Raw genomic sequence first — 129,561 nt, forward strand, 5'->3', positions numbered from 1 at the left:
AACTCTAAAAAATGAAATAAAAAATGATCCCGAGAGTTCAAAGGTTTAACATAGCAAATGTTGTGCATCCAACATGGGCTGACGGAAGGCTCTGCTTCATTCAGAGACTCGGGCAGAGGGAGATGTCCTGAGACTGGGTAATTTACAATGAAAAGAGGTTTAATTGGCTCATGGTTCCACAGGATATACAGGAAGCATGACAGCTTCTGGAGAGGCCTCAGGAAACTTTCAATCATGGCGGAAAGTGAAGGGAAAACAGGCATGCCATTTTTTTCTTTTTCTTTTTTTTATTTTGAGACAGAGTCTCACTTTGTTCCAGGCTGGAGTGCAATGGCGCGATCTCGGCTCACCGTAACTGCTGCCTCCTGAGTTCAAGCTATTCTCTCACCTCAGCCTCCTGAGCAACTGGAATTACACATGCATGCCACCATGCCTGGCTAATTTTTGTATTTTTTTAGTAGAGACGGGGTTTCACCATGTTGGCCAGGCTGGTCTTGAACTCCTGACATCAAGTGATCCACCCTCCTCAGCCTCCCAAAGTGCTGGGATTACAGGCATGAGCCACCACACCTGGCCTGGAAACAAGCAGGTCTTATGTAGCCAGAGCAGGAGGAAGAGGCAGGGGGAGGTGCTATACCCTTTAAACAACCAGATCTCGTGAGAACTCTATCACGAGAACAGTAGAGAAGGGGGATATCCGCCCCCATGAGCCAATCATCTTCCACCAGGCCTCACTTCCAGCATTGGGGATTACAACTTGACATGAGATTTGGGCGGGGACACAGACACACGCCATCAAGAGGCAATGCCCTCTCGGAACGCCTGGCCTCCTTGGTCACTGAACAGGAGATGACAGAGCTGGAGGGCCACTCGCTGACATTTAAATCTTCCACCCAGAGTCCATGGGCCAAGAATAGTCGTCATGTGGCCTTGCCTAACTCAGGCGACTGGGAGATGTGGGGGTGCACATGCATTCTGGGAAGTGGCAAATGTCTCTGCTGCAGAGCGTAACTGCAAAAACACATAAAGCCATATGATTAAATTCCACCTAGGATGCTGTACTGTAAGACTGCTCTGAGCCAGAACATTAAAAAAGAAATTAGCAAGAGTTATAAACATGGTAAAGACATTTGTAGCACCAAGCTGAGACCTTCTCCTTGACTCCAGCAAAGGGATTAGGAGAGAATTGAAAAGGAAATTACTTTCACAATATGACTCAATGTTATTTAATGTATGTCCCTGTATCAACTAAAATTACCTGCAGGAAAAACTAAACCATGGAAAGAAAGTCTCTAAGGCAAAACAGAAACCAGACAGGGAGGAAAGATGTGTTACGTAAAGTAAGAATTCTTGGGTGGACAACATCAGTGGTGTGACAGATGGTATTATCCAAAGATGACAACACCAATCTATCCCATCTCACAAGCTCTTACAATGTGACAATGACAGGCTTCCTTCAAAAGGGAAGGAGCAGTCTGCATCCTCTCCCCTTGATTCTGAGTGGGCCTGAGATTATGGCAGAAGAGAACCCCATGACTTTCAAGGCAATGTTTTAAAAGGTCATATACCCCAAGAGTATACCCCAAGAGTAATGAACACACCTAACACCTAGATCTTGATTTCTGATACCATTCTCCAATAAAAAAAAAAAAAAAAAAAAACAGCCTTCTTGAAAAAAATGGCTGATTCCAGGACTGGGGCAGGAAATATACGTGATGAGCCTGGAGCATATTGTAGCATCAAAAACTAAGGAAGTACACACATACGTGCACACACACACCACAGGTGCCAATGTGAAGAAGCTTCCAATGGCCAAAGCTAGAACAATTCAAACAACAAAATTATAAGTCTTGGCTGGCCGTGGTGGCTCATGCCTGTAATCCCAGCACTTTGGAAGGCCAAGGCAGGCAGATCACTTGAGGTCAGAAGTTCAAGACCAGCCTGGCCAACAAGGTGAAACCCCATCTCTACCAAAAATATAAAAATTAGCCAGGCATTATGGTGTATGCCTGTAATCCCAGCTACTAGGGAGGCTGAGGCACAAGAATCACTTGAACCCGGGAGGCAGAAGTTGCAGTGAGCTGAGATCACACCACTGCACACCAGCCTGGGCAACAGAGCAAGACACGGTCTCAAAAAAAAAAAAAAAAAAGGTAGTCTTGGATTATAACCCAGAGTGCAAAATAAACAACCATGAGTCAATACAGGCATTAATAAATGATTACATAAATAAATAAATGGGAAAAAGAATGGAGAAATCTTCCATGCTGTATAATTCCAAATAATTTTTTAGATACCCCACCCTCCACCCCTGAGGAGACTGAAAATAACATCACTCAGGTGCAGCGGCTCACACCTGTAACCTCAGCGCTTTGGGAGGCTGAGGCAGGAGGAACGCTTGAGCCAAGGAGCTGGGAGACCAGCCTGGGCAACACAGTAAGACCCTGTCTCTACTAAAAAAAAAAGTTTATGGCAGCTAAATAATGAGAACACATGGATACATAGAGGGAAACAACACACACTGGAGCCTATTGGAGGGAGGAAAGGGGGAAGAGGGAGAAGATCGGAGAAAATAACTAGTGAGTACTAAGCTTAATACCTGGGTGATGAAATAATCTGTACAACAAATCCCCATCACACATGTTTACCTATATAACAAACCTGCATATGCTGTACATGTACCCCTAAACTTAAAAGTTAAGAAGAATTTAATTAAAAATAAAATAATTTTAAAAAGACTAACATCAACAGTGGTAAGTCATGTTGATAGTATGTACCCTTTTTTTTTTTTTTTTTTTGAGACGGAGTCTCGCTCTGTTGGAGTGCAGGCTGGAGTGCAGTGGTATGATCTTGGCTCACTGCAACCTCTGCCTCCTGGCTTCGAGTGATTCTCCTGCCTCAGCCTCCTGAGTAGCTGGGATTATAGGTGTGCATCTGGCTAATTTTTGTATTTTTAGTAGAGGTGGGGTTTCACCATGTTGGCCAGGCAAGTCTTGAACTCCTGGCCTCAAGTGATCTGCCCGCCTCGGCCTCCCAAAGTGCTGGGATTACAGGCGTGAGCCACTGCACCCAGCCAGATAGTATGTACCCTTGATATGATGTGATGAGAAGGGTACTTCACCCCAAAATGAATAACCCCAGCCTAACCATTAGAACATCAGAAAAACCCAGCCAAGGGACAGACTACAAAATACCTGCCTAGTACTCAAGACCATCAAAGTCATGAAAACCAAGGAAAGTCTGAGAAACTCTCCCTACCAAGAGAAGTCTAAGGAGACATGGCCACCAAGGTAATGTGGTGTTCTGGATGGGATCCCAGAAGACAGAAAGGACGTGAGATAACAACTCAGGAAATCTGAATGAAGTATGAGCTTTAGTTATTTAAAAAAAGTATCAATATTGGTTCATTAATGGTGGGAGATGCACTATACCATGTAAGATAGTAATCACAGGGAAAACTGCATGCAGGATATATGGGAAATTTCTGTACTAGCTTTCTGATTTTTCTGTCAATCTAAATTTATTCTGAAATTAATTTTTTAATTTAAAAAAGTCATACAGTCTGAAGCCATCCTGTTGAACAGACCATGCAGAGAGAACACAGTGGAAACAGAGATGCCCCACTGGGTGTGATGGCTCACACCTGTAATCCCAACACTTTGGGAGGCTGGGGTGGGAGGATCGCCTGAGCCAAGGAGTTCGAGACCAGTCTGGGCAACACAGCAAGACCTTGTCTTTACAAAAAAAAAAAAAAAAATTAATTAGCTGGGTATGGTGGCTCATGCCTGTAATCCCAGCTACTTGGGAGACTGAGGCAGGAGGATTGCTTGAGCCCAGGAGTTTGAGACCAGCCTGGGCAACATGGAGAGACACCGTTTCTACAAAATAGAAAAAAAAAATTAGCTGGGTGTGGTGGCGTGGCCCCGTGGTCCCAGTTACTCAGGAGGCTAAGGTGAGAGGATCGCTTGAGCCCAGGAGTTCAAGGCTGCAGTGAGCCTTGTTCACACCACTGCACTCCAGCCTGGGGAACAGAGTGAGACCCTGTTTCAAAAAGAAAGCAAAGTAAAGTAAAGGCAAAGCAAGGCAAGGCAAGGCAAGGCAGGGCAAGGCAGGGCAAGGCAGGGCAAGGCAGGGCAAGGCAGGGCAAGGCAAGGCAGGGCAAGGCAGGGCAAGGCAGGGCAAGGCAAGGCAAGGCAAGGCAAGGCAAGGCACAAGGACCCCCAGCTGTTCCAGCTCCCAGATATTTGAGTCTTCCCAGCCCAGGTGCCAGACATGCATGTGATGGGGGCCTTTCAGATAACTTCAGTCCCTGGGCTTCTAGCTCCCCAGTTGACACCAAGTGGAACACAGACAAGCTGTCTCCACCAATCCCTGTTCATATTATAGATTATTGCTCAAAATAAATGTTGTTTTAAGCCACCAAATTTTGTGGTTGTTACTCAGCATTAGATACATGGGACAACTGGTCTGCAAACCGACTTCAGTGGTTGATGTGTCTTCTGTACTGACTTCTGCTACATGCTGGGCACTGGTGACACAAGATTCATAGGATATGGTCCCTGCCCTTGAAGAACTCACATTCAAGTAGAAGAAATCAAGTGCCATGAGAGTGACGGCAAACAATGACAATACTGGATTACAGGGATCAATACAGCACTTCAGAGATGGAGAAATGAGTGGATGGCTCTAGGGGATCCTGGGGATACTGATGCCAGTGGCGCCCTGTTTGGAGCAGCCGCTGTGAAGACGCTGGCTGCAGTGGGGGAGAGGCAGCCAGGGCTGTGCACTCCGCGGAGCTGGTGGGAGCCAGGAACAGGCAGGGCTCCTGCCTGCCCTGTTGTGAGTTGGTGGAGTGGGAGCCCCGTGCTCTTCTGGCACAGCTGCAGCCTCCCAGCCATGGCTCCAGACCAGTGCATCCCTAAGCTTTCAGGAGCCAGGGAAGCTCCCACCACAACAAGCTCAGAAGTTCCTGCTCCAACTGTCTGGCCTCTCCCTACTCCCAGCGCTCACTTCGATTTCAGAGCAAAGCTGTGGCCAAGCCTGGGGACTGTCACAACCCGGCCAGGTGTTGCACACCCGGGGCAGTGCTGACATACCAGCCTCCTGCCACCTCGTTCCCCTCCAGACTTTGGTCACTGACAAACATGGTAGGGAGGCCAAGGGGGAGCTGAGGGCAGCTTGGCACGGGCCTGCAGGAGCCCCTTTGCATAAACAGCCTGGGCACCGTGGATGACATGTATTAAAACAGATGGCAGCAGGAGGCAGACAGGCTCCCGGGCAGAAAGGGGTGGGTCTCCAGTGAAGCCCCACCTTCAAGCCAGGGACAGGCCGGCCTGAAACCTGGGGACTGGGCTGTCAGTTCCAGGTGGAGTCTGCAGCCCAGAGTGAGAACGGTGCTTTTTCTGGGCCCATCCATGGGCGGAACACACTTCCTCCCTTCTGAAGCCCGTTAAAAACCCCAGACTCTGCCAGACTCGCAGAGATGTCAGGACAACCTGCCTGAGGATAGGTGCTACCCACTTCGGGTCTCCTGAGAGCTGTACTGTTGCTCAATAAAGCACCTCTTCACCTTGCTCACCCTCCAGTTGTCCTCGTACCTCATTCTTCCTGGACGCAGGACAAGAACTCAGTACCCAGCAAATGGCAGGACTGAAAGAGCTGTAACACAAACAGGGTTGAAACATGCCCCCGTGCTTGCCAAATTGCGGGAGACGAGAAGGAGAGAAGAGCTGCAGCCCTTCGGGGAGCCCAGACCTAGGGGCTCCCTGAGCCAGAGCTGTGACACCCTCTTTGGGGCTCTACGGCATCTCCAATCTCCCGGGCACCACTACGTTCCCCTTGTCTAGATGCGGGTGCCCACAGTGGAAGCCACTTGCAGTGCATCAGACACAGCTGTAGGCTTGCACAGAGTCAGCACCTGTGCCAGCGCCTGGAGCTGCCCACCCTACCACAGCAGCCGGTGTGCCTAGCTGTGCACAGTGGCCGGACCCCATGCTCGCTCACTCACACACCCCTGGCTGCTCCATGCCTGGCTCACCTTTGGCCGGTGTGGGATCTGGTCCAGTAGCATAAGCCAAGTGCAGCCTGCCAGGCTGAGTCAGCAGAACAAGCCCACCCAGCAGACCCGAGCAAAACTCGGGCAAAGGTGCTACCAGCCACAGAGGCTTCTGGCTACAAATCTTACAACAATATGAGGAGAGAGGAGAGAGAATAAGCACTTATTGAGCACCTCCTATATTACACTGTTCTTTTTTTTTTTCCAGACAGGATATCACTTTGTCACCCAAGCTGGAGTGCGGTGGCACCATCATAGCTCAATGCAGTCTCACGCTCCTGGGCTCAAGTGATCACTCCCACCTCAGCCTCCTGAGTGGCTGGAACTACAGGTGCAAACCACTGTGCCTGGCCAATTTTTAAAATTTTTGTAGAGATGTTGTCCAGGCTGGTCTCAAATTCCTGAGCTCAGGCGATCCTCCTGCCTTGGCCTCCCAAAGTGCTGGAGCTATAGGCACAACCCACTATGCCTGGCCTACCCTGTTCTAAATATGTTACTACATTTATGTGAATTAATCCTTCCAATTAACCCTATGATGTCATTATTATAAATATTTCAGAGATGAGGAAACTGAGGCACAGAGAAGTAAAGAGATTGCTCAGGGCCTCCCAAGTGGCAGAGATGGGATTTGAAAGGTGTGCTCTAAACAGAACACATCTTTCCCATCTATAAAATGAGTGTATCAGACAAGATGAACTCCATGGCCCTTCCTGCCATCAAGGCTGGTGTTCGGGACATGTGTGGGTTTTGCCTGACTCACATCTGTTCTCTCCTGCTCCTAGTAACACCACCTCAATTTTGGTGAGTGGTACTGCTCAACTTCCACTCTCAGTTAAGGATGGACACGTACTTGGCCTTGGCCAGTCACAGCATCACAACCATCATGCACAGTGATTGGCTCAGGCATCTGCATGTGACATGCCAAGCATTGGCAGTCTTCTCAGGGACTTTTGCTAGAACTCTCGGGAAAGAGGCACTCTGTTTCCTCTGGGGTTGCTAAGCAAACATGGGGCTGTCAGGGGCCACCATAAGAAAAGAGTCTACCTGGGAATAAGGTCGGCTCAGAAGAAAGGAGAGGCCAGGAGATGACGCAAGAGTGGCGAAGATGTGACAACATCCTCAGCACCTAGATTCTGCCGTGCTTGAAGCCAGACCAGTCCTAAGATTTTCTGTCATATGAGCCAATAAATGTCTGCTTTCTTGCTTAGAATAACTTGAGTTGGATTTCTGTAATTTAAAACCCAATGACGTCTAACACAATTCAGTGATGATGACATGCACTAGGGTTTATGTTTTTGTATGTATTTTCCCTAGTAATGGTAATCTCCCAGAAGGCCTAAAGAGTACATTTTAATCTTTGTAGCTTCACTCCACCCCTAGCAGTGTCTAACAGTGCCTAGCACATAGGAGGGCTTGCGAAAATATTTGTGGAATTGCACAGATAGGCATCATTGATCACTTTAACCCCAGCTTCTCTGGTTCCATCGCTAGATATAAGTCCTCTGAAGACCTGAGGGCACTTAGCATTGACCTGATTCCTACAGAACATGAGGCTGTAAGTAATCAACAGTCTAAGAACTCTATAGTTTTTTCAACCAGCCACATCTAGTCATAGGGAATGGACATGACATGATGGCAATGCAATGGTTCTTAAGAGCACAGGCTTTTTTGTTTTGTTTTGTTTTGTTTTGTTTTTTGTTTTGTTTTTGAGACAGAGTCTCACTCTGTCACCCAGGCTGGAGTGCAGTGGCACAATCTTGGCTCACTGCAACCTCCATCGCCCGGGCTCAAGTGATTCTCGTGCCTCAGCCTCCTGAGTAGCTGGGATTGCAGGTACGTGCCACCACGCCCAGCTAATTTTTGTATTTTTAGTACAGAGTTTCTCCGTGTTTGCCAGGCTGGTCTCGAACTCCTGACCTCAGGTGATCCACCCACCTTGGTCGCCCAAAGTGTGAGCACAGGCTTTTAAATCAGACATATTGGCCGGATGTGATGGCTCACACCTGTAATCCCAATAGTTCAGGAGGCCAAGGCAGGAGGATCACTTGAGCCCAGGAATTCAAGACAAGTCTGGGCAATATAGTGAGACCCCAATCTCTACTAACGATAAAAAATTAGCCAGGCATGGTGGTATGTGCATGTGGTCCCAGCTACTCTGGAGGCTATGGCAGGAGGATTACTTGAGCCCGGGAGTTCAAGGCTGCAATGAGCCTTGATCGTGCCACTGCACTCCAGCCCCAAGTGAAAAAGTGAGACCCTGTCTCAAAAAAAACAAAAAAACAAAAACACAAAAAAAAAGAGAAAGAAAGAAAGAAAAGGGAGGGGGCCGGGCGGCGCAGTGGTTCACGTCTGTAATTCCAGCACTCTGGGAGGCCAAGGTGGGTGGATTACTTGAGGCCAGGAGTTCAAGACCAGCCTGGCCAACATGGTGAAACCCCATCTCTACTAAAAATACAAAAATTAGCAGGGCGTGGTGGTGGGCACCTGTAATCCTAGCTACTCGGGAGGCTGAGGCAGGAGAATTGCTTGAACCCACTAGGCGGAGGCTGAAGTGAGCCAAGACGATGCCACTGCACTTCAGCCTGGGTGACAGCGTAAGACTCTGTCTCAAAAAAAAAAGAGAGAGAAGAAAAGAAATCTGACATATCTGCGGCCATATCTTTTCCCATGTCTTATCAGCTGCGTGACCTTGGGCAGGTTACTTACTGCCTGGGCTTCAGTGTCCTCCTCTTTAAAATGGAGCTGTTACTGCCAGTGTCTCCTGTACCCTGCAGAGATAAAACGAGACATTGTATTAATACATAGAGCACCTAAATCATGGTAAACTTCAAGAAATGGTGACTCTTTCTAGTGTTAAAAACAATCAGAGTCAATATCAAGGTCCCTTCAGTCCCCGTGGAAAACCAGCCAAGCTGTTTGTCTCTATGCACCCCTCCCACTATGAAGGCCTCTCCTGGTGGACGCAGGATAGGACAGGACATATGCTCCACCCTTACTTCTGCAGCCTCCACAGGATGAACACACCAGGTTGGATGCAGCTCCCAGAAACCTCCTGCAGTGGGGTCAGCAGGACAAAGAGGCAGCTGGGTAGCGCCCAATGTCTTTCCAATAGTGTCCAACGTGGAGGGGACTAGAGTGTTCTAGAATGCTAAGGACCAGGCACGGTGGCTCATACCTTTAATAATCCCAGCACTTTGGGAGGCTGAGGTGGGAGGATCACTTGAACCCAGGAGTTGGAGGCTGCAGTGAGCTATGATTGCGCCACTGCACTCCAGCCTGGGTGACAGAGCAAGATCTTATCTCTAAAATAAATAAATAAATACAATATTGAGGAGCAGAGGCCAGGTTGTTCCCTCTTGCTTTATGTTGCTATAAAAGAATACTAAACAACTCCATCTTGGATGCTAATCTGCCTTGTTGACTTCTGATTAATTCCAGTTCCAGGAAGGTCTCTAAGATTTCCAGTTTATCTGTTGTTCCTCGTGTAAGAACAGATACTTACTGTAAATCCTGCCCTTGGGTCATACAACCTTGATGTTAATCATACTTCAGTTTTCCTGCACATCCCTTCCGAACCACACCTCCCCTACGGTAATAAGCCCTGGGTCTAGGGGGTAACTGTGTGGGGATCCACCATCTTGACCCACTGCTGCCCAAGATACAGACATGGCTTCTGTTTGTAACTCCCTATTAAATGTTCCTTTCTAAGAAACTGGATTTGTCAGCCTCTTTCTTTGGCCTCTCAGCTTCCTCAGACTTTGGGGTAGGTTTGCATAAACCTGTCTACCATGAACACTAGGTAATTTATAAGGAAAAGAGGTTTCATTAGCTCATGGTCCTGCAGGCTGAGAAGTTCAAGGGCATGACCCTGGATTCTGGTGGGGGCTTTCAGTCTTCATCAAAACACAGAGGAGAAGGCCAAAGGGGAAGGAGATACATGGGAAGGGGGAAAACATGAAGGGTATCTTGGCTTTGAAACAACCCACTCTTGCGAGAACTAATCCATTCCCAAGAGAACTAATCCAGTCTTGCCAGAGCAAAAACTCACTACCATGAGAACAGTGCCAAGCCATTCATGAGGGATCCACCCCCATAACCCAAACACCTCTCGCTAGGCCCCCTCCCAACACGGCCACACTGGGCATCAAATTTCAACATGAGCTCTGGGAACAAACCATATCCAAACCACAGCACCCCTCAAGACAGCCCAGAGCTTTAAGCTTCCTCCCTGTATTTGTCTGTTCTCATGCTGCTAATAAAAATATACCTGAGACTCAGTAATTTATAAAAGAAAGAGGTTTAATTGTCTCACAGTTCCACACGGCTGAGGAGGCCTCACAATCATGGTGGAGGGCAAATGAGGAGCAAAGGCACATCTTACATGGCAGCAGGCAAAAGAGCTTGTGCAGGGGAACTCCCATTTATAAAACCATCAGATCTCATGAGACTTATTCACTACCATGAGAACAGTACGGAGTAAACCACTGCCGTGATTCCGTTATCTCCCCCTGACCCCATCCTTGACATGTGGGAATTATTACAATTCAAGATGAGATTTGGTGGCAAAGACCCAGCCAAACCATATCACTCCCCTAACCTCACCCTGCCCTGCTCCAGTCCTGTCCAGGTTTTCAAAAGAATCCTGGTGAGCATTGGAGATACAAAAAGCACTGGGACAGGCCTGGAGGCTGCCAGACCTGAATCTGGTGCTTGCTGCCTATGGGGCAGTTTGCAGGGGTGTCGAGCAAGACTATCTGCATCCAGCCATCTCCCTGGCTTCCTGCCATGTGCCCACTCCCAAGCCATCTTCCCCTTTGCAATACTTGCCACATTCTGCCAGCCCCTAATATTATTTACTACTCCTCCTTATCTATTCTCAGGGGCATTTTTTTTCACATTTTAACATATGAAATTGGAATGCACCTTGCAAACAATGATGTCATGTCATCACTATAGACTAGGTGGCCATTGTAACATAGTTGTCATTGCCTGAACATGTGCAAACTTGGTTGAAATTCCTCACGGAATGACTGGACAACAGCAATCCACCAACACCTCCTTGGCATGGAAGAAAATGCTTCCCAGTCACCCTTTGTACCACCAGCAGGAGCATCCAGACTTTGGGGAATTTTGCTCTAAATCACTGCCACAGTCTCTCCTGCCTCCACCCCAGCAGACCAGCTGTTTTTTCTTCCTGGAAAAATCTCCCCTCCGTGGCGAGGTATCTGAATTACCCCCTTTCCAGTTATTTGTTGTGGTGCTGTCTTAAAACTTAGCAGGATACAATAACCATTAAACCATGCTTGCAGACTCTAAGGGTTGGGAAATGGCACAGAGGAGACAGCTTGTCTCTGCTCTATGATGTCTAGGGCTCAGCTGGGAAGAGGCATATGGCTTGGGGCTAGAACCTTCCAAAGGTTCATTCATGCAAGTGCCCAGCTCCTGGGCTGGGAAGACTCCTTACGAGGGAGTGCCAGGCTCCTGAGTGCTCCAGCAAACGAACAGAAGCTGCACCGCTGTCTATGACCCAGCCTCAGAATACCCACAGCCTCTGCCATACCCTACTCAAGCCTGCCACTCAAAGGGAGGAGCATCAAAGCATTTGCAATCATTTTTTAAAACTGCCACACCCTTCTTTACCTTTGATCTGAACCTGTGACATGTGCCTGTGGTTCTCCACATGTCACCTAACATGACACACTCCTCACAGTTATTGCTATTTATTATTTCTTTTTTTAGAGTCAGGGTCTTGCTCTGTTGCCCTGGCTGGAGTGCAGTGGCATGATCATAGCCCACTGCTCACTGCAGCCTCCCTTGAAGTTCAGGGCTCAAGCAATCCTCCTACCTCAGCCACTCGAGTAGCTAGAACTACAGGCATGTGCCACCACTTCCAGCTAATTTTTTTTTTTTTTTTTAGACAGAGTTTCGCTCTTGTTGCCCAGGCTGAAGTGCAATGGCGCCATCTCTGCTCACTGCAAACTCTGCCTCCTGAGTTCAGCAATTCTCTTGCCTCAGTCTCCCGAGTAGCTGGGATTACAGGCATACGCCATCACGCCTGGCTAATTTTGTATTTTTAGTAGACACGGGGTTTCTCCATGTTGGTCAGGCTGGTCTCGAACTCCCAGCCTCAGGTTATCTGCCTGCCTCGGCTTCGCAAAGTGCTGAGATTACAGGTGTGAGCCACTGTGCCTGGCCGAATTTTTGTTAGAGACAGGGTTTCATCATGTTGGCCAGGCTGGTCTCAAACTCCTGACCTGAAGTGATCCACCTGCCTCGGCCTCCCAAAGTGCTGGGATTACAGGCATGTGCTATCATGTCTGGCCTTTTTAAATTTTTTTGTAGAGATAGGGTCTTGCTATGTTGCCCAGGCTGTTCTCGAAATCCCGGCCTCAAGCAGTCCTCCTACTTCGGCCTCCCACAGTGATGAAATAACAGGTGTGAGATGCTGCGCCCAGTGTATTTATTAATATTACATTTTTAATTGTCTAGGACTGTGAGTTCCTAAAATCTAACTCAGATCATGTCACTCTTCTGTTCAAAACTCTCCAAGGGCTTCCCATTTCACCCATAACAAAAGCCTAAGTCCTAACGACATCCAGTAAAGCCCTACAAGAGTTGCCCCCAAGTTATCTCTCTGACGTCATCAGCTTCTACTCCCCAACTTTTGCTCCCCACCACCAACCATGATGACCTCTGTGCTCCTTCTTTAGATGCCCAGCACACCTGCTGTTCCCTGTGCCTGGAACTGTCTTCCCACACATGGCCCCATATGACTTACTCTCACCTCCTTCAGGTTGCAGCTCAGGTGTCACCTTATCAGAGAGGGTCTGAGCACTCCATGCAAACCAGTAGCCCTCACCACACACACATACAGCCCCAATGTCCCCCTTCCCCTGCTTGAGTCATAATATATATAACAATGCATATAATTTTCTAATTTCCTGTTTCCCACCACGAGAACATGGGCAGGGATTTGTGTGTTTGTCCACTGCAAAAATCACACCAAAACTTGACATCATCCTTCACCCATATCCAAGCCTTCTGACATGTGACTTAAAGCCTCTCCCATCAAGTAATAGATTCTCTGTCAGCTGCCATGACTTATTCCTGTAATCCCAGTACTTTGGGAGACTGAGGCAGGGGGAACACTTGAAGCCAGGAGTTTGAGACCAGCCTGGGTAACATAGTGAGACCCCTGCCCTTGACTTCTATAAAAAAATTAAAATTAAAAACTGGCCAGGCTGGCAGGGTGCGGTGGCTCATGCTTGTAAACCCAGCACTTTGGGAGGCCGAGGTGGGCAAATCATGAGGTCAGGAGTTTGAGACCAGCCTGGCCAACACAGTGAAATCCCGTCTCTACTAAAAATACAAAAATTAGCTGGGCGTGGTGGTGTGCACCTGTAATCCCAGCTACTCGGGAGGCTGAGGCAGGAGAACCGCTTGAACAGGTTCTCAGGTACTGCTTCCGGATATTTCAATTCAGTCGTTCTAGAGTTAGGTCCAGCTACCAGCCAGCAGGCTGGCCAGGGTTTTGCATTTTCACTGGCTTTCCAGAAAATTCAGAGGGAGATGGCACCCACATTTTTGGAAATGTGGAGGTTGCACAGGAGCCAAGATTGTGCCACTGCACTCCAGCCTAGACGAAAGAGCTAGACTCTATTTCAAAAAAAAAAAAAAACTAGCCAGGCATGGTGGCGTACATCTGTAGTCTCCGCTACTCAGAAGACTGGGCTGGGAGGATCACTTGAGCCCAGGAGGTTGAGGCTGCAGTGAGCTATGATCACACCACTGTACTCCAGCCTGGGCAACAGAGTGAGACCCTGACTCTAAAAAAAGAAAAGAAAAAAGATAGTGGATTCTCATTCCTTAACTTTGGAATCTGACTAGTTTTGTGACTTTGGCCAATAGAATGCTACTGGATTTAGCCCACTGAAGTGCTTTGTGCCATTTATGGGTTCAGAGGCTTACAGTTCCTGGTCCCCCTCTTGGAAGCCACTGTCATGTGTACAAGCCCAGGCCAGCCTGCTGGCTGGTAGCTGACTACTAGTCTAGTGGTCTCATTGCCCTAGCCAACAACTAGCTGATGCCAGACAGTGGAATGAGGCCACCCTCACATGAGCAGGCCCCACCAAGATCAACAAAGCCTGACCCAGATGAGTAAACTTCCCAGCCGATCCGTAGACTTTTGTTTTACACAGTTGAGTTTTGGAATGGTTTGCTACATAGCATTATTTCTGGTAACAGACAACTGATACAAGCACTTAGCCCAATGCCTGGCATGAAATAGATACTCAATAAATATTTACAGAACAAATAATTCAATAAATGAGAAAAAGAAAAATATGCACCTTATGGGGTCTTTTTTTTTTTTTTTTTTTTTTTTTTGAGACAGGGTCTCACTCTTGCCCAGGCTGGAGTGCAGTGGTGTGATCATGGCTTACTGTGGCTGCAACCTCCAAGGCTCAGGCCTCCTAAGTAGCTGGGACTACAGACGTGCACTGCCACGCCTGGCTACTTTCTGTGATTTTTAGTAGAGACAAGGTCTTGCTATGTTGCTCAGGCTGGTCTAGAACTCCTGAGCTCAAGTGATCCTCCGCCTCAGCCCCCCAAAATGCTGGGATTACAGGCATGAGACACCACTCTCAGCATCTTATTTGTCACTTAATAAATGACCAAGCACATCAAGCACCAAGCTTGACAAATATTTGTTGAATTAGTGAGTTGAGAGGCACTTTGGAGGCAGGTGTGGGCAAGCAAGATCTTTTGTCTTTTAAGGGCTTAAAAGAATGTCTCCTGGGGTGTGCTGGGGGAAGGTAGTAGTTTTGTAGTGTTTAGTCTATAAGGAAGCTAATGCTTGAGCCTGTCTTGACCAGGAGCTTTGGGCTGGCTGTGGCCTGGATTGTGGCTGTGGCTCCACGTGAGGACACAGGGAAGTACTGATGGAAAAGGGTCTTACAACGGCAGCCAGAGGACCCAGCCCCAGCCATGAAGCTCTGGGCCTGACCTTTAAGTCAGCTTTATGCAGTTTCCAGAACCCTATTCCACCCTTAGCTCCACTTCTCCAGGCATCGGCTACATTTCCAAAAATGTGGGTGCCATCTCCCTCTATGTTTTCTGGAAAGCCAGTGAAAATGCAAAACCCTGGCCAGGCTGCTGGTTAGTAGCTGGACCTGACTCCAGAACCACTGAATCGAAATATCCAGAAGCAGTACCCAAGAACCTGTATTTTAAGAATTTCCACACTGCCCACAGGGGTCCTTGGACACAGAACCGGAAGGGCAACCTGTGCCATTACCAGCAGGTGAGTGGAGGGTTGGAATAAATAGATTCTGGGACAGAGGGAAGAACAGAGAGTGTAGCTTGAGACATTTAACTGCCTTATCTAACCATCACTGCCTCCTGGGGAGGTCGGTTATCATACTGTGAAAGGAAAATAAATCTCAGGATCCCAAAATCGCTAAGCCAAAGGGAAAAGTCAAGCTGGGAACGGCTTAGGGCAAACCTGCCTGCTATTCTATTCCTAAAGAAGATGGCTAGTCAGATAAAAAAGCCACATACCTCCTCACAATTTGTCCACTCGGGATTTTCTTATGGACTCAGGACAGACAGAACTCACAGTCATCCCTCTGTTCACTGAGATAAATGCATATCTGACGGATTCCTTTGAAAAGGCTAATCAGAAACTCCAAAGAATGCAACAATTTGTCACTTATCCACCTATGACCTGGAAGCCCCTTCCCTGCTTCGAGTTGTCCTGCCTTTCCAGTCCAAACCAATGTACATCTCACACATGTTGATTGATGTTTCATGTCTCTCTAGAATGGATAAAATTAAGCTGTGCCCCAACCACCTTGGGCACATGTCATCAGGACCTCCTGAGGCTGTGTCATAGGCCCGTCCTTAACTTTGGCAAAATAAACTTCCGAAATTGACTGAGACCTGTCTCAGATATTTAGGGTTCACAATAGCTATTTCATGGAGATGATATAGAAGTTAAGAAGAAATCACTTAGGCAGATAGCCTTTTACCCTTTTAAAAGGCTTTTCTTTTTAATGAAAAGCAGCCCCAAATCATTTTCTAACAAAGAGCAGCCTGTAAAGTTGAGCTGCAGATATAGACAAGCAAGCTGGGAGCTCGCATGGGTGAATGAGGGCAGGAACTAACAACTAGACATTTTCAAGATGGTAGCTCCATCTTCCCTTCTCTGCCAGCCAGGTGTACTGTAAGGAGCAGACAAGATGGCGCTGATCAACTGGAAAGCCCATTTGCATAACAAGATTAGGGTGAGGTGACTAGCCTTCTGCACGCACTATGTAAACGTCACACCTGATCTAACCAATCTAGGAGCCCCATGTAAATCAGACACCACCTCCTCAAACTGGACTATAAAATTTGTGCATTTGCTGCCAACCAGTCTTTTCCATTCAGACACCCCTTCCTCGATAGAGAGAGCTGTTTCTCTTTCTCTCCCCTTCTACCTATTAAACCTCCGCTCCTAACCTCCTCATGTGTGTCCATGTCCTAAATTTTCCTGGCTGCAACAATGAACCCCAGAGTATATATCCCAGACAACATAGCCACTTCAGAGGTGGACTCTGAGGCTCAGACAGAAAGTATCCTGGTCTGCCTGACTTTATGTTGGGGGCTTTTTGCTTGTACCCCAGGGGAATCCACTCAGCAAAACACCTGGTATTTTGTTCTCAGTCTTTACGAAAGGTCATTTTAGGCTTACTAGCTCCCTGCTGAAGGTCACATGCTGAAATGAAATTGAAAGCACAGAATAACTAAGTGAGGAGGCCCTCCACCTGGAAAATCCAGGTGGCATCAGTGGAAGAGCCAAGACGTGGGAGGTTTTCATGTCTATTTTTAAGCAATTGAAGTAAATTAAATGTCTCTTTCATGGCCAAGCTAAATGTTGTTTGCAAGTTTGGAGCTTTGTTTGCATGTATATATTTTAAATAAATTTGATAATTAAGTCACGAGTGTTCCCAGCACACTTGGATATATTTAAATTAAGGCTTCTGATCAAATGGAGAAAAATCACAAATATGGGCCTAAATGATGCCTTTTTCTGTTCAGTGCCTTTTGCAGCATTCACATGGGTCTGTCAGCTTAATGGCCAATTCTAAGGCTGCTGGGAATGACAGGAGGCGGGGGGACTGGCAAAGAGACTACAGGAAGTGAAACCCTGTGGTGAAAAATTGTGGTTCTTTTAAGAAAACATTTCATCTGCGCCTGTAATTCATTTCAACAAGTCAGTTTTGAAAACACAAGCTGGTAAAAAGGGTGTTTGTCTCTGCCTAACTGGCAGCACTCCATACCCACCATTAACAGCCAGTTCCTGAACATTGTGGCTTCTGGAATCAGGGGGTCCCAGGTCGAATCTCCTTTGGCCCTTGCTGTGGTGCCTGTCTTGGCAAGTTGGAGATTCTAGTGCCTGCCCTACTGCAGTCTCTGTAGAGTAACTGCCCATCCACTGTCAAAACAAATTCAGATCTAGTAAAGAGTGGCTTTTCCCACCCCTATGTCCTGAATGGTATTGCCTAGGTTTTCTTCTACAGCTTTTATGGTTTTAGGTCTTACGTTTAAGTCTTTAATCCATCTTGAATTAATTTTTGTATAAGGTGTAAGAAAGAAATCCAGTTTCAGCTTTCTGCATATGGCTAGCTGGTTTTCGCAGCACCATTTATTAAATAGGGAATCCTTTCCCCATTGCTTGTTTTTGTCAGGTTTGTCAAAGATCAGATAGTTGTAGATGTGTGGTGCAATTTCTGAGGCCTCTGTTCTGTTCCGTTGGTCTATATATCTGTTTTGGTACCAGTACCATGCTGTTTTGGTTACTGTAGCCTTATAGTATAGTTTGAAGTCAGGTAGCATGATGCCTCCAGCTTTGTTCTTTTTGCTTAGGATTGTCTTGGCTATGCAGGCTCTTTTTTGGTTCCATATGAAGTTTAAAGTAGTTTTTTCCAATTCTGTGAAGAAAGTCAGTGGTAGCTTGATGGGGATAGCATTGAATCTATAAATTACTTTGGGCAGTATGGCCATTTTCATGATATTGATTCTTCCTATTCATGAGCCTGGAATGTTCTTCCATTTGTTTGTGTCCTCTTTTATTTCCTTGAGCAGTGGTTTGTAGTTCTCCTTGAAGAGGTCCTTCACATCCCTTTTAAGTCGGATTCCTAGGTATTTTATTGAATGGGAGCTCACTCATGATTTGGCTCTCTGTCTGTTATTGGTGTATAGGAATGCTTGTGATTTTTGTACATTCTACTATAAAGACACATGCACACGTATGTTTTTTGCAACACTGTTCACAATAGCAAAGTCTTGGAACCAACCCAAATGCCCATCAATGATAGACTGGATAAAGAAAATGTGGCACATATGCACCATGGAATACTATGCAGCCATAAAAAAGGATGAGTTCATGTCCTTTGCAAGGACATGGATGAAACTGGAAACCATCATTCTCAGCAAAGTAATACAAGAAGAGAAAACCAAACACCGCATGTCCTCACTCATAAATGAGAGTTGAACAATGAGGACACATAGACACAGGGAGGGGAACATCACACACCAGGGCCTGTCAGCGGGTAGGGGGCTGGGGGAGGGATAGCATTAGGAGAAATACCTAATGTAAATGACAAGTTGATGGGTGTAGCAAACCAACATGGCACATGTATACCTATGTAACAAACCTGCACGTTGTGCACATGTAACCCAAAACTTAAAGTATAATTAAAAAAAAAGAAAAAAGAAAAATCCTATTTGAAGGAAACAAACAAACAAACAAAAAAAAAGAAGAGTGGCTTTATTTGAAAGGATTATTGCAAGGGGCAGGAGGGACTATTATTTTTCTTTTTTTTTTTGAGACGGAGTCTTGCTCTGTTGCCTAGGCTGGAGAGCAGTGGCATGATCTCGGCTCACTGCAAGCTCCGCCTCCTGGGTTCATGCCATTCTCCTGCCTCAGCCTCCCCAGTAGCTGGGACTACAGGCGCCCGCGACCACACCCAGCTAATTTTTTGTATTTTTAGTAGAGACGGGGTTTCACCGTGTTAGCCAGGATGGTCTCAATCTCCTGACCTCGTGATCCACCCGCCTCAGCCTCCCAAAGTACTGGGATTACAGGCGTGAGCCACTGCGCCCAGCCAGGAGGGACTATTGTAACAGGGGAAGGGAGACTATTGCAAAAGAGAGTACGCTGTGGCCACTCGGGTTAGGACAAAAAGAGCTTTTCTTTTATAGGAAGAAGAAAACAAGGCTAGAAAGAACCTGGAAGTGGGGTGAAAGGGTGACATGAAGGGTTAGTAGATCAGAGAATATATCAACCTGAGGCCAGCCTATTCTGAGGAGGGGCTGTCTGCTGGCTCAGGCCCAGGATGAGCCAAAGTTCAGGGGCCTGGAGGAAGGAAAGAATCTTAACCAAAGTGGTTGACAAGTGTTTTATAAGGATTGATTAGTGGGACAAACAGTTCAGGTAATCACTTATAAGACAATGAATGAGAATTGGAGGGTCTGTGTCTTGTTTACCTGCTCTGACAGGTAAACAACGGGGATGGTGTCCTGGAGTCTTATCTAAGTTCTCTTGGGGGGTGGGGGGCGATTCTTTGCAGTAAACTTTTTTCCACAACACAAAAGGGTGAGAGCAATTCCTTTTATCTTTACTTTTTCCCAGGGACACAAGACTCAGGGAAAATTCAACATTGTCACTACTCAAGGGTGGTTACCTAGTGTAGCACATAACCATGAGGATTCTAAACCTGTGGCTGCTGAGTTCAAACACCAGCATCTCAGTGAGCCTGGTGGGTTAGGAGATCTTTCTGTGCTTTACTTGCTCCCTCCCTGATATGGTTTGTCTGTGTCCCCACCCAAATCTCATCTTGAATTGTAGCTCCCATAATTCCCACATGTTGTGGAAGGGCCCAGTGGGAGATAACTGAATGATAGGGGAGGTTCCCGCCATACTGTTCTCCTGGTAGTGAATAAGACTCATGAGATCTGATGGTTTTATAAGTGGTTTCCCTTTTCACTTGGTTGTCATTCTCTCGTCTTCCACCATGTAAAACGTGCCTTTCACCTTCCACCATGATTTTGAGGCCTCCCCAGCCATGTGGAACTGTGAATCCATTAAACCTTTTTGTTTGTAAATTGCCCAGTCTCAGGTATGTCTTTATCAGCAGCATGAAAGCGGACTAACATACTCCCTAAAATGGGGATGATCATGATCATTACAATAGCTACGATCTTCATATTTTTAAAGTATTTTAGCACAGTACCTAGAATCCACTAATCTATGAACTGATCTTGAGCAAGCCTGTTTCCTACTCAGACCCCAAGCTCAGTATGAACATAACTTTCCATGCCTCTGTGCAATGCTGCAAAAGGCCTGCATACTTGGAGTCCACAGGAGAGTGTGCTCAAAACACAAAAGTCCCAGTGACCCCGCACCACTCAGCATCAAAGCAAAGGTGGCAGGAGTGTGTCCCCTGGCCACTTGCCTTCTCACTTGAACAGACTGTGGATGCAGCACTTGCTCGTGGGTAATTGTGGATCTGACTTTCCAAAAGTACAAGTATGTGGCCACTTTAATCACTGAGCCTCAGTTTCGCTCTCTGTAAGATAGAACTAATAATCCTAGCTGCAGGGATTAAATGGTGGATGCAAACAGCCTTGTACGAAGTTGTTATCTGTGCAGAGGAAAAAGCGGGTGTCACTAGCGTGGAAGGACCCAGAGGATACAGCCAAGCCTTTCTGTCTTCTCCATCCCCTGGCCTTTTAAACGGAAGTGGGGCGGGGCCACGGCATCGATCACTCGGCGCTCCTCCAGGCACTGCGTCGTGATCAGACGAGCGGTGAACGATCGATACTCCTATGCTAGCCTCTGACTCCTCAGGGGAGACAGCAGAGTGGTCGGACGAAACGCAACGAGTCGTCTCCAGCCCAAAGGCGACTCCACACCATCCCAGCTGAAGACAGGTTAGTCTGAGCAACTCGAGAGCGGAGTCAGCTCCATTTCCTCAAAAGTGGAGAGGCCGGGTTCAGAGGCATAAACCGCGCAGGCGTCATGTGAAGCAGCCAAGCGCGGCCTCGCTCGTGCGCCTTGGAAAGCCCCGAGGCTGGCTCGAATCGGCGCATGCGCTGTGAGAATGCAATTTAGCTCATCGCCGGCTTGTCCTGCCGGAGGGTAGAGGGAAAGGCTCCGCGCGTGCGTAGTGCTCGTCTTATGGCAGTGGTTTTGCGCATGCGTGAGGGCAGTCCCTTACTGCAGGCTGCTGTGCGCTTTAGCGGTTCTTGGCGTCGCTTTGGTGTAGCGTTAGTGCTCCTGTGCGGGTTTTATACTCTGCTGTGTGTGTGTCCGCTGCTTTTGGGCAACCGTCCGCTGCTTTTGGGCAACCAGCCGCTGCCCCTGGGCCGCAGGGCCGGCTGGAAACGATTCCGCCGTCAGGTCCCAAATATGAGCCGCAAGAAATGCAGCCCCGGGGAAGGCGCTGAGGAGGGAAGGGGGTCTGAGGCCTCGGGGCTCAAGGCCAGTGCGGGTTACGGGGGACCCTCTGGGGCCTGCGTGTGTGGCTTCCCTAAGGAAAGGTGCTTGTAGCTCGGTAAGACTTAACGATGGGCATCGGTGCGTTTGCCAGCAACGGTAAGAATCGCCGTGCTCAGGAGGACTCGGGAGCAAGCCCGGGGTCAGGAGGTGCGCAGGCGTTGGGGCCACACGGACGACCCAAACACAAGACTGTGTGTCCCTTAGAGAGCCAGAGGGATCCTTGTGCCATGAATTAAAGCTTTCTGGAAAATGTTCCAAACTTCTCTGGGAAGTTTTACGAAGCTTTTTTTTTTGCACAAGTTTTGTGGAATACTGCCATAACATTGAAGAGATTAGAGAACTGGACTCCCTGTTCTTAGAAAGCCAGCTGTAGGCTGATCTGTCCTGGAAGCCCCCTTTGGGAGGCTTTCTCATGACCAGCATGGTGCTCGCAGAGTGCCCACCCTGAGACCCTCTGCAAATCACAGCGAGGCTCTCGGAGAGGCCATTTCACCCAACCACCTTAAAGAATACTCAGGGAGGTGCTTTAGAGGAGTTGATGTTTAAAAATAATGTAAGGCTGGGCGCAGTGGCTCACGCCTGTAATCCCAGCCCTTTGGGAGGCCGAGACAGGCCGATCACTTCAGGTCAGGAGTTCACAAGACCAGCCTGGCCAACATGGCGCGACCCCGTCTCCACTAAAAAAAAATTAGCTGAGTGTGGTGGTGCACACCTGTAATCCCAGCTGCTTGGGCGGCTGAGGCAGGAGAATTGCTTGAACCTGGGAAGTGGAGGTTGCAGTGAGCCAAGATTGGGCCAGTGCACTCCAGCCTGGGTGACAGAACGAGACTCCGTCTCAAAAACAATAATAAAAATAATTTGAGAGAATCCTAGGATGACAAGGCAGTGGCTTCCAAGAGGGATATATCCCATAACCTACCAGGAACCTACTTTGCCAGTTTGCATAGTGAATTCTGCCTGGATGGTGAATTTATAAAGTCCAGGCCTGAGTCTATTCCGGCTGTTTTAAACAGGTTATACTTGGCTCCTTTTTGCTTAGTACGACCAACAAGAAGCCTTTTATAAGATTCATTTTAGTCTTATTTATAAATCCAGGAGAAAAACCACTCAGAGGTTAGCACATAACAACCTATATTCTGACCTTCTGTGCAAGATCATTTCATACACCAGCAGACAAGACTTTATGTAAGGAGCATTTAGGGGCTGAATCAAGTCCACTCAAAAGCTGTTTTATGCAACCCACACTTGATCTCCCCCTGAAAGCTGTTCCAGGTTATGAGGCCAGTTCACAAAGCCCCGACATAAGCCCACTCAAGCTGTTTCTATACCTGACCGCCCCCCTCCCCACAAAAATAAATTAATAAAGCCTTCTCTGGGCTGGGCGTGACAGCTCACGCCTGTAATCCGAGCACTTTGGGAAGCTGAGCAGATCACCTGAGCTCAGGAGTTCAAAACCAGCCTGGGCAACAGGGTGAAACCCCGTCTCTACTAAAAATAGAAAAACTAGCCGGGCACAGTGACGGGCACCTGTAATCCCAGCTACTCAGGAGGCAGAGGCAGGAGAATTGCTTGAACTTGGGAGGCAGAGGTTGCAGTGAGCCAGGATCGCACCATTGCACTCCAGGCTGAGTGACAGAGCAAGACTCTGTCTCAAAAAATAAAAATAAAAAAAACTTCTGTGATCAACAAGAGGTCTTTGAAGGCCAATACCTGTTGAGCTTTGGGAGACTGACTTGTAAAGTGAACATACGAGGCCACTCAGGCTTTTTCATTTGGCCCACATTTGGGTTATGGTAGGTGTCAGTTTGCCTGGAATAACACCAGTTTTTTACTGATGCAGACATAAATATTAATAGCATCTTGGTTTGGATGACCCACCTATACCTGGCCACTAGAAGGCTATCTGTACAACTCCCAATAAACCCTCTTATGTGCATCTCTTGAAAGCCAGTCTGTGGCACCACTCAAAGACTGCTTCACACATCTTTTTTCTTCTTGCAGGGAACTGGCAAGTCACACATCTTATTCTTGACTCCCTCCTTTGGAAGCCTGTTTGTTTAATGTAAGCCTTTTGTGTGCGTGTGCTTTTTTTTTTTTCGGGAGGGACAGAGTCTTGCTCTGTCACCCAGGCTGGAGTGCGGTGGCTAGATCTCAGCTCACCCCAACCTCTGCCTCCCGGGTTCAAGCAATTCTCCTACCTCAGCCTCCCGAGTAGCTGGGATTACAGGCGTGGACCACCACGCTGGCTAATTTTTGTATTTTTAGTAGAGATGGGTTTTCACCATGTTGGCCAGGCTGGTCTCGAGCTCCTGACCTCAGGTGATCCACCCTCCTCAGCCTCCCAAAGTGCTAGGATGACAGGCGTGAGCAACTGCACGTGGCCTTAATATAAGACTTTATAAAACAGCAATTCAGTGAGGGGTTCTGGGAAGCCAACCAATAAAGCCAGGCCATAAGGCTACTCTGCCTAGTCCTTTCCTCTAGAAAACCGCTTGATACAACAAGAAGCCTTTTTATCAGACCAGTATGTGGGAAATGCCGGAAGGCTGATGAGCCTGGACCTGAGGCCATTCAGAAAGGCAGTGACCTGTAGCTCGCACCTGACCTTCCCAGGAGGGCCATCTCAAGTGGTTGGTGGTGTAAAGGCTGCTTCTCACAGCCCATGAGGCCAGCGACCCTGGAAGATTATTTCATACAGCCAACAAGACAGTGTTTCCCCAGCCAGACCAAGACTCCTTCTGTAAGGCCATTTTGCATGGCTAACAGGAGCCAATGTGAGGCTTCTCTCAGGGGGGTAGATGGACACAACAAACAACACTTTCCTGGCACAATGAAGGAACCACAGATCGATTTGTAAAACTAAGACAAAATCTGACTTCACCTGGTCCTTAGACAAGCCCCCATCTATAGGAAGGCCAGTTTTTAAAACAAGTTATAAGGGCCGGGCGTGGTGGCTCACACCTGTAATCCCGGCACTTTAGGAGGCTGAGGTGGGTGGATCACTTGTGGTCAGGAGTTGGAGACCAGCCTGGCCAACATGGCGAAACTCCGTCTCTACTAAAAATACAAAAATTAGTCGGGCGTGATGGCACGCGTGCCTGTGGTCCCAGCTACTCAGAGGCTGAGGCAGGAGAATTGCTTGAACCTGGGAGGCGGAGATTGCAGTGAGCCGAGATCGCGTCACTGCACTCCAGACTGGGTGACAGAGCAAGACTCCATCTCACAAAACCGCTTTGGAAGACTGTTTCCTATACCAGGATGTGGCTGTTTGATATGGCAACTACATAAAAGGCCAAATCATGAGAGGTTTGGGGAAGCCTACGCAACAAGGCAGAACACTGATGCGGCCAGAATGCCGCTTCACCATGCTGCCAACATAAGGCCTTGTAGGAGGCTATAGTTTTATTTTATTTTTTGAAACAGGGTCTTATTCTGTCACCCAGATGGGAGTGCAGAGGCACAAACACGGTTCACTTGCAGCCTTAAACTCCTGAGCTCAAGCAATGTTCCTGCTTCAGCCCCCGGAGTAGCTGAGGCTACAGGCGTGTGCCACCACGGCCAGCTAACTAATTTTTTAATTTTTTTTAGAGACAGGGTCTTTACATGTTGCCCAGGCTGGTCTCGAATTCTTGGGCTCAAGCAGTCCTCCTGTTTCAGACTCCCAAGTAGCTGGGATTATAGGTGCCCTGCTGGGGGATAGTGTATAATAATCTTGAGGCCTTTGGGGAGGCCATTTCAAGTGGCTTATACAGAGGCAATCTGAAATGCCATTTTGAAAACACACAGCCATCCTGAAGCCTCTGTCTCTGGAAAACCATCATATATTGTCAACATAAGTATCTCTGAAGGCCTTTTGATAAGGCTGTTCATTGAAGAACTCTGCATTAAAGAATAATCATAAGGCTATTTCATGTGGCCAAGGGCAGATAGTTTTGTACAGCCAACTCACACTATTAGGAGGCCATCTTTCCCAGAAGGCTGTGTCCATTGGCCTTCAATATGAGGTCTCTAAGGCCAATTTGCAAAGTAGCAGATAGGCTGCCTATGAAGACCAAATGTGAGGCCACCCTGGGAGGCCAGGTGACAAAGCAGCACACGGGGCCACTGGGGGAACCTGGCTACAAAGCCGCACACCTGAGGCCACCTTGAGAAGTTGGCTTGGTAAGGCTGATAGGCGCCCTGTGAGGGGCCATTTTATAAGGTCACCCTGAAACACCAATTTACAAAGCCTATAATCTGCATTGCAGGGAACAGGTTTATAGCCCATTTGAAACCCTCTGGGAGGCTGTTTTCTAAGGCCATCAAGAGACAGGTTTACAAAGCTGGTACGTAGAGCCCCAGTGGAAGCCATTTTTATAGTAAGGCAATAAATGGTCTCCTGGGAGGCCTTTCCACTGGCCTTTATGAGAAGCCAGGATATGAGGCCCCTGAGGTCTTTTGGATGCTCAAGATGAGACTTCTCCATGTTGCTATATAAGATTCATGTAAGCCACACAGGGGATGAGCCAGGAGGCTACCCAGGGAGGCCAGGGATGGGCCCATGTGGTGTCTTGTGCTGGCCTAATGGATAAGTCCATGCTGGAAATTGGACTGTGAAACACTCCAAGAAGGCTGTGAATGAGGCCAACACAAGCCTTCTAGGAGGCTAGAGGTAGAACCCACCCTGGCAGGCTGGGGCTCTCTGAGTCCTACCATACCCTGAGCTTGCTAGAAAGAATGTTCATTGTGAACCAAGGACGGAAATGATCTCATTGTGAGCTCAGCCCTGTGGATACAAAGTCCAAAGAGCTCACCCTTGAAGGCAATGAGTGTTCTGGGCAGACACTGCCACTTACTGTGTAGTTTGGGACAAATTGCTTAACCTCAAAATCTCAGTTTATTCATCTGTAAAACTCCCATCATAGGATTGCAGGGGACGTGTTAATCTGTGTCAAGCATGCAGCATTGACATGGCACACAGGAGAGGGTGCTGAGATCGGCTGGAATTTAAGCCCCGCTTCTGCACAAATGATTGACCGTAGGCCTCAGGGCAAGTCACTTCATTTTTGTTTTTTTTTTTTAATTTGAGACAGGATCTTGCTCTGTCACCCAGGCTGGTGGCATGATCTCGGCTTACTGCAACCTTTGCCCCCAGGCTTAAGTGATCCCACCACCTTTAGTCTCCCGAGTAGCTGGGACCACAGGCATGTACCGCCATGCCCAACTAATTTTTGTATTTTTTGTAGAGATGGGGTCTTGCCATGTTGGCCAGGCTGGTTTTGAATTCCTGAGCTCAAGCAATCCAATTGCCTCGGCCTCCCAAAGTGCTGGGATTACAGGCGTGAGCCACCATGCCGGCCTCCTCGAATACTTTTCAAAGTCTGGCACTCCTGAGTGACTGCCATGAGGCAGACTCTGCTTTTAGGTTCTGCGGAAACGTAGGGGAGAGCTACGTTCTTGCCCTGGTGGAGCTGGCAGTGCAGTGTTGGATAGACACATGTAAGCAGGTGTTTTCATACATCCTGACAAGTACTGTAAGAGAAGCTCAAGGGCTGCAGGAACACAGAACACTGTTGGAGAGTCTTGGCAGGCCTCACATAGGGATATTTAAGATGGGCCTTAAAGATTGGATAGGAGTTGGCCAGGCAGCGGAGGGGTATGGGAGGCACTGCAGATGAGGACAGTACACGTTCCTTTTTGAACAGACATTTATCCAGTGCTTGCTAAGTACCAGGTGTTGCAACAGACCCTGAAGATACAGCGGTGACCCCAGACAGATGAGGGCCCTGCCCTCCAGAGCTTCTGCCCAACAGAGAAGACCGCTGTTGAATAATCCTCGCAGAAGAGATGCAGGAAGCTGCGGGAATGCACAGGGGATCAGGTCTGTCCTGGTGTCTAACTTGTTTCTCTCCACCTCCCCAGGCACGGGACTGAACCAGCTGGTGGTGGCCCGATGGCTGGAGACACCCACTGCCCCGCAGAGCCCCTGGCCAGAGAAGGCACTCTATGGGAGGCCCTCAGGGCACTCCTGCCGCACAGTAAAGAAGACCTGAAGTTGGACCTCGGGGAGAAAGTGGAGAGGAGCATGGTGACGTTGTTGCAGCGAGCCACTGAGCTCTTCTACGAGGGCAGGAGGGACGAGTGTCTGCAGACCAGCGAGGTGATCCTGGACTACTCCTGGGAGAAGCTCAACACGGGCATGTGGCAGGACGTAGCCAAAGACTGGCGCCGGGTCTACGCCATCGGCTGCCTCCTGAAAGCCCTGTGTCTGTGCCAGGCACCTGAGGATGCCAACACTGTGGCCGCAGCCCTGCGGGTCTGTGACATGGGCCTGCTGATGGGGGCAGCCATCCTGGGGGACATCCTCCTTAAAGTCGCTGCCATCCTCCAGACACACCTCCCTGGAAAGAGGCCTGCCCATGGCTCCATCCCGGAGCAACCCTGCACAAAGGTATGTGGGGGAGATTGTCCCCAAGCACACTAGCCATCCAGCAACCCTGTTGTTCTAGAAATTCCGAGTCATCTCTCCCCTGGGGTGAGGCCTCGTGGCCTGCAACCCCTCTGGTGGAAAACAGCATCGCCATTGATTTTGGATTTCTGTTTGTTTTTGGAAGCAGGCTCCCGTTCTGTCACCCAGGCTGTAGTGCGGTAGTGCGATCTCGGCCCCTTTCAGCCTCCACTTCCTGGACTCAAGCAATCCTTCTGCCTCAGCCTCCTTAGTAGCTGGAATTATGGGTGTATGGCACCACACCCAGCTAATTTTTTTAGTTTCTTATTTATTTTTTTCTTTTTGTAGAAATAGGGTCTCATGTTTCTCAGGCTAATCTGGAACTCCTGGCCTAAAGCAGTCCTCCTGTCGTGGCCTCCCGAAGCACTGAGATTACAGGTGTGAGCCACCGTGCTCAGCCCCCATTGATTTTGGAAATGGAACAGCCCCATTCATTTTCTCTTTTTTTTTTTTTTTTTTTTGCAAAGGCAGTGCCCTTTCAGCAGAGAGGCAGCAGAGAAACTTCGTGGTTCCTGAGGGAAACAGCTTAAAGCGATTGTGTGGGTGAGAGCTGCAGCCAGCAGCAGCCCGTTTCTTTCAGCTTCTTGATGGGCTTGCTGAAGTCTCACCCAGGCGAGGCGATACCTCCGGCTGCTCCTGTCTCTCTGCTGCTGGGTTTGGATGCGATACTACAACTAGCTGATGTCTGTTTTGGGATCAATCTCTCCCACCCCTTGGGTCTATGTGCCTGTTCCAAAGAGCACCCCCAGGAACAGAGCATGGTTTACTCTGAAGGCTTCAGGTCCTGGTGCTGACACACAGGCCTCACTTACAACACACCCAAGCGAGTCACTTAACCTCCTTTGAGCCTCGGTTTCCTTGTCTGTAGAGTGGCAGAGTACTGACCCACAGAAAGAAATAACTAAGACTGTACTAGACACTCGGTAGTGGAATTATGGGATGTTTCTGACATTTTTCTAAATGCTTTGCTATGTTTTCCGAATTTCCTACAATGCATATTATTACTATTATTATTATTATTTTTTTTTTTTTTTTTTTTTTTTGAGACAGAGTCTCACTCTGTCACCCCGGCTGGAGTGCAGTGGCGCAATCTCAGCTCCCTGCAACCTCTGCCTCCCAGGTTCAAACAATTCTCCTGCCTCAATCTCCCAAGTAGCTGGGATTATAGGCGCCCACCACCATGCCCAGCAATTTTTGTATTTTTAATAGAGACAGGGTTTCACCATGTTGGCCAGGCTTGTCTGGACCTCAGGTGATCCACCCACCTCAGCCTCCTAAGTGCTGGGATTACAGGTGTGAGCCACAAATTATTTTTATATAAGAAAAATGCAAGTGATTGACACTAAACACACATGCATGTAACCAAAATAAAAGAACATCAAATAAAGGAAGAAGAAAAATTTTCAACAAATATGTCAGACAATGAATATCTCTATTACGTAAGGAATGGTACAAATCAATAGGGAAAAAATCTTGAGCCCCAGGAGGTAGAAGTCCAGGAACCTGAACAGACTGTTCACAAGAAGGAAATAGATCTGTTAAACAAATGTGCAGGAGAATGTTCAGCCTCACCTCTGATTAAAAAAATAAAAGAGAGAGATGCAAATAGCAAAACAGCATGTCATCTTTGGCTATTAAGTTAGCAAACAAGGCTTCATATGATACCCAGTGTTGCCAAGGGCACCATGTGGCCAAGGCATGGTGTGTGGGTTGCTTTTTTGTTTCATTTTTTTTACAGACAGGGTCTTGCCCAGTCACCCACGCTGGAGTGCAGTGGCACAATCATAACTCTCTGCAGGCGGTGCGTGGTGGATCACGCCTGTAATCCCAGCACTTTGGGAGGCCAAGGCCGGCAGATCACCTGCGGTCAGGAGTTCGAGACCAGCCTGGCCAACATGGTGAAACCTCATCTCTACTAAAAATACAAAAATTTGCCGGGCGTCCTGGCACACGCCTGTAATCCCAGCTACTCTGGAGGCTGAGGCAGGAGAATTGCTTGATCCTGAGGTGGAGGTTGTAGTGAGCCGAGATCATGCCACTGCACTCCAGCCTGGGCAACAGAGTGAGACTCGGTCTCAAAAAATAAATAAATAACAAAAAAATAAAAATAAAACATAGCTCACTGCAGCCTCGACCTCCTAGGCTTAGGTGATTTCTCCCACCTCAGCTTCCCGAGTGGCTGGGACTACAGGCATGTACCATCACGCCGAGCTTTTTAAATTTTTTCTAGAGGCAGAGGTTTCTCTATGTTGCCCAGGCTTGTTTCAAACTCCTGGGCTCAAGCAGTCCTTCCACCTCGGTCTCCCAAAGTGCTGGGATTACAGGTATGAGCCACTGTGGCTGGCCATTTCCCAGCAGGTTCACACCTGTGGACACTGAGGCGCTCAAGCAGCAAGTAACTTACTCAGGTCACCCAGTTGGGAGATGGTTAAGTAAATGATGGTGCAGCCACTCCTAAGAAACTGCAAGGACCGGGTGGCCACCTGGAAACTGCTTTTGATAAATGATTGGAGGGGAGAGGCAGGGCTGCTGCTTCATCGTTGCTGTTACTCCCAGCGGGTCAGAGATATTTTGCGTGTGTGTGTGTGTGTGTGTGTGTGTGTGTGTGTGTGTGTGTTTCTGTAAGATGGGAAAAGAATATGTAGGAATGAGAAGACCTTAAGATGGTGAAGTTGGAGATAGTAAGTTTTCCTTTATTGCAGAATGTCTGTGAAAGCAGTTTATAATGAAACAAACATTTTTAATGAAATGGTTAAGAAAAAAACCACCTTGATCTCATGAGGAGCAAATAGTAATAGTACCAGTAATAATAACAAACGTTGTCTATTGTTGTTACTGTACTCTTGACAGCTAAGCTCTCCTACCCCTGACACAGGTTCCTGGTAGAATATCTCCACTGTCAACTTCCTGAGGTGGTTGCTATTTTGTTCTGTTTTGATTTTAAACAGAAAGCAAGGGCGGACCATGGTTTGATTCCAGATGTGAAGTTAGAAACAACAGTCCCCCGGCTGCACCGTCCGTCCCTCCAGCATTTCAGGGAGCAGTTTTTGGTTCCAGGGAGGCCCGTGATCCTGAAAGGCGTGGCTGACCACTGGCCGTGCATGCAGAAGTGGAGGTGGGTGGTCACCGAGGGAGGTGAGGTCCCTTTTCCCATTTTAGCGTTCCCCAGGGCTCCCTGAATTCCTCCCGACCATCCGCAGGGAAATGCAGCCTTGCAGATGCTTCACTAGCAGCCCTTGACTGATTGCCAAGGGGTTAAAAAAGAGTGAAAAGTAAGGTGCTCTGAATTTATGCCGCAGGTTATGGGATTCTTACCTTCTACCTTGCTCTCCCTAAGCGGTTTTTTAATGAGTCCCTAAGTGGCAGTCCTAGGATGTGTCTGTTATGCAATTTTGCAGGATCCTAGCAATTTCAGACCATCTCAGGGGCCCTGAGGCTAAGCGCAGAAATAACCCAAGAGACAGCCCCTCTCTCTCTGAGGGAGTCTGTGGTCTCCTTGTGTTTGTTTCTAGTCCTTTCTCCGAATCATGATGGGGAGATCAGATCAGCAGCTGGAGCGTGGCTGTCATGCCGCAGCTCTGCATGAGTTTGGAAATAAGGAGGCATCTCTCCAGGAAGGTAGATGGAGTCAGCCTGTTTTGTGGTTTAGCGGAGGGAAGGGTACCCGCTGAGACATGTGGAGGAATTCTCATTGCAGGAGCTCTCCTCACAGCAAGGCTTCATTAAGCATTTTACTACACACCTGGCACTAGGACAGGTGTTATCACCACCCCCATTCTGTAAATGGGGATCAAGGACTCAGGTTCAGTAACCTGCGGCAGATCCCCTGGCCTGTAACTGATGAGGCCTGGAATCAGTCCCAGGCTAGATGGCAGAGTCCAGGAGACTGCCACCTGCCGCACTGCCCACTGTTTGTTCAAAGGTTTCTCAGCTTAGGGACAAAATGAGCCAAGAAAGAAGTGAGGAGGCCGTTGGCAAGCAGGGAACTAGAGCAGCCCAGCCAACCAGACTGGCCGGCCCAATCTGCAAAGCTGCACAGCACTGTGTATGAGCCACACAGCCTTGAACAGGGAGCCCCGCCTCTCCATGCCAGTTTCCTCATCAGTGAAGCTGGGGATGACAGTCCTTGTCTCTGCACATGAGGTTTTCCGAGGATGAAAGGGGACCACATGCAAAGCACACTTAGTACTATGCCCAACAGATATTAGCAGTGACGATGCCAATGTGTGTCTTTCTGCTAGTTTGGAGTATATCCAAGAGATCGCTGGCTGCCGAACTGTCCCAGTGGAAGTTGGTTCAAGGTACACAGATGAGGAATGGTCCCAGACACTCATGACGGTCAACGAGTTCATCAGCAAATACATCGTGAATGAGGTACATCACGGGGACTGCTTTCCCCTAATACTTGCAAAGGAGAGAGCATAGTACATTTAGGCAAATAACCCTCCATGTGTTGTAATGGGAGGTTTTGGAGGAGCCAGTCTGTAAGTCTGTGGTCGGAGGGATGACCACAGCGAGGAAGGCAGGCTGCTCGGCCAGCAGACATGAGGGATTCATGTCAGGTCCTTTTTAATGGGCAGGGGAGTATAATTCAGTGGGTTTTTAGCCTATTGCAAAAGTTGGACAGCTAAGTCAAGAGTATGTGTATTTAAAATTTTAATAGCAGCCAGGCGTGGTGGCTCACACCTGTAATCCCAGCACTTTGGGAGGCTGAGGCAGGCGGATCACTTGAGCCCAGGAGTTCAAGACCAGCCTAGGAAACATAGTGAAACCCTGTCTCTATAAAAAACATAAAAATTATCTGGGTGTAGTGGTGTGTGCCTGTAATCCCAGCTACTCAAGAGGCTGAGGTGGGGCAAATTGCTTGAGCCCAGGAGGCAGAGGTTGCAGTGAGCCAAGATCAGGCCACTGCATTCCAGCTTGGACAATAGAACCAGGCCCTGTCAAAATTAGGACAGGACAGGACAGGATGGGACAATTTATTTTTCCCAAAAGTTCAATCACTTATACTTTCACCAGTAATTAACACAAGGGTCCGTTTTCTTACATCTTTGTCTGCACTGTTTGTTGCCATTTTATGAAAGTGTTTGCCAATCAGATGGATGAGATCAGTGCTTTAGAAACTGGGTACCCCAGTGCTGGAGAGGTTCTTTGAAGCTGCCCTAGGGCCTCTAAGGGTTGGAGAGGACCACTCAGGATGGAGTGGAAGGGTGGTGGGGGCTGGGGCTGGGGCCAGCTGGATAGCAGCAGCAGGAGGGCATCTGTCACGACTAACTGGGCTTTCTGTGTCGCCTCTGGTTTTCCCTGGTGGATTAGCCAAGGGACGTCGGGTACCTTGCTCAGCACCAGCTCTTTGACCAGGTAAGTCTGAGGCCACGCTCCTCTGTCCCTCACCGTCTCACCTTCCCCTCTCCTCCCGTCCTGGGCTCAGTGCGGCTGGAGGAGTGGGCATGAGTAGGAGGGAGGCAGCAGGGTAGGCTGGGAAGTCGACAGGACGTGGGTGACGAGGAGCCATTTTCCTAAAGTGACAGGAAACACTGGGGGGGTCGCCAGTGCCCCGAGGATTGCAGGGGCCGCTGTTCAGAGATGAAGGGAGCAGCTGTCGGAGCGGGTGGCTGGCTGGGCAGTTGCTGTGGTGCAAGGAGAGGTGATGCTGGCAGGTGGAGCAGTTCAAAACAGGTGTGAACCACCGAGCCCTGGACGTGGGTGGATGTGTGGGGGAGGGAGGGAAGATGGGGGAAGATGCCCAGATTCAGGACCCCAAAACACTAAACAGATGGAGCTGGGGCGCCTAGGAGGGACCTGACTGGTGTGGTGTCTGCCAGGAGTGCCCAGGGAGGCAGCACTTGGCAGGATTCAAGGATAGAGCCAGGTGTGTGCCCTGAACGTGGAAGACTTGAGTCAGTCGGGGTCAGGGCTACAGCCATGGGTGGGCTGGGGCCACACCTCTGTAGCCTTTGCAGTGGGGCCCTGGGATACTGCTTAGCTGCTGTATCTACTGCTGAAGCCAGGACTGCCTCTCTGTCTCGATGGGGAACCCAGGGCCAGTAGGGGCTGTGCCAGGAGCCTTCATGCCAACATTAAAGGAGGCCGACGGTGTCTCTTCCCCAGGCCTCCCTATTAGGACTTGTGCATCCTGCGTCCTGTCCATGTCACTTGCTAAGTGAAGGAAAGGGGGATTCTAATTGATCAGGTCCCTACTGTGTGATCCCGAGACCCACCTTTCCCCTGACCCTGGTGATCCCGGGGGCATGGCCTCAGTGTGGGCTGGGGACCCTGGAAGCCATGGTTAACCTTGGCTCCCTATCCTGGAGCAGCTGTTTCATACTTTGTAGAACAGGAGGAGGTATATTTAGGAGTAGAAGGCCAAGTTCACAGTGACTTTCAAGATGAGCCAGGACTTGAAAGACATTTCGGGTAATGGAGGGCCGCCTGGGTGTTTACCTTGGGTCCCAGAGCTGAGTGTCCGCCATGCTGTGGAGAGGACCCTGGAGAAGTCCCAGCAGCCCACACCCAGGTGTTATCATGCCGTGTGGCAAGGACAGTGTTATCATGCCGTGTGGCAAGGACAGGTAGAGAAGGAATCTTCTCTACCTACAGGACGCTCAGGGACTCCTACCAAATTCTTGTCCCAGAACCTCTTATTGACTTTTCTCCCAGGGACCCCATGTTCTAGAAGATTTTGGCCATCAGTTTAAGCCTGCCTCAATTATCAGTCACATCTCGGGAACACTGATTCCCTTCGGGTCTTTGCATCCTTGGCCAGTGAGTCTGATGACATGATCTGGTCAGCCAATCACCTTTCAGAAATCCTGATGATGTCATCAGGGACCAATCATAGTTTCTGCTCAGATTCCACAGGGCCAGTTCTGGTCAAAAGCAGCAGTGTCGGGTATTACCTTTGGGAGGAACCCCCCACAGCCCTGGGAGGGACCTCAGCTTGTGAACTTGTACTTCAGTCCTAATCAGCAGGCGCGGCTGCATTTCTGCACAGCTGATTTGAGACAGGTTCTTAAAGGTCTGAATAGCAGTGTCCGGGACCAAGCTCCCTGTGGGGAGAACATTCCAGCTTTTCCTGGTACACACTGGTTTCTGAGCCAGCAGCCTGAAGTTAACGTCACTGCTCCCGAAGGAATGGTAGTGTCTCCCTGCAGGTGCCTTCAGGCTGGGGAGCAGTGACTCTAAAAAGACCTGCGTCCCTCTGGCAACCTTGTTTTCATGCCTCTGAAGTTTGAAAAATGCCACCGGGTCCAACCAGGGTCCTGTGAAGAACCCTGGGGTTCTTGGTGGCCTGGGGGGTGTGGGCTGGTGGCCTGCTCTGGTGGGTTCAACCCCGGAGGTAACTGAGGTGCCTGCTAAGGGTCTGGATAGGAAGTGGACTTAGAGTGAGTGTGTTTTCACTCTGAGACCCTGGCTTTGTCTAAAGGAGGCCAGGGCCGTGTGCAGTGGCTCACACCTGTAGTCCCAACACTTCGGGAGGCCAAGCAGGACCAGCCTGGACAACATAGCAAGACCCCATCTCTACAAAAATAAAATTAGCCAGGCATGGTGGCATGCTCCTGTGGTCCCAGAAACTCAGGAGGCTGAGGCAGGAGGATCGCTTAGACCCTGCAGGTTGAGGCTACAGTGAGCCGTGATGGCACCACTGCACTCCGGACTGGGTGACAGAACAAGACTGTCTTTGAAAAAAAAAAATTACAATAAATAAATAAAGGAGGCCAGGCCACCGCAGCCCTGCCCCACCGTGAACATCCAAGATCGCCTGATGTGTGGCATATAACTCTGTCGGAGGCCATGGGGAGCTGCCCCACCCTTACTGCATCATATAAAGCTCAGAGCACAGACCCAGGCCCACACCTGCCGTTCTTGTCAGGCAGTTTCTCTTCTCTGCCCAGCCTGTTTCTGCCAGGTATGGCAACAAATCCTCTGTGCCTACCCTGGCTTTTAAAACTAGGACAGCGAGGGCCGGGTGCAGTGGCTCACGCCTGTAATCCCAGTACTTTGGGAGGCCGAGGCGGGTGGATCAATTAAGTCCAGGAGTTTGAGAGCAGCCTATGCAACATAGCGAAACCCTGTCTCTACAAAAATTAAAATTAAAAAAAATTAGCCGGGTGTGGTGCATGCTTGTAGTCCCAGCTACTAGGGAGGCTGAGGTGGGAGGATCACTTGAGCCCAGGAGGCAGAGGCTGCAGTGAGCTGAGATCACGCCACCGCACTGCAGCCTGAGAAACAGAGCCAGACCCTGTCTCAAACACACACACACATAATGGATATAGGTATGTGTTTCTGACTCTTCGTTGGCCTCCGGGTTGTGGTGTCCCCGGCCAGATCCCCACCTCTCGTGTCTGCTCTGCCACCCACAGATCCCGGAGCTGAAGCAGGACATCAGCATCCCCGACTACTGCAGCCTGGGCGATGGGGAGGAGGAGGAGATCACCATCAATGCCTGGTTTGGTCCCCAGGGAACCGTCTCCCCACTACATCAGGATCCCCAGCAAAACTTCCTAGTCCAGGTTGGAGCTGCAGCTGGAATAGTGGCCTCCTATCTCCTCCTGGCCCGGACACCTGGCCGGCCACATTCTCTGCCTTTAAACACCGGGCTCTTAAAAAGAAACAAGCACTGAAGGGGATGAGGACAAAAATATAAAACAAACTCACAAACGGCCCCAGGCCCGGGAAGGCCTCTGCAGTCGGCGCTTCCAGAAGCGGCTCCTCCTGCATGTGCTCCTCCCAAGATCCCTCACAGGGGAGCCCTCGGGAGAGGGAGCGAGTGCTGGTGTGGGTGCCTGCCACCCATCTGATCCAGACCAGCTTCCAAATAGGAGGCGGCAGGTTGGGGTGGAGTTTTCTCAATCACTGGGAGGTTTTTTCCTGAGACCCAGGCAGAGGAGCAGATGGGTTTGCTGCAAGGGGAGGCACCTGTCTACTGCTGTAAGACCACCTTGGTTTTCGCAGGCAAAGAGGTTTAATAAAGGAGAATATTCTCCTACCCCAGCAGACCAGTCCAGAGAGGCGGCCCAGGAGTGGGCTAAGAGCTGGCTTCGGGAGCCAGCCTGCCTGGTGCGGACAGCAGCCCTGCCACACCTCAGCTGTGTGAGCTTGGGCAGCTCATTTAATCTCTCTGTGCCTCAGTTTCCTCACCTGCAAAATGAGAGTGAAGATAAACCACCTCAGAGAGGATTAAACCAATTAACACATATAAAGCACTTAAGCAGTGCCTGGCACAGACAAGCGCCTAATAATTGTGGGCTCCAAAAATGAAGTTATATTTCAAAATGTATTTGGAAGAAAAACATACCTTAGGCCAAGTTTGGTGGTTCACACCTATAATCCCAGCACTTTGGGAGGCCGAGTCAGGAGGATCACTTGAGGCCAGGAGTTCAAGACCAGCCTGGGTAACATAGTGAAACCCAATCTCTACCAAAAATAAAAATACAAAAATCAGCTGGGTGTGGTGGGGCACACCTGTAGTCCCAACTGCTGGGGAGGCTGGGGCAGGAGGATCTCTGGAGGCCAGGAGGTTGAGACTGCAGTGAGCCTTGATCGCACCACTGCACTCCAGCCTGGATGACCGATTGAGACCCTGTCTCTAAAAAAATAGAAAAGCATACACGTGGAACTGTAAGCATGTGTGTGGTGGGGAAGGGCAGGCTGGGCCCAGGGAGCAGCATGTGGAAGGGCACAGAGGCCAGAGTGGGCTTGGGGCAGCAGCGGAGCAAGGCCACCAGCTGACTGTCAGGGTCTCTCTTCCCAGGTGATGGGGAGGAAGTACATCCGGCTGTATTCCCCGCAGGAGTCAGGGGCTCTGTACCCTCATGACACGCACCTTCTCCATAACACGAGCCAGGTGGGCACTGGGGATCTGGGGTGACATTGCAGGTTCTCCCCACTGCCCCTGGAGATGATGACGTCCCTTGCTTTCTTCAGGTTGACGTGGAGAATCCCGACCTGGAGAAGTTCCCCAAGTTTGCCAAGGCCCCATTCCTGTCCTGCATCCTGTCTCCTGGAGAGATCCTGTTCATCCCGGTGAAATACTGGCATTACGTGCGGGCTCTGGATTTGAGCTTCTCGGTCAGCTTCTGGTGGTCGTAGCCAGGATAGGAGCTGAAAGGGCCTGACATGCAGACAGCATTCATCTGTTCACTAATTTCCTGGGTCCTGGAATCTATAGAGACAAGCAGGACTGAACCTGTGTCCTGAAGAGCCTTCACTGCCCAGTGGCAGCCCTGGGGGGCTGAGCTCCAGCACTGGACAGGCACAGAGCGGGGGCTGCTCAGGAAGGAGCATACTCCAGGCCAGGGGTGCATGGCAGAGGAAGGTGGGGAGAACCCAGAAGGACATTGCAGGCAGACAGCCTGCATGGGGACTCTGGCATCAGAAAGCCTAATGTTTTTGGGAAACGGGTGGGTCACACGGGCAGGGGTGAAACGTGGGCTCTGAGGTTGGCTACTTGATTCAAACCCGGCCGCACTGCGTACCTGCTATGTGACTTGGCCAGGATCCCTCACTTTGATGTGCCCATATGGAAAAGAGGGCAAGGCCAGTCCTCACTGCCGAGGGCCAAGAAGGCGGTGCTGAGCCCCTGCTACTGCATGAACCTTAGCCGCTGTCACTGATCCCAATTACTCTGATCCTTTTGCCCTTCCTTCCCATAACGGCCTGCTGGATGCTACAGCCTGAATACTGGAGAGAGCTGGGTATTGCCCAGGTCACAGGAGAGAGTCTGTAGAGACCTGCACAGGAGCCCCGACCCCTGCTGAGCAGCGGGAGCTTTCTGTCATCCCCATGGCTCAAGGATAACCTACCTGCCTGCAGAGAAGTGCGAAGGTCTTGCTGGATGACTCTTCACCCTCACTCACTCAGGAGCAGGCTCCCAAGTGAAGAAACCACCGAACCATCACCAGCTCCTAGAAGCCTCCCTCCCACCACCTTCTAGTCACCATCCCCCAGAAGTAATGACTCTCAAACCTGGGGGATTTGAGGCCAGGGGGAGAGCCAGGCTCTATGCTTTCTGTAATTGTGTTGTTTGTGTGCACGCAGGTTTGTTTTATGTTTTGGCCATTAAGATTTTCCCCAGCCCGCTGTTTTTTGTTTTTTAAACTAAATAGAGATGGGATCTTGCTATGTTGCCCAGGCTGGTCTTGAACTTCTGGGCTTAAGCGATCCTCCCACCTTGGCCTCCCAAAGTGCTGGGGTTACAGGTGTGAGCCACAAGCCAGCCTTGGCTTCTTTCTTCCCCCGTCTAAGATAGGCCTGGGGAAAAGAGCCCTGAGGGTTGAGCTGCCATCCTGCCAGCATCCTGCCACTGGCTCAGCTGCTTGTCTTTTAGCCAAAAATCAAGCAGCCCCAGGAAGGATTCTGGTTGGCCAGGGGGTAGCTACCCTGGGGTAACTAGAAGGGGGATGGGAAGGTGGCCATGGGCAGCTGAACTCCAGCTCCTGATGCCCTCTACCTAGGCCAAGGAATTTGACTTTATCATGTAGGTCCTGGGGTTCTCAGCCTTTGAGCAGACACCAGCAGAATCTGCATTCTCGAAAGCTGGCTGTTGGCAGGGAGAGGCCGTGATACTTACTCATCCTGGGAGTGGGCTGCCGAGGGGCCATGGGCGTGCTGGGGAGTGGCAAACACAAGAGCTATCTGGAAGCTGAGTCCACTTGGCTCTGTGGGCAGCTGTTTGCAAGGACATTGTTTATTCCCTGCCATGGTTAATAGTGAATTACTTAATCTTTCACAGGAAGAATTTACACCAGATGTCAACACCCCTGAAAGTAGCAAGGCATAAAACAGGGACGCCCTTATGACTAGGTTCACCATTAGTGAGGAGGTGTGACGGCCCGGCCACAGTGGGCTGTGACTCGGCCCGCCTGTGTAACTCACACCCCTTCCCCAGCTGAAGGACAGGCAGACTGTGGCCCCAGCTCCCAGTACCTAGCCACTCCAGCTGGCAGGCCCCACGGCCCATCTGTAGTATAGCATGACAGAAAGCTGGGCACGGGAGGCCACGTTCATTAATGTGTGGTATCCTGGCCAGGCTTCAAGCAAATGTCCCTTGTCAGATGAGGAATGGGAAAAGGGGAGATGTCCTGCCCTGTGGGTGAGGACACGCAGCATCTGGAACTCCTCATGAGGGTTTTGAGTGAGTGCTAGTGTGTGTGGTGGGACGTTCATGTCGGTGTCATCATGCAGGGGTTGGAGGCAACAGAGACGAGCAGCAGGAGGGCTGGTGTCCCCAGTGGCCAAGTGCCCAGAGGCTTCCTGAGTCCCCGGCCAGGACTGACTCGAGCTCAAAGAATGAACAACCAGAACCAAGGGACAACTGGGACAGTCCGGAGCTGCCCCGGCCCCTCCTGCAGGCAGTATTTGCTGGTTGGCTTTTTGCTTTCTGGCGTCCATCTTCCCGTCTTCCAGAACGGCACGCTGACTGCATTCTGGAGAATGACCTCTGCCCCAGGGATGTGGTCCTGGAAGGTCTGTACGTCAGCTCCTCCCTGGACCGGCATCTTGAGGGCGTGTTGGGAGGAATTCAGACAGGCTGGAGCCAACCCCGTGTGGCAGCAGCGCCGGCAGTGACAGAATTGTCTTGACATCCACGACCCTTATTCCAAGGTCTGCCATTCTAGACTGGTCCTGCCTTCCTGTCATTTCTGCAAGCCACCTCATACGTTTCCAAAAAACCCCTCTTTAGGTGAGGCCGGCCAGGGCTGGCACTGGCTGAATGCACTGGGCTTACCAATGGGCCTGTCTCTGCCCACTGATGAAGGGCTAAGCTGGGTCCCCGGCTGCCTCCCTGATGGGAAGGTGGGCTTGAGGGCTGAGGAGCCCAGACCTGGTTCTGGGAGGGTGAGCCTCCCACCAGGGGTCATTGGTTCACTGAGCCTTGGATGCGTGCTCCACCCTGGGTTTATGGAGGTGAACAAAGTGGGGTGGTCCTGCCTGCAGCGGGGGAGGCCAGCCACCAATTCAGTGTCCAAGTTCACTCCCTGCTGCCCCTGAGGCTATTGAGGATGCAATTGCACCTTCGATTTGCTTAGGGAAAGGCCCCTGCTCCCTCAGCCACGTGGCCTGAGAGGGACGGCCCCACCCCTCTCTCCGAGGTGGGTCTGATTTTCCAATGCCAGCTGGATAATCCCATCCCCACCTCACAGGTGTCCATGTGGGAGCTGTGGGCCATGAGGATGCTTGCAAGGGTGTGGGAGCCCTCTTCCTCCTGATCCCGGGCATGATGCGTGAGGCCCAGAGGCATGGCAGCTATTTTGCTACCATGAAGAAAGCAGCTGGATTTCTAGGAAACCACCTCGTAGGCCCCAAGCATGCATGCAGCCAGCCCAGTGAAAGCACAGTAGACACAGAAATATGGCTGTCTGGTGACCTTGCTGGAGTCTCTGCACGAGGCATCTCCTCAAGACCCCTGTGGCCAAGTCCTTCCTTGTTTCAGCCAGTCTGAGTTGGCTTTTCTGTCATGACTGAAGCATCCTGACTGATGCTGGGGTTCAAGAGAGGGATGAAGATGGGGACTTAACAAGTGTGAGGATGGAGGAAGTGCAGGGAGCGAGGGGCTGACCAGTGCCAAAGGGTGAGCGGGTACTAGCCAGGAAACAAAGCCGGACACCAGAGGGGAGGGCGCACAGGCCCAGGGCGCTCTGTGTAGAGGCTCCGGAGCTGACGAAGGAAGCGCTGCACCCTGAGCAGTGGGTGGGGGGAGGCGGTGGCAGACGAGCAGGGGCCTCACCAGGGGGCATCCAGGGGTCTTCTGTAGGGAGCACAGAGCAGGGTGTGGGCCGGGCTAGAGGGCTATTGGCAGCTGGGCTGGACAGGATCTGGTGACAGTGGATGCAGGAGGGTCAGGGAGAGGAAGCACTGAGGCTGACTCCTGGTCCCGGCTGGGGCAGCTGGATGGCAGGGCTGCCGGGCACCCACAGGGAGCAGAGGGTCCAGGGAGGGAGAGCACACGTCCCGCCCAAAGGCCCAGCCTCAGCCCATTCAGGCCAGGGGAGAGTTCAGACTAGGGAGCTGGGGAGGCCAAGGCTCACACATCCAGGTTCGGGCCAGCCCAGTCCTGCTGGGACAGCTGGCCACAGCTGGGACTGGAGGCAAGGCTGCCCTGGGCAAGGACAGTGAGCTGTCCTGAGCCGTTGCTGGGGCCTCTTGCTGGCTTCACCTGCTGGAGCCCAAACCCAGGGGGTCTGAGTGACGACCGAACTCCAGGAAAGGCAAGGCCACGACACGGAGCCTCACACACAGGCTTGACAGGGGCTGCAGCAACTTCCCAGAACGGTTTATTCCAAAGCTGTGGACAGTGGACATTAAGACGAAAGAGGTGACTCGCGTGGAACCTGAAACACGGACGCCTCTCTTCCAAGAAAGGCTGTGGCAATCAGGCCACTCAAGGCAGCCAGCCCCTCAGCAGGGCACGATGGCTAATGCTGCCTGGACCGCAGGGACTTTTTGTTCGATTTCGAGACACCAGACTCCCTCTCCTTCTCAGGGTCAAAGACTTCTGTAGACAGAAAAGGCAGGAAAGACACAGTGAATGGAGGGGCTGGCGGCACAGGGGCACCAGCTCGAGCCAGCAGCTACGTCTCCTGTGCCAAGGACTGTCCTAGGTCTACAGCATCCTTCACTGCTAACCCTCCCCAGCCCGTGAGGAAGACAGAGTTAGCCCTAGTTCAGAAAGGAACAAACTGAGGGAGCTGTGGGCATGGCTTTCATGTCCCCCTCCTGAGAGGGCTGCCAGAGAGAGAGCCTTGTCTAGACGAAATGCTCATACGCGTTGGAATTTCTGCTGGGCTCTAGAAAGTCCTCTGGAACGGTGCACGTAGCTCAGCCTCTACTTCCTGCAGTGGCTTCTTCTAGGATTCAAGCTGCTAACACGGACCCCCACACACCCTGGAGCCCTTCAGGGCCCTGTCTCCAAGGGCTTCCCTGGTGCCAGGCCCTGCGTCCTGCTGGCCCAGCCCCTCCCACGAGAACCTCAGGGCCTACGCACTTGGGATCTCATGGGGCCAGTAGTCGTTGCAGTGGGGGCAGCGCGGTTCAGCATTCGACTGGAAGTACTTGGCCACGCAGGGTAAATGCATCCTGATCCCACAGGTTTCGCAGCTTTGACCCTGAAACAGGAAAGGCCAATGATGGTGGAGCTGGTGCACACCTCCGTGTTCTGCACACGTCCGTGTTCTGCAAACCTCCGGGGAAGCCACAAGGAAAATGGGCAGCAGGTGGCATCGTGTTATCTTCTGGGCCCCAGATTAATACTGAAAATAATCCCAAACGCTTTAGTGCAGTGGAGTCTTTTGTTTGCTTGCTTGTTTGTTGCAGTGGGTTTTACTAAACAATTCTGAACACATGAACGCAGTGACAGAAGCCGAGGGCTCCCAAACTCCCGCACTCAGATCCTGCAGGTGGTGTGTGGACAGCCACAGCTTTTCAGAAGCTTATTTGCTAATGTGGATCAAAAGCTTTCAAAAAATAAAAGTGCACTCTGTCCCAGAAACTCCGCCCAAGGAAATAATCACCAGGTGCCCAAGGATACAGGTGTACGAGGCCCATAAGAGCAATTGCAATTACAAACAGCTACAGCTGCAAAACGATAGAAACTGAAAGACACATCAATGTCCACGCTGGTTCAGCGGTTGCAAAGCCCTGCAAACCGGCGTTAAGACCACTCCAGAAAGCAGCAATCGACAAGAGACACTCACTACAAAACTGCCAAGATAATGCAGGTTGCACAGAACACTCAGCCTTCCTGAGAAAAATAAAGTAAGCGAGGGCCCTTGGACCCCAACAGCAGAACCAGGGAGGAGGGAGGCAGTGCGTCCCTGCGGGGCACAGTGGGGAGGTGTCCTGACACGTCCTGGGAGATGGCCTCTGCCAGCTCTTGTGGGAGGACGCGCCAGCAGTGCGGGAGGGCTGGGCCCAGAGCCAGGATTCCGGGAAGTACCTGTACAGAGCCCCGGGAGCCAAGGGCCCAGTGATGAGCTCCTGTGCCCTGCCCCGCGGGTACCTGGATGAGGAGGCTGTGACAGATATTGCAGATCTTCACTGCATCGGGGTACGTCTCCCGGATGTATTGCTCCATCTCCAGGATGGCCCGGCCGTGCAGGGTGAACTCCCCTTCCTTCTGCAGGGACACACAGGAGGTGGCCACCCTCAGCCAGGCCCTCTCCCCATTCACCACCTCTCTTCCCTCTGTGATCCCACAGCCCAGTGCTCAGGAAGACCCAAGGGTCTAGGCAGCTTTTCATCAATCCCAGCCAACGGGCATCAGCCACGTCCCCCTGGCAGAGCCTCAGCAAGGGAAACTGAGGCAAAGACCCACGACATGGAGGCGTGGCTCCCCGACACCCGCCTTTTCTCAGCATCTGCTGTGTCTTCAGACGTGACTGCTCTGTCTGCACAGCAGCCTCAAGGGAGGCAGTCACAGCCCTCCTGCAGATGAGGACGCTGAGGCCCACAAGGGGGTCAGTCTCCCCAGGGCGCAAACCCAAGCACCCACTGCTGCCATCCGCCACCCATCCCACTCCCAAAAAGCAGCATCCCTGGTGCCTCCCAGCACTTCTGCCTCCAACTGCAGTAGGGACCCTCAGAGATCACTTCCGGCCACATCACTTTACAGATGGAGCTGGAAGGAGTCCGGAGAGGGCAGACAGGCCCCATCACACTGTGGGCAGTGGAGCCTCCTATGGAAGCCAGGCCTCCTGGTTCCCACGCCAGGGTGCAGTCCACCCGTCATGCATCCTGAAAACCCTGGGAGAGCCCGGAAGCACATGAACAATGCAACTCCCCAGGCCGACCCTACTGCCAGGTCACAGGAGAAAGGCAGCACTGAGGGAGACCCAAGGCAGGCAAATGACACGGGACCCAGGACACGGACTCATGCAGGCTGATTCCAGTTTCTCCACAGTCAGCTCATGCATCGGATATGAACCACACCAAGAGATGACGTCACTGATGCCTGCGAGTCACCTGAGTGCTCAACTGCCTTTTCTGTTATTTTCTAATTTTTAGAAGCAAGAGCTGTCACTCCCATTTTTTTTTTTTTTTTTTTTTTTGAGACAGAGTTTTGCTCTTGTTGCCCAGGGTGGAATGCAATGGCATGATCTTGGCTCAATGCAACTTCCGCATCCCGGGTTCAAGCAATTCTCCTGCCTCAGCCTCCTGAGTAGCTGGGCTTACAGGTGTGAGCCACCACACCTGGCTAATTTTGTATTTTTAGTAGAGACGGGGTTTCGCCATGTTAGCCAGGCTGGTCTTGAACTCCCGACCTCAGGTGATCCACCCACCTCGGCCTTCCAAAGTGCTGGGATTGCAGGCATGAGCCACTGCACCCAGCCCACTCCCGTTTCTGACAGGTAGAACCCCCAACCCATTCCCACCTTCACCCCCACAGTGCAGTGTGGAGGGGGTGTGCTTGTGTAATCTGGGCTCGCAATGCGTTCACTCTGGAACACCAGTAGAGGGGCTGGGTGAGCACAGGAAGGAAGGCAGGGCAGAAGCGTGGGGTTGGGGCATGGACAGCCGCTGCGGGAGCAGTGGAGGGAGGCCGGGGCACCAGGCGCTTGTGCCCTGCACCGTGGCTGTTGCTGGTGCACAGGGGCTTTGTGTCATCCAAGTGCTGTGGACAATGGGAGCATGTGACCAGCCCCAAGGCTGTCCTCGGTCCTCGGTCCTATGGCTGTTACCTTCCCCCAAAGTTCCCAAATCCATCACGGCACCCCACCTCCCTGGCCACCGCCCCTCTTCCAGCCTCCCCTCCAGATCCATCACGGCACCCCACATCCCCAGCCACCACCCATTTCCTCCCTCCTCCAGATCCATCATGGCACCCCACCTCTCCAGCCCCCACCCTCTTCCACCCTCCCCTCCAGATCCATCATGGCACCCCACACCCCCAACCACTGCCCTCTTCCGCCCTCCCCTCCAGATCCATCGTGGCACCCCACCTCCCTGGCCACCGCCCTCTTCCACCCTCCTCCAGATCCGTCATGGCACCCCACCTCTCCAGCCCCCACCCTCTTCCACCCTCCCCTCCAGATCCATCATGGCACCCCACATCCCCGACTACGCCCTCTTCCACCCTCCCCTACAGATCCATCATGGCAACCCACCTCCCCGGCCTCCACCCTCTTCCACCCTCCCCTGCTCCTGCTGCTCTCTGAGCCCACTCTCCTCCAGCAACGCTCTCGCTACAAAACAAGCCTGGCCCTATCACTCCCACCTCACCCCCACCCCAGGGCTTCCCACCACCCTTAGGTCCAAGAGCCAAGCCCCTAATGCGCGTATCTCCCGGGCTGCCCTCGTCTGCTCGCCTCAGCAATCTTTGTGCTCAGATCGCCCTGGCCGTAGCTTCTTGAGTGCACCTGCTGGCCACAGGGCCACTGCCGGGCTGATGATCCTCCCACCCCAGGCTCCAGGCAACTCCCACACAGCCTTCAGCTCAAGTGTCACTTCCTCAGCAGCTGAGGGCCGGTTCCTCTGGGACAGCTGTCATATAGCCATGTTTCCTTTCCATCTGTACCAGGACTACAGTGAGATGACCGTCTCACTGATCCCGGGCTCCCCCTCCAGACCATGGCCCCATGGGAGCGGCCACCAGCTCTGGTTGTGCTCACTCCTGTGGCCACAGCACCTGCTATGGGGCCCAGCACTTGGCAGGCCCGTGATAAACACCCACGGGAAGATGAAGTAGACCTTGCACTGATCCCAAAGGAATGCCTGACACTGAGCAAGTTCAAACTCAGACTGAGGCAGGAGCTCCATTTATTTTTTACATATTTATTTGAGACAGAGTTTCATTCTTGTTGCCCAGGCTAGATCATGCAATGGCACGATCTCAGCTCACTGCAACCTCCGCCTCCAGGGTTCAAGCGATTCTTCTGCCTCAGCCTCCCGAGTAGCTGGGATTACAGGTGCCCGCCACCACACCCAGCTAACTTTTTTATATTTTTAGTAGAGACAGGGTTTCACCATGTCGGCCAGCCTGGTCTCAAACTCCTGACTTCAAGTGATCTACCTGCCTTGGCCTCCCAAAGTGCTGGAATTACAGGTTTGAGCCACTGCACCCAGCCAAGCTGCATTTACCGAACACCTGCTATGCGCCTGAGACTGCACCCAAGGCTCACCATTCGTGACCCACTCAGTCCTCTGCGGGCCCATCAGGGGAGGGGCAGGAGGGGTGCCTTAGCCCTCAAAGATGACGACAGCCCAGGTGATCTCCCAGGCGCCTCGCCACAACACTCGGAAGTCAGGACCTCGTGTAGGGAGCAGTCCTGGGGTGTATGGAGGCACGCCCATCAGCAGACGCCCAGCTCCCATGAGCCGCGCTTGCTCTCAGGCCTCCCCGCTGACCCCAACCACCTACCACCCCTGGGCCTTCTCCTGGACCGGCAGCTGCCTCAGCACCTCCATGCTGGGCCAGTCTCGCACAGGACTGGCTGTCCAGGAGTGACGTGTCCTTGGGGTGGTATGACCACCTGGAAGGGCCTTGTCAGTGGGCCCCTGGCTATTTCTGTGGGAAACCCTGTGTCTGAGAGGCCAAGGATCAGACACTGCCATGTGGTCTCTCTGATCGAGGTGCTACCCTAGGAAGACCTGTCCTGGGTAAGTGAGCACCCGCCCCGGTTCTCAGCGGTTCCTCCAGAGTGCCGCAGACCTCAGGGCAACCCTTACCAGGCCATGTAGGTCAGAGAGCACTGGACCCTCACAGAAAACACCTGGAGCTGGCAATGCCCCCATCCTGCAGATGAGGAAACAGTCTCCGCAATGAGAAGCTGCTCACCACAGGCGGCGGAGGAACCTGGAGGAGTCTCACCACACAGCCCCTGCCACATTAGCTTTGTTCCTTCATCCTCCTGAGGGCCCCAGCAGGCCAGGCCGTCAACAAGAAGCCTCTCTAGGGCGACTGCCCAGCGCCAGTGCTGAGGGCCCCCTGCTACTTCTGCAGCGCTCCTGCAGGTGGCAGCTCCCGGATCCTCTGTCCACCCTCCCTGGAGCTCAGAGGCGCCCTGCAGAAGGTGGTGCCAGCACTACCACCGAACTGAGAAAGGCATAGAGTACAAGCGCCTGCAGCCACAGCTCACCCCCACAGACTCCAGGGCGGGGCCTCTTCTATCCACCACCGCCCTCTCCAGACACCAAGGGCAGACAAAGGGCAAGTCAAACCATAAAGATGGGAGCATGCCCTACAAGCCATGCACAATGGTGGCGGCATGTGCTAGGCACGGTGCTCTTGGGTGCAAAGCAGGGTGCAAAGTGTTGTGAACTGGGATGTTGGGGCACTCGGCTCTAGGGTCTGGGATAACAGGTGACTTCAGTGGGTTTCTTTATGCATCTCAACATGTTCTAATCCTCCTGTAATGAGCAGATATTTCCTGTAACATTTTTTGTAAGTTTTAAACTCTGTTCCTCTGCAACTTCATCCACCTGTCCAGTCATCCATTCAGCAAGCATTTATTGAGCACTTGAGGTACCAGGCACTGCATTCTGCAATGGGGACCAGCCATGAAGAGGTCATAACCCCTACCCTTAAAAAGCTTGGCCTGTCGCCGGGCACGGTGGCTCACGCCTGTAATCCCAGCACTTTGAGAGGCTGAGGCAGGCAGATCACCTGAGGTCAGGAGTTCGAGACCAGCCTGGTCAACATGGAGAAACCCCGTCTCTACTAAAAATAGAAAAATTAGCCGGGCGTGGTGGTGCATGCTTGTGATCCCAGCTACTTGGGAGGCTGAGGCAGGAGAATCGCTTCAACCCAGGAAGTTGAGGTTGCAGTGAGCCAAGATTGCACCATTGCACTCCAGCCTGGGCAACAAGAGCAAAACTCCATCTAAAAAAAAAAAAAACTTGGCCTGAAGACGGGCTGCACGACAAGCGAGAATGGTCAGTTATAACCTGAGTAGCCCTAGAACATTCCCTAGTGCCAAATACAGCCCGGAGGGCAAGAACAACTGTGACAAAGCCATTGATGGGAGCTGCAGTCCCCAAACCGGGGCCTGAACTCGGCCCTGCCACTCTCAGGGTGTCCGACGTCATCCAGACCCCTGAGCTGTCAGCTAAAAACTAAGCTATGGAGCCACTGCAAGGCAGCAGGCAGCCTCCAAGACATGACATACAGGAACGTGCCCAGCAGATCCTGCACTCACCAGGAGCTCCCAGCCCTGCCCTCACCCCGTGACCTCTCCACCCTTTCTTCCCATCAGGTACCCCAGGAACTGAATTCGGGTCAGGTTCCTGGGACAGGCCCACCCTAAATAGAAATCATTAACTCAGAACACAAACTTCCCCAACCCAGACGCAAGCCTTCCTGAAAAGGAAGCGGAGAATCGCTGCAGCCACAAACAGCAGCCTCTGGCCACGAGTCCGACCACCAAGTGAGGACGCGGGGACCCGGCGTGAGCGCGTCCTCAACACACATGGGCACGAGCACCTGGGAGGCACAGCTGTGGTCAACTCGGCAAACACTGAGCTGTTGAAAACAGGGGTGCCTTTTGTGGAAAAAGAACTGAAACGTGTTCTGCTCCATTCAGCAGGACTAGACATGGGGGTGGGGGCAACATCTAGAAACTGGAGCTGCAGTGGGGCCTGTCCCAGATGTCACAGCTCCTTTCCTGAAGCAGGTCTGTGCCTCTTCTAAGCACCGGCCCTGAGGAACTCACTGCTGACAAAAACAACAGTGGTAACGTCACCAATTCCTCTGCCGCCTCCCCCGCGAGCCAGCCAGCCCAGCACCGAGCACATTACTGTGAGGTCCCATTCCTGCTCCTGACACACCCAGCCCCGAAGGGGAAACGACGACTCCCCTCTTACAGGGAACATGAGGTCACCTGGCTCAGGGTTCAGACCCGGGTTAGATGTTAGAGCCACATTCTCAGCCACAGAACTGCCCTGCCTTGCAGTCTGTTGGCTAGAGGCTTGATCCTGGGGCCCAAATCCCTGGGTGCGGCTCCTGGCTCTGCCATTCTGGCTGTGGCATCCTGAACACATCATCTGGGTGAATGGGGAGTGGGAGGCAGGAGGAGTGAGGCCCAAGTCCTCCCCACAGGGTCACTGCTGGAATGCATGAAAGCAGGTAAGGGATCCAAGAAGGCCGGGCTCCACAGACATCAGTTGGCTACAAGTACGAGTTTGGAGAAAAAACTGTTATTCACTTGAAAAAGTGAACCAGGCTGGGAAAACCATGAGACAGTACCTCAATCAGCCACTTGTTTTGGACAAACTTCTGCAGCACCTGCTCTGCTTCCTTCTTCCTCATCTTCTTGCCTTTAAGTTGATCAACCAGGTTCAAAATGTTTGTGGAAGACCCAAAGCCGGTTTCTGAGTCAATAATCAGTTCCAGCTGGAAGAAAGAGCAGGTATCATGCTCATCTATTAAAATGGCAAAAATAACTTTTAAATGGTAATACCAAGTCTGGCAGGGGCGCAGTAAAACCACTCAGATCACAGGCAGAACTGTACACTGGCATGGTATTCCGGGAAAACAATTTAATATGCATCAAGAGCCAGGACTGTGCTCAGTTCTTTTGACTCAGAGGTCACTTCTATAACATCCTCCCAAATAAATGATCTTAACATCCCCAAATCAAAGAGGGTCGCCTTGCCTCACGGCTGGCCTTGGAGGCAGTGAGAGAGAGACACGGCAGGCAGGAACCGCTGCGGAAGACAAGTTCCTGCACACGCAGGTGTGTGCTCAGCTCAGCACCTGCTCCTCAACCTTGGTGGCTAATAATCCCCAGGAGAAGATCTAAAAGGAATGATTCCAACGGCTGGTTCTCAGAGATTTGAATTCAACAGATCGCGAGTGGCGCTGAAATGTCTGAATTATTTTTCACCTCTGCAGTTATTATCATTGCATCTAGGCCTGAGAACCACTCTTAGCCATGTGTTTGACCAGAAGGCTGAGCAAATAGCTCTGAAGCCTGGTAGAACAGTGCCTCTCAAATGTGCACGTGCAAATGATTCAGTGGGCACCTGGCTAAAATGCAGATTCAGACTCAGCAGTCTAGAGTGGAGACTGGGACCGGGCCTTTCTAACAAGCTCCCAGGCGATGCTGCTGCTGCTGCCTTTCCCAGATGGCACTTGGAGCAGCCAGGCAGGAACGCCTGTTACTGCCAGTGAAGCCCTGCTCTTGCCCATCCAGTTGGGGCTCACACCTGGCCCAGCACTTCCTTCCCAGGCCAGCCATGGGGACCCCCTGACAGCTGTGAGTTCCAGATGGGTAGACAGTGACATCTCCCTGCAAAGCCTTTTCTCAGACGGCAATGGTGGCCCATGTCCCCCCAGTGATCCTTGAACACTGCAGTTGCCACTTCTAATGACGGAGACAGAACTTTCCCATAAGAAGCCTAGCCAATGGGCAATGGGGATTACTCTACTTACAGCCTTTCTGAACAAATCCAGTTCATTCTCTGCAAAATCTGTAGCCATTTTGGAAATTGAAGTTGTAGCAAGATTCACCTAAGAAATAAGTCAGCATGACAGTCAGGCTGTGCTCTTTGCATGTTGGTTAACGTGTCGCTGGCTCTCCCTCCCTCCCCTCCTCCATCTCTGGCCAGTCACTGAGCTCCTGTATCCAGGCACTGCGGGCCGCAGGGATGGATCTGTAACCAGGCATATATTATAGACTTTATTCTTTAGCTCAGTCAACATGCTGGACCCTCAGAAGTTTCAGAACTCCAAAGGGTGTGCAGTATTTTCCAAACTCAGATACATCTGGGAGATTTGTCTGCATGTTAATGGAGCTTCAAATGCAAAAAAAGCACTGAGAAGTCCGATAGCAAGGAAATCTGCTTTGCCACGTCTGACCAGCATTTCTACAGTTCTTTGACTGTGTAATGTTTTTTTCCAGGGAATTGAGTTTGGGAAACCCTGGACTAGAGTGCCCCTTTCTGAGTGTGAGCCTGGCTGGGAGCAGCCAGATGTCCTCTGACCAGCTGAGGTGTCTCCTAGCCAGGGATGGGGCATGTCAGCTTCCCACTCCTGTATTTCACCCTGGCTGTATTTCACTCCTGGCTCTGCCATTCTGGCTGTGGCATCCTGAACACATCATGTGGGTGAACAGGGAGTCGGCGGCAGGAGGGGTGAGGCCCAAGTCCCTACCTGTGAGTAAATCTGAAAACCACTGAAGGCCCCACCCACATGGGTGCAATCCTCGACACTCCTACACAGTTTCTTTTCATAGCTTCTAAGTCTTATTCTAAATAAAAAGCCATTTTCTCCCTTTATTCCTAATATTCTATACATTTGGAGTAACTTCTTTGCAAAGAACTGTCCAAAAGAGAAATCAAACCAAAGCAAACACAGGCTGCCTGGGCCCTGTTCCAGCTCCTCAAAAATGCCACTAGAGGGCTCTGCCGGGCACTCACCAACGCATAAATGGGTCTCCCGTCATCTTCCGTGACTCCTCTCTTTATCTCAATATACAAGGACTCCAAGACACTGTTAATGTTGTTGATGAAGTCCTCCAACTTATCTACGGTGGCATTGCCTGGAAATAAACAGACCAAAAAAAGGGAGGTGACCAGGGGCCTCATCAAAAATACGTAGCTTGCTTTAATCATTCCATCCCATCTCAACACAGGGGACAGCAACCCCAGACACGGGTGGAGGCTGCAGCCTCTTGGGTGAATGCCAATGCTGCGTGGCTTCTTTCTTCCTGGAGTACTTGGAAGACAAACAGACAACAGATGGAGGGCGTTGTGAGGCAGGAGGGCCGGGGAGATGCTATCTGCAACCACGGAGGCTGCCGTGGGCTTCCTGTCTTTGCTCGCTGCCTCCTGATGAGAGTCCCGATCAGCACCTTCAGCGCATTACTCAATGATGTGCTCAGAGCCTGCATGAGCTCCCGCTGCACACACATCCCATCCCATCTCAGCCGTCCCCAGTGCCCCGCGAGAGGCCTCTGTCCCTGTACGTCCCCACACGTCTCAGGTGGAGCTTTATTCCTTTCTCTTTTTATTCAATGTCTGGTTATCCTCACTTACATGCCAGGCTTGTGCTGGGTCCTGGGCTGGAACAGTAAGAATAACAACAAACGGGGTGAGAAGGGTGCTTGCAGCGAGCCCTCAGCATGGAGAGGCCCTGTCCTGGGCACCTTTTGTCGTCATGAATCCACCCTCCAGCAGCTCTCTGGGCACAGGGGAAGAGGCTGAGACGCAGAGAGGTGAACTGACTCGCCCAGAGTTGCACCACAAGGCCGGGGCTTTGACCTCTCTGTCGCCCACCTCCCCTGGCCCTGCCAGCAGGATGCTCACAGCCCAGGGGCCACCATCCAGGTCCATCAGTCTGAGAAGGGGCACCCACAGTATTGCCGGGGGCTCAGCTGAGGAGGACAGAGAGGCTGCGGTGAGGACGGGAGCCTGTGGCCGGGGACAGCAGGGCCTTTCTCCTGCGGCACCAGGAAGCCTCTCAGCACTGGAAGCAGTGGAAGAACATGGCCAGCATTGTGTCCCTTTTATGCTGTGAAACTTTTTTTTTTTTTTGAGACAGAGTCTCGCTCTCGCCCAGGCTGGAGTGCAGTAGCACAACCTTGGCTCACTGCAACCTCCACCTCCTGGGTTCAAGCAATTCTCCTGCCTTAGCCTCCCGAGGAGTTGAGATTACAGGCATGCACCACCACACCCAGCTAATTTTTGTATTTTTAGTAGAGATGGGGTTTTACCATGTTGGCCAGGCTGGTCTCGATCTCCTGACCTCAAGTGTTCTGCCCACCTCTGCCTCCCAAAGTGCTGGGATTATAGGCGTGAGCCACCACGCCCAGCTTGTCCTGCAAAACTTTTTAAAGCAAGAGTATGTATTATTGTTTTCACTGTTTTTATGTATTAAAATAAATAATTTCAAAAGATTCATGCCTTAGAAAATCATTCTGGAAAGAAAACTGCAAGAAAAAACAGACAATATGATACATTTATGTGTGAAACAAAAATAGAACCAATGAAACAGTCCCACAGGAAAAGGCCCAGCAGGTTACCCACTGGACTGACGACCAAGGCCGTCGCCAGGAAGGGACTAAACGAAGGGTCATCACAGGGCACTTGTGCTGTATGTCTGTGTTTGACTTCTTATAGACAGAGGCATTTCTAAGCTACCCGTACAACTCAAGATTCATAAAGTTAAAAAAAAAAAAAACAGAAGATCATGCTGGTGACAATGGAGGACGTGGCCATGTGAAAGAGTCAAGGAAAACCCAGGCCAATGAGCTCTGTCAGAGGATCAGACTGTGGGGCCCAGAAAAGCTGAGAACAAAGCCCAGGGCAGTGATATTAATGGGCCATGCTCAGCGAGGAGCTAATCTTCCATTTCAGTAAAGTTTTTAAAATACAGTTTAAATTAAAAAGTAGTCATAATAAGTGGGTGGAACATGGGCGTGGTGAGATCATAACATATGACAATGACATCTGGCCTCCGCGGCTGGAGAGCAGGCATCAGGAGGGAGGCATGGCCTGACTTCCTGCCTCCAATCCCCTGCTCACGGGCCCCTCCTTTCTGAAAAGCTCTCTTCCACTGCTGCAGCCATCTCGGATGGCCTGTTTTTCCAGGAAATGTTCTTTTCTGCCCCCAGTGCTGTCTTCCTCTTCCATACCATGCAAGGCAGCTCTTTGCTGGCGTGGGAGCCAAGCTGTTCCGTACCTGCCTGTGCCGGTGACTCGGCCAGACACACTTTTCCACCCCCAAGGGGAGCCAACGCTGGGCAGCTCAGGTGAAAGAGGCCCAGACATCAAAAAGCCTCGTTCAGTACGGAGTGAGTGACAGGAACCCTGTCCACCCAGTGTGACACTGGGGCAAGTCCCACCTCTCTCTGAAAGTGACAACTCACATTTTCCACTAACGAGGCCCCTCCTGGGTGTCACTGAGAACAATGTGCCCTGTGGGCAGATGAGAAGCATTCTGATCTATTGGACTTTCCAGACACCCCGTTGCAGGGAGGGAGCCAGCAGCCCTCTCTGCCCTTCCCCTCTCCACACCGCCTCTGGTTTGGCGTCCGGCCTCATTTTTCAGAAACCATGAATGTTTTGCTGTATTTTCATCTGACCAACCACTTCCTCCTACTGTACTCGCTCACTGCACACACCAGCCACTGCTTGGGCGCTCCCGTTCTCTCCGCTATCGCCCTCCTTCCTTCCACACGCTTCCTGCGTCAGGGTCACGTCCACGATCTCCATCGCTCACCCTGTAACTGTTTCTCACGGAGGCCCCGCGCCCTTGCAGCTCCTCTTAATCGTGACCTGAGAAGAAACTTCTCTTACGCTCAGCACCCCCAAACCCTTCAACTGACTCCTTTCAGCAGCAACAGAGGTGGCGTGGTGGCATGGGGCCAGAAGCAGTGGTGTGGGCTCCAGCCCATCCTGCCCTCCCGCTCTGTGGGGCCCCGCGTGAGCCTCTCCCCCACTTCTCATCTCTAACAGCCACACACAGTCTCGCCTCCAGCCTCTCCCATGTCCAGTACCCTCTTCCCTCCCGCCACTCTACCACCACCCCTGGCCTCCTGATCCTCTGGTGGCCTCCCGTACAGGCCTTCCCCGACCAGATAAGCTGCATTGCCCAGCTCTGTCCTCCCACGGCTCCGGCACTTCCTTCCTCATCATATGGCGCTGGCGCTCCAGTTACTGTGCCCAGCCACCCCGAGACAGCAGTCAGCTGGTGACGCCTGCCAGCCCAGCAGCCATGTCCCTCCCTAACGAGACCTTCGCCTTTTTTCTTTCTTTTTTTTTTTCACAATTGTCTTTCCCTTACATTTGCGGTTTTGGTGAGAGAATAATTCCAGGTACGATATTCAGGGAACCAGAAAGCAGAAAGCTGAAGGGACCAGAGATTAGGGCAGCCAGGAGTAGACAGAGAACCCCTATCAGCCAGACCCTCTCCCAATCTGAGCAAGGGACAAAAGGAAGCTTGGAGGTGGCTCCAGCCCAGAAGCTACAGAGGGCCAGCTGCTCTGGCCATGCGGTGATGCCATGCTTCCTGCCTATCCCCGACTGTGCACCTGGCCACCAATCCACCAATGAGTCCTATGTGTCCCTCCCCCAATAGCATCCCAACACTTTTTTTTTTTTTTTTTTTTTGAGATGAAGTGTCACTCCATCGCCCAGGCTGGAGTGCAGTGGCACAATCTCAGCTCACAGCAATCTCCACCTCCCAGGTTCAAGCGATCCTCCTGCCTCAGCCTCCCCAGGCACTGGGACTACAGGTGTTTCACCACCACACCTGGCTAATTTTTTGTATTTTTAGTAGATATGGGATTTCACTATGTTGGCTGGGCTGGTCTCAAACTCCTGACCTCAAGTGATCTGCCCACCTCAGCCTCCCAAAGTGTTGGGATTACAGGCATGAGCCACCGGGCCCGGCCCTGACACGTTCCTTTCTAAGTTGACCAGAACTGGGGTCTCTCTTGCTTGCTCCCAAGATCCTTACGATGTCCACTAAGCGCTAAGGTTGCACCAGATCGCTGCTTCCCAGCCTCAGGTCTTCAGGACAGCTAATGTCCACAGCTCTGCCCCTGCTCTCTCCCCTGATCCTGGAGCCCTGGTGGAGAAGCTACAGTTTGCCAATCTGTAGGGAAACACTAGGCTAAAGGCATGTCTGAGGATCCTGTTGAGCTCAATATTCTACGAGCCCATGGTCATGATAAAGAGTGTGGAATAAAGTCCGTATCGTGGGATTCTGAGACAACTACTTTCAGTCTTAGAAATACCACTTTGAAGACTTAGGAGCTAATTAACAACACCACTCCTTTTCAGAATCCAGAACCAACTGAAGAAAAAGACACACCCTTCAGTAAATATCAAAACATCAGGTTTTCTGTAGGTAGAGCTGGATCAGAGGCTGCTTCTCTGCACACCACCAACCTCCAGTCAGTGATATGGGAGGCCCTGGCCCTAGCACAGATGTCTCCTCTAGAGGGAAAGAGATACCCTAGCCAGGACAACCAGCAACATGTCTGAATCAAGCAAGTTGAACCTCTAAACCTCTAAACACAGTGCCACCTGTGTTTTCTCTACTTGGAAGAGGCAGGGTGTGTCTGGATTTCTTAAGGGCTGTAGTAAAGTAGCTCATGTTAGGCTAAAATCAAGGGGCCCGCAAATGTGTGGCTATGATTCACCTTATTATGTGCCAGCACTATGCATTCACATGGTTCATTTCATCATGACAATAACAGTAACTCCATAAGGTGAAATCACTAATATCATCTGTATATACAGGAGGCTTGGAGAGGTTAACAACTTGCTCATAGTTTCCGTAACTTAGAAGGAAATGGAGCCCAGGCTTGCCCGACCCCAGATCCTAAGCTCCCAGGCACTAAGCCCCATAGGCTCCACAGAGCAAGCCTGAGGACATCCTCTATAACCAGACCCCACCGTCATCTCGTCTACACCCTCCTGCACCTGCCCTGTGCTTCAGAGTCACCGAGAGAGACTGGGCCAACAGGGAAGGATGGAAGGCATCTGGGCACCTGATTAGGACACCAGAGGTGGTACCCAAAGAGGAGCTGCACTCACAGAGGAGACGCATCGGATCAGCCCAGCCTGGCCCAGCCCAGCATTCATCATCCCCTCAGCCCAGCCCAGCCCAGCATCCATCATCCCCTCAACCCAGCTCAGCCCAGCATCCCTCATCCCCTTGGCCCAGCCCTGAGCACTGGGCCAGGTCCAGGGTGCAGGGACAGCATGCAGGGCAGCAAGGGCAGCTGAGGAAAACAAAGACCCTGGAGCGGACAGAGCCACTCTTCCTTTAGCAGGAAATGCCCGTCAGTGGTGGCAATTGAAAACGGGCCTCCAGGCAAGTGACAAGCACTGAACAAAACAGGACACTTCTCCCCTAAGGAGGAGGGTTGGCTCAAGTCATCTGGAGAGATTTTTTTTTTTTTGGACTAATTCTGTATACAGTTTCTCCTTTTCTTTTAAAATTCAATTTTAAGGCCAGGTGTGGTGGCTTACACCTGTAATCACAGTACTTTGGAAGGCCAAGACAGGAGGATCGTTTGAGGCCAGGAGTTCAAGACAAGCCTGAGCAACGGATCAAGAGCTCATCTCTACAAAAAAATTTAAAAATCAGCCAGGCATGGTGGCATGTGGCTGTAGTCTCAGCTACTTGGGAGGCTGAGGCAGGAGGATAGCTTGAGCCCAGGAGTTGGAGACTGCAATGAGCTATGATCACATCACTGCATTCTAGCCTGGGTGACACAGCTAGGCCATCTCTCAAAAAATAAAAGAAATGATTAAGTTACATTGGAATGTAATGTTACCAATGAGCCTCTTCTTGCTATAGCAGGGTACCTGCTTCCCAGAGGCTACTGGAACCTAGGATTCACTGTGCACTTGGGCAACAGGAAATTGGGAAGTCTACTGCCCTGACCTCTGACCAACAAATAGTTTTGTTCTAAGCTAGGCAATAAAAATATAAAATGTTATTTTTAGGCAGAGGAAATAACAGCCAAAAATAAGACTCCAAGGGCCCAAGCCACTGTGAGCCAACTTACCCTCTGACAGCCCTCCTGACAGACAGGGTGGACAGGTGGTCCTGCTAGCACAGCACTGAGGACAGGGCAAGGCAGGTCCTAGATGAGACGGGGGTGCAGGAGTGGAGCTGGCCCAAAAGAGCAGACCCTGGGCTGAGAAGAAGGAAGGGCTGGTGGGCAGGACACGGGGCTGGGGAGGTTTGTGAGGGGCCGCAGGATTTCACCTCTCAGCCTGTAGCTCTCATCTTTCCCCCAACCACCTGGGGAAAAAGATTATCTGGACGTTCAGGCATGCAGATGCAAAGATGAGAACTGCCATGGGCACTCCGAGCATGGCCAGTGAACAATGCTGGGAAGAGCAGGGTGGAAGGAGAGTGGCTGGTCCGTGGTAGATCACTTAAAGACAAACCGTCCTCTCCATCGGTGCACCAGCTCATTCACTACACGCTGCGGCGCCGCTCCTCACCTCTCAGCAGACCCTCAGCAACCACTGCAGAGGCGAGCCAGAAAGGATCGCTGCTTCTCTTTCTCAGAGGTCAGAGAGATGAAGGACATACCTAAGACGGGACAGGAAGTGACAAAGTCCAGACCAGAAACCAGATGTCTGGCCATTAGCTGGATGCAATCACGAAAGGATGTGGGCATTCATCAGAAAAAAATTCTTACATATACATGCAATGATGTTGAGAATACCTCAAAATAACGTGGGTAAGCAGGTACAAACATAAAACAAGATCAGTCCTGCGTTCATCATCGGAACTGAGTGATGGCACACAGGGCTTCACTGCATCAGTCTCTCCACTTTTCTGTTTGACTTTTTCCATAATAAAATGTTGTAAAAATACTTCAGTGCTCAACAATCATATAACTTGACTCCTTGACCCTCAAGAATCTCAATCTAAAGAGAAAAATGAGTGTCGTGTGACAAGGTAGATTAGCTCAGCACTCTGACTGTAGAGAAGAAATAGGATTTTAATAACGTACGGTTTTAAAACCTATTGTTCTGAGATCTGTACACAGAGTTCTTTTCTTCTTAAACTCAAGAAGTTTATTACAATCAGAAGTTTATTACAATCAGAAAGTCTGCTCTTTAGCCTCACTCAAATGACAGAGCATAAAACTTATTTTATGTTACTGGGCACAGTACCTGCATCTCAGCTGCATGCATTTATGGTACTAAAACCTATGACACCACTGCAGGAGTGGTGATGGGGACATCCACTTGCTGTCCCTATCTATGCAGCATCTATGAGACCTTCCCCTGGCTGGAGGTCTATCAGTCAGGACTCCCACTGGCAATAAAGCAGTGCCCACTGGTTTATCACGGTAAAGTTCTGGATCATAATGGAAATCGTCATGAGAAACATAAACTACTATATATTTTGCTACTGATGCTGTTCATACACATTTCATCTTAATCACACCCACTGAAAACAGTTGGTCCATCTATCCTTGAGATGAGTGGCAGCTCTTACACCTTCTGTGGCGCTCTGGTCCCCACCCCTACCCATGCAGGAGCCCTCACAGAGCTGATACAGGGGCTCTGCAGGGGACCGGAGAGGAGGCTTCCGGTCACCCCAGCCCCTGAAACCAGAGCAGTTCTTCCTGATCCTTGTTGGGTAAGTTTCCCCCTGCTCAGATTGCACTGAGCGAAGTGAAAATGGACAAATCCGATGCCTACAGAGGCAGGCAGGAAGCACAGCTGCAGACAGCTGTGGGCACAGCAGGGAGCTGGCGGCATGCGTTCTACCAAAGAAGGCAGCACTGCTCTGCTCCAGCCAAGTGCCCGAGCTTTGGGTGTTTACACAGAATCTCCTGGCGGTTGTTTTCTGTTTAACCTGGTAATTCTTAAAAATTACAAACACTATAGTGCAAACAAACAATGCCTGTAAGTTATATACCGCTGACAGTTCACCGTCTCCCAATTCCGATGTGGGCGGGAAACCTGCTGTCATGAGACACGGTGATTAACGAGGTCACTCTGTTCCCTGACCCACCAGCTAAGCAGTTACTATTTCTCTCACAGGCTGGACTGTGAGCAGCTCAAAGGAATGGACCGTGTTACACTCATTCTTCTGAGAGACTGAACATACGAACGGCCAATGGGCTGCAGCCAATGGCCAGACCACGTATAAAAGCAGAACTCCAACCCAAAATCTACATCAACCTGCCCAGAAAGCCAGCCCACCACCTCTAAGTCAGACCTGCAGGAAGCCAGGCCAGTCCCCTAGCAACCAGTCCAGAAGCCAAAACTAACCCACAATCATGGCCCAAAAGGACCAAGGCAGGATCAGTAACTGATACTACCCTAATTGATTTTATTTTATATTTTAGAGATGGGGTCTCGCTCTGTCATCTAGGCTGGAGAGCACTGGTGCAATCATAGCTCACTACAGCCTCGAACTCCTGGGCTCAAGTGATCCCCCGACCTCAGTCTCCCCAGTAACTGAGACTACAAGCACGAGCCACTATGCTCAGCTAACTTTGTTTTCTTCTGCAGACCCTGAGGTCTCGCAATGTTGCCCAGGCTGGTCTCAAACTCCTAGCCTCAAGTGTTCCTCCCGCCTCAGCCTCCCAAGTAGCTGGGACTACAGGCATGTACCACCATGCTCGCCAGCTTCCTTAATTTTTATCCCTGTTTCTAAGCGACAACAAACCAGAGAAAGCCACATATGCACTTCTAACCAATCACACAGGACGCCCCACTTCTGGTTAGCTGTCTCCACCTTGCCCTGGCCGGCAGCCTCCACTCAGGGCACACCTGAAGCCTCCCCACTCCTCTGCCTACCTGGAGTCTCTGCTAAACCCAAGTGGAGGCTGCCTCCCTTGCTGGAGCAAGCTCTAAATAAGCAGCCGCTGCCTGTTCTGCTGCCTGGTCTCCGTTTGTGTTCACACTTTATCCGTGAAGGACTCAATTTGGTGCCCATTCTGGGCTAAGCAGGGGCTAAGAAGTGGCTGGTATGAAGACGGCTGACTGGAGTAGCTCTGACAGGCGCACGCCCTTCCCTTTCCCCACTCACTACAGTCTGAAGCAGACAACAGCCTCCAACATTCTCCTGGTGTCCCCTCTAGCCTTCTCCATCTGTCTGTCCTCCACATGCAGCTGAGTGGAGCCAGGTCCTGGCACTCAGCCTGGAAGCTGTCTGGGGCTCCATTCCCTGACCTATGTTGCCACCTGCCTTTCTGTTCGCCACTCCCCCACACCAAGCTCCTCCCCATCTCAGCCCCTTCACTCATGCTGCCTTCCCCTTGGAAAGCGTCTCCCGCGTATCTCTGCAGGGCTGCCCCTCATCACCCGAGCATCGCCACATATGGCAGCTCCACAGAAAGGTCTGAGCAGAGGCCCTGGCCAAAGCCACACCCCAGGCCCGCTCTACCGAGGGACTCAATGCTTCCTTCCAGCACTTAGCACCCCAAACTACCACACTGTCTGCCTCCGAGTTGCGGTCTTTCTCTTTCTAAGCAGAATGCCAGCTCCCTGAAGGCTGGGATCTGCTCATCCTATTCACCACAGCACCCCAACATTCAGCTGACACTCAAGACATATCTGTCAACGAACCGAGGAAGATGCATGGTACAAGTGGTGACCATGCTTTGTGAATTTTCTAGGAAAACCCCAACAAGAGAATTCAGCCCTGTGGTCTATACAATAATTCCTATCACACTATCATACCAGCACCATGGGTCTTCTGATAGTCACCCCCCACCACTCACCCCCAGCAATTGGGATTAGATGGCAAGTTAAGGGGCAGAAAAGGAAGGAAGAGGCAGTGGTGAGCATGAAGTGAACGTGTGCCCACAAGTACTCTGTGCCAGGCGCTGAACATACATTCCCTTGCTTAATCCTCAAGACTTCCATGAAATGAATGTGATGTCCCTTATAACACAGAAAGCTGAGACTCAGAAAAGTAAAAGAACTTTCCCCAGACCCTGGAAGAAACAGGACTTGAATTCATGCCTTTGAAAAATGGCTTCCCTGTTCCAGCCAGCGGGGTCTGTGGTAATCCCACTGGATCCATTCCCAGTACTTCCACCCATCAGCACATAACCTCTCTCATGTCTGGGATCCAGTTCCAAATGCATTCCCAAACACATGATGTGTGCGCTTAGGGGAGCATGAAGCACACAGAAATCCTGGCTCAGCAACTCCATGCTGGCCTGAAAGGGCTGCAGTGGAGCCATCCAGCCTGGACCCCCATGCTGCAGACAGGAAGAACGGGCAGGACTTGGACACATCTAGGCCAGCAAGAGCCAGAGACACAAAAGCAACATCAATCTCCTTGTGGTTACAGAGCTTCTTGAACCCAAAGATTCCTGTCTAAGCACTTAATAACTGCCGGCTGTCAATTCTGTATGTTGAGAAATTCATCAAGTCACACGTTAGATGTTACTTTTCACACTCATTTTTTGCCACTTTTCAGTTACGATCCCAGACTTTATCTCCCTTGATTAACTGAAAGGCAGACCGGCTCTGACAGCGGTATGCTGATTAACTGTTCATCATGGCCAAAGGGGAAAACTATAAATGAAATCACTAAGAACAGAAGGAAAATGTACTTGGAGCCAGCTTCTAATTATGACTGAGTCTTCCTTGGAAAGAGAAGGTGCTTACAAATAGGACCACAGACAGGATGGAATACTAAACCAAAATGTTAACATCGCTGATTCACCATCAACGCACGTAGCCTGATGATGTATAGGAGGCCAGTGTGAGACGACAAAGCAGATACAGGCATGTCAGTCAGCACGCTAGGAACAAACCCGGGATGAAGGCAGATAAGAGAGTTGACAAAAATGGAAAATCTTTATCAAACCCCAACGTGACTATGATACTTGATTCACTCATCTAGTTTTGACACATGTATTTCAGCGACCTGGTTTTTGCCCAAACATCAAATTATTTACTCTGCTCACTGAAGTATTTCTAAATCTAAATTTTTAAATCTAAAACTTCAGACATTTTTACCTAACTTGTCCTTAAAACAACAGATAATTTAAAACTTCATAAAAATTAACATTAAACATAATAATACAGTATAATTAGTTCTAAAACGTTAGTGCTGGAGAGTATAGAACTGTACCTCATAGCAATCTGGCAACCATAAAATAAGAATGAATCCAAGGAAGTATTTTAAAACTAATAGGTAAAAATGGGATGAAGAATGGGATTATTTTTTGAAACAGGGTCTTGCTCTGTCACCCAGCTGGAATGCACTGGCACCATCTTGGCTCACTGCCACCTCTGCCTCCTGGGCTCCAGGGATCCTCCCACCTCAGCCTCTGAGTACCTGTGATTACAGGCTCACGCCACCAGGCCCGACTAATTTTTTTATTTTATGTAGATACAGTGTTTCGCCATGTTGCCCAGGTTTGTCTCAAACTCCTGAGCTTGAGTGATCCGCCTGCTGCAGCCTCCCAAACTGCTGGGATTACAGGCATCAGCTACTGCACCGGGCCAAGAATGAGATATTTACCTTGTCTCTAAGTACCTCCCTGCAATATACTTATTAATCACAGAGAAAAAGAGTAATTGTACACTGGAGAAACCTGGCTGACCCCATCAACACCGTAGCCGACCTGGTAGGATGCAGAGAGAACACAACACCACTTCCATATTATATCTGCAAAATTAAAATTCCTAGATCTAATTAGGAGGAAGCTCCAGACAAACCTAAGCTGAGGAACATTCTACGAATAGCACATGTGGCTACTGAGCACTTAAAATGGAGCCAGTCTAAACTAAGTGTAAAATACATATTGGATTGCAAAGACATATTTCCGTCACCCCCAATATGGTTTGGCTGTGTCCCCACCCAAATCTCATCTTGAATTGTAGTTCCCATAATCCAAACATGTCGTGGGAGGGGCCTGGTGGGAGGTAATTGAATCATGGGGGCAGTTACCCTCATGCTGTTCTTGTGACAGTGAGTGAGTTCTCAAGAGATCTGATGGTTTTATAAGGGTCTTTTCCCCTTTTGCTCAGCACTTCTCCTTCCTGCCTGCCACCATGTGGAGAAGGATGTGTCTGCTTCCCCTTCCACCTGAGGCCTCCCCAGCCATGCTGAACTGTGAGTCAATTCAACTTCTTTCCTTGATAAATTACCCAGTTTCGCGTATGTCTTTATTAGCAGCGTGAGAACGGACTAATATACTCACCAAGTTTCCTTGTGCCTCTTTGTAATCCCTCTCACCTACCCATCCTATCCCTCCTCTATGCCATCCCCATGCAACCACTGAACCATCCTGTCATTACAGTCAGGTACACATTGTCTAGAATTTCACATAAATGGCTTCATATGGCCGGGCACGGTGGCTCACACCTGTAATCCCAGCACTTTGGGAGGCTGAGGCGGGCAGATCATGAGGTGAGGGGATCAAGGTCATCCTGGCTAACAGTGAAACCCCATCTCTACTAGAAATACAAAAAAATTAGCTGGGCATGGTGGCACACACCTGTAGTCCCAGCTACTCAGGAGGCTGAGGGAGGAGAATCGCTTGAACCTGGGAGGCGGAGGTTGCAGTGACCGGAGATTGCAGTGACCGGAGATTGCGCCATTGCAATCCAGCCTGGGCGACAGAGCAAGACTCCGTCTCAAAAAAAAACAAAAAACAACAAAACAAAAAAAAATTGCTTCATACTCTTTCACCTCACTTCTTCCACTCAGCAAAATCATTCTGATTCATTCATATTCTAGCATGTAGGAAGAGCTCACTTACTTTTATTGCTAAGTAGTATGGATTTATCAGTCTGTTCATCTGTTCACCTGCAAATGGACAATTAGGTGTTCACATTTGGGGCCATTACAAATAAAGATACTCTATCTCTGCACAAGCCTTTGTGCGGGCATATGGCTTCATATCTCTTGAGTAAATGCCTAAGACAGGAATGGCTGAATCAGGAAATTGCCACACTGTTTTCCTAAATGGCTGTCCCATTTTACATTCCCAACAGTAGTATATTAGAGTACCGGTTCCTCCATGTTCTCACCAATACTTGCCTTGCAGAGTCTTCTTCATTTTAGCCATTTTAATACACATGCAGTGGTAGCTCACTGTGGTTTTAGTTTGCTTTTTTTTTTTTTTTTTTTTTGAGATGGAGTGTCGCTCTGTCCCCAGGCTGGAGTGCAGTGGCATGATCTCGGCTCACTGCAACCTCCGCCTCCTGGGTTCAAGCAATTCTCCTGCCTCAGCCTCCCAAGTAGCTGAGACTACAGGCACCCGCCACCAAGCCTGGCTAATTTTTGTATTTTTAGTAGAGACAGGGTTTCACCCTGTTGGTCAGGATGATCTCAATCTCCTGACCTCGTGATCCGCCCACCTTGGCCTCCCAAACTGCTGGGATTACAGGTGTGAGCCACCATGCCTGGCCTGCATTTTTTAAATGTCTAATGATGTTGAGCATCTTTTCATGTGCTCATCTGCCATCTGTACAACTGATTTGCAGTGTTCAAATATTTTGTACACTTCTTACTGGGTTGTATGTTTTTCCTTTTCTTTTTCTTTTTTTGAGACAGGATCTCCCTCTGTCACCCAAGCTGAAGTGCAGTGGCACAATCTCAGCTCACTCCAACCTCTGCCTCCCAGGCTCAAGCAACCCTCCCACATCAGCCTCCCAAGTAGCTGAAACTACAGGTGCATGCCACCATGCCTGACTAATTTTTGTATTTTTTGGTAGAGATGGAGTTTTGTCATGTTGCCCAGACTGGTCTCAAACTCCTGAGCTCAAGCAATCCACCCGCTTCAGCCTCCCAGAGTGCTGGGATTACAGGTGTGAGCCACCACGCCCAGCCAAGTTGAATGTTTTCTTATTTTTGAGCTTTGAGAATTCTCTATATATTCTGAATACAAGTCATTCATTAAATATATTATTTGCAAATATTTTCTCTTAGTATTTTGCTTGCCTTTTCAGTCTCTAAAGCGTATTTTTTAATGTAAATTTTTAATTGTGAAGTTCAGTTTATCGAGTCATTCTCTTACGGAGCATGCTTTTGGAGCCAAGAAATCTTGGACTAATCATAGGTCACAGAGGTTTTCTCCTATGTTTTCTTCTGGAAGTTTTATAGTTTCAGGTTTTACATTTAGGTCTATGACTCATTTTGAGATAATTTTTGTATTTGGTGCAAAGTATGGCTTGCAGTTCATTTTTTGATTATGCATATCCAATTATTCCAGCACTCATTTTGGAAAAGACTATTTCCACTAAATTACCTTTGCATTTCTGTCAAAATTCAGCTGTCCACTTATGTGTGGGTCTGTATCTAGCTCTCTTATTTTTTTCTCTTCATCTGTTTGTCCATCATGACATGACTACCACACTGTCTTGATAGGACAGCCATACAGTAAGTCTTGAAATCAGGCAGTGTTCCTCAAGTTTGTCTTTTTCAAAATACTTTTGGCTCTTCTAGGTCCTTTACATTTCCATGTGAATTTCAGAATCAGCTTGTTAATTTTTATAAAAAGCCTTGCTGGGATCTAACTGGGATTTCTTTGAATCTATAGATCAATTTGGGGAGAATTGATACCTTAACAATACTGAATTTCCCAGCCCATGAACATGCTATGTCTTTCCACTTATTTAAATCTCCTCTGACTTCTCTCAACAATGTTTTGTAGTTTTCAGTGTACGGGTCTAACACATTTTTGCCAGATCTATTCCTAAGCATTTCTTATTTTTAATGTTATTATAAATGGTGCTATTTTTACATTGCCATTTCTGATTATCCATTGCCAGCATATAGAGAAACGATTGGTATTTGGATGTTGATTTTGTATCCTACAACTTTACTAAACTCACTTATTAGTTCCAGAAGATTTTTTGTAGATTCCATCAGATTTTCTACACAGATGATCATGTTGTCTGTGAACTGACAGTTTTATCGTGTCGTCCTTTCCAATCCAGCTACCTTTTGTTTCTTTTTCTCGCCTGAGTACACTAGCTAGAACGAAAAGTGGTGAGAACAGACATTCTTGTCTTTCTCCTGAAAGAAGCCTGGGAGGCTTTTTTGAGACTTTTTTGAGACTCTGTCTAAAAAATAAAATAAAATAATAAAATAAATGAAATTAATTTAATTTTTTTTTTTTTTTTGAGATGGAGTTTTGTTCTTGTTGCCCAGGCTGGGGTGCAATGGTGCGATACCAGCTCACTGCAACCTCTGCCTCCCGGGTTCAAGCAATTCTCCTGCCTCAGCCTCCCGAGCAGCTGGGATTACAGGCATGCGCCACCGCGCCCAGCTAATTTTGTATTTTTAGTAGAGACAGGGTTTCTCCATGTTGGTCAGGCTGGTCTCGAACTCCCGACCTCAGGTGATCTGCCCACCTCAGCCTCCCAAAGTGCTGGGATTACAGGCGTGAGCTACCGCACCCAGCCTTAATTTTAATTATTTAAAATATATATATATATAAATAAAAATAAAACTCTGTAGAGTTCAGACTCCTCACTTGTGCTGTAAGCCTATTTATCCTACTTATCCCCTGCTACTTAGGATCCCTTAGCTTCCTATAAAAAACTTTCTGCTACATCACACCAGGGCAGACATGAGATTTTGTCAAATACTTTTTCTGTACCTACTGAGATAAACACAAGATTTTTCTTTTTTAGCTTAATATGGTAAATTACACTGATTTTCAAATATTAATACTAAATCAACCCTGCAAAATCAGGATAAACCCTACTTGGTTATGTTGTACCATCCTTTGTAAACATTGTTAGATTAGATTTGCCACAATTGGGTTTAGCATGTTAACATCTATGCTCATGAGGAGTCTTGTTTGGGGTTTTCTTTCCTTGCAATGTCTTTGTCTGGTTATGGTATCAGAATCATGCAGGTCTCACAGAATTAGTTGTAACATATTCTCTTCAATTTTACAGAAGAGTTTGGGTAGAAATGGTGTGAGTTCTTCCTCAAATGTTTGGGCCGGGCACTATTCCCAGCTCTGTGAATAGCTGGCATTGTTTTCTCTAATCCTTCAACTAGTTCTCTCCCTGGCCTTAAGAAGTTTTCTTGCTCATCAGTTCTCAGCGGGATCCTTGAGTGGAGGGGCACTTTGGACATCTCAAGTTTTCTCTCTGTGCACCTCTCGTCCACCTTATACTCCACTGTAAGTACTCTGTCCTGCAACCTCTACCTGCCTTAGTCTCCCTGAACTCTCATCTCCATCTCCTCAACGCAGGGAGGCTGCCTAGCTCTGCCTGGGTTTCCCCTGTGCGACGGCCTAGAAACTTTCTAAAGGCACTGAGCTGGGGCAGCTGTACTGCTCACTCCCACTATCGCTTGTGGCAGAAGAAAGTTACTTGGTCTTTCCCCCAGGTTCCTGGTACAGAGCTTCTAAAACTCTTAGAATTCCCTGAGTCATATAGGTGATAGAAGCATCTTTTGCTCTAATGAGGCAACTCTTGGCAGGCCCCTAGGATGGGGGCTGGTCACCAGAATGACCAAGTCTCAATAAAAAACATGGAACTTTCAACCACTCCCCATATCTGAGGAGAAGAGAGGGACTGGAGATGGAAGGACTCGTCAACAGCCAGTGACTGATCAATCATGCCTGTGTAAAAAAACCTCCATAGAAACCCAGGAATGGCCAGGCGCAGTGGCTAAATAAATATTTCAAATCATTTCTAATGGTGGATTCACAATTTTGTGGGATTATTTTTCTTAGAGTGTGCCAAATTCAATAATCAACAGGCTCTATAAAACCTGAAACTGGGCTGGGTGCAGTGGCTCACACCTGAATCCCAACATTTTGGAAGGCTGAGGCAGGATGATCACTTGAGCCTAGGTGTTCAAGACCAGCCTAGGCAACAGAAGAAGACCCCCATCTCTACAAATAATTTAAAACTTAGCCGGGCGCGGTGGCTCATGCCTGTAATCCCAGCACTTGGGGAGGCAGAGGCAGGCGGATCACCTGAGGTCAGAAGTTCGAGGCCACCCTGGCCAACATGGTGAAACCTCGTCTCTACTAAAAATACAAAAATTAGCTGGGCATGGTGGCTCACACCTGTAGTCCCAGCTACTCAGGTGGCTAAGGCAGGAGAATCGCTTGAACCTGGGAGGCAGAGGTTGCAGTGAGCCGAGATCTTGCCATTGCACTCCAGCCTGGGCGACAAGAGCGAAACTCTGTCTCAAAAAAAATAAAAAGAAAAAGAAACCCTTGAACGACAGGATTTGAAGAGCTTCAGGTTATTAAGCACACAGAGGCGTTGAGACGGTGGTGCACGTAGAGAGGGCACGGAAACTCCATGCCACCCCCACTTCCCACAGCTGGCCCTGTGATCTCTCCTATGTGGCTGTTCCTGAGTTGTAGCCTTTATAAAAAACCACGTAAGTCAAAATGTAAGTAAAGTGTTTTCCTGAGTTCTATGAATCATTCTAGAAAATTATCAAACCCAAAGAGGGAGTTATGGGAACCACTGATGTGTAGCCATTGGTCAGAAACACAGGTAGCCCGGGACTTATAACTGGTGTCTTAAGTTGGGTCAGTCTTGTGACACTGAGCCCTTTAACTTGTAGGATCTGATGCTAACTCCAGGCAGATAGTGTCAGAATTAAACTGAATTATGGAATGCCCAGTTGTTATCTAGAGAACTGGAGAAGTAGTGTTAGAAAAGATACCACATCAAGTGTCAAGAGAAAAAGAAACCCTCATTGCCCATCTCTCGAAAGATCACTGGCCTTGACTGACGAATGTCCAGTGTTTTATACTTTGTCTATTTTTGAATTGTTTCAGGCAAGAAGGTGTACTGAGCCCTGTTGCTCCATACTGGCCAAAAGTGGAAAACCTCAAACCCAAGCCTTCTCCACCACCCCTGAGGCCTCCTGTGCCTACTTCTGTCAAGGAGGCCTATATTGGAATCATCTGACCCCTGCTGTATGACTCATGAGAGCCACGGTAAAATAAAAATTTAATCTCTGAGTCACCAGTCCCTAGCACAGAGGCCTGGCTCACTTGAGATTCTAGGGAAGCTTTGCTGGTTGAATAAACGTATGTGTGGATGCAAGTGCTGGCTCAAAAATCTAAGGTCCTCTAAGAACACAGGTCCCCGGCGCCATTCTGAAAGGCTCGACCCAAGGCCTGCACTGAACTTGAGAACAAAATCTAAACTCTTCACTAGCCAGGAGAATTGGGGACTTTGTTTCCCCTTAACGACAGTAAGAAGAGAACCCAAACCAAACCCTAGAATAAGAAGTGATTTGATAAACTGGACAAACACCCTGGGAAATGGCAATTAGAATGACTTGCAATTTCAATCACTCCTTTGTTTCATAATTTTCCTAGAAGCTAAATATTTTTCTAGTTGGTACAAGGGGACTTTCCTGGCCATCTCTTCAAAAGATAGGAAAATAATAATATTGGGTCTTGCGAGTATTCACTTAAGTTTAGATAATGTCTGTCATTTCTTGTTTAAAATCTCCCTAATAACAAGAACATGCAGTAAGAAATTTTTTGGCATTTTTCTTAAATGAGGATAGGAGAAAACAGATTGTTTTACCCTGTTCACCCTGGCCATAACCATATCTAGGTGCAAAGAAATGGTACACAGTGTGAAGAATAAATCAATTCCTAGACACATTCTTCAGGACTTTCCTAAATTAGATCATAGCAATTTTAAAGGTCAAATAAAGGCAAAAACACTTTCAGTCTTAGTACCAAGGCATCATGTGGCTCCTTGCAGTGAGCTATGAAACTTCCCCACCAACATGAAAGCTTACAGTCAAGACTCACGGGAGAAAAAAAGAGAAAAGGACTAAATTGTCATGTAAATAAGAGATTTAGGATTAACATAATCATTCTTTTATTTTTTTGAGATGGGGCTCACTGTGTTGCCCAGGCTGGAGTGCAGTGGTGCAATCTCAGCTCACTGCAACGCCCACCTCCCCTGCTCAAGGGATCCTCCTGCCTCAGCTTCCTGGGTAGCTAGGACCATAGGTGTGTGCCAGCACACCTGGCTAATTTTTTGTACTTTTGGTAGAGACTGGGTTTCACCATGTTGCTCAGGCTGAAGACAAGCGTTCTTATGTCCATTTCTGGAGGATATTGAGGGGTAGGTTTAAAATCCAACCATGCTTTTTTTTTTTTTTTTTTTTTTGATACATGGTCTCGCTCTGTTACCCAGGCTGGAGTGCAGGGGCACGATCTCAGCTCACTGCAGCATGTGCCTCCCGGGTTCAAGCAATTATCCTGCCTCAGCCTCCCAAGTAGCTGGGACTACAGGCATGCACCACCACACCCGGCTAATTTTTGTATTTTTAGTAGAGATGGGGTTTCACCATGTTGACTAGGCTGGTCTTGAACCCCTGACCTCAGGTGACCCACCCTCCTCAGCCTCCCAAAGTGCTGGGATTACAGGTGTGAGCCACCGCACCCGGCCGCTACTATGCTTTTTAAAGAGCAAGAGAAACTAGCTTAACAGGTATAACATCCCCTTTCAATACAAAAGTCTCTCACCAAAGATCCTTCTCTGCTGGTACAACTGCGGCACATCTACTTTCACCACGGGGATGATTCTCAAACCTAAAACTGTCTCTCTCACTCTCTGCTTTGAATACTTCAAGAGGTCCACACTGTCCGCAGAAGTAAAAAGCCATTACTATGGTGTATAGGGTTCTTCATGATCTGCAAACCTACACACGAAAAGAATGTATTCTCTTCCCACACATCATATATTCTTGTCTAGGGTTCCCAGTGTAGGTTATCAGTAGGTCAATTAGGTTTGGATACACAGAATTAAACACAGTTCAACGGGCTAACTTGTTCCTGGCATTACTGAGCTCCCAGAACTCCCCATGGAACACCTCCATGGACCAGTGCTCTGGAGAATGCAGATGCTACTCTCCAGACACTTCAAACTGCTTCTTCTCTGTCTAACACGCCACCTTCTTTCATTCCTCCTTCCTTTGCACACCTTGAAAGAATATTTGTTTCTGTTCTGTCTCCCCCTTCTTATTCCCGTTCACTGCTCACCTCTCTGGGATCAGGCTTTGAACTCTAACATGCTGCAGAAACTGCAGTGCTCCAAATGTGGCACCTACCTTTTCTCATGTCCCTTCACATTTTGAAAAGTATAAAACGATGTTCATCACCTTTGAATGCATTTGCATGCAAAGGCATAAAAGTGGCTGGGAAGAAGATGTAATGCACTCATGAGGTGTTTGCCTTTGGGGACAGGAGGGACACCTTTTCTGGTGTCCCTTCGCCCTTTCACAGCTCACTGCAAGGAGCTACAGGATCCCTGTGGACTAAGAATGAAAGCATCTTTTTGCTTTTTTGTGTGTCCCTTCACGTGTGTGTACTTGCTCCCTGTGTACCTGTACACGCCCTTTCTCACACCTCTTGGCTTGGCTCACTTCTATGTCATTTTTTTATCTTTTTCTTTTGAAAATTAAAAATACAGAGAAAGGCAGAATAAGGCAGAACAAAAACCAAACACCTGCATTCCCATTCATCAGAGGTGACAACCATTAGACTACACTAATTAATGTCATGTTGTTAGGCTAATAATGTCACGTTGGCTTCAAGACTTTTCTTTTTAATAAAAGAACATAACAGGATAAAAGTGAAGGGTCCTGTGATCTCTGCTGACAGCCCACTCCCACTCTGCTTCTCCTCACAAGCACCTCACAAGTGTCCTGCGTCTTCTTCTGGTCCACTTTTATGCCTTTACATGCAAATGCATTCATAACCAATGAAAATCATTTTGTACTTCACAAAAAAAAACATAATCACATCATACAATAAGCATAACTCATCACCTTTGTCACTGCATAAAATCTAATCAGTAAGATCTACCCATATTGGCACACAACTCAACAATATCTGCCAATGCTAATTCAACTGATCTGTCAACACTGATTCTACTGTTTCTTCCGCCATCTCCAGTTACTTAGAACTTAGCACCAGGCCCTGTCTCCAAGGGCTTCTTATTTGCCCCTCCCAGTGGCTCCGTAAGATGCCCCAAATACCTTCAGCTGACACAGGGCAGGGACACACTCTCCAGGTCCGGCCCAGTCTAAGGCTGTGCCCTTAAGTGTTGTGCTAAGCTCCCCCATTTTTTTGTTTTATAATTTATTTTCTTTTTTTTCCAAATAAAAAAAACAGAGAGGGTCTTGCTACATTGCCTAGGCTGGTCCCAAACTCCTGGCCTCAAGCTATCCTCCCACCTTGATTCCCAGAGTGCAGGGAAACAGCATGAGCCACCGCACCCAGCCAAGCTGTCCTGTGTCCATCAATAGCCCACTAGGCACTGTCTCTGCACTAGGTGTCTTGTACATACCATGTCTCTCAATTCCCTGAACTACGCACTTACTTATGTGTTAAGTACAATTACTATCCTCACTTTACAGATACAGAAACTGAGGCTGGGGCAGGTCCTGGAGGCTTGGTGTGAACCACAACTATACAGCTTTAGATTCTAAGTTTTTATCCATGGGGCTAAATGTCAGGTTTACTTGGAAAAAAAATAAAAGTGGAAGATGAAATTAGAAAGATGGGCCCGTGTAAAGATTGTGAAGAGGCTTGAATGCTCAGCTCAGGAGTACCGGTTAACAAGTTACATGGTATTGTACCTATGTCACTGGTCCCTGATCAACACAGCACCAGAGTGCCCTGGGAACAGGGAAATGGTACTCACGGTCATGGACCTTGTAGCAGTGCCTCTGCAAGCGCTTCACGTCCCATTCCTCTAGCACGCCATGGGTCATCAGCAACTGGAGGAAGCGCCGGTGGACATCAGTCATGACGCCCATTCTCCTTGTGCTGCCCTGCATGTGGGAACGAACTGAAAAGGAAGTAAATGACACTAGTCATCCCCAAGCACATCAGAAGCAACGTCCTGGGTCTTGTACTAATTTACATTAACAAATATAAATTTGCTATCATTTTTAAAAGTCATTCTTCATGCTGATTACTACAAAGGTGAGAAGAAGAACACGAGTCACAGCAAATCAGGACTGGGCAGTGGTAAGAGGTGTGGATTCTGGAGCTAGAATGCCGGGATTCAGGGCCTGGCTCTCCCACTTACTAGGCGTGTGAAATTGAGCAACTTAGTCCCCACAGGCTTCGGTTTCTGATCTCTAAAGTGGGACTAATGAGAGAAATGTCCTCTGCAGAATTGCTACAGAGATTAGATGGATTAATACATGTAATAGCCTGATAACACAGTAAGCACTAAATAAGTCTGAGCTATTTTTACTATTAGGCAATTCTGGGTCTAACCCTTGGCTGAGCCTTTTTACCAGATCTATGGCCTTGGAGAAATTGAGCAGAGGCCCCGTTTTCTCACCATAAAATTATAATAAAGTTCATTACTGAGAGAACTACTAGTAAACACTAATAAATGTTAGTTTCCTCCTCTCCCCAAACCGCTAATAAAACAACTATCATGGCAGGACTTCAGACTATTTTCTAAATCTCCTGCTCGCTAACAAAATGGGATCTTTCCGCAAACCACAAAGATCACAGTTAATAAAACTATTCCACAAGCCCTGATCCAAACGCTGGCTACTGCCATGGAGCACGCAGTGCAGGGGCTAAGAATGTGAATTTGGAACTAAACAGGAAGCACTGAGACCAGAAAGTCCCAGATCTGCCTGATCCTAAGAATTTCCTAATGTGCATTTTAACAATACAGATTCCCAAACCCTTTCCTGGATGTTCTGACTGCAGTGGGTCCTGGAATTCTGAGGTGTTTACATTCATTTTAGGTGGTATCAAGATCTGACAAGAAGTTCACTGGTGCCTTGGGCAAATACAGCACGCAAACATTTTTAGCTAACAATGCTCAGCCTCCCTAAGGCCTAGTCTTTTCATCTCTAAAACTGGGAAACTACTAGCTATCTTAAAGGCATAGAGGAAGCCTAAATGAGTCACAACTACCAAAGGCTTGCAAAATACCTGGCACATAAGAGATCCACAAGACTGCTAATTACTGTTCTTTTGTTCTTTTTTTTTTTTTTTTTTTTTTTTTTTCTGAGATGGAGTCTCGTTCTGTTGCCCAGGCTGGAGTGCAGTGGCGTGATCTCAGCTCACTAAAACCTCTGCCTCCCAGGTTCCAGTGACTGTCCTGCCTCAGCCTCCCAAGTAGCTGGAACTACAGTGCCCGCCACCATGCCTGACTAATTTTCGTATTTTTAGTAGAGACGGGTTTCACCATGTTGGCCAGGCTGGCCTCGAACTCCTGACCTCAGGCGATCCACCTGCCTCAGCCTCCCAAAGTGCTGGAATTACAGTGTGAGCCACCACGCCCGACCAGTGCTGTTCTTTAACAACATCCTCAACTGGACCTCAGGGCTGAGAAAATGCACCATCTCATAACCAGTTCCTCCAATTGCCTGCTAGAAAAACATCCTCCATCTCACCAAATCTGCACCTTAACAAAGCCTACATTAGACTCATCCTCTCCTTCTACCTCCTTAGCCCCTTTCCTCTCCCAAGTCCTTCTTTTTGCAAATCCTCTGGTGTGGACGGTGCAGTCCACACAATCACACCACACACCTGAGCATCGAACTCTGGTCCTCCTCTCCTTAAACCTCAAATTCAGCCAGTCATCAACTTTATTTCCTATCACTAGGGCCATTCCATGTCAATGTACTTAGCACCCCCGTATTTGCCAGTGGTTGTTCTGGGCACAGGGTTAGAATGTGCTAGGCTAAAAAAAATGGACTTCTAGCCTGCAAACGAAGGATCTCTACAAACTAAGGGTCTTGGAGCAGGAAGATGGTGTTGCCCAGCTGTGTTTTAGGAAGATTATCCCCTTTGGCATCATGGAGGTGTAGAGGAAAGAAATGGGAGGCAAAGACTTCAGAAAGCAGTCTCCTAAAAGGATCCTACAAAAGGGGATGAGGTATCACCGAGGCTTGGCAGTGGGGACAAATGATATGTATCACTGCCATTGTGATCCCATCAAATCTCAAGCAGAATAAACTCTAAAATATCCACCTAGGTACATCCCAGTAAAAGCACACAATACCAGAGATTAAACGCAATCAAAGAAAAAGTCAGATGACTTCTAAAGAGCAACAAGTAGACTGCCATCACGATGGCAACAATGGAAGCCGGTCACAGTGGAAACATATCTTCTATGCTGGAAGGGGGTGTCTCAACACAGAATTCTATAACGAGCTGAAGACTGAGGGTAAGACAAAAACATTTCCAAACAACAAAAAACTGAAAGAGCAAGTGACCAGCAGATGCTCCCTAAAGGAAATTCCGAAGCACACAGTTCAGGAAGAAAGAAAGGGATACAAGGTGGAAGGTCTAAAATGCAGGGAAGAATAAAGAGCAAAAACAGTTGGTAAATATGTGGTTAAATCCAAGTTAACTGCATAAAACAGTAAAAATCAGAAGAAATGCTTCTATCTTTAAAAAAAGTTTTTAATACCATAGTAAGAAGAATGAGGTTTTTAAAAAACTAAATACACAAAAATAACAACACAAATGGGAGGTGAGCAATCACTGGGATTAGTGTTCTAATAGCCTTGTGCTGGTCAGGAGTAGAAGCTGGACAAGAATACATTTTACATTTGCATTTTACAATTTCTAGAGTAACAACTTTTAAAAAAACAAATAGCGTATTAATTTCCAAACAGTAAAGGGGAATAATGTAATGAGAAAAAATAATCACTTAACCCTAAAGATGGCAACAAAAGAAAGGAAAAAAAAGCCAGGATAGGAAAAACAAACACAAAAAAACAAAGTAAGTCAGGAGAAATAATCCAACTAGATTAGTAATAACAATGAATAAAAATAGACTAAATGTTCCAGCTTAAAGACAAGGACTGTTAGACCAGATTTAAAACCTTATCAAATTAATAATGAATAAAATCTACCTCTATATTATAAGAGTTCCTTATAGGCTGGGCACAGTGAGCCCAGGAGTTCAAAACCAGCTTGAGCAACATGGCAAAATCCTATCTCCACAAAAAACACAAAAATTAGCTGGGCATAGTGGCACACCTCCGTAGTCCCAGCTATTTAGGAGGCTGAGGTGGGAAGACTGCTTGAGCCTGGGAGGTCGAGGCTGCAGTGAACCGTGATCACACCACTGCACTCCAGGCTGGGCAACAGAGTGAGACCTTGTCTCAAAAAAAAAGGTTGCGGGGGCTGGTTGTGGTGGCTCACACCTATAATCCTAGCACTTTGAGAGGCCAAGGCAGGTGAATCACCTGAGGTCAGGAGGTGGAGACCAGCCTGGCTAACATGGTGAAACCCCATCTCTACTAAAAATACAAAAATTAGCCAGGCATGGTGGTGCGTGCCTATAGTCCCAACTACTTGGGAGGCTGAGGCATGAGAATCGCTGGAATGCGGGAGGCAGAGGTTGCAGTGAGCTGAGATGGCACCATTGCACTCCAGCCTGGGTGACAAAGCAAGACGCCATCTCAAAAAAAAAAAAAAAAAGAAGCTATAAAAAGAACTACAAATTAATTCCAAAGAAAGGTAAAATGAGAAAATAATAAAGGGCAGAAATTAATAAAGACTGAAAATAAGCATCTATCTAAGGTCAACAAAACGAAAATTATTCTTTGAAAAAACATAATAAAAGTGAAAAACTTCTGACAAGACTTTCCAAGAGCTAAAACTTATAAATAAACAATATTTGAAAAAAAAGGAAATTAACTGCAGATGAGACAAATATCTGCAATTAAGATACTTACAAATATTATCAATAATTTATAATAATCTGAAATTTAACTATGTAAAAAATCATAAGAAATTTATTCAAAACTAATGAATGAATTATCTGAAAACCTAAACACTCCTATAACCATTAATGACATTTTATAGAAAATCCATCTTCTCACAAAGAAAACTTCAGGTCCCAATGACTTTATCAAGAAGTTCTACCAAATAGTCTAAAAACAAATCATTTCAAATGTTACACAATCTCAGCGCCAGAAAAAAAGCAAACCCTCCCCAACCCATCTGATAAGGCTAACTTAATTTGGCCCTGAAACCTAACAAGAATGTCAAAAGAAAGGAAAATTACAAGCCAGTATCTTTCATGAACACAGCTGCAGTATGTCCTAAGCAAAATGCTAACAAACTTAATCCAGATATGTAAAAGGAATGACATATCATCACTTAGGTTTATTCCAGCAATGGTTTCACATCTAAAAATCAATCAATGTGAGTCACCACATTAATAAAGGAAAAAGCATTTTAAAATTCACACAGGGCCAAGCTCGGTGGCTCATGCCTGTAATCCCAGCACTTTGGGAGGCCAAGGCGGGCAGATCACCTGAGGTCAGGAGTTAAGAGGCTAGTCTGGCCAACATGATGAAACCCTGTCGCTACCAAAAATACAAAAATTGGTTGGGCGGGGTGGCGCGCGCCTGTAATCCCAGCTACTTAGGAAGCTGAGGCAGGAGAATCGCTTGAACCTGGGAGGCAGAGGTTGCAGTGAGCCGAGATCACGCCATTGCACTCCAGCCTGAGCAACAGAGCGAGACTTCATCTCAAAAAAACAAACAAACAAAAAAAAATCACATGGAACCAAAACAGAGCCTGAATAGCCAAAGCAATCCTAAGCAAAAAGAACAAAGCTGGAGGCATCACGTTACCCAACTTCAAACTATACTACAGGGCTAAACAGCATGGTGCTGGTACAGAAACAGGCACATACACCAATAGAACAGAATAGAGAGCCCAAAATTAAGGCCACACACCTATGACCACCTGATCCTTGACAAAGATGACAAAAACAAGCAATGGGAAAAAGACTCCCTATTCAATAAATGGTGCTGGGATAAGTGGCTAGCCATATGTGAAGACTGAGGCTGGACCCCTTCCTTACAGCACATACAGGAATCAACTCAAGATGGATTAAAGACTTAAATGTAAGACCTACAACTATAAAATCCCTGGAAGACAACCTAGGCAATACCATCCTGGACGTAGGAACGGACAAAGATCTCACGACAAAGACACCAGAAGCAATCACAATGAAAGCAGAAATTGACAAATGAGATCTAATTAAACTTGAGAGCTTCTGCACAGCAAAAGAAACTATCAACAGAGTAAACAGACAACCTACAGAATAGGAGAAAATATTTGCAAACTATTTACAAGAGAAAATCAAACAACCCTATTAAAAACTGGGCAAAGGACATGAACCAACGCTTTTCAAAAGAAGACATACATGTGGTCAACAAGCATATGAAAAAAAGCTCAGTATCACTGATCGTTAGAGAAATGCAAATCAAAACCACAATGAGATACCATCTCACATCAGTCAGAATGGCTATTATCAAAATGTCAAAAAATAACAGATGCTGGCAAGGTTGCAGGGAAAAGGGAACCTTACATACTGTTGGTGGGAGTGTAAATTAGTTAAACCACTGTAGAAAGCAGTGTGGCAGAACTACCATTTGACCCAGCAACCCCATTACTGGGTATATACCAGAGGAATAGAAATATTCTACCATAAAAACACATGCACGGGAATGTTCACTGCAGCCCCATTCACAGAAGCAAAGACACGGAATCAACCTAAATGCCCATCAATGACAGACTGGATAAAGAAAATGTGGTACATATACACCATGGAACACTATGCAGCCATAAAGAAGAAAGAGATGATGTCTTTTGCTGGAACATGGATGAAACTGGAGACTATTATCCCCTGCAAGCTAACACAGGAATAGAAAACCAAATACCACATGTTCTCACTTATAAGTGGGAGTTAAATGATGAAAACTTATGAACACAAGGAAGGAAACAACAGACACTGGGGTCTATTTGAGGGCGGAGGCTGGGAGGAGGAAGAAGAGCAGAAAATATAACTATTGGGTACTGGGCTTAATTCTTGGGTGATTAAAAAAGCTGTACAACAAACCCCTATGACGTGAGTTTACCTATCTAATAAACCTTCACGTGTACTGCCAAACCTAAGTTTTTTTAAAAAAGCATATGATCATCTTAATGATGCAGAATATACAACTGATAAAATTCAACATGTACCTACACCAAAAACAAATCTGGAATCGAAGAAAACATCTTTTATCTACTAAGTGACATCTACAAAAAACCTGCAGCAAACATCATACTGAAAAATGAAATGTTGGCAGCAATCACTTTAAAAACCAAATTGACCCAATGCAATTGAATCAATGCAATTACAGTCAAAATCCCAACAGGCTTTGTGTATGTGTGTGTGTGATTTGACAAGATGATTCTAAAAATTTACATAGAAAACACAAAGGCAAAACAGCAAAGACATTCCTAGGAGAAAATAAAGGCAGAAGGACTTGTCCTACCAGCTATAAAGACTTCTCATATTTGCTGGGCGTGATGGCTCATGCCTGTAATCCCAGCACTTTGGGAGGCTGACGTGGCAGACTGCTTGAGCCCAAGAGTTCAACACCAGCCTGGGCAATGTGGTGAAACCTTGTCTCTACGAAAAACAAAAATTAAAAAAAAATCGCTGGGCATGATGGTATGCGCCTGTAGTCCCAGGTACTCATGATACTGAGGTGGGAGGACTGCTTCAGCTCGGGATGTCGAGGCTACAGTGAGTCATGATTGCACCACTGCACTCCAGCCAGGATGACAGAGTAAGACCCTGTCTAAAAACGAACCAAAACAAAAAAAGCACTTCTTATAAAGCTAGAGTAATGAGTACAGTGTGGTAATGGTACAGAGATAGACAAATAAGACCAATCAACGGAACAGAACAGAGAACTCAGAAACGGAAAGGTATACATATATGGATACTTGACGGCAGATGAAAGCAAACTTTCCAATAAAAGGTGCCAGGAAAACTTGTTATCCATATGTAAAAAAATGAATAAAATTTGATTCTTACCTCACACTATATACAAACATCAATTCTGAAGGGATAAGGTCATAATAAGGAAAAATACTATAAGACTTTTAGACAATATAGAGAATATATTTATCACCTAAGGGTAGGGAAGATTTCTTTAAGAGATACAAAAAATACAGGTCATAAACGAATATACTGATAAATTTGACTTTTGTTAAAATTAAGGGCCTCTATTCACCAAAAATACCAGAGAGGTGGGGGTTAGGGGATACGAACTGGAGGGTATTTAAAACAAACATAAGCTACAAAATACAAAAGATTCATATTCAGACTATATAAGGAATTCCTACAAATCAGCATGGGAAACACAACTGTAAAAGAGAAATGGGCAACAGAAATTTTAAAAAAGAGGATGCATAAATGATGAATAAATACAGAAAAAAGATGCTCAATCTCAATGTTATCAGACAAATGATCATGAAAACCACAGTGAAGGAATGTCTTAGCCACCACCAGATAGGCAAAAATTTTAAAAGAATGGCTGAGGTTGAAACTTTCATCTGCTGCTGGAAGAGTATAAATTCTTTTCCTTTTTTTTTTTTTTTTTTTTTTGAGACAGGGTCTCACTCTGTTGCCCAGGCTGGAATGAAGTGACAGTCATAGCTCACTGCAGCCTTGACCTTGTGGGCTCAATCGATCCTCTGACCTCAGAACCCCCTAGCAGCTGTGACTACAGGCACACACCACCATGCCCAGTTAATTTCTGTATTTTTTGTAGAGATGGGGTCTCACCTGTTGCCCCAGCTGGTCTCATACTCCTGGACTCAAGCAAGCCACCCACCTCAGCCTCCCAAAGTGCTGGGATTACAGGTGTGAGCCACCACTCCACGCTGAGTATAAATTATTGTAACCATTTCAGATAACAGTTGATATTACTAGCAAATTTGCATATCCCCAGAAATCTACTATTAGGTATTACCTTACAGAAACTTCCACATTTGCCCTAGGAAATATGTTTTTACGGAAGCACCTTGTAATAACAAAAGTCTGGCAACAGTATAAATGCCTACCAACTGAAGAACTACATTAAAACAATATAATCATCCCATAGAATTCAAATCAGCAATGAAGATAAAGTAGAGCTCCTCACATCAACACGCATACTTCTCAAAAAGATAATGTTAAGTGCAACAAGCAAGTCACACAAAATATATTTTAGGATCCTATTACATAAAATCGAAAACTCAGCAAAAGCATACATTTATTCATTAGAAATACACACATACATGGTAAAAACTACAAAGCAAAACAAGGCAACAAGTAACACAATATTCAGGGCGGTGGTTATCTTTGAGGAGGGAAGAAAGGATTCAGTGGGGGGTTTGGGGATCTGAAAATGTCTATTTCTTAACTTGGTGGCAGGTACATGAGTGTTCATTTTATTTTTGTTCTTCAAACTTACACTTCCACACAATTGTATAGGTATGTTACATACAATGTTTTTAAATGTGATGGGCTGGGCATGGTGATTCACACCTGTAATCTCAATACTTTGGGAGGTCAAGGCGGGAGGACTGCTTGAGGCCAGGAGTTTAAGACCAGCCTGGGCAACATAGCAAGATCCACTCTCAACAACAACAACAACAAAAAAGTAATGTGAATATGTTAAATAACAGCCAAAATAAATGTAAATGAGAATGAGAACAGGATAGGATTGAATGCTATAATTTGGTAGAAAAGGGGTGGGAAAGTAGGAGTGGAAGAAAGACAACCATAAGTTTGTTTATGCATATTATGTCCCTTGTCTCTATGAGAAGAGACTGTAGGGAGAATGGTGGGATTAGCCATAGACATGTATTACCTACTTAAATAATTTTATTTTATACAAAAATCAGCCAGGCATGGTGGTGCACGCCTGTAATCCCAGCTACTCAGGAGGCTAAGGCAGGAGAATCGCTTGAACCCAGGAGGTGGAGGTTGCAGTGAGCCAAGATCGCACCACTGCACTCCAGCCTGGGTGACAGGGCAAGACTCTGTCACAAAAAGAAAAAAAAAATTACTTTTTTTTTAATTAATTAAAACAGTTTATTGGCTTTAAATGTACATCAGTAAATTTTTAAATGCTAAAAAGTTATGATAAAAGAATACAGAACCAAAACATCAAAGAAAATAGAGGCTCAGCAGCATGATTTCAGTATATTTTCCCAGATAGATTTTTTTTTAAGTATATGCCTTTTTATTCAAGAACAAAAACTCCTAAATTACGTTTAGAATTGAATTTTTTTTTTTTAACTAAGCCCAGAAAACGGGCTCATAAAATAAGGCACATGTGGGCAGCAAAAGAAAAAAGGAGAAAAAAATGGGAGAAAAATTGGTTTTAATCCCATGTATAACATAGGTTGGCTGGTTTTGTTTTTGTTTTAGCCAATTTAAGGCAGAATTATCTCTCTGCAACCCTGCAGATAAATCCTAGTGTTTTAGCTATAAGTTTCAAGAGTTCAGATATACAGATAAACCAATTTAAAAAACCTTTTCTAAGGCTTTTGAAGCATTATATAAATCTTTAAAATTATTATCACCCACATTTTAAGAAATACATCTATACTTTTAATTTTATTATTAAATTAATTAAATGCATTAATTAAATCAATTTATTTAAATTTAATAATTTTAAAATAGAAATGTTTGTGGAATAAGTAAATCTCAGTCACACCACTCGTGCGGGTGCTAATACAATTCCAGTGCTTCACATGCCCGACCTCATTTAACCCAAACCAGAACAACCTTATGAGCAAAGGGTCACTGACCCCATCTTACAGATGAGGAAACTGAGACTAAGAGGGCACAAGGTGACACACAAGAGTTGGTGGCAGAGATAGACGTGACCATACAACAGCACAGTTCCTGTTTTCAAGGACACTCTCTATCCAGCGAGAGTGAGAAAAGTGAGTGAACAGAACAACTACAATCCAGGTCCCTCATCTGCAACCCTCAAATCTAAAAAGGTATGAATACTAGTGGATGATCGGATGCAGGGGAAAAAAAAAAAAGTCTGAATACCAAAACTTGTTTCTTAAATTGGAAAACTTGACCTGACTTAAGGTGAGGCTATTTATGGTTATTTATCCCAACAGTGTAAATATATGCATTTTTTTTTTTTTTTTGAGACGGAGTTTCGCTCTTGTGGCCCAAGCTGGAGTGAAGTGGCACGATCTTGATTCACCGCAACCTCCGCCTCCCGGGTTCAAGCGATTCTCCTGCCTCAGCCTTCCGTTTCAGCCTCCCGAGTAGCTGGGATTACAGGCACGCACCACCATGCCCGGCTAATTTTTTGTATTTTTAGTAGAGACAGTGTTTCACCATGTTAGCCAGGCTGGTTTCGAACTCCGAACCTCAGGTGATCCGCCCCCCTCAGCCTTCCAAAGTGCTGGAATTACAGGCGTGAGCCACCTCGACCAGGTCAATATAATATATGCATATCTTCATATCTTTAGCTGTGGAACGGGTCGTGTATTTGATTACAAGCCGCTGCTCCAGCCCCCTCTGAGGGTGAAACCTAACATAGAACATAGGGACTTTACCTTTCCAAACTCCGAAAACTCCTCGATTTTAAACGCATCTGGCCTCGGGGCTGTAACATAAGCGGCTGCGGACTTGTACAAAGTAAGAAACTCCGTACACAAAACAGAGAGCACAGAGGGCGGCGGGACAAAGAGAGTGGTCGGCAAAGGCTGTATTTTCCATAGATGTAATCACAGTTTGAATCGAATTTTGTATTTTGCTTTTTCACCTGTTACAATGAAAAGTATCTTTGCCTGTTAAATCGTAATTACGATTAAAAATATTTTTCACTAACTAGTACGATTTTTAGATGTCTCCGTGTGTGTTACGGGAGGAGATCCCAGTCCGCTGCCTTCTGCGGCCCCTCTCTGGGCCTCAGTTTCCCCATCAAGAAGGGGGAAACCCCAAGACCCCCGTCCCCGAGTTCCACAGCCCACGGGGACCGACCCCTGGGCCGGACCCCACTGCCTCTCTCGCCCACCCCACCTTCGGTCCTCCCCTCGCCTTCCTCGAAGTCCCTCTTCTTTCCCCTCTAACCCCTGGCTCCCCACGTTACCCACCAGGGAGCCCAAGCGCATCCCAGGCCGCGCTAGCGGATACGGTCGCAAAGGCGGACTCTTCTTCCTTTGGGGCGGGGCGAACGCGAACGCGGCGTTCCCATTGGTGGCCTGCGGCTTATTCTCCCGTCCGTTGAGTGACGCACTTCCGGTTATCCGTTTGCGCCATTGCCCTGGTGTTTCCGCCTGGTGGGTTAAATCCCAAATTACGCCCGCTCTCGATCCTTAATAATGGGAAGGGGCTTCCACTTGTCGCCCTCTGCCTCCTGCACCTCAGTGACTTCCCTGACCAAGGAGGAAGAATCGGCGTGCAGCCTTTGCTTCCCTCAATGGCCACGATTCCGCTGGCACAATGTAGTGCCCTGCCCAGGGCCTCAGTTTCCCCATCTGTGGAACTGAGTGTGGCCTCGACGTCAAAAATGTGGACTCTGGTCCGGTCGCGGTGGCTCACGCCTGTAAGTAATCCCAGCACTTTGGGAGACCAAGGCGGGCCAATCACTTGAGGTCAGGAGTTCGAGACCAGCTTGGCCAACACGGTGAAACCCCGCCCCTACTAAAAATACAAAAATTAGCCGGGCGTGGTGGTGTGTGCCTGTAATCCCAGCTACTCAGGAGGCTGAGGCAGGAGAATCACTTGAACCCGAGAGGCAGAGGTTGCAGTGAGCCAGATCGCACCACAGCACTCCGTCCTGGGTGACAGAGCTCAAAAAAAAGAAAAAAATGTGGACTCTGTGGTCATAGAGCCTGAGCTAGAATCCTGGCTCTGCCACTTACTAGTTGGCAGGCGCTTGGGCAAGTCACTGAGCCTCAGTTTCCTCTTCCATTAAATGGGGATATTCGTCCTTGCAAAATAGTGTTGGTGAGATTTACAAGAGATAATAACACCTATATCAGGTGCTTAGCATAGCCATTGAAAAGTGTCACATGGGAGTGCTGATTATATGTTAACTATTATCTTACCTAGGGATTGTGAGAAAGCAAGTGAAATTACTCGTGGAAGTGAATGGACTGCTTTGAATCTTCAAGGCATTAATTTTCCAAACGTTTGAATTCCATCCCTAGTGTGAGAGCTAGGGATGCAGCCTAGCAAGGGAAACAGGTAACTAATATAGAACAGCAGTACCTGCAAATATCTGTCTCTGTGAGGATAGCTCAAATCCAGGCTTGGTCACTCACCACCCCTGTGATCCTGGACAACCTCTTAACCTCTCTGGGCTTCAGTTTCATCTGCTAAGTGGGAAAGCAGTGGTGTGTGGTGATTAAAAGCTTCAGCTTTGGAGCTGGATGGTCAACATGGAATCCTGGGCCTTAAACTCAGTGTCTCTGAGACATAGGACAAAGTACAGTCAGCCGTCCACGTTTACAGGTTCCCCATCTATGGACTGAAGCAACTGTGGGTGGATAATATTTGTGGGGGAAAACAGTAAAAAATAACAATACAACAATAAAAATAATACAAATTCTGAAAGCAATACAGCATAGCAATTACTTACATAGCATTTACATTGTATTAAGTATTATAAGTAATTTAAAGATGATTTTCAATATACTGGAGGATTTGTGTAGGTTAAATGCAAGTATTCTGGCATTTTATAAGCGCCCAATGGTTCTCCTTGCCTGCTTCCTAGACAGAACCAATTTATCAAGACAGGGGAATTGCAATAGAGAAAGTTTAATTCACACAGAGCTGGCTAACAGGAGACCACAGTTTTATTATTACTCAAATCAGTCTCCCCGGAAATTCAGGGTTTTTGAGGATAATTTGGTGGGTAGGAGGCTGGGGATTAGAGAGTGTTGATTGGTTGGATCAGAGAGGAAAGGAGTCAAAGCTGTCCTCTTGCACTGAGTCAGATCCTGGGTTAGGGCCATAGGACCAGATTAGCCAGATTACAGGGCTGAGTGGCGTCAGCTGGTGCATTAGAACACGGGTTCTGCAAAATATCTCAAGCACTGATTTTAGGTTTTAGAACAGTGATGTTACTCCCGGAAGCAATCTGGGGAGGGTCAGAATCTTGTAGCCTCCAGCTTGCGTGACCTCCTAAACCATAATTTCAAATCTTTTAGCTAATTTGTTAGTCTACAAAGGCAGACCCGTTCCTCGGCAAGGAGGGGATTTGTTTTGGGAAAGGGCTATTATTGCCTTTGTTTCAAAGTTAAACTATAAACTGAGTTCTTTCCAACATTAATTCTACCTATGCCCAGGAATGATCAAGGACAGCTTGGAAGTTAGAAGCAAGATGGAGTCAGTTAGGCCAGATCTCTTTCACTATCATAATTTTCTCAGTTATGCTTTTTACAAAGGTGGTTTTGATTTTACATAAGGGACTTGAGCATCGAGAATTTTGGTATCCGTGGAGACTGAGGTACCAATCCCTCACAGATACTAAGGGATGACTGAGCTCAAGTTTTCAGCCTCAGTTTGCTCATCTATAAAGCAGGTTTAATAATAACACTTTGTTGATAGTGTTATTCTGAAGATTAAAGGAAGAGTAAACATAAACTACTTAGAAGAGTGTCTGTGGCACATTGTAAGCCCTCAATAAGTGTGAACTAACACCACTAATAAGTTCTTTATAAACTGCCTAATAAGTAGTCAAATAAGGGGGGAAATAAAGCCCTAAGGAGTAATATTTGTGTTTTGTTTGCCCTACACGGTTTTGTGAAATTTTCTATTCATTATCAATACTTAAAGTTGGGGTTTTCAATCTTTGACTGGGCACGGTGGCTCATTCCTGTAATTCCAACACTTTGGGAGGCCAAGCTGGGAGGATGGCTTGAGCTCAGAAGTTTGAGATCGGCCATGGCCAACATGGTGAGGCCCCCATCTCTACAAAAAAAAAAAAAAAATACATATGTATACACACACACACGCAAAAATTAGCCAGGCAAGGTGGTGAACACCTGTGGTCCCAGCTACTCAGGAGGCTGAGGTGGGAGGACAGCTTGAGCCAAGAAGGAAGAGGTTGCAGTGAGCTGAGATTGCATCACTGCACTCCAGCCAGTGTGACAGAGCCAGACTCTGTCTCAAAAATAAATAAATAAACTTGGGAGATTTCACATAAAACCCTACTGTAGCTGACTGCTCTGGAAAAGTGGGGAAGTCTGACGACAGTGGGCCAGCTTTCCCCCATGGCAGCACTTGTTCAGAGCTTGGGAGAGACCGTCCCCTTTTGTGAAGCATGTGCTTCCCTGGTGTGTGGAGAGTTAAAAGAATAGAAAACGCTGGGAACACTGGCATTTCAAGATCAAAGGGTCAAGAAAAAAAGTAGAAAGAAAAGAAAGATTCAAGACTGAGCGGGTTGGTCTTTCTCTTGAAGACCATAGAAGTGATGGAAGACCAGGAAGAAATGAGAGAAGGTTTGTATTTTAGAAAAAGAACTTGGGTGTATGTATTCTTTTCAGACATGCTTGGAACATTTACAGAAATTGATTACTGGGCCACAAAGGAAGCTTCAAGAAATTCTCAAGAATCTATAGGTGACATTCATGAACCACATGCTGTGAAAGTGGCATCAGAGGCACATAGGAAGACAGACTTTTGAGAAGGAGGATGTGGTCAGAATCGTCAGTGCTCTGGAGTGGTCAAGAAAGATGCGCCACTGATTTAGAATTTGATGGCCAACAAAGGCCATCTTAATAGAGAGGGAGGAAGCCAGATCGAACTCCAAGAGTGAAGAGTGGAAGTTGAGGAAGTGGAGAGGGAATACTGACTGCTCTTTTGGGAAGTATGGCTTCAGAAGGGAACACTTGAAGACTCAGGAGCAGAGATAATAATCCATAAAATAAAAACAGGCAGCCGGGTGCAGTGGCTCACATCTGTAATCCCAGTACTTTGTCAGGCCGAGGCGGGTGGATCATGAGGTCAGGAGTTCGAGACCAGCCTGGCCAATATGGTAACACCCTGTCTCTACTAAAAATACAAAAATTAGCTGGGCATGGTGGTGCGTGCCTGTAGGCCCAGCTACTTGGGAGGCTGAGGCAGAAGAATCACTTAAACCCAGGAGGGAGAGGTTGCTGTGAGCTGAGATCGAGCCACCGTACTCCAGCCTGGGTGACAGAGTGAGATTCCATCTCAAAAAAAAAAAAAAAAAAAAAAAGAGTTTGAGACTAGCCTGGCCAACATAGTGAGACCCCATCTCTACTAAAAATACAAAAAATTAGCCGGGCATGGTGGCACACAACTGTAGTCCCAGCTACTCTGAACGCTGAGGCAGGAGAATGTCTTAAACCCAGGAGATGGAGGTTGCAGTGAGCCGAGACTGTGCCACTGCACTCCAGCCTGGGCAACAGAGCAAGACTCTGTCTTAAAAAAAAAAAACAGACAAAAAGGGTTGGGGTCAAAGGTGTATAGTGACAGGATTACTGTTAACCTAGAGAGGAAAAGAGACACTTCTGAAACAGCAGGAAAAGAGGTGAAAGTGGCTAAATAAGAGCTCACTCCTGATGTTTTCCGTTTTCTCCGTAAGGTAGCAAACAGTATCATTCTGTGGCTGAAGAGGGCCTGGCGTGTTGGCTCACACCTGTAATCCCGGCATTTTGGGAGGCTGAGGTGGGAGGATTGCTTGAGATCAGGAGTTCAAGACCAGCCTGGGCAACACAGCAAGACCTCGTCTCTACAAAAAAAAACTAAAAATTAGCCGAGTGTGGTGGCATGTGTCTGTAGTCCCAGCTACTTGAGAGGCTGAGGTGGGAGGATGGCTTGAGCCTGGGAGGTCGAGCCCAGGAGGTTGAGGCTGCAGTTGAGGTTAAGGTTGAGGGATGGTGCCACTGCACACCAGTCTATCCCAAAAAAAGGGTCTGGAGGTGCTGAGGAGATGCTAAGGGATTTAAGGGGAATGGATCAAAAGGTTTGGAAGAGATGCTGATGACAGTGCAGAGATGAGCTCCTAGCTGAGGTTGAAACCAGAAATGTGTAGACATGACAGTTGGTTATCTGATCCCTCCCTCAACACCCCCATCCCCATCCTGGGGGCTTCAGAGCAGAAGCTCAGCCTGGATTCATACTGAAGTGGGCCTTAGCTGGGGATAAGCAACTGATTCATAGAAGGCCAAGTGACGGGAGAATGCTACTGTCAAGTGATCCACTATGGATCTGGCAAAAATAAAAAGAAGGGAAAGTGCTGACAAATTAAAATGGAAGCAGTACAGCAATCAGAGGCCTCTATGAGGTGAATCTCGTTCAGCAGGAACAAGTAGTGAGTAAGGATCGAAGTTCACCATGCAGAGTGGTCCCCCATGGGGTGACAGTCCTGCCTCAGTATGACTCAGAGGACGGCTCATTCCCTAGTGTGCTCTGTATTTATTGGGCCTTTGAAGCGCCAGACTTCGGATTCTCTATTCCTGGACAGCTCTGATGGTTCCGACTTCTCAAAGCTGACCCTAAAATGCATGACAGCTATGAGTAGATAACTGTTGACCACAAGGCGAGGGCCAAGGCCTTGGCTACAGAGGAAGCTTAGGGAAATAATATGCTGAGGGTGTTGGTCTTTCACCCGAAGACCAAAGAAGCTTATGAAAAGTAAGTGATGAGATCAGGCTTGTATTTTAGAAAAAAAAACTTTGGTATATCTGTTTTTTACAGAAATTGACTATGTACTGGGCCACAAAGGAAGCTTCAATGAATTCCAAAGAATCTATAGACCACGTTCACGAACCGCAATGTGGTAAAGTTAAACATCAACAACAAAAAGAGAGCCAAAAAGGTGTAGATAACAATACACCTTAAATTAGTAACTGCAGCTGCTTCTGAGGAAGGGGCCAGGAAGTCAGAATGAACTTTTTTTTTTAACCACGTACATCTATTACTTATGAATTTTTAAAAATTAAAAATTGGGCGGACGCGCTGGCTTACGCCTGTAACCCCTGCACTTTGGGAGGCCAAGGCAGGTGGATCACCTGAGGTCAGGAGGTCGAGACCAGCCTGGACAACATGATGAAACCCCATCTCTACCGAAAATACAAAAAAATCAGCCAGGCATGGTGGTGGGCGCCTGTAATCCCAGCTACTCAGGAGGCTGAGGCAGGAGAATTGCTTAAACCCAGGAGGCGAAGGTTGCAGTGAGCCAAGATCGTGCCATTGCACTCCAGCCTGGGCAAGAAGAGCAAAGCTCTGTCTCAAAAAAATAAAAATTAAAATAAAAATTAAAAATTATAAGCATATATTTGAGTTTTATTTCTTAAGTGAGGGGTTGAGTACAGGACCACGTACACAGGTATTATATTTTTTATACCTTTTTACACGTTGAAAGATCTTATCGTACATTTTTAAAAGAAAAAGAACACATGTTTAGAAACTGAAAACATTCAGATTAAAAAGAAAACCAATATGGAAATTATAAAATATTTGGAAATAAATGACAATGAAAACCTGACATCATAAAACATGTGGGATCCAACTAAATAATTAGCTGGGCACTGGGCTCACGCCTGTAATCCCAGCACTTTGGGAGCCTAATGCCTTAGGCAGGCAGATCACCTGAGGTCAGGAGTTCGAGACCAGCCTGGCCAACATGACGAAACCCCGTCTCTACTAAAAATACAAAAATTAGCTGGGCATGGTGGTGGACGCATGTAATCCCAGGTACTCAGGAGGCTGAGGCAGGAGAACCACTTGAACGCTGGAGGCGGAGGCTACAGTGACCTGAGATCACGCCACTGCGCTCCAGCCTGGGTGACAGAGCAAGACTCCATCTCAAAATAAAAAAAAAAATAATAATAATAATAATAATTAGAGGGGGACTTATAGCTTTAAGTATACTTCTTACAAAATAAGAAAAAATGTAAAGGAGTTAATTGTTAAAAGTTAGAAAAATAACAACTACAGAAACCCAGAGAAAGCAGAAGGAAGGAAATAAGAATGAAAAAGCAGAAATGAGTAAAACAAAGAACAAAAGAAAATGAAGTTGATTATAGAAGCCAAAAGTTGGTGTTCTCTTAATGACTAATAAAATAGAAAAACTTCACGTAAGATTGATTAAGAAAATCGTACAAACAATACGATAAATGGCAAACTGAACATACCAGCTAGAGTAAAAATTTTAGAAAGCACAAAAGTATACCACAAACTTTATGACAATACATTTGAAAAATTAGAAAAAAGGTAATTTTTAACAAAAATAAAAATTACAAAACTTGACCCAAGAAGAAAAGTATTAGGTTGGTGCAAAAGTAATTGAGGTTTTTGCCATTAAAAGTAATAATCACTAATGAAATCGAACTAGAAGTATAGGATATGCTTCACCTCTTATAGATGTCCAGAACAAGTAAGTTTTACTGGAGTGATCAGCACACACAAAAAGACTATATTATGCAAAATTCACTGGAATATGAACAAGATAGAGAAAGCTATTCAACACATTCTGAGACTGGTTTAATTTTGACACCAAAAAGAGAACAGCAAAATTAAAGAAAATGTCAGGCTCATCTATATTACAAATATGTATTGAAAAAAATTCAGTCTACCAGTGTATCAAAAGAATATCTCTTCCAAAAGAGAAAATTCACGTGGCTAAAAAATATGTGGGGACCAGGTGCAATAGCTCATGCCTGTAATCCCAGGACTTTGGGAGGCCAAGGCGGTTGGATCACTTGAGGTCAGGAGTTTGAGACAAGCCTGGCCAACACGGTGAAACCCCATCTCTACTAAAAATACAAAAATTAGCTGGGCATGGTGGCAGGCGCCTGTAGTCCCAGCTACTTGGGAGGCTGAGGTGGGAGAATCACTTGAACCTGGGAGGCAGAGGTTGCATTGAGCCGAGATCACACCACTGCACTCCAGCCTGGGTGATGGAGCTAGACTCCATATTAAAATATATATATATATATATATTTTATAAATATAAATATTTCCAATGTATATTTATAAAATATACATTTAAATATAAATATAAAATATACATTTAAATATAAATATATACGGAAAGATGTTTAACCTCACTATTAGTTGGAAATAAAACAAGGAAACCAACTTTTTCCCTATAAGAATGACAAAATGTGGTCAAGGGTAAAGAGAGACCAGTATTCTTGTACGTATATGGTGGGGTTATAAATGTTGTATATAGCCCCTCTGGAGAGCTATTTGGTGTTATTGAAATTGAAAAAGCTTATCTAGCAATTCCATTTCTAGGAATTTAACTGAAGAAAATCTCCCGTGTGTGCTTGAGATTTGCTGCAACAATGTGGTGGGAAAAAATGAAACGTCCTAAAGAGCCATTAATAAGGAAATCAAAAAGCAAAATAGTCACGTACCATGGACGGTCATATAACATGAAAAGGAATGAATTAACTCACAAGTGTCTACCGGAATGAATCCTGAAAGCATAGACAGAGTGAGGGAAAAGCAAGATATAAAGATGATACAGCAAGATTACCATTTATGCAAATTTGGAGCAATGCAAAATGGCAATATTATAATTTGCCAATAGATAAGCATATGCATATAAAACTATTTTCTATTTAAGTATTGAAAAGATTGTTATAAAGCTCACGCTAGAGGGCCTCTAGGAAGGGGAAAGGAAGATTGGGATGGGAGAAGAGAATAAAGATCTTGAGGTTTATCTGGAATATTCTAATTTTATTTCTATTGATTCATTTATTTTGAGCTGGAGTCTTGCTCTGTCACCCATGCTGGAGTGCAGTGACTCGATCTTGGCTCACTGCAACCTCTGCCTCCTGGGTTCAAGCGATTCTCCTGCCTCAGCCTCCCAAGTAGCTGGGACTACAGGTACACGCCAGCACACCCAGCTAATTTTTGTATTTTTAGTGGAGACAGGGTTTCCCCATGTTGGCCAGGCTGGTCTTGAACTCCTGACCTCAAGTAATCCACCCACCTCAGCCTCTGAAAGTGGTGGGATTATGGGCGTGAGCCACCACTCCCAGCCTGGAGTATTCTAATTGTAAACTAAAATAATAAAACCATGTATTCATATAGCAATGAATTTAAGGATTGAAAAGATTTGAAAATTGAATTTTTCAAATATTGTCTTTAAAAAGGGGTTAAAGTCAAATATACCAAAATGTTAACAGTGGTTAATGTTGGATGGTAGAAAAATGGACAACTGTCATTTTTTTCACTTTTACTTTTCTGTATTTAAAAACAAATTTCTGATAGGAAGAGTGAAAATATGAAAAAAGAATTAAAAGCATATTTTTGAAAAGTACATAGCAATGAATGGAGAAGAGAATGGAGACTAGAGACCAGGTTTTTCCACGGCCCAAGTCAAGCCCTTTTCAGAGTCGTTTTCATCAGCATTTGTATACTACATCATTTTTGTTTCTTTTTTTATAAAGCTCAGCAGTGTGATAAATACATAATTTTTGGATTCATGAAATTTTAAGTTCAAGCCAGGTGCAGTGGCTCATGCCTGTAATCCCAGCACTTTGGGAGGCCAAGGCAATTGGATCACGTGAGGTCAGGAGTTTGAGAACAGCCTGGGTGAAACCCCATCTCTACTAAAAATACAAAAATACACGCACAAAAAAAATTAGCCAGGCATGGTGGCACATGCCTACAATCCCAGCTACTCAGGAGGCTGAGGCAGGAGAATCGCTTAAACCCGGGAGGCGGAGGTTGCAGTAAGCCGAGATGGCGCCACTGCACTCCAGCCTGGGCAACAGAGTGAGACTCTGCCTCAAAAGAAAAAGAAAGACAGAGAGAGAGAGAGAGAGAGAGGGAGGGAGGGAGGGAGGGAGCGAGGGAAAAGAAAAGAAAAGAAATTTTAAGTTCGATCTAGCAGAGGTGATGCACACAAGTTGGTAGGGAAGAAAAGGAAAATGATCGCCCTCTACTCATCACTCTTCTTAAAAGGAATGGTGACAGCTCCCAAAGGTCAACTTTAAAAACTGTCAATAATCGCTTCTCGGCCTTTTGGCTAAGATCAAGTGTAAAAACTGTCAATAGGCCAGCCAGGCACGGTGGCTCATGCCTGTAATCCCAGCACTTTGGGAGGCTGAGGCGGGCAGATCATGAGGTCAGGAAATCGAGACCATCCTGGCTAACACAGTGAAACCTCATCTCTACTAAAAATACGAAATATTAGCCGGGCGTGGTGGCGCGCGCCTATCGTCCCAGCTGTTCAGGAGACTGAGGCAGGAGAATCCCTTGAAGCCAGGAGGCGGAGGTTGCAGTGAGCTGAGATCGCACCACTGCGTTCCAGCCTGGGAGACAGAGCGAACCTCCGTCTCAAAAAAATAAAAATAAAACCGATTACTAAATTTAAAGGCAGCAGAAAGCTCAGACACTAAAATGAGAAATATGCACATTGCCAGAGGAAGTGTAGACGGTTCAGTCTCTCCATAGGGCAATTTTGCTGTACTCATTAAGAACCCAGACATGTCTGTGTTCTTTGACCCAGCAATTCCACTTCTGGGAATCTATCTGGGGAAATAATCAAAGATGCTCACAAAAGTTAATATACAAGGAAGTGCATGAGAGACTTAATTATATTAGGGGAAGAAGGAAACAACTTAAATGTCTCCCAATGTTATAAAAGAATAGTTGGAGTGGGTAACAATTCTATGGAATCTTATGTACCCTAAAAATCATGTTTTCAAAGAATACTTGATGTCAGAAAAAAAAATTCAGGATATTTTAAGAGAGAAAACTAAACACACACCAGAATATTAACGGTGCATATAAACTGTTTTCATTATTTTCTTATATTTTCCAACTTTTCTCCAAGAGTATGTCTTATTTTATAATCATGAGATACTACTTTTCAGAATAACCGAGTCTGTGTGATCATAAAGATTTTAGATATAAGGAAATAGAGAATATATATAATAGTCTACATAGATATGATTGGGATATAGTTATAGCCATAATTACCCAGCATCATCTGAGAATTGTTATATATAAGATTTTAAAATTTTTATTATTATTTTTGATACAGGGTCTTGCTCTGTCACCCAGGCTGGAGCACAGTGGCATGATCACGGCTCACTGCAGCCTCAACCTCTCAGACTCAAACAATCTTCCTGCCTCATCCTCCCGAGTAGCTGGGACCACAGGCATAAGCCGCCATGGCTGGCTTTTTTTTTTTTTTTTTTAATTTTTAGTAGAGGTGGGATTTTGCTATGTTACCCAGGCTGGTCTCAAACTCCTGGGCTCAAGCGATCCTCCTGCCTTGGCCTCCCAAAGTGCTGGGATTACAGGTGTGAGCCACCGCACATGGCCCAGAATTGTTTCACATAACTAGAATATTCCTTCAAGCACCAACATTTTTTAAAGATTTTTTTCTATTTTTCTATATCAATCATTCGAAAATATATCTCTCTGCCATCTGAAGCACACGATGACCTTTCTTGATGAGTACAAGGTATCTTTGAGGGCCGGGCATGGTGGCTTACGCCTGTAATCCCAGCACTTTGGGAGGCGGATCATTTGCCGTCAGGGGTTCGAGACCAGCCTGGCCAACATGGGGAAACCCCATCTCTACTAAAAATATAAAAACTGGCTGGGCGTGGTGGCGCATGCCTGTAGTCCCAGCTACTGGGGAGGCTGAGGCAGGAGAATTACTTGAACCTGGGAGGCAGAGGTTGCAGTAAGCCAAGATCGCACCACTGCACTCCAGCCTGGGCGACACAGTGAGACTCCGTCTCAAAGATATCGTGAGGACAGTGACTACTCTAGGGCTTTTTGCCTTTGCAAGAAATACCCCAAGATGGTGGTGAATTTTTCATTCTAGGGTCAGCTTTTCGTATTATTCCCATCTCTTCCCCTCTGTCGGGCTACCAGAAGTCCTAAGCACTTATAATTCCTTTCTTCTAACGTCCTCTAACCTGAGCAAACACATACCCAGTCTTGTTAGAAAAAGTGGCCAAAAATTAAAACTAAATCTCAGTAAAGCACAGAAGTTTTAGTGTGTAGAACTTGTTACACTTGTTCTCACTTTTCAGACCTCTGTTTCCCCTGTGTCTGTGTTCTTGACTGTTTTTCTAAAAAGATAGTGAAGCTACCAGAGAAGTGATTTCCAGATAAGATACAAGGTAACAGTGATTTTCTAATTGACTTTTAAAGAGAACTGATCAAAGGCTGAACTCAGGGCAAGCTCATCAATACCCCCAACCCAAGCTTCTGAAGAGTTCTTGAATTGTGTTGGTCGTTCTGATCCCACAAGTTTTCTGCACTTGCTCTTCCAGCAGCCTCAGCACCCCCTGGGAGCTCGAGACATCTAAGGAGTTGACTGAGGCCCCTCCCTGACATACTGAAGCGGAATCTGCATTTTAGCAAGATCTGCAGGTGAATTCTGAGCGTGTGAATGTTTGAGAAGCCCTGATCTGTAACACATTTAGATTCTTTCACATACCACACAGCGCATGCTCTTAAAGATTATTCCAACAGTAACATTTATCTTTCTCTCTCTCCCTCTCTCTTTCTCTCACTGGGAACAGGTTGTAAGTCATTTCCACTTTGCATGTGTTTCATTTTCTTTTTCTTTTTGAGACAGGGTCTCGCTGTGCCATCCAAGCTGGTATACACTGCTGAATATTTATAAGGCCCTTGATACTATTTGATAGGATGAATGCAAAAATTGAATTTAAAAAATGAATTTTTTGGCCAGGCGCGGTGGCTCACGCCTGTAATCCCAGCACTTTGGGAGGCCGAGGTGGGTGGATCACCTGAGGTCAGGAGTTCGAGACCAGCCTGACCAACATGGAGAAACCCCGTCTCTACTGAAAATACAAAAATTAGCTGGGCATGGTGGCAGGCGCCTGTAATCCCAGCTACTTGGGAGGCTGAGACAGGAGAATTGCTTGAACCCAGGAGGCAGAGGTTACAGTGAGCCGAGATCACACCACTATACCCCAGCCTGGGTGACGGGGCGACACTCCATCTAAAAAAAAAAAAAAATGAATTTTTTAAAGAGATAGGGTCTCACTCTGTCATCCATGCTGGAGTACAGTGGTGTGATCTTAGGTCACTGCAGCCTCAAACTCCTGGGCACAAGTGATCGTCCTGCCTCAGCCTCCCAAGTATCTGGGAGTACAGGTGCACACCACCATACCCAGCTAATTTTTTATTTCTTGTAGAGATTGGATCTCACTTTGTTGCCTAGGCAGGTCTCAAACTCCTGGCCTCAAGTGATCCTCCCTCCTTGACCTCCCAAAGTGCTGGAATTACAGGTGTGAGCACCCAACCGTTGTGTTTCTTTTTAAATGGACAAAAATGGAGAATTTCCTCCTCTCTATGGTTCTTCTTTATTAGTCTACCAGCTCCTTTGAGTCCCCCTTTTTATGATTCAGAAATTATTTATTCCTTTGGGAGTAATAAACAAATAGTTCCAAATTGCTGCTGCTTCTTTTGTCTTCAATAAGAGGGTAGACACCAGGATTAGGGATGGAGTGTGGTTGGAGGATGAAAAAGTAAAAACCCTACATAGAGTGTCTGTTGCAAATAAAGAGCTTGGTGAATATTGTTGCTGTTCTGATGTTTCCAAAGTGTTTCACTCTTTGTCATTTAATAAGATTTTTTAAAGTTATGACTACAATTTGATTAAAACATATAGATATTATTATATATGCCACCATCATCATAAAAATAGAGATGCAATCATATTTTTAAATCTCTTTTAATTAAAACTCACTTGAGACCAGGCATGGTGGCTCACATCTGTAATCCCAGCACTTTGGGAGGCCGAGGTGGGCAGATAACCTGAGGTCAGGAGTTCGAGACCAGCCTGGCCAACACGGCGAAACTCCATCTCTGCTAAAAATACAAAAATTAGCCGATTGTGGTGTCACATGCCTGTAATCCCAGCTACTCGGGAGGCTGAGGCAAGAAAATCGCTTGAACCCAGGAGGCAGAGGTTGTAGTGAGCCAAGATTGCTCCACGGCACTCCAGCCTGGGCTACAGGGCGAGACTCCGTGTCAAAAAAAAAAAAAGAAAAAAGAAAAAAAGAAACCTCACTTGAAAATGGATTAGAAAACCACAGTTGAAAAGAGAGTAACTGGTTGACTCACCGTATTTTTCATTTTCAGCCAGGCATAGTGGCTCATGACTATAATCACTGCACTTTGGGAGGCTGGGGTGGGAGGCTCACTTGAGGCTAGGAGTTTGAGACCAGCCTGGGCAACACAGCAGGACCCCGTCTCCACAGAAAATTTAAAAATTAGCTAGGTATGGTGGTGGTACACACTGATGAATACTTATAAGGCTCTTGATACTATTTGATAGGATGAATGCAAACACTGAATTTAAAAAATGAATTCAATTCCTGTAGTCCCAGCTACTGGGAGGCTAAGGTGGGAGGATCGCTTGAGTCTAGAAGTTCAAGGCTGAAGTGAGCTATGATCACACCACTGTACTCCAGCCTGGATGACAAAGAGAGACCCTGTCTCTAAAAACAAAACAAAAATTTCATTTTCCTTCAGTTTTTACATTCATCCCAACAAATCTTACCAAGAAAGTGCTCAGCAGTGTGGTAAGATGCAAAGATGAATCTCCATAGTCCTTAGGTCAGGTTGCTTTCAGCTGGCAAGGAAAAATAAGATAAATGCACATTAGTAAGTGTAATCAACAAAGGAATTGCTGGCCAGGTGGAATGGCTCACCCGTGTAATCCCAGCACTTTGAGAGACTGAGGCAGGAGGATCGCTTGAGCCTAGGAGTTCGAGATCTGCCTGGGCAACATGGTGAAACCTCGTGTCTACTAAAAATACCAAAATTAGCGACGTGTGGTGGCATACGCCTGTGGTTCCAGCTACTGGGGAGGCTGAGGTTGGAGGATTGCTTGAGCCCATCTGCAGAGTTCAAGGCTGCAGAGCTCACAGGCCTGTGGTCCCAGCTACTGGGGAGGCTGAGGTGGGAGAATTGCTTGAGCCCATCTACAGAGTTCAAGGCTGCAGAGCTCACAAGCCGGTGGTCCCAGCTACTGGGGAGGCTGAGGTGGAAGGATTGCTTGAGCCCATCTGCAGAGTTCAAGGCTGCAGAGCTCACAGGCCGGTGGTCCCAGCTACTGGGGAGGCTGAGGTGGAAGGATTGCTTGAGCCCATCTGCAGAGTTCAAGGCTGCAGAGCTCACAGGCCCGTGGTCCCAGCTACTGGGGAGGCTGAGGTGGGAGTCCACTGTAGAGTTCAAGGTTACAGTGAGCCATAGATTGCGCCACTACATTCAGCCTGGGTGACAGAGTGAGACCCTGTCTCAAAATAAAAAAAGAAAAGAAAGAAAGAGAAAGAAAGAAAGAAAGAAAAAAAGAAATTGCTACTAAGTGCTGTTAGTTTATCAGTTAAGCTGGTTTAGGTACAAGAAACTGATGTGATAATCTAAGCAAAAAAAGTTTATTGGAAGGATAGGAAGGGTATTGGTGTATATTATTCAGGACAGTCTAGGTCATGCTGCTATAACAAACATTCTCAAAATTATTATTTCTAGGTAGTGCAATCTACCACGTGTGGATCAGCAGGAGGCTCTGCCCTCCTTTCACTCAGACTAATGGAGGTTCCACCATCTGGTGGCTGCAGCCCTGAAACATGAAGACTCATTGGTGTGACCATGGCAGGGGAAGAAAGAGGCTGGGGGTTTGCACAGGGGGTTTTTACTGCCTCAGCCTGAAAGTGACATGTGTCCTTTCTACTCTAGGATCTCTGGTCAGAACTAGTCATAAGATCTTCCCTAACTGCCAGAACACTGGGAAATGAAAGGGAACAATGGAATCATTGGCGAGCATTACTGTCTCTGCTCCAGGGTAGACTCAAATGAAAACGCTGGAGCCTCAGATTTGGGACTGAATGTGGTCCAGAGAACTTGGGAGACCTTGCCAGCAGCAGCTTATGGAGGTCTGGTCAGGCTGTCATCCATTTTCAGCTGTCACCCTCTCAGGATTTGCACTGGAGAAAGAGTGAGAGGAGAGAGAGAGAGAGAGAGAGAGAGAGAGAGAGAGAGAGAACAACTGATTGGCCCAGGCAGGTTCTATGTCCCACTTGAAACACGAGTTAATGGACAACTTGATTGACAGAGTTGCACTAAAAGGTGGTGGGGGGAGTTCATCCAAACAAAACTGGGGTGCTGTTACAGCAAGAGAGGGAGGGTAGGTGCATAGTGAGCAAAAGCACACACTTGCTGCAGAGCTGGTCCAAATACCCACTCTTCAGAGTTGACATCATCTGGAAGGTTTATAGAAGTGGGGGCTTTCCAGATTAGTTTTAGAGGTTGGGATAACTGATGCAGAGGAAAGGTAATACAGGCTGAGAGGCCCGTGTAAGCAAAGTGAAGCTGCAGAAGAGTACAATCATTTGCAAGAAAGAGAAGGCTGGCTGGGTGCAGCAGCTCACACCTGTAGTCCCAGCACTGTGGAAGGCGGAGGCGGGAGGATCCCTTGAGCCCAGGAGTTTGAGACCAGCCTGTGCAACACAGGGAGATCCTGTATCTACAAAAAATTTAAAAATTAGCCAGGCATGGTGGTGCATGCCTATAGTCCTAGCTTCTCGGGAGGCCGACGTGGGAGGATTACCTGAGCCTTGGGAGGCTGAGGCTGCAGTGAGTCATGATTTTGCCACCACACTCCAGCCTGGGCAACAGAGTGAAACCCTGTCTCAAAAAAAAAAAAAAAAAAAAAAAAAAAGAGAAGACTATTGAGATTGAACAGAGGATATGATTTGCAGTTACATTTTCACCCCAACTTACCCAGCTTATCTTTCCTTCCCGTGGTGTCACCTCAGGGGACGCAAATGGGTGGAGGCTGTTTGGAATGGCTCTAACTACATCATGAGATTGGAGCCTGGTCCTCCATGTTGGCTGAGAGTCTCAGTTCTCCTCCACGTGGCCTCTCCTTGTGGTCAGCTTACATTTCCTCAAAACGTGGCAGTCTCAGGGCAGTTGGGTTTCTTGTGCGCTGGCTCAGGGCTCCTGAGAGGATAAAATCAGAATATCTCGTTCTTTGTCAGGCTTGGGCCCAGACTAGCACAGCATCATTATCTTTTCATTCTGTGAGTTAACGTATTTCAGAGGACCAGTGCAGATTCAGAGTGGAGAGGGCTGCATAAGAACACACACACTGGGAGATGGCTTCATTTGGGGCCATCTTTGGAGACCAACTATGATACATGATGTAACTGACCTGAATTCCCAAGCTCCTACCCCCAGCTCCAGCATAAGGTAGGTAAGAAGTGACTGGCAACATAAGTGGGTCATGTTGGAGGAAAGGTAAGTCTGGAGCTAGGCCTTACAGGTGTTCAGCACCACAGATGAAAATGATGGTGCTAGGGAAGAAGTAGGGCAGGAGGTCTTTCTCTTCATGGGCCTCTTCCCAGGTTTCTCCTGTGTATCTTATTGGCCGAAACTGAATCATATCAGCACCTCTTACTGCAAGGAAGACTGGGCAAGTCAGAATCCGTGAAAGGGAAGTGGGATTGTTATTTCTGGCCTAAGTCAACCCTGATTCATTCTCTAGGCATGTGTGGGCCGTTGCAGCCTGAATTAATCAGGAGGGAAGAAGAAGTGCGATGATACTGGCCAGTGATACACAGTGGGAGGTTGGTACAAACCTACCCCAAAGGCTGAGGAAGCTGAGAGGCTGAAGAAAGAGGCTGACAAACCCAGTTTTTCAGAGACAAATTTTTGTTGTTGTTGTCGTTGTTGTTTTTAGAGACAGGGTCTTACTCTGTCACCCAGGCTAGAGCGAAGTGATGTGATCATAACTCACTACAGCTTTAACCTCCTGGGCTCAAGCAATCCTCCCACTTCAGCCTCCCGAGTAGCTGGGACTACAAGTCACACACTACCACACCTGGCTAACTTTTTTTTAATGTTTTGTAGAAACGGTCTCACTATGTTGTCCATGTTGGCCTCAAAGCCCTGGGTTCAAGTGATCCTCCAACCATGGTCCCCCAAAGTGTTGGGATTATAGGCTTGAGCCATGGCTTCCTAGAAAGAAGCATTTAACTGGGACTTGCGAACAGAAGCCACGTATCCAGTGGCTGAGAAATAGTAGTCCCCTGTGCTGCTACCTCCCAGGCCCAAGACCAGGGCTTATATACCACAGGGAAATTGCCTAAGGGCAGGATTTATGATTAGCATGTGTTTACGATAACATCAAGGTTGTTTTGACCTAAGGGCAGGCTTTGCAGTAAGTAGAAATCTTAGAGGCATTCCTGGAACTGTGGTGAATCTTAAGTCAACATAGTGGATCTGCATCCAAAATGGAGTTGCTTTCGCCTCACAATAGGTGACATACAGAGGATGCCACAAGCAACGAAAAACAGGGAAAGCAGCTTGGAGGATGTAGCTTTACTTCAGGTGAGAAGAGAGTGGGGCTGGACCAGGGCAGAAGCAGCAAGGAGTGGGAAATAAGCCAGATGTGAAAATGAACACAGAAGTGGAGGGTACTGCATGGAATACTATGCAGCCATAAAAAAGAATGAAATCATGTCCTTCGAAGCAACATGGATGCAGCTGGAGACTCTTATCCTCAGTGAATTAACACAGGGACAGAAAATACTGCATGTTCTTGCTTTTAAGTGGGAGCTAAACATTGAACATGCATGGTCATTAACATGGGAACAATAGACACGAGGGACTTCTAGAGGGAGGAGGGTAGGAGGGGGCAAGAGTTGATACGCTTCCTATTGGGTACTATGCTCAGTACCTGGGTGATAGGGTCACTTGTACCCCAAACCTCAGCAACACACCATTTACCCATGTGACAAGCCTGAACAGGTACCCCGGAAACCTAAAAGCTGGGAAATAAAAAAAGAAGCAGAGTGCACAGCCCATGGCTGCTGTGACTGTCTTTCAAAGCAAGAATGGGAAAGAGAGGCAGACAGACAGAGAGGGAAGTCAACAATGACAACATCATTTCCAGCTTGCTTAATTGGATGGTGACACCATTCAAGCACAAAACTTAGCTCGCGAGAGACAATGACTTTGCCCTAGGCATTCTGAGGGCAAGGGGTGTGAGAGAACATGCTCAAGGTGTGGATCATGAAACAGGAGAGCATGGGGCCAGGTCGGGGGGCTCACGCCTGGAATCCCAACACTTTGGGAGGCCGAAGCAGATGGATCACGTGAGGTCAGGAGTTCGAGACTAGCCTGGCCAACATGGTGAAACCCCGTCTCTACTAAAAATACAAAAATTAGCTGGGCGTTGTGGCAGGTGCCTGTAATCCCAGCTACTTGGGAGGCTGAGGCAGAAGAATCGCTTGAACCCGGGAGGTGGAGGTTTCAGTGAGCCGAGGTCGCACCACTGCACTCCAGCCTGGGTGACAGAGTGAGACCACCCTGTCTCATAAATAAATAAATAAATAAATAAATAAATAAATAAATAAAAGAAACACTAGGGCGTGGGAGAAAGGACAGGGCTAGATGTGGAGACTTTAAATGACCAATGCAGAACAGTAGTCAACTCCATGCTATGGGCTGAGTGCAGTGGCTCACTCCTGTAATCCCAGCACATTGGGAGGCCAAGGTGGGAGGACTGTTTGAGCCCAGGAGGTCAAGAATAACCTGGGCAACATAGGGAGACCACGTCTCTACAAAACAAAATAAAGCCAAAACAAAATCACCACACTATGGAATGATGTGTCTGCTTGTACCGGGTCTAGAAGAATGCACACCCAATGCTCACAGAGGTTCCATCTGGGAAATCAGATTGGACAGGGCCAGAATAGATCCAGGGAAAACATTCACTGAATATATATACTTATGTATTGTGGAAGCTTTGATGGTGGTCATGTAACCAAGAAGGGAAAAAGTAAGTTTATAAATGAGCAGAACCAGAAGAAGAATGCTAGAGGAAAAAGGAGAGGATGTGAATGATTACATTTAGAGGGCAGGATGAGAAGTGAGAGGAGGTGATTAGAGAGGTCAGGAGAAACCAGGAGGGTAGGTATGGAATCTTGGAAATCAACAGAAGAGAGCATTTCATGAAGAATGAACAGCTGCAGAGAGAAAAAGATTGCATGAGAACTGGGAAAAGAAAGGCTTTGTGTTTGGTGACACTGTCATAGTTGACCCTAGAAAGCATGGTTTGAGTAGAGTGGCCCAAAAGAGAAGGATACTGGAAGGGGAGGATCAGTACCAGAGATGAACTACAGTCGTATATAAAGAAATGTGATGACATAAGGAAAGAGAGCACTCATTGGGGTCGAGAAATGATATTTCTTGTCTCCGGGAGAGTGATCATATCCTTAAAATTTTTTTTTTTTTTTTTTTTTTTGAGATGGGGTCTCACTCTGGCACCCAGGCAGGAGTGCAATGGTGCCATCTCGGCTCACTGCAACCTCCACCTCCTGGGTTCAAGTGATTTTTGTGCCTCAGCTTCCTGAGTAGTTGGAACTAGGCACCTGCCACCAATGCCTGGATAATTTTTGTACTTTTAGTAGAGACGGGGTTTCACCATGTTGGCCAGGCTAGTCTCGAACCCCTGACCTCAAATAATCTGCCTGCCTCAGCCTCCCAAAGTGTTGGGATTACAGGTGTGAGTCATTGCACTCGGCCTTAAAATGTATATTGACACCACTCCTCACTTCTAGCTTGTTTTTGACCTGCAAACCAAGAAGTAAGCATTACATCAACCTGTACAAGGTGCACATCAGTGATTCCTGCAACATCCTGCATCATGATGGGACCGGTAGTTGATGTGGTAAAAATATGTTGTGCATTAGTGTTTCCCACGAAATTTTTTCTAGCCACAAAATTAACCAGAAATAAGAGAAGCATAGCCCCATCCCCCCTTTTCTCAGCAACACAGAGAGACAGTGTCTCCAACACAAGAGAATGAATAACCTGCCAAAAACTAAGTTAGAAATGCTGATGAAACCAGGTTAGATGATATGCCGTGGTTTCTCTGCCATCCCACAGTGGATTGAAACCATGTTACAATTTGATGATGGGATGTCCCAGAGCAAATGAACAAGGCTGTGCCAGCAGAAATGAAGCCTGAGGATTTGGGGTCATTCACTTGTGAATGATTCCTCTCTCCCTGTCTTCTTTCTCTTCCTTTTTGCTGTATTTTTTTCGTGTACTCACTCTCTTTTCCACAGACAGATTGTGGAACTGCCCATGAGGCCAAGCACCTATTAGTAGACCAAGAAGCATCACCCATCCGTGGCCTAAGTTGGCAGCCAGCTATTGTTCTCATCTGAGTCTGGGAGTTCAGGATTTCCATCCTGACCCGGCTACTTTCTTTCAACAGTTACCCACTGTAAATTTCCGAATACTTTCAGCTACTAATCCCAGTGTACCCAATTAAAAATGGCTTTCCTAATAAAGGCATTTCCGATCGAATTTAGCAAAGTGTTCCAAGGTAGGAGTTTCCAGGGCTGGGGCAGAAACTCAATGATCTTATAAAGGCCCCTGCTCTGACATCTTCAGCATGTTGGCTTTTACCCTTGGCTCTGTCCTCATTGTTGCAAGATGGCTGCCACAGCTCCAAGTATCTCCTCCCTCCAAGACAATGTCCAAAAATCTCTTTCTATCTCTCTCTTTTTATCAGAGAGGAAAATCTTTCCCAGAAGCCTCCTGCACACCTTCATTCAAGCTCCATTGCCCAAGATTAGGTCATCCACCACCCAGCTGTAAGAAAGCTGGGGAGGTGAGTACCTTGCATTTTCAGTCTCTATAGTGGAAAAAAGGAGCTGGAATGACTACTTGGTAGACAACCAAACATCCACTACAAGTAACAGTGATGGAAATAAAAAGTAATAATGACAGCTAACATGAATTATGCTGTTAATACATGTTAGACATTGTTCTAAAGGGTTAACATGCATTGGCTTAGTTCATCCCAAAAATACTACTAACGAGATCCGTATTATTGCAGTCCTCATTTTATAGGCAAGAAAATAGGCTCAGAGAGGCTTTAAAAACTTGCCTCCACCCCTGCCCCTCCCCCCAAAAAAGAAAAAACTTGCTCCCGGCCTGCAGACCCCCAGTTAGAAAGCCCACACTTGGCCTTTTGGAGACCAAGGTCGGTGAGACATTCCTTGGCATCAAAAGATTCACAGTTCAGAGGAAGGCCCAGGCCAGAAAATAAATGACTGAAATATCATGAGTGAGGTAAGTGCTGATCTAGGAGAAATAGGGTGTTAGCAAGAAAGCGGCCGCAGCATCCCTTGGCCCCTCTCCTAGGACAGCCAGGCCAATCTTGTGTTTCCAGTGAAACCTCCCAGGGAGGAAGCGAACAGAAGAAGGTGCTTGAAGGGCATGAGCCAAAGCTGGGACCTCAGTTGGGGAAGCATCCCCCAAACTGGGAAGATGGGGGTGGGGGCATTTTGGAGTGTGTGACAATGCTGTGTTGCCTCAAAGTGCCCAGAGAGGTGCCAGGACCCTAGCAGGAGTAACTGCATGATGCTATAAGGGAGGTTGCACCCCCCCAGCCACTGCCAGGTGCCTATGCCCAAGCTGGGAAGGAGTAGTGAGGACACCCACCTTCCAGGACCAGATGGAATTGGAAAATACTGCACTGTGGTGCCTGCTGCAGATAGGAGACAGAGGGCCCTCTCTAAGTGTCTGTGCTGCGTAGGACACCCCATCCCCTATCCTCTGATTCCCCCTTTGCTTCTCTGTAGGCACAGAGAGAATCCAGACAACCACTGAGAGCAATTTATTGTACTCTGGGGCTTGAGGCCTTGGCACCAGACTTAATTGTATTTGAAACAACACATTCCTGTGGCGTGTTGTACATCCAGAGAGAAAGCCAATCTGAATTTTGGGCTGCATGTGCAGATCAGTGGGAATGCAGAAAAAGATAACACTGTGTCTATCATAGGAGAAGGAATCCAAGAAGGCTTCTGTACACTTTCATGCCCAGATGAGGGGCAGTGTCAGCAGGGTACTGAAGGATGAATAGGAGTTCACCAGGTGGACAAAAAAGGAAAAAGGTCTACGCAAGGCAAAGAACTATGAAAGACATTCTGGAGCTGTGAGTGTTCTGGTATTGAGCACACAGGCCCGCAGATTAGACAGGTAGAGAAGACCCAGAGGCTTTATCTTGTTCTCCAACACTTTGGGTAGGGAAGACTAGCTCTTAAAAAGACTGAAATGGGTCTGAATGAGAGTTGTCCAAACTCGCACTTTTATTTTATTTATTTATTTTTTAGATGGAGTCTCTTTCTGTCACCCAGGTTGGAGTGCAGTGGCATGATCTCGGCTCACTGCAACCTCTGCCTCCCGGGCTCAAGTGATTCTCCTGCCTCAGCCTCCTGAGTAGCTGGGACCACAGGCGCGCGTCACCACGCCTGGCTAATTTTGTATTTTTAGTAGAATCAGGGTTTTACCACGTTGGCCAGGCTGGTCTCGAATTCCTGACCTCAAGTGATCCTCCCACCTTGGCCTCCCAAAGTGCTGGGATTACAGTCGTGAGCCATCGTGCAGGGCCAAACTTGCACTTTTAAGTACCAGGACATTTTCCTATTCATGAACCCCTTTATAAGTTGAAATTACCTGTAACTCCAATACATGAATCAGATGTAATAGGAATACCTTTTTCCCTGACAACAATTGTCTTGGATGCAGGAAACGCCTCCCGATTTTACTAATACATGAAGTTGAGCCTAGCGCTGTGTCTCCAGAGACAAGGCTGGTGAGAAAGTTAATCTCTGTTATTACAGGGAACCCTCCCTACCAGAGAGTCAAGTGAAAATCCAGGGTCTGGTCTAATCCTAACTGTTGAGGGGGGCCCTGAGACTTTCGTCCATACTGGTGACTTCCAGACGGTTGAGTGTCCTCTGCTGTCTCCCCAAGCTGACTTCCTGTTGCAGAACTTGGGATTCTTTTGTGTGTGTGTGTGTGTGTGTGAGACGGAAACTTGCTCTACTGCCCAGGCTGGAGTGCAGTGGTGTGATCATATTAAATAACTTCACTGACACCTCCAACTCCTAGACTCAAGGGATCCTCCCACCTCTGCCTCCAGAGTAGCTGGCCTAAGGGTGTGGACCACCATGCCCAGTGACTTGTTTGTTTTCTTATTATTGAGTTTTGAAAGTTGCTTATAAATTTTGGATACAAGGCTTGTATTAGATAGATAATTTGCAAATATTTTCTCAGTCTGCAGCTTCTCTTTTTTATTTTCTTAATGGTGTCATTTGACGATCAGAAGTGTTACATTTTGATGAAGAGCAATTTGTCAATTTTGTTCTTTTATGAGTCAAGCTTTTGGTAGCATATCTACATAAACGTTTTTATTCATCTATTTATTGTATGTATTTATTTTGAGACGGGCTCACTCTGTCACTCAGGCTGGAGTGCAGTGGTGCTATCACAGTTCACTGCAGCCTCGACTTCCCAGGCTCAGTCAATCCTCCTACCTCAGACTCCTGAGTAGCTGGGACCACAGGCACGTGCCACCACACCCAGCTAATTTTTTGTATTTTTTGAAGAGACAGGGTTTCACTATGTTGCCCAGGCTGGTCTCAAGTTCCTGGGCTCAAGCAATCCACCAGCCTTGGCCTCCCAAAGTGTTAGGCTTACAGGCATGAGCCCCCTCACCTGGCCTATATTAACACTGTTAAACACCTTTATTAAGATAGAATTCATAAACCATACGATTCACCCATGTAAAGTGTACAATTCAATGGCTTTCATCTTCAAATGCCTGTGCTGGGATTAACACTTCAGCATGCATGTTACCAACTAGAAGAGCTCGCCTTTTGTCCATAATTTTTTAAATGGAAAATTCACATATAATGAAATTCACAGATCTTAAGTGTATCATTTGATGAGTTTTGACAAAATTCATTCACCGGTGCAATGCAAATCTCTATCAAAATATAGAACCATCAAAATATAGAACAATCTGGTCGGGCGCGGTGGCTCTCACCTGTAATCCCAGCCCTTTGGGAGGTGGAGGCAGGCGGATCACGGGGTCAGGAGATCGAGACCATCCTGGCCAACACGGTGAAACCCCATCTCTACTAAAAATACAAAAAATTAGCCGGGCGTGGTGGCGGGCGCCTGTAGTCCCAGCTACTCAGGAGGCTGAGAAAGGAGAATTGCGTGAACCCCAGGGGCAGAGCTTGCAGTGAGCCGAGATCACGCCACTGCACTCCAGCCTGGGTGACAGACTGAGACTCTGTCTCAAAAAAAAAAAAAAAAAAAAAAAAAAAAAAAAAAATATATATATATATATATATATATATATAAAACAGTCCCTGTGCTGGGATTACAGGAGTGAGACACTACACCCAGCAAATTTATTCCTTTGCATTTTATTCTGTGTATTCACAGATTTGTGCAAATATCACCACAGTTCATTTTTGAACACTTTCATGCTATCAAGGAGAAATCCCAGACGCCTTAACTGTCAGTGTCTCACTCTCCCGTTCCCACCCTCCAAATCCCGACAAACAACCATCTACTTTCTGTCTCTATAGATTTGCCTATTGTGAACATTTCATATGAATAGAATGGTACCATTTGCGACCCTTCGTGTCTTTCACTCAGCATTATATTTTCAAGGTTCATCCACATCACAGCGTGCATCAGTATTTCATTTCTCTTTATTGTCAAATAATATCCCTTGTATAGATACACCACATTTTATGTATCCATTATCGGTTGATGAACATTTGGGTCATACGAGTCGTTGTGTGGGTATATGTTTTCAGTTCCCTCAGTTATACACCTAGGAATGGAATTGCTGGGTCATGTGGTGACTGTATGTTCGAGCATTTGGAAACTGCTAGGCTGTTTTCCAAAGTGGCGGCACCACTTTGCATTTTCACCATCAGTGTGTGAGGTTTCCAATTTCTCAACATCCCGACCCACACTTCTTATTATCTGATGATAGCCATTTTAGTGGGTGTAAAGTAGCACCTCACCGTGGTTTTGATTTGCTTTTCCTGATGATGTTGAGCTCCTTTTTAAATTTGAGACAGGGTCACTCTATTACCCAGGCTGGAGTATAATGGCACGATCACAGCTCACTTCAGCCTTGACCTACTGGGCTCAAGCGATTCTCCTGCATCAGCCTCCTGAGTAGCTGGGATTATAAGTGCATACCACCACACTCGGTTAATTGTTTTTATTTTTTGTAGAGATGGGGGTGTTACTATGTTGCCCAGGCTGGTCTCAAACTCCTGGGGTCAAGCGATCCTCCTGTCTTGGCCTCCTGAAGTGCTGGAAGTACATGCATGAGCCACCACACCCAGCCTGAGCAGCTTTCAATTGCTGATTGGTCACTTGTATTTCTTCTTCGGAGAACTGTCTATGCAAGTCCTTTGCTCATTTAAAAGTTGGATAGTTGTGTTGTTATTATTAAGTTGTAATTGTTGTATATTCTAGATATAGTTCCCTTATCAGATATATGACTTGCAAAAATTTTCTTTCATTCTGTGGATTTTCTTTTCACTTTCTTGATGGTGTCCTTTAAAGCATTACAGTTTTAAATTTGATGATGTCTAGTTTATCTGTTTTTGGTTTCATTGCATCTACTTTTGTGTCATAGCTAAGAAACTGCCACCTAAACCAATGTCAAGGAGATTGACATCTGTGGTTTCTATTTTTTTTTTTTTTTTTTTTTTTGGAGATGGAGTCTCACACTGTCGCGTGGGCTGGAGTGCAATAACTTGATATTGACTCACTGCAACCTCCACCTCCCGGGTTCAAGTGATTCTCCTGCCTCAGCTTCCCGAGTAGCTGGGATTACAGGCGCCCACCACCATGCCCAGCTAATTTTTTATATTTTTAGTAGAGATGGGATTTCACCATGTTGGCCATGCTGGTCTCAAACTCCTGACCTTGTGATTCACCTGCCTTGGCCTCCCAAAGTGCTGGGATTACAGGCGTGAGCCACCGCGCCTGGCCTACATCTGTGGTTTCTTAGAGTTTTATAGATTAGCTCTTACATACAAGTTTTTGATCCACTTTGAGTTAGAGTTATTACTTTTGTTTTTTTTTTTTTTTTGAGATGGGGTTTCATTCTTGTCACCCAGGCTGGGGTGCAGTGGCGCAATCTTGGCTCACTGTAACCTCCACCTCCTGGGTTCAAGCAATTCTCCTGCCTCAGCCTCCTCAGTAGCTGGGATCACAGGTGCCCGCCACCACACCTGGCTAATTTTTATATTTTTAGTAGAGATGGGGTTTCACCATGTTGGCCAGGTTGATCTTGAACTCTTGACCTCAGGTGATCCACCCGCCTCGACCTCCCAAAGTGCTGGGATTACAGGCGTGAGCCACTGCGCCCAGCTGAGTTAATTTTTGTATATGGTGTGGTGTGAGGCAAGGATACAACTTCATTCTTTTTTTTTTTTTGAGACAGGGTTTCTCACTCTTGTCCAGGCTGGAGTGCACTGGTGGGATCACAGCTCACTGCAGCCTCGACTTCCCCAGGCTCAGGTAATCCTCCTGCCTCAGCCTCCCAGGTAGCTGGGACTACAGGCACACACCACCATGCCAGGCTAGTTTTTGTATTTTTTGTAGAGATGAGGTTTTGCCATGTTACCCAGGCTGGTCTCAAACTCCTGGACTCAAGTGGTCCACCCGCCTCTGCCTCCCCAAGTGCTGGGATTACAGGAGGGAGCCACTGTACCCAGAAACTTCAGTCTTTTGTGTGTGGATATCAGGTTGTCCCTTTATCATTTATTGAAAAGACTAGTTTTTTTTCTGTTCTGTTTTTTGTTTTGAGACAGAATTTTGCTCTTATTGCCCAGGCCGGAGTACAGTGGTACAATCTTGGCTCACTGCAACCTCTGCCTCCCGGGTTCAAGTGATTCTCCTGCCTCAGCCTCCTGAGTAGCTGGGATTACAGGCAAGCACCACCACGCCCAGCTCATTTTGTATTTTCAGTAGAGACAGGGTTTCTCCATGTCGGTCAAGCTGGTCTTGAACACCCAACCTCAGGTGATCCGCCTGCCTCGGCTTCCCAAAGTGCTGGGATTACAGCCGTGAGCCACCGCGTCCGGACAAAAAGACTAGTTTTTTCTCATTGGATTGTCTTGACATAGATTAATATTTTATTATATCTACTGTATCACATATCTGTCAATCTTTCCATTCCTCTATTCATCCAACAATCTAACTTATTTTTTGATGCATTTGAAAAGGTAAGCTGTAGACACTAGAACACTTCCCTCCAACACTTCAACATGTATATCACCAACTGGAGTTCAACATTTGTCCATAATGTTTTTAATGTAAAATTCACATATAATGAAATTAACAGATCTTAAGTGTACCATTTGATGAGTTTTGACAAAATGCATTCACTGTACAATGCAAATCTCTATCAAAATATAGAACAGCACCACCACCCCAGAAAGTTCCCTCATGCGCACTTATTTTTATGTATTTATTTTTGACAAATGCATGTACGCGTGTAGACACCACCCTAATGAAGACATAGAACATTTGCATCCCCTAAGAAAGTTTTCTTTCACATCTTTGCAGTCAACCTTGCCTGACCCACCTCATTTCTACCACTATATATTAGTTTTGCCTGTTATAGAAGTTCATATAAATGAAATCATGTGATATGTACTAATTTGTGACCAGCTGATTTCACTTCTGATTAGGATTTTGAAAACAACATAGAGCAGAACAAAAAATAGTAAAATAAATAGCTGCTTGCAGGGTGAAATACTGCTTTGTAGATCTTTGTTTCAGATAGATAGAGGATAGATGTGTATGTGTGTGTGTGTGTCTGTGTGTGTCTCTGTGTGTGTGTGTGTGTGTGTGTGTGTGTGTGAGAGAGAGAGAGAGAGAGAGAGAGAGAGAGGCCAGGCCTGCTGGCTCATGCCAGTAATCCTAGAACTTTGGGAGGCCGAAGCAAGCAGATCGCTTGAGCTCAGGAGTTCTGCCTGGGCAACATGGGGAAACCCTGTCTCTATAAAACATACAAAAAAAAATTAGCTGGGCATGGTGGTGCACCCCTATAATCCCAGCTACTGTGGGGGCTGAAGCAGGAGGATCGCTTGAACCTGGAAGGTTGAGGCTGCAGTGAGCCAAGATGGTGCCACTGCATTGCAGCCTGAGCAACAAAGTGAGACCCTGTCTCAAGTAAGTAAATAAATAAATGAGAGAGAGAGAGAGAGATTGTGTACCGGGGCAAAAGAGAACATGCGTTTCTTCCCATGGGTTATAATAAAAACGGTTTAAAACTATTGATCCAAAAGTTTTAGATCAGAACCCTGTCTTGTCACCCTCCCCCATTGGCTGCCTTGATCCCATATCAATGACTACAGTACTTGCTCTTCCCTTTAGGCCCTCACCAATGCCAACCCTGCACCACTGCCTACTCATCCATCAGGTGCCTGCTTGGTTTACCCTTCCTCTAGAAGACCTCTGTTCCCAAATTTCCCTCTCAGACCCAGTACCAAGTTGTATCCTAATTATTAGGCCTCTCTTTCCTCCAGCTGACAGGGACTGTGTTTCGTTCATCTTTGCAGTCCCTAGCTCCTGGGATGTGATGACATGTAACAGGCATCAATAAATATTCACGGAATGAATGAATGAATGAATGAATCCCAGAGTTCCAGGTGACAGGGTTTGAAACAAATCAGCCTGATTATTTTCCAAGGCTCCCTTCCTACTTATTTTATTGTCCTATACACCGTTGTTTTTTTTGTTTTTTGAGATGGCATCTCACTCTGTTATCCAGGTTGGAGTGCAATGGTGCAATCTCGGCTCACTGCAACCTCTGCTTCCCAGGTGCAAGCGTTTCCCCTGCCTCAGCCTGCCAAGTAGCTGGGACTACAGGTGCTTACCACCATGCCCGGTTAATTTTTTTTTTTTTTTTGGTATTTTAGTAAAGATGGGGTTTTTACCATGTTGGCCAGGATGGTCTTGATCTCCTGACCTCATGATCCGCCCGCCTCGGCCTCCCAAAGTGTTGGGATTACAGGCGTGAGCCACCACGCCCGGCCTCCTATGCACCTTTGACTTCTTAACCATCATGTTCTATAACCTCTTTCAATTGCCCTGAGACTTTATTAGCCTTTCCCTTTTTCCTCTCTCCACCCCCAATATTAGTGCTTTCATCATGGCTACTTCCTCCCAGCCATGCTGTGGCAAACAAGGGCAGTTTGTCATCATGAGGTCACATAATATCCTTATATGAATGACTTTGCCCCAGAACCCTCCCCCGTCTTGCCAAACGGACGTTAATTCTGTGACTGTGGATATGAGAGGAGGTGTGTGTGTGTGCGTGTGTGTGTAGCAGGATACATTCTTATCATTAAAGCATATTTTTTAACTTGGAAATTCTATGTTAGCAGCTATGTCAGGTCCTGTATCTTCTTTTTGCAGAGGGTCACATTTGCTGACAACAAATACATCTTGCTGAAATAAATTTCTGGGTTTTTTTTGTTGTTGTTGTTTTGTTTTCTGTTTTGAGACAGAATCTTGCTCTGTCACCCAGGCTGGAGTCCAGTGGCACCATCTTGGCTCACTGAAACCTCCACCTCCTGGGTTCATGCGATTCTCCTGCCTCAGCCTCCCGAGTAGCTGGGACTACAGGTGCATGCCACCATCATGCCCGGCTAATTTTTGTATTTTTAGTAGAGATGGGGTTTCACCATGTTGGCCAGAATGGTCTCGACCTCTTGACCTCATGATCCACCCGCCTCAGCTTCCCAAAGTGCTGGGATTACAGGCGTGAGCCACCGCACCTGGCTGCTGAAATAAATTTCTAATAAGACAGCTCTCTCACCAAAAAGCAAATGTGTTTTAAGAGACAAATGCCAGAGCAAGTGAAGAAGAGAGGCTAAAGGGTTAGAACATTTCCATCTCCTAAGAAAGTTTTCTTTCACTTCTTTGCAGTTGACTTTGCCCCACCCATCTCATTTCTACCACCATAGATTAGTTTTACCTGTTTCAATGTCATGAATTGAATGAAGCAATGCCATTTCTCAGTATTTTTCCTAAGGAGATAAACAAGTGCACAAAGATAAATGGTCATGATGTTCATAATAGTGCTATTTAAGATAAGAAAAAATAGGAAACATCTGGCTCACCCCTGTAATCCTGGCACTTTGGGAGGCTGAGGCAGGTGGATCACCTGAGGTCAGGAGTTCGAGACCAGCCTGGGCCAACATGGTGAAACCCCGTCTCTACTAAAAACACAAAAATTAGCCAGGCATGGTGGTGGGCACCTGTAGTCTCAGCTACTTGGGAGGCTGAGGCAGGAGAATTGCTTGAACCCAGGAGGTGGAGGTTGCAGTGAGCCGAGATTGTGCCACTGCACTTCAGCCTGGGCAACAGAGTGAGACTCCATCTAAAAAAAAAAATAGGAAACAACCTAAATCTCTATCAATAAGGGGTTGATTAAATGCCCATACAGTGGAATTGTAGGCTGCCAATAAATGAGTCATTATTATCTATGTCTGGTTGGCAAACTTTTTCTCTAAAGGGCCAGAGAGTAAATATATTAGGCTTTGTGGGCCACAAGGTCTCTGTTGCAACTACTCTATCCTTCCATGGTATTGCTAAGGCAGCCATACATAGATGATTTGTAAATGAATAGGTGTGGTTGTGTTCCAATAAAACTCTATTTATACTTGTTTTTTTATAACCACTTAAAAATGCAAAAACCACTCTTTCCTTGTGGTTTGCACAAAAACAAGCAGTGGGCCAGATTTGGCCCAAGGGATAGGGTTTGCTGAGCACTGATCTATTTTCGTGGACACAGAAAGATGACCAATTTTGGGGGTTTCACTCAACACTTACCACTTAACTTGCATGGGGTGAGCCTGTTTATATAAGTGGGGTGTGTACATGTGTACCTGCATGTGTGTGCATATAGAGAGATGTTCATCACGATGTCACCAGTGGTTACTTTTGTGATTTCAGATGATATTCACTTAATTAAGAAGAAAAAATGAAGGAGGGGTCTCGCTATGTTGCCCAGGCTGGTTTTGAACTCCTAGCCTCAACTGATCTTCCTTCCTCGACCTCCCTAAGTGCTGGGATTACAGGCATGAGCCACCATGCCCAGCCTTCAATTAATTTTTTATCCTTTTCTGTGTGGCTTTAACGTTTTATCAATCAGTTATCCAGCTAATATAATGCTGCCAAAGCGCTCATCAGGATGCAGCAATAAGTGTTTCTTGCTTGCACTGTAGTAGTTGGCTGGGCTGCTGCATATGTTGGCTGCTGTCTGATCTAGAGGGGCCTCAGCTGAGACAATTGCGAGGGCCCTACTCCACGTGTCCCTTATCCTCCTATGGGCTAGCCCAGCCTGCAAACTTTCTGTAGCCATGGCAAACATGCAAATAAGTCTGATCATAGCTAATTACAAGCCTCTGTCCCATTGCATCTGCTAACATCCATTGGCCAACACAAGTCACATGGCTGAGCTCAAAAAGTGAGAGGACACTTGTAAGTTACATGGCAAGAAGCATGGACCTGGGGAGCGGTAAAGAATGGGAGTGTCATGGCAGTCTCTCACAAACATGGGTTATCTTCATAGTCAGCAAAGGCAGCACAGCTGGTGTTAAGCAGAATGGCTCCCAGAGCTGTAGCCCTGCATCCTCTGGGTGGTACAGGTGATAGACACCTGTGGAAGGACAGGTGACTGTCTATCTCAGCAGCTCCAGAAAAATTTCAAAGATTCTTGTTAACTCCTATCAGGTCGCATGGCCATCTCTGACCCAATCAGTAAGGCCAAGGCTCTGCAGTGTTCTGACTGTCCACTCCTGAAAATCACCTGCCCACTTTCGCAGCCAGAGGTGGAGTCAATTCTACCTGAATTTTTTGGACTGAGTGTTAGGGAGGGGTGGTTCACTGGAGGCATATCCAGGATGTTACAGAGGTGGCTGGCTTGGATTAGCTCTCCCCTGAGATGCAGATTGGAGTGCCAGTAGCCTACTTGTAATGTGATCCCAGAGGGCACCAGTAATGGGGCGGGGGAAATGAACAGGGAGGCAAGAAAGTCAATAAAGGGAGTATTAATGAGCAGATTATTGCTGGCGGAAACTGGGTCCTCTGGGAGACTGTGTTGAAAAACCCTCAGAGAGGCCAGACGCGGTGGCTCTCGCCTGTAATCCCAACACTTTGGGAGGCTGAGGCAGGAGGATCACCTGAGGTCAGGAGTTCAAGACCAGCCTGGCCAACATGGTGAAACCCCCTCTCCACTAAAAAAATACAAAAATTAGCTGGGCATGGTGGCGTGTACCTGTAATCCCAGCTACTCAGAAGCTGAGGCAGGAGAATTGCTTGAACTCGGGAGGTGGAGGTTGCAGCGAGCTGAGATTGTGCCACTGCGCTCTAGCCTGGGTGACACAGCAAGACTCCGTCTCAAAAAAAAAAGGAAAAGAAAAAGCCCTCTTCTTGTGATTGTGAGATGGCATCCAACCATAACAAAATTAAAATCCCATGCCTTCCACATTAAATTCAGTACAAAAGGGTGTAAGTGCTCTTGTCCCAGAAATCCCACAAAGTCTCAAGATTCACCCTGATTGGACTAGCTTGGGGCATTTAAGTAACATGCTTACCTCTGACCAAGCTCTGTGGCACTGTGTCCAGAGAAACCGGAGTACTAGTTGACTTAGGTTCGGGCCACATGCTCCAATCCTAGGCTGGGCATGGAGCCCCATCTTGACATATGAATGGAGAGGGGCGGTTGGGAGGTAGCCCCCAGGGGCAAAGCAGGGCTTTTGCTGAGCAACAACGGGACAAATCTACATGGGAGACAAGCTACCCAAATCCACTATAAACAATCTCTGAGGCTTCAGCCAACTAGCCGAAAAGGAAGAACTCTGGGAGCTGACAGGTTGTCGTCCTGCAAACAGGTGAGGCTGCTCTTGGACCATAGAAAACCTTCTAGGGGAGCCCCATTGTTCCAAGAACTAGTCCCTTAACTGTCTGGGGCTTCAGCTCCTCCTCCGCCACTTCCTGGGTAGTCATGGGTGACTCACTAAACCTCTCTAGGTCTCAGCCACATTAATAACTTCATTGTCCATCCATCCATCCATCCATCCATCCATCCATCCATCCATCTGTTCACTCATTCACTAAACATTTATAAGCATTTAAGTATGCCATGCACTCTGTAGATTCTGAGGATAAACACAGTTGTTCACAGCTGTATCACAGTATCTAGCATAGTGCCTGGCACATAGTAAGTGCTCAAGAAACACTGATTCAAGGAATAAATGAACAAGATAAAGTCACCGCACTCGAAGAGCTGACTGTCTAATAGAGAAAACAGACACTTAGAATTACAATATACTGTGGTACCTATCCAATGTGCTTCAGGTAAACATGAAGGAGCCTGTCTGGAAGGCTCAAGAAGGCTCCACTCAGGAAGTCACAGGCCTTCAAGGAGAGGGGGATTTCAGCAGGCTGAGAAAAAGAGGCAGCCAGCCCAGGGAACCATGTCAACAACAGCACAGAACTGGAGGAGAAGAAATTAATTTTTTTTTTTCGAGACAGAGTCTCACTCTGTCGCCTGGGCCGGAGTGCAGTGGCACAGTCTTGGCTCACTGCAACCTCTGCCTCTCAGGCTCAAGCGATTCTCCTGCCTTAGCCTCCTGAGTAGCCGGGATTACAGGCACCCGCTACTACACCCAGCTAACTTTTTGTATTTTTAGTAGAGACAGGGTTTCACCGCATTGGCCAGGCTGGTCTTGAACTCCTGACCTCATGATATGCCCGCCTTGGCCTCCCAAAGTGTTGGGATTACAGGCATGAGCCACCGCGCCTGGTCAAAATTAATATTATTAATCACTTTCCATGGACCAGACATTTTATTTTTGCCTTTACACTCTTAGAAAGGACTAGAATTTATCCACCATGAAATCTTGGCATGCCTAGACTCCTTCTGCCTCTTGCTCTCCCCTCCTCTGGGTCTCAGCTCTCACTTAAATTATTGTGACAGTCCCTGCCCGCCAAACCCATCAGTCAATAGTTGTGTCTCCCTCTGGTTCACCATCCGTACAGCTGCCAGAGGGATTGTTTCAAATTCCAAGGTTGAGCCTCTCGATCCTTTGTTTGGAATCCTTCAATGGCTCCACATCCCCCGAAGGCTGTGTTTAAGACCTTTTGTAATATGACCCTGAATTGCATTGCATGCCCCACCCCTGGTACTCCCTAAGGTATACTTGTACACCTCCAAACTTTGCTCCCACTGCTCTTTCTGCCTGGGGTGCCCATCTCCCCTTCTGCCTCCAATTTGGGGGCTATTTTTCCTCTCCAGAGGACATTTGGCAATGTCTGGAGATATTTTGGATGTCACAACTAAGGGGATGCTTCTGTAGTCTGCTGGGTAGAGATTAAAAATTCTGCTAAACATCCTACAATGCACAGAAAGTCCCCCACTGCAAAGAGTTATCTGGCTCGAAATGTCAGTAGTGCTGAGGTTGAGAAATCCTGCTTTGACTTTTCAGGAATGGGGAGCTTCAGAAGGATTCTCAACAGAGAGTGAGAGATTTAGCTTTGGAAACTCTGGCAGCTGTCTGTGACGGCCAAGAGGAAGGCAGGACTGCAGACCAGTGTAAATCATGACCTTTCTTCCTCTTTTCTTCCTCCTTCTCCTGGAAATCAGTGAGGTAAGCTGGCAAGAGTCTATTGCTCTTCAGCCAGAAACACTAAGCTCTGTGGGCACTCCTCCCAGATGGCAAATGATATCTATCGCAACAAGCGAAGTGAATTTGTCACATCTCTTAGGTTTCTGGGAGAGGTTTGTTTCTCCTGAGAAAGTGTGCTCACTCACACTCAACAGCTATGGGATCTTGAGAGAGTTACTTTCCTGTCTGTACCTGTTCTCTTGTCTGTGAAATGGAGCTAATAACAGTACCTACTTCTTGGAGTTTTGAGAGGATTAATTAATATATTACAAGAGCCTACAACAGGGCCTGGTACATAGTAAGTGTGGTTATACGTGTTAGCTCTGAACATCATCACATCTTCCTCCCCACTATCACCATCATCATCATCACCACTACTACCATCAACATCACCACCACTACCATCACTATCATCATCACCACTACCACCATCAACATCACCACCACCACCATCACTATCATCATCATCATCACCACTGCCACCACTACCATTATCACCACCACCATTGCCATCATCACCATCAACATCATCAACACCATCATCACCATCAACATCATCACCACCACCATCATCACCGTCACCACCATCAACACCATCACCACCACCACCATCACCATCATCACTGTCAACATCATCACCACCACCACCATCACCATCACCACCATCAACACCATCACCACCACCACCATCAACATCATCACCACCATCATCACCATCAACATCACCACCATCATCACCATCATCACCATCAACATCATCACCACCACCACCATCACCATCATCACCATCAACATCACCACCACCACCATCACCATCATCACCATCAACATCATCACCACCACCATCACCATCATCACCATCAACATCACCACCACCACCATCACCATCATCACCATCAACATCATCACCACCACCACCATCACCATCATCACCGTCATCATCATCACCACCACCACCATCACCATCATCACCGTCAACATCACCACCACCACCACCACCATCACCATCATCACCACCACCACCACCATCAACATCAACATCATCATTTTATTTTAGAGAAAGCTTATTTGTTGAAGCTGACTTGCCAGAGGTAAGAGGGATATGACTGGATATCATTCTTCCCCAAGGGTGGAAGCAAGGAGTCAACCCTCAGCCTCTGCACAATCTCCTGGCTATATCCACAGAGCTTGACTCAGGTTGTTGGCAAACCCCTGTGTCTTCACCTACCAAAACCAGTTGAGCCATGATTCCCAGATCGCTCCCACTCTCAAAATAATCCCACTGGGTCTGATCTGTTAAGCTGCAAAATAACAAAAAACTCAATAATAGGAACATAAACAGAGGTTAAATTTTCTCCAGTTACGTGGAATCTGGAGGTTGGTCACAACTGGTGTGGTTCAGCTGTTCAAAGATGTCAGGGGCCAGGTGCAGTGGTTCACGCCTGTAATCCCAGCACTTTGAGAGGCCAAAGCAGGTGGACCACTTGAGGTCAGGAGTTCAAGACCAGCCTGGCCAACATGGAGAAACCCCATCTCTACAAAAAATACAAACATTAGCCAGGCGTGATGGTGGGCACCTGTAATTCCAGCTACTCAGGAGGCTGAGGCAGGAGAATCACTTGAACCCGGGAGGCAGAGGTTGCAGTGAGCCAAGACTGTGCCACTGCACTCCAGCATGGGTGAAAAAGCAAGACTCTGTCTCAAAAAAAAAAAAAAAAAAAAAAAGATACCACGGCTTCTGTGTCTAGAAAATTCTTCACCTTACAAGAATTCCAGATATTAGCTCTTGCTGGGGTTGATTCAGTTGTTCACAGATGTCAGGGCTCCTGTATTGCAGTTGTCTTGGCCTTCTCTCATGGCAGCAAGATGTTTCATGCAGGAAGACCCTTTCAATCAGGAAAGCCAACCTTTCCCCAGAAGCATTCCCCTACACACAGAAACTTCCATTTGGGTTTCTTCAACAGAACTGGGCCACTCAGCCACCACTAGCACGAGGGAGGCTGAGAAAGATGAAATAGAATTGTCATGATTAGGCTGGGCTTGATGGCTCACATCTGTAATCCCAGCACTTTGGGAGGCCGAAGCGCATGGATCACGAGGTTAGGGGTTTGAGACCAGCCTGACCAACATGGTGAAACCCCGTCTCTACTAAAAATACAAAAATTAGCTGGGCGTGGTGGTGGGCGCCTGTAATCCCAGCTCCTCAGGAGGCTGAGGCAGGAGAATCGCTTGAACCCAGGAGGTGGAGGTTGCAGTAAGCAAGGATGGTACCACTGCTCTCCAGCCTGGGCAACAGAGTGAGACTCCATCGCAAAAAAAAAAAAAAAAAAAAAAAGAATTGTCATGATTGGCCACAGTGAATCTTGATCTATTGCCTCACGTAGGACACATTGCTGACCGCAAACAAAATCTGAGTTCTGTTGACAGACAAGACTGCATAAGGTAAGTATCATGGGTATCATAGAAGTTCAAGACACTATGGCTGCATAACAAACTATCCCCAAACTTAGTGGCATTTATTTTGCACACGAATCTGCAATCCAGCAGGGTTCTGTGGGGACAGGGTTCAGTGGGGACAGGGTTCAGTGGGTTCATCTCTGCTCTACTTGGTTTAAAGTTACCCAGGATTAAACTCTTGGTTTAAAATTATGTGATTAGTCAGATTAAAACAATAGCAACATTTATTTTGCTCATGGTTTTGCAATTTGGCCAGATTTCAAAAGGCTCAGCTGGGATGACTCGGTGTCAGCTTAGCAGGCTCCAGAACTGGGAGCTGGAATCATCTGAAGGCTCATTTGCTCACATATCTGGACCTGGGATAGGAAGTCCCAAACAGATGAGACTCCTTGGGCTTCTATCTCTTCTCTCCAGCATGGTGGCTTCAGGGTACTTGGGCTTCTCACATATTAACTCAGGGATCTCAAGGTGTGAGGAAAGAGAGAGTGAGATTCAGGTAGAAGCTGTAACTCCTTTTTTTTTAACTCAGCCTTGGAAGTGCTGGCATCATTTCCACCATATTCTATTCATGAGAAGACAGTCACTGAGGTTGCATCTTCGTGTAGGGGAGGGAAATCAGGCTCCCATTTTTTGTGGGAGAAATATTAAAGAGTTGAACCTGTTTTCAACAGTTAACCATGTCTGCCACATCTCCCATTGCAAGAAAGCTAGAAGTAAGTGAACTGTAAAGTACTGTGTTGGATGAAGAATGAAGGGGAAGTTTGAAATATGCTTTGAAATACGCCCGCTTTCTCTCCAGGTCCTGAAACATATATCTCTATTCTTTTTTGAAGAATCAGAATAAGTTATGCTCAGAAAAGATAATACTTCATGTTATTTTATTTTATTTTATTTTGAGATGGAGTCTCACTCCATCACCCAGGCTGGAGTGCAGTGGCGCAATTTTGGCTCACTGCCACCTCTGCCTCCTGGGTTCAAGCAATTCTTCTGCCTCAGCCTCCCAAGTAGCTAGGACTACAGGCGCGTGTCACCACGCCTGGCTAATTTTTTGTATTTTTAGTAGAGATAGGGTTTCACCATGTTAGCCAGGATGGTCTCGATCTCCTGGCCTCGTGATCTGCCCACCTCGGCCTCCTGAAGTGCTGGGATTACAGGAGTGAGCCATCACGCCCAGCCTTATTTATTTATTTATTGAGACAAAGTCTTGCTCTGTCACCCTGGCTGGAGTGCTGTGGTGCAATCATAGCTCACTGCAGCCTCAACCTCCTAGATTCAAGTGATTCTCTTGCCTCAACCTCCTGAGTAGCTGGAACTACAGGTGTGTGCCACCACGCCCAACTAATTTTGTTAAATTTTTTTTGTAGAGATAGGGCCTTGCTATGCTGCACAGGCTGGTCTTGAACTCCTGAACTCAAGTCATCCTCCCACCTCTGCCTCCCAGAGTGCTGCAATTATAGGCGTAAGCCACTGCACCTGGCTTATTTCCTTATTTTAGATGCAAACAAGCTGTGCTGTAGTTAGTTCATTGCCCACATCCCATCAGGTGTGCCTTTCCATGTGTTTGCCTGACTTCCAGTCTCCAACAACAGCAGTTCTTTGCCTGAGTGCTTTTCTCCTGGCTGGTGGAGTCTGGTTTGCTCCCATTCCTGGTCTCCTATGGTCTGTCTGGAAATTCTGGGAAAATAACCACTTCTATTCCATCAGCCCTAAGCCAATGACCAAGCCAATGATGCCCACTCTTACCACTCCTATTCAACATCATACTGCAAGTCCTACCTCATGCGACGAGACAAAGAAAAAAAGAAAAGTGACACAGATTTGGAAGGAAGAAACTAAACTGTCTTTGCAGATGACATTATTGTCTATGCAGAAAATCCTAAACAGTTAGTAAAAAACCCTCTTGGAACTAATAAGTGTGTGTAGCAAGGTTGCAGGATACAAGGTTAACATACAAAGGTCAACTGCTTTCCTACATACCAGCAATAAACAAGTGGTATTTAAAATTAAAAACACAATGCCATTTATATTAGCACCAAAAAAAGAAAGAAAAATAAATATTTAAGTATAAATCTAATAAACATATACTGGATCTTTATGAGGAAAACTACAAAATTCTGATGAATGAAATCAAAGATCTCAATAAATGGAGAGATAGTCCATGTTCATGGAGAGTTCTTCCCAACTTGATCTTACGGATTCAGCACAATCCCAATCAGAATCCCAGCAAGTTACTTTGTGAGTATTGACAAACTGATTCTAAAGCTCAAACAGAAAGGCAAAAAAGCCTGGAATAGCCAACACAATACTGAAGAACAACAACCAAGTTGAAGGACTGACATTACCTGACCTTAAAACTATAAAATAAAGCTACAGTAATCAAGACAGTATGGTACTGGTGAAAGAATAGACAAAAAGAACAATGGAACAGAATACAGACCCCCAAAATATACTGAAACAAATATAGTCAACTGGTCTGTGACAAAGAGGCAAAGGCAATTCACTGGAAAAAGGACAGTCTTTTCAACAAATGGTCCTGAAACAACTGGATGTCTACATGCAAAATAATAATAATAAATTTAGACACAGACCTTACACCTTTCACAAAAAATAACTCAACATAAATTGTAGACCTAAATGTAAAATACAAAATTATAAAACTTCTAGAAGATATCATAGGATAAAATCTTGGATCTCAGTGACCTTAGGTTTGGCAATGAGTTTTTAGATACAACACTAAAAGGATAATCCAGGAATGAGAAAAAAAATTGGTGGTGTGGAGTTTATGAAAATTGAAAACTGTATTAAATTTGATAATCTTTGCAAAACACATATCTGATAAAGGACCTGTATCCAAAATACACAAAGAATTTTAAAACTCAACAATAAGAAAACAAGTAACCCAACTAAAAAATGGGCACAAGATATCAACAGACAACAAATAAGATATACAGATGGCAAAAAGCATATGAAAATATGCTCAACATCATATATCATTAGGAAATTGCAAATTTCCTAATTTGCAAACATTGACATATGCATCATAAGTCACTAGGAAATTGCAAACAATGATGAGATACCACTACACACCTACTAGAGTGGCTAAAATCCTCAAACTGAAAATATCAAAAGCTGACAAGAATACACAGCAATGGAAACTCTCACTTGTTGTTGATAGAAAGGCAAAATGTTACAGCCACCTTCAAAGATACTGGCAGTTTATTGCCAAACTTTCTTACTTTTACCATATGATCCAGCAATTGTGCTCCTTGGTATTTACTCAATTGTGTTGCAAACTTATGTCCACCCAAAAACTTGCACATGAGTGTTGATAGCAGCTTTATTCATAATTGCCAAAAATTGGAAGCAACAAAGATGTCTTTCAATAGGTAGAATGGATAAACTGTGGTACATCCATACAATAGGGCACTATTCAGCCACAAAAGGAAATGAGGTGTGAGGCCTGGAAAAGACATGGAGGAACCTGAAAAGCATATTGCTAAGTAAAAGAAGTCAGTATTAAGAGACTACATACCTTCTGATTTCAATTACGTGACATTCTGAAAAAGGCAAAACTATGGAGACAGTAAAAAAATCAGTGGTTTCCAGGATCCAGGAAGAATAGGTAGAGAATTGGGGATTTTTAGGGAAGTGAAACTATTCTTTATTTTTTTCTTTTTTTCTTTTTTTTTTAGACACAGGATCTCATTCTGTTGCCCAGGCTGGAGTACAGCGGCATGATCATAGTTCACTGCAGCCTCGAACTCTTGGGCTCAAGGGATCCTCCTGCCTCAGCCTCTGAGTAGCTGGGACTACAGTGCACCACCATGCCTGGCCTGTTTTTTGTTGTTGTTGTTGTTTGTTTTTGTTTTTTGGTAGAGACCGGGTCTTGCTATGTTGCCCAGGCTGGGAAACTATTCTTTTTGTTGCTACATGTGTGGATCCATGACATTATACATTGTTAAGACCCAGAACTTGGCTGGGTGCAGTGGCTCATGCCTGTAATCCCAACACTTTGGGAGGCCGAGGCAGGTGGATCACTTGAGGTCAGGAGTTCAAGACCAGCTTGGCCAATATGGGGAAACCCCATCTCTACTAAAAATACAAAAATTAGCCAGGCATGCACCTGTAGTCCCAGCTACTTGGAAGGTTGAGGAGTGAGAATCGCTTGAACGTGGGAGGCAGAGGTTGCAGTGAGTTGAGATCACGCCACTGTACCCCAGCCTGGGCAACAGAGCAAGACTCTGTATAAAATAATAATAAAAAAAAGACTCAGAACTGTGCTGCAGAGGTTAGGCACAGTGGCTCATGCCTGTAATCCCAGCACTTTAGGAGGCTGAGATGGAAGGATAACTTGAGCTTAGGAGTTTGAGACCAGCTTGGGCAATGTAGCAACACTGTCTCTACAAGTTAAAAAAAAAAAAAAGCCTAGTGTGGTGGCATGTTCTTGTAGCCCAAGCTACTCAGAAGGCAGAAGCAGGAGGATCCCCTGAGCCCAGGAGTTCCAGGCTTCTCCAGCCTGGGCAACAGAGTGAGACCTTGTTTCCAAACAAGCAAACAAACACAAAACAAAACAAAACAAAACCCCGAGAAACAGTGAAACAATGTATGCTATGGACTTTAGTTTATAATAATTTATTAGTATTATAAGGAAGGCACTACACATTAATGCAAGATGTTGATAAAAGGGGAAATTTTGCATGGGGGAGGGGGATGTATGGGAACTCTCAGTACTATCTGCTCAATTTTTCCATAATCTACAATGGTTCTAAAAAATAAAGTTCATTAGTTTTAAAGACCGAAAGGCCTGGAAACAAGTAAGCGTGTTAGGATGTAATGAGGATTGAGGTTATACTGAGGCAAGACTTGGGAACCCCTAGATGGGGGAACAGAGGTTTTACTATCTTGGTGGCTTTGGACCTGCTCCCAGGACTGACAGAGCAGTCACAGATAAAGTCTGGGCATCTTGGGCAGGAACTTGAACAGTGGGACTGTATGCAAGAAGACATTTATTATCTCTCTTGCATCCGAGAACAATGCCCTGTTTTCTTTAACTTTGTAATTTGACATAATTACAGACTCGCAGGAAAGTTGGGAGAAGAGTACAAAGAATTCCCGAAGTCTCTTCCCCCAGATTTCCTGAATGTCTTAGCCTCTGACCACAGCTGTGCTTTCTTTGCCTGTCTTCTCAATGCCACGTTCATCTCCATTTCACAACCAAGCAACAGACCAAGGCAACAGGCTTTGACTTTGCTTCTTTCTCATTTTCATCCTGATAAGAACAGCAATTGACATTTTGAATGCCTAATCCACACCAGGCACTGTTCTGGGCACTGCGATACGTACCTTGCCATTTCACCATTTCGTAGCCCTATGAGGTGGGTCTATTATTATCCGCATTTTACAGATGGGGAAACTGAGGCACAGGGAGGATGATCTACTTTGCCCAAAGTCACATAGTCAATACGTAGCAGAGTTGGTATGCCAATGCGGGCAGTCTAGAGGCAAGCGAGGAAACTGACGAAGGATGACTTGACTGGGAAAACAGGATGGGAGCCCAGTTTGGGAGTCCAGGAGGGGATACAGCCCAAGCCACACATTCCCAAAGGACTTCAAAGGTAGACTTTTGCTGTTGTCTCCCGAGGACATGGGGCACAAACTCAGAAACACAAAGACAGGACAAAGGCAGCTTGCAGGGCTGAACTGCCTGGGATGAAGCATCAACCGTGTGGGTGTGCAGATGTGTGAGTAATGAGTGTGAGGGAGTATGAGTGTGGACCGGAGTGGAAGTCACACCTAATCCAGAGGATTCCTATTCCTCCCGAAACCCAAGCTTCCAGGAAGCCCTTTCTGTGGCCCCCTCTACCTAGTCCTCTCAGCGTCTGCCTGGGCTGCCCCCAGTACAGGGTTTATTACACTCAATTGCTTACGTCTGTTCACTTGTCAGTGCCCCAACCAGGTCCTCAGGGCTAGGAAGCAGGGGCTGGATCTATTTCTTGCTCTCCCTAGCCCCCAGCTCACGACTTGGCATATGGAGGCATCCACAAACAGATGCCGAAGGATGGAAGTTTTTCCACACTCCTACGCCACCTCCAGGTATTTGCTCATGCTGTCCCTTCCACCTGCATGTTTTTCTGCATTGATTCAGGCACTGGTCAAAGATCACCTCCTCCAGGAAGCCATCCCTGACCCCAGGGAACTGAGTCATCTTTACTGTCACTTCCAGGGATGGGTTGGTGGCTGTCTTGCTCATTGGTTGTAAGGTCTCAGA

General features: G+C 47.2%; 2 protein-coding genes across 11 annotated transcripts; one reads left to right on the forward strand and one right to left on the reverse strand.

The window, feature by feature from the left end:
* Positions 1-20,882: 20,882 nt before the first annotated feature.
* Positions 20,883-39,214, forward strand: KDM8 (lysine demethylase 8). 7 transcript variants are annotated; one of them, XM_054452692.2, is made up of 8 exons: positions 20,883-21,031; positions 27,501-28,029; positions 31,035-31,201; positions 32,328-32,460; positions 33,403-33,447; positions 36,450-36,599; positions 37,841-37,933; positions 38,014-39,214. In XM_054452692.2, the coding sequence occupies exons 2-8, from the start codon at positions 27,532-27,534 to the stop codon at positions 38,176-38,178; spliced, it is 1,251 nt and encodes a 416-aa protein (XP_054308667.1). In that variant the 5' UTR covers positions 20,883-21,031; positions 27,501-27,531; the 3' UTR covers positions 38,179-39,214. The 7 variants fall into 7 exon arrangements, with proteins under 7 accessions (XP_054308667.1, XP_063510770.1, XP_054308671.1 ...); XM_054452696.2 differs by lacking the exon at positions 20,883-21,031 and adding an exon at positions 21,384-21,619; XM_063654699.1 differs by lacking the exon at positions 20,883-21,031 and adding an exon at positions 21,388-21,695.
* Positions 39,215-42,340: 3,126 nt separating this feature from the next.
* NSMCE1 (NSE1 homolog, SMC5-SMC6 complex component) lies at positions 42,341-85,938 on the reverse strand. Of its 4 annotated transcripts, none has more exons than XM_054452698.2 (8): positions 85,407-85,938; positions 74,152-74,298; positions 52,441-52,562; positions 51,455-51,532; positions 50,267-50,413; positions 44,024-44,203; positions 43,073-43,193; positions 42,341-42,583 (listed from the first exon to the last, which is right to left on the reverse strand). In XM_054452698.2, the coding sequence occupies exons 2-8, from the start codon at positions 74,285-74,287 to the stop codon at positions 42,504-42,506; spliced, it is 864 nt and encodes a 287-aa protein (XP_054308673.1). In that variant the 5' UTR covers positions 74,288-74,298; positions 85,407-85,938; the 3' UTR covers positions 42,341-42,503. The 4 variants fall into 4 exon arrangements, with proteins under 4 accessions (XP_054308673.1, XP_054308675.1, XP_054308674.1 ...); XM_054452700.2 differs by having other exon boundaries at positions 44,087-44,203; positions 85,407-85,899; XM_054452699.2 differs by having other exon boundaries at positions 84,867-85,432.
* Positions 85,939-129,561: the final 43,623 nt, after the last annotated feature.

This window comes from Pongo pygmaeus, chromosome 18 (assembly GCF_028885625.2).
Source record: "Pongo pygmaeus isolate AG05252 chromosome 18, NHGRI_mPonPyg2-v2.0_pri, whole genome shotgun sequence".
In the NCBI taxonomy this organism is placed as follows: Eukaryota; Metazoa; Chordata; class Mammalia; order Primates; family Hominidae; genus Pongo; species Pongo pygmaeus.

Coding starts and splice junctions, on each gene's coding strand:
- KDM8 (XM_054452696.2), top strand. CDS start 21,510: ATGAGCCGCAAGAAATGCAGCCCCGGGGAAGGCGCTGAGGAGGGAAGG. Junction 28,030..31,034: donor CGGAGCAACCCTGCACAAAG/GTATGTGGGGGA, acceptor GATTTTAAACAG/AAAGCAAGGGCGGACCATGG. Junction 37,934..38,013: donor TTCTCCATAACACGAGCCAG/GTGGGCACTGGG, acceptor TGCTTTCTTCAG/GTTGACGTGGAGAATCCCGA.
- NSMCE1 (XM_054452698.2), bottom strand. CDS start 74,287: ATGCAGGGCAGCACAAGGAGAATGGGCGTCATGACTGATGTCCACCGG. Junction 50,414..51,454: donor TGGATTTGTTCAGAAAGGCT/GTAAGTAGAGTA, acceptor TCTTTCTTCCAG/CTGGAACTGATTATTGACTC. Junction 43,194..44,023: donor GCTCCCGGGGCTCTGTACAG/GTACTTCCCGGA, acceptor TTCCTGTTTCAG/GGTCAAAGCTGCGAAACCTG.